This window comes from Carassius auratus, chromosome 13 (assembly GCF_003368295.1).
Source record: "Carassius auratus strain Wakin chromosome 13, ASM336829v1, whole genome shotgun sequence".
In the NCBI taxonomy this organism is placed as follows: domain Eukaryota; kingdom Metazoa; phylum Chordata; class Actinopteri; order Cypriniformes; family Cyprinidae; genus Carassius; species Carassius auratus.
This window is the reverse complement of record NC_039255.1, coordinates 5,958,193-6,102,371: the sequence shown is the minus strand read 5'-3', so window position 1 is coordinate 6,102,371 and position 144,179 is coordinate 5,958,193. Positions and strand designations below refer to the sequence as shown.

The following is a 144,179-nucleotide window of genomic DNA, read 5'->3' as shown; positions in this document are numbered from 1 at the left end:
CCACGTCCGGTAGCGGGTAAGAAAGCCAGCAGTACATGTTGTTTTTATTATTGTGTTGGATGTTAATGTCTGTTCCTGCTGTGTTTGCCGGGGAGGCCCTGATGTATGTATGAACCTAATGGTCCCCCGGCGCTATTTGTGTGTAAAGTGAGTGCGGGTGTAAGGGGGCGGGCAGGTTATCCTTTCCCATACGCCTCCTATACAGTTGACGACGGCTAGATATTCAGCACGAGTATGATTGACAGTTTGTGGTGATTTAATATTTGATTTACATTTATTGGTGTGGTATTTATGACTATTAGGTTTTGCAGTGTAATGAACTTATGTGTGAGAGGTGATCACGTGAATATATTTAATGCATGTATTGACTAACTACTGAAATCTTGTGCTGCATATATCCTGTTGGTTGTTACTTTTTATTATGCTGGAAGTTAACATCTTTGAAATCATTCATTGCTTCTTAACTAAATTCAACCTGTTATGACTGCATTAACCTGCTGCCCCTGAGTTTTAATATTATGATTGTAAAATAATAAAACTATTAGTCAAGGAGTTTTGGGTATTTGAGTTTTCTTGGATCTTGTCCCACTTAAAGTATCTAGTCCAATAGAGAACCTGTAAACCCTGGGTAGAGGGGGTTTGTGGGGGTTACAACTTGGCGTAGTCGGCAGGGTAATAATTTTCAGGATTGGTATAATATGCAGACATCAATGTTCAATATTTACCCTTTTTCAGAAGTGCAAAAAGTATCTGCTGTAATAAGTAATCTTGATGGGGAAGCAAAAAGGGAAGTGTTAGCGTTACCATCAGCACAGCGCATGACAGCTGAACAGATATTGTCATTTTTGAAAAGCATTTATGGAGATACGGTCCCCCTTGCAACCCTTCGTGCCCAATTCTTTACTCGTAAACAAAGGACAGATGAAAATGTCAGGCAGTTTGCCTTGGCACTGCAAGAATTGAGTAATCGTTTGGATAATCGGGGTGATGGTACCATTATGGGTAATGTTTTACGTGACCAATTTATTTTGGGACTTTGTGATGCAGGATTGCGTAGGGAACTTCGGGGTATGGTTAGAGGAGCCCCTGATAGTTCTTTTATAGAAGTAAAAAAAGAAGCAATTCTACGAGCAGAGGAGTTTGGGGAGGTAAGGCAAGCAGTAGCTGCAACAGTCCAGTTGAAGCCAGCCCCAGATGCAACAAAATTGGTTGAGGAGATTAAACAAGAAGTTGTGTTGCAGTTGAAAGGAGAAATAAAGGAAATGGTTGCTGGAATGATTAAAGAAGTTCGTGAAGGAGTACAGCACTTATTGCCTAGTAGTGATAATGCAAGACCTAGGTATGAGTTAGGGAGGGGTCGAAGAAGCTCAGATCAATTTGACCAGCAGGGAAGACCTATTTGCAGACGGTGCAAACAAGCTGGGCATATTGAAAGACGGTGTGCGGCTGTAGAGGGAGGACAGGGGCCTTTAAACTTTTAGAACCCACTGTACAGGCCCGATCAGTGGGTACATTGGGTAGTGGCCAATCGGAAAAGAAAGATAATTTAATAGGACAATGCCCAGTGGTGGAGGTGGTGATACAGGGGGTTAAAACACCCTGTTTAATTGATACGGGGTCACAAGTAACCACATTAACCGAAAGCTACTTTAAAAAATATTTTGTGACTAGCGGACCAACAGTATACCCACCAATACAAAAGTTCAATTTGGTAGCTGCTAATGGGTTAATGATTCCATATATAGGATATATTGAGGTGGACTTGAATATATGTGGGAAAGTTATACCAAAAAGGGGAGTGTTGATTGTTAAAGACTCAAAGGGATCTTTGTACCCAGGACTAATCGGCATGAATGTGATTAAAGAGTGTAGAGACTTTCTGATGACACAGACTGGGGATAGTTGTGTAGGAGAAGGTGAAGTGCAGGTTAAGGTGTGGCATCAGATGTTTTCGGTTTGTGAAGACCTGTTAAATTTTGGTGATGAGGTAGGACAGATAAGTTCAATTTACTGGCCGCAGGGAAGACGAAAGACTATTCCAGCACAGTCAGAGGTGGTGATAGAAGCATGTGCACGTCTACGACCTGACAGGAAGGATTATGTGGGCTTAGTAGAACCTTGTAAAGATGTATTGCCGGGCCAGCTGTTGGTAGCTAGATCACTGAGCACAGTTTCAAAGGGAAGAGTTATGGTCCGAATTCTAAATCTTTCTCCAGTTCCAGTGACTCTTTTTCAGCGCTGTCGAATAGGGCAGATTTTTGATGTTGAGTTGTGTCCAAGGCAGCAAGGAGATGTAGTGCTAAGACCATTGGATGATGAGACCGTGGAAGTGGGGGTGAGGCAGAATACGGTGCAGGATGTAGAACAAGAACAGGTGTTGCGGCCGGTGACTGTTCCTTTAGACCCACTACAATTTAGTACTGAACAACAAGAGAGGATTGCTAAATTATTATCTAAGCATCAAAAGGTCTTCTCAGAACATGATGAGGATTATGGGTACACAGATAGGGTGTTGCATGTGATACCAACAGGCGATGCAGCCCCAATTAGAGAACGGTATAATAGAATTCCACCAAAGTTGTATCAGGAAATGAGGGGGCTTTTGAGTAATATGCTTGAAAATGATATTATTAGAGAGAGCTATAGCCCCTGGGCAGTGCCTGTAGTGCTCGTCAGAAAGAAGGACGGCACCCTTCGTTTCTGTGTAGACTACAGGAGATTGAATGGTGTTACCCATAAAGATTCTTACCCTCTCCCCAGAATTGAAGAATCATTGGCTTCATTGAAGAAATCTAGAGTTTTTTCAACATTAGATCTAGCGCATGGGTACTGGCAGGTGGGGGTGCATCCAGCGGACAAGGAGAAGACCGCCTTTGTGACCCCCATGGGGCTATATGAATTTAATCGGATGCCGATGGGGTTGTGCAATGCTCCAGGAACATTTCAGAGACTGGTTGAAAGTTGCTTAGGTGACCAAAATTTTGAAACCTTGTTGCTCTATTTAGATGATATAATTGTCTTCTCCCCTTCTTTTGAGGCCCACATTGCCCACCTGGACTTGGTTTTCAGCCGCTTGGAGAACTTTGGCTTGAAAGTGAAACCTGCTAAGTGTTTTCTCTTCCAGAATGAAGTCCATTATCTAGGCCATGTGATTGCAGAAGGAGGGGTGTCACCAGACCCAGAGAAATTGCGAGCAGTGGAGACTTGGTCAACTCCGCAGAATATCACCCAGCTGCGGGCTTTCCTGGGCTTAGCTGGTTACTATAGACGTTTTGTTAATAACTTTGCCCAAATTGCAGCACCCCTGAACTCTATGATGTGGGGGACATCAAAACGACGCACCCGACCGGCCAGAGGTAAACAAGACTGCTGGGTATGGGGAGAGGCACAGGACATGGCATTTAAAAAATTAAAGGAGAATCTCCTACAAGCACCCATACTGGCTTATGCAGACTTTCAGTTGCCATTTCTGTTGTACACTGACGCCAGTCAGACAGGCTTGGGGGCAGTGCTGGCACAGGTGCAAGATGGAAAGGAGAGGGTGATTTCCTATGCAAGCCGAAGCCTTCGTCCAGCAGAAAGAAATGATAAAAACTACAGCTCGTTCAAACTAGAACTGCTGGCGTTGAAATGGGCTATAGTGGAAAAGTTCCGGGAATATCTTGCTGTGTCTCCCTTTACTGTTTTCACCGATAACAATCCATTAGCTCACCTGAATACGGCAAATCTGGGTGCAGTGGAACAGCGATGGGCGGCTCAGCTTGCAGGATTTCAGTTTGAAGTGCGATACAGACCGGGGCGGACTAATGGAAATGCTGATGCCCTCTCCAGGTGGCCTGTGAATGAGACCTCTGCCAGGACTATAGAGGATGGGAGTGCCCCATGTGGTGAGGGTGGCTATGTAGCATCTGCAGTGGTCCATGCCTGTGTCCAGGCTTTTGTTCCGGTGGTTGAAGAGGTCATATTGGAGGAGGGTCGAAGGATGGATGCAGGGGCAGAAATGAATGAAGATCGAGTTGGCCCCAGCCTGCTGGTCGAGTGGGTGAGGGCACAGCGGGATTGTCCAGTGGTGTCACGACTGTGGGTCTATATGGACAGAGGAAGAGGGCCTGTTCCAAAAGAGCGAGCAGCGGAAGACCGGCCTACCCAAGTGCTGCTACGACAGTGGACCCGTCTCTGCGTGGATCAAGGATTGCTGTGCAGGGAGGTATGTGACCCAAAGACATTTGATAAATGGAAACAAGTAATTGTACCTCAGTCTCTGCAGAATCAAGTTCTGGGATGGGTGCATGACCGTGCAGGACACCTGGGTGTGGAAAAGACTCTGGGCTCGGCCCGTCGACGTTTCTTCTGGCCAGGTCTGGCGCGAGGAGTGGAACGGTGGTGCCGCCAATGTGTCCGCTGCAATCTCCATAAGACTCCAGTTAATACAGTAAATGCTCCCCTTGTCGTTATACGATCCGAATACCCTCTCCAGATTGTTTCGGTGGACTTTCTGTCATTGGAGCCTGCACGCAGTGGAATGTGCAATATTTTAGTAATGATGGATCACTTTACTCGCTATGCAGTCGCAGTGCCAACTCTGGACCAAACAGCAGTGACAACCGCCAGGGTGATGTGGGGACATTTTATACAGCCCTTTGGGGGGTTTGATCAACTGCATTCCGATCAAGGCCCCAATTTTGAGTCAAAAGTCATCAAAGAATTATGTGCTTTGTACAACATCAATAAGTCACATACCACTCCCTATCATCCAGCAGGAAATGGACAATGTGAGCGTTTTAATCGGACATTGTTGAGTATGTTGGGGACACTAAGGGATGACCAGAAGGAGGACTGGGATCAGCATGTGGCGGAGTTGGTACAGGCGTACAACAATTCACCCCATCCCTCTATCGGATATACACCTTATTTTTTAATGTTTGGCCGACATGCGAAATTGCCCGTTGATGTGATGCTGGGCCGGGGAAGTGAATTCTCAGGCACCGTTGGCAGCTGGGTGCACTACCACCATGAGAAGCTAGTGACTGCCTATAATCAAGCCAAAAAGCAAGTTCAGAAGGCTCAAGCATATCAAAAGAGGGGGTTTGACCGTAGGGTCAAGGGGGAACCATTGTTGGCGGGCCAGAGAGTCATGGTATTAAACAAGAGGGCCAGGGGCCAGGGTAAACTGGATGATAAATGGGAACGGGATGTATATATAGTTACATCACAACCTAATCTTGATATTCCCGTTTACGTGGTTAAGAGGGAGAGGGGTGATGGTGGCGAGAGAGTGTTGCACCGCAATATGTTAAGCCCATGTAAGTTTGAAATGTCCTTGTCCTTAGGGGAGAGAGAAAAAGAGGTTTCACATTCTAAGTCTGGTGTTAATCCCATGAACAGTAATTGGTGCGTGTATCCTTGGGTGGGGGGTTGTCTTACAGGGCAGCCGGGACCCACACAGGAGGATGGAGAGGCTGTTGGTAATGTGGACCTTGAGGAAGCAACATTACAGACCCCACAGGAGGAAAGCCCCTCTTGTTTGAACACTTTACCGGTCAACTGTCCCGAATTCAGACGGTCAACTCGGGCCACGAGGGGCCTGTTGCCTCAACGTTATAGAATGTGAGCTATTCGAGTAGGAATGTGCGGACACATTTACAGTAGGGGGGGCGGATGTAAGCTGCTCATGCCTAAAGAAGGGGAGTGGCAATACTGAGAGCGTCCTCTGTGTTCCTCATGATGCGCTGGGGAAAAGGAACACCTGTGTGGCATTAGTAATTAGAGGGAAGCATTATAAATTTCTGATGTGTTTGTTGTTGCAGGGGGGTTGTTTGGTTTGTTGCTGCTGAGTTCCTTGCCAGAGCTGCCGTGCCGGGACGTGGGTTTAGGATTGTTGTGCGACCCGTGCGAATCGATCGGGAGGGATATTTTGCTGGGGTTTTCCCCGTTTACGTTTGGCGGCCGCCGTTGAGTTCACTGAACGCGGAACCCACGTCCGGTAGCGGGTAAGAAAGCCAGCAGTACATGTTGTTTTTATTATTGTGTTGGATGTTAATGTCTGTTCCTGCTGTGTTTGCCGGGGAGGCCCTGATGTATGTATGAACCTAATGGTCCCCCGGCGCTATTTGTGTGTAAAGTGAGTGCGGGTGTAAGGGGGCGGGCAGGTTATCCTTTCCCATACGCCTCCTATACAGTTGACGACGGCTAGATATTCAGCACGAGTATGATTGACAGTTTGTGGTGATTTAATATTTGATTTACATTTATTGGTGTGGTATTTATGACTATTAGGTTTTGCAGTGTAATGAACTTATGTGTGAGAGGTGATCACGTGAATATATTTAATGCATGTATTGACTAACTACTGAAATCTTGTGCTGCATATATCCTGTTGGTTGTTACTTTTTATTATGCTGGAAGTTAACATCTTTGAAATCATTCATTGCTTCTTAACTAAATTCAACCTGTTATGACTGCATTAACCTGCTGCCCCTGAGTTTTAATATTATGATTGTAAAATAATAAAACTATTAGTCAAGGAGTTTTGGGTATTTGAGTTTTCTTGGATCTTGTCCCACTTAAAGTATCTAGTCCAATAGAGAACCTGTAAACCCTGGGTAGAGGGGGTTTGTGGGGGTTACACTTTCTTGAGTTCAAAAGGGCACCAAGAAGGGAATAGCATAGAACCCCCTTCCTCAAATCTTACCCTCGAGGTCCAATGCACTGCAGAGTTTAGCTCCAACCCTGATTAAAGTCACCTGTCTGCCAAATTTCGTTTGATTAGGGTTAGCGCTAAACTCTGCAGGAAAGTGGACCTCGAGGTCCAGATTTGAGGATCCCTGGCATAGAGGTCTGTTTCCCAAAAATTAAAAAAGGTAACTGTCACTTTTTTATTTTATCTTTATTTTATCTTTTTATTTTGTTGTGAAAAAACACAATAAAAAACAATTGAGATATATAATCCCAGAACTCCCGAACTGATTCAAATGATTCGTGAATCCCGAACTGACTCAAATGATTCGCGATCCCGCTCTGACCTCCCAAACTGATTAAAATGATTCATGCTCCGAACTCCCGAAATGACTCAAATAATTTGAGATCCCCAAACTGACTCAAATGATTCGGGATCCCGCTCCAAGTTCCCGAAATGATTAAAATGATTCATGCTCCGAACTCCTGAAATGACTCAAATAATTTGCGATCCCCAGACTGACTCAAATGATTCGCGAGCCCGCTCCGAACTCCCGAACGGACTCAAATGATTCGCGCACCGAACTCCCGAACTGATTCAAATGATTCGCGATCACCAAACTGACTCAAATGATTCGCGATCCCGCTCCGAGCTCCCGAACTGATTAAAATGATTCGCGCACCGAACTCCCGAACTGATTCAAATGATTCGCGATCACCAAACTGACTCAAATGATTCGCGATCCCGCTCCGAGCTCCCGAACTGATTAAAATGATTCATGCCCCGAAAACCCGAACTGACTGAAATGATTCGCGATCCCGCTCCGAACTCCCGAACTGACTCAGATGATTCGCGATCCCCAAACTGACTCAAATGATTCGCGAACCCACTCCGAAATCCTGGACTGACTCAAATGATTCGCGATCCCGCTCCGAACTCCGAACTGACTAAAATGATTCGCGATCCCGCTCCGAACTCCCGAACTGACTCAAATGATTCGGGATCCCCAAACTGACTCAAATTATTCTTTTTAAAATAACTTTCTTTAATGTTCCCATTAATGCGATTTTATGTGTTATGGTCTATACAAACACAAAGTACATTTTTAAACACTATTTTGATTAAGTCAGACCAGCACAAACATTGTATATCACAAGGATTTCTGAAATAAATAACAAAACACCTGAATAATATATTCAGAATCAAAAACTAAAGTGGCTTCTGCTTCATAAAACCTGTTGTGTTGAGCCCTTAAAAATGTTCCTTTCCCAGCTTAAGTATGAAAACTATCAACTATATATATATATATATATATATATATATATATATATATATATATATATATATATATATATATATATATATATATATATATATACAGTACAGACCAAAAGTTTGGAAACATTTTTAATGTTTTTGAAAGAAGTTTCTTCTGCTCATCAAGCCTGCATTTATTTGATCAAAAATACAGAATAAACAGTAATATTGTGAAATATTATTACAACTTAAAATGATAGTTTTCTATTTGAATGTAATTTAAAAAAATAATTTATTCCTGTGATGCAAAGCTGAATTTTCAGCATCATTACTCCAGCCTTCAGTGTCACATGTAACATCCAGTCTATCAAATGATAATTTAGAAATCATTCTAATATTCTGATTTATTATTCAAATAAATTAAAAATCGAATAATATATATTTGAATAATATATTTTCTTTACTATCACTTTTTGTCAATTTAACACATCCTTGCTGAATAAAAGTATTGATTTTATTTTAAAAAAGAAAGAAAGAAAAATTACTGTCCCCAAATTACTGATCAGTAGTGTTTATTCTTATTACAAAATATTTATATTTTAAAAACATAGCTTCTTTTTTTCTTTCTTTTTTTTACTTTTTATTCATCAAAGTATCCTAAAAAAGTATCACATGTTCTGAAAAAATATTAAGCAGCAGAACTGTTTCCATCTTTGATAATGAATCATATTTGATTCATTGATCATGAATCATATTAGAATAATTTCTAAAGGATCATGTGATAATGATCCTAAAAATTCAGCTTTGCATCACAGAAATAAATGATAATTTAAAGTATAATAAATGTAAAAACAATTATTTTAAATTGTAATAATATATCACAATATTACATGTTTTTCTATATTTTTGATTAAATAAATGCAGGCTTGATGAGCAGAAGAAACTTCTTTCAAAATGTTGAAATTAGTATATCCCCTTCTAAATGAATGACTCTACTTATGAGCTGGTTCTTGAACGAACAGTTGAAAATGACGGGTTTGAATCATACTGAGACATTGCCGTGCATAATTAACAGCATTAGCAGAGAGATACTTTTTTCAATGTGGAAATTATTGCCAAAGCTTAGAACTGAATGTCTCAATCTGTAAGATTCAGTCTCTCATCATCGCTCTTACTGACAGCTTGCTGACAGTTTAATATGGTAATCTTAAGTTGTTCCAAATAAATCTGCCTCCTATTCCAGTGTTGCAAATGTGGCCTAGTTCTTGTCATTGTGTGAGTATGAAGGAGTGTGTAATGTGCTTTTCATTTAACGGTGGGTTAGGGAAGCGGAGCTGTCAGTCGGGTGGAGCAGGCCACTGTGGGACAGACACGCTCAAAGATTCAGCAGCACATCATGTCACAGTTGACAAGAGAACAGGCATTCTTTAATGTTTTTACAGAGCAAGGTAAAAAAAGAAAGGTGAGGAAAATAAGAAACTGAGTGTGCTGGTAAGTGCTCACGGCTCTGTCAGAGAGAAGAGAAATGGAAAAAACAGGTAACACTTAAGTAGTTCCCTCAAAAAGTGAAAATTCTATCATTTACTTGCCTGTTCACACCAAGAAAGATGACTATAATAATAACTACATTACAGCAATGCATGATAATATGGATTTAAACTGATATTTTCTCTTACAATTCAGACTTTTTTCTTAAAATTCTGCTATTAAACCCCTTATCATTCTGTTTATTTATTTATTTTTATATTCACATCATGGAATAAAAAAGGTAATTGTAACTTCTTATTAAGACTAATAAAAACATTATGAAAATTAAAATAAAAATTACATAATTATAAAATTACATTATGATTTTTGCCCTTGGTGTGAACAGGCCTACTCGATTTAGCTAGGTTTCTGCTACACAAGGTATTCCATGTGAACTATCTCATATACATTTCAAATGGCAATTTTAATTTAAGAGATTTCAAACATGTGAGCCACTGTCCACAAGATAATTTAGCTCAGTTAAAGCTTTGTGTCAGAATATAAATCTGTCCAAGTCCAGAATATTTTTAAAGAAGCATACATTTGTGTGAGCAGAAATACAGGAAAAAAAAACATTCAATTTCAAATATGTTGTCTATTTTAATATATATATATATATATATATATATATATATATATATATATATATATATATATATATATATATATATATATATATAATTTATTCCTGTGATGCAAAGATTAATTTTCAGCATCATTACTCCAGACTTCAGTGTCACATGATCCTTTAGAAATCATTCTATGCTGATTAGCTGTTCAAGAAACATTTCTTATTATTATCAGTGTTGAAAAACCAGATGTGCTGCTTACTGTAATACTTTGTGGGAAACATTATCTATTTTTCAGGATACTTTGATGGACAGAAAGTTCAAATAAAAAGCATATTTTTAAAAATAGAAATCTCTTGTAAAATAATAAGCAAGGTTAGTGAGGTTGGTAAAAAAAAAAAAAAAAAGTGTGAGCACAATTATTTTTTGGTGCCATAATAAATTTTTTTCCAAAAACTATAAATTTACTATAAACTAAACAATATTATTATAAGTAATTATTAAATAATAATAATAAGAAGAATTAAATAGTTAATTCTAATATTATAAAATTAGCTTTTTTAAGGTTTTAAATGTTTAAAAGGTCATTTCTAGATGTGATCAAACACAATATATCATTTTAGACAAATGACAATATTTCTGTGAAGCATGTATATAGACTAAAGGGCATTTTTACTATTATTGTTTTGCATCTAGAACTAGTTTAACCTGTTGTATAAAAAGAGAAATGCGATGTGAAAAATCCTTTTATGTTTTGCTCTGTATGACAGTTGGCTGGCAGCCACCCACAAAAAAGGTGCAGTAAGTCGAAATACTAAAACATTTCTGACCCCCGGTAAAAACGTCTGTAGCTGAACTTGTCTAACCAAAAACCTCTTTAATGACCTGAACAAGAATTTGTTTTGCTCTGTTCACACACTAAACTGTTATGACAAACCACCAGTGAGTGACCATAGTGCTGCTTTTATCATCACACTGTTCCTCTTAATACTGTTCAGATCATTTACACCACAGCTATTATGAATATACATGGAGTTGAATACAGTAGATCTATAATCAAAGTGGTGCCAAAGCTACAATGTACAAGAACTCAGAGTCAGAACTCTAAAAACTGAAACACAAGCAAGACCTTCAAATTTAGCTGTATTATATATATATACAGGCAAGCAGAGAAAATTGCCTGAGGCGAGTATTTTTTTCTTGATAGGTGACATGGTGTTGAAGTGATATAAAGAGATTCTATAAAGAAACAGAACATCATGATTCTATAAAGACAAGGAACATTGTGATTATTATATAATGTCCTCAGTGTCCTACATTGTTAAAGACCTTACAGTGAAGGAGAAAATTATTCAAAAACACACACACAATGCCTCAAGGGCTGTTGTCACAATTACTCAGTGTGAGAAATTAATGAATGCATGGACTCGTGTGCCACAACCTGGTTAAGCCATCTCAGAGGCACAACTGAATACACATTTAACAAATCAAATCATTAGAAACACGGGAATACAAATCTCAATGTACACAAAAACACACGTATGAAAATATAAACATGTTTGAATATATGCATTTTATTATAAGCAAGGGTGCACTTATTTAAACCATAACATCCAGTGAAATATATCTTAATGTTCTCATTAGTATTTGATAATACTAATAAAATGTGTAGCAGAGAAATTGAAAAGACAATGACACTGAACAGGCTGCTTCGAAATGGGAAAACACAACCATGTCAGGTAAAGTTGATTTATTTAGAACCTTTCTGCATGCAGTTTATAAGTAAATTTCAATGGCACAGAATTAAGTTCTTAATTTAAACTAACCTAAAACATCATCAACAAAAGCATTAGTGCAAAAAAAAACAAAAAAAAAACACATGTATTACCAAATAACATCAAGCATTTTAAAGTTAGGTAGAAATAAATTGTCCATTATTTTATGTTGTTGATTAAAGAAAAATTCAGTAGTGTTTTAACGTTCAGTTATGTTGCAGGCTTTATGCTGTAAATTGTAATTGTAGTTAGCCTATATGCTCTACAATGAATTAAGATGTTTTCACAACAGGAACTTGCACTTGTTGCATATAAAAGTTCATTGAACACATTATTATAATTACTTTAATGTAATTGAATGTATATGATCTGGTATATTATATTATTTATGATGTCATTGTTGTCCGATTTTATTGAAATGTAACCTTAAAGGGTTTAAAAGGTTTTAATCTTCTAACATTCAAGTAGATAGATGCTGTGCATGTCTAGCTGCCTGGGGGTGTATCCAACATGTTCGCTGAGTGAACTGATTTTTCTTAAAGAAACTCTGCTTTGCTGTGTGGTCGCAAGTTCCATAGTTCTAACGAATCCATAGTTCTAACGATTATTTCCGAACATCATCTCAAACTTGTGTGATTGCAACCACCGCTATCGATCTGTGAAGCATAAAGCTAAAGTAATCATGCACTTAAGCAAAATAAGCAAGCAACATGTAGTGCTTTGTCATTTATGAATGTTCTAACAAATGTGGTTCAAACGACGGAAGTGCATAAAGTTCTGTTTTCAGGAAACAATAGTGACTAACTATTTTTTTTTATTATTTTTTTTAGAATGCATCATATTAAGCATCGAATGACATTTTTATTCAGGACATGCACCATGTCATCGTAATATAGTGAATTCATATGTTCCAGTATTTTAAGTCTCACCATAAAAAAATAATTTATCCAATCAGAATTTGTCTCTGATTTCTTGACTATAACTAAGTTTTTACAGCAAATGGTTTTCATTTTCCTGATTCTATGAGAGTGATGTTGTAGATGCATGGACGAATGACCCAGTTTCCAGAGACATGAGGATGTTGGGGAAAAAAGTCTTTTCTAGGGAATCACTGAAAGCACACAGCATATAGTTTAATCATCAAGGGGGTTTCACATAAGGTCATCAAAAATATATATTCTGTCACATCCAATCCAATTCAAATGCTGAAAAAAAATCATCATACAATTTTCACTCTGAAATTGCAAGTAAAATTCACAAATAATTACAAAGTTAAAAGTGACATTTTGAAGTTGTAAATTATGCTCCAAAAATATGTTCTATTTATAAGGTGCAAAAATTAAAATTCTGTCATCATTTACTCACCCTTATGTAATTCCAAAGCTGTATTACTTGCTCTTTTCTATACAGCAAAGATATAGGTACTGCAGCTGACAAAAAAAAAGCACATTAATTCATATTTCTAGTCTTCTCAAGCCATATGATGTGAGGAATAGACTAAAATGTAAATTATTATATCACCACAATCTACAATCAGACCGTGTACGTCATTGTCTTTGAGTTTGCACATGTGTGAATGAGGTCTGACAGCTACAACAGCTCGCCTTCAGTGTTTCGTTTTCCACACTCCTGCTGATTCCAGAGACATGCCCTCAGAAAGCTAGTAAATAAATCAAATCTCTCTCCACATCTCTAGAGTTTCTTCTAAACACTTATGGGAGCTTTTGAAAATGCACTGGGCAGGGAAGATAAAATGCTGGTAAAAATCATCTGATGTTGTTCCAATAAGAACTCAGATTTGTATTTGATAGATGATTTATGTTAAGAATATTCTAGGACAATCAGGATAAAACAGTGACCCAATTCATCAACAAGGAATATTTTCTTCACAGTCATTGAGCTGTACCGAGAAGAGCCTCTTAGGAAACACATTTCCATGTCAAAGATCAAAGTTTCAAATGCAAGCTGCTGAAATAATTGTACAGTTTGTCAATATTAAGGTTCTTATGCTGCATGTGAATCCACAATTCTATGAGGATTTAATCATAAGCTTTACATAAACAAGGAGAGTGGTTAAAAAATGGGTCAACTGCATTATGGCAGGGTTCAAAAGCATATACTACAATCTTATATTTGCACATGAAGTATGTCAGAAGTTTGGACACATATTAAGATGATTTCTAAAATATCATATATAACACTGAAGACTGGAGTAATGGTTGTTAAAAATGTAGCTTTGATGTCACAGAAAAAAAATAGAAAATGCATTCAAATAGAAAACATTATTTTTAATTGTAATAATATTTAAATTTTTTCTGTATTTTGAGCAATTTACAAAAAAGTTATACAGCCTTAGTAAGCCTAAGAGACTTCTTTCAAAAACATTTTTTTTAAATAAATCTCTAGTTATACTTTATATAAAGGTCTAAAAACCTTTTGTCTCAGTCTTGCCTGAAGGAAGTGAACGTGATGTTCGTGATGTTAAAGCTGACATGAAATGAGTGGTGAATCATCTGAACCAGTCTTCATGGCTAAGCGGCAGGGGCATTATTAATCAAGATGATGATCCCCAATCACCTGAGCTTCATTTGCATGCTTGTAATTAAGGGAGCAAAAGCATCACCGCTTTGGCTGTCTGAGGTTGCTCTAATTACCTAGGCAGCATAAAATGGTCACAGCGGTTTTTAAAGCTTAAAATATTGTTGAAATGTATTTTTAAATATGAATAATTCCAACATTAGACTGAGATTTTGTAGAGATTTTTTGCTTCAATTTTGAAGTCTGATTCTTCTTCAGCAGTGGCAGATAAACAAAGAGTAATGATCCTCACTAATAATAAAAAAAAGGATTCAGATTTTATCCTTCTGTTTTATTTACTTCAGTTTTTTTCTGTTTTACTGTAATAGCCTATTTCCTTCTCTTTGGCCCTTGAATTAAATATGAAAGTTCATAAACTTTTCATAACTAATGGAGGTTGATTTGTTTTAGCTGATTTATGTTGTCTGTCTCATATCGGTGCATTAAATATGGAACAACCATACAATACAAATAATAACCGTTACTATCATTAGTTTACAGCATATTAACGTACCTTTACTGTTAGTGTTCATAACAGCACATAAAACGCTGAATATTACACTTACTGCCATTAGTGTACATAACAGCACATTCATTGAATATAGAACATCACAATCACTGTGATTAGTCTTCATGACAGCACATGCATTAAATACTAAACATTACCATTACAATCATAAGCATCCTAACACATCTTTATGGCATTACATCACTATTAGTTTTCATTTAATCATATAAAATACTGAATGTTGCCATTACTGCCACAAGTTTTCAAAACAACATAGATAATGAGCATCACCATTACTGTGATTGTTCACAATGGTACATTAATAGGCTACTGGACAACACCATTCAGTCTTCGTATAAACACATAAAATACTGAATAAAGCCGGCATAAGTTTTCAAAACAACACATTAGGATTTATACTGAGCTTCACCTCCACTATTATTCGTTTTTTGTCTCACAGCACATTAAATACTGATCATCGCCATTCTTTTTCAAAACAGTGCAGTAAACACAATGCAGAACATCACCATACAGGCTCACGACTGGCAGTTTGATGTTAAAAACCAAAGTCCACAAGTACATAAAGAAAAAACATGCCAGCAAACATAGTCACAAACATAAAATACTTTACATTTAAAAACCAGAATCAAGCAAAAAAAAAAAAAAAAAACACAAGCCTGCTTCACATTATTAAGACATGTTATTGTATCCAATAACCACTACTGATTCAGAAAAAAAGAAGCAAAATATGTAATTTTTCTTAGTTCTATAGGTGTAGTTTTCCTATCCAAGTATGTAGCTACTGATTTATAGGAAAATGTTGACTGCCCAAGAGCACTGTATGTGGCCCCTCTAGTGGCATAGTGGCTCTAGTAAATGGGTTACAATTTTGTCTAAATTGAGGTGGTGATTTTACTTATTAATCTTACTCTAATAGCGCATTTAAGACGGCAAATAATTTTTAGATTTTCTCTCTCTCTCTGCACATTAAATGCACATTATCACCCTTCTTGTCAGAAGTTTTTAAAACAGCGCAGTAAAGCAGAATCTATCACCGTCACGTGATGAGATTAGTGTTTATAACAGAGCGCTACACACAGTCTGCGTTCACTTATGATTCACTGGGCAGTGCAGTCAATCACAGGAAACACTGGAAGGTCTCTGGTGAAACTTTCACGCTTATTTCAAGATGTAGGTGACTTTTTTTTTTTTTTTTTTTTTGAGACGAATTCAACCTTAGTGACATACTGAACTACAATCGCTGTCACATCGACTGCCCTGATTGATTCTGGACGGCTGCTGAATCTGGTCACTGACCATCAGGCGTTTCAGTCACCATGCTGGACATTCACTTAGAAAGGAAATGAATTATTTTAATCAAACATCGCTTGAGACTAACCTTGAGGACTATGATTATATCTTCGCCGATGAGACTTTTAAACTCCTGACGTTCACCATCGGATCTATCGGTGTCCTGGGCTTCTGTAATAATATCATCGTCATTATTCTCTACTACAGGTTCAAGAGACTCCGAACACCAACTAATTTGTTAATCGTGAATATAAGTGTCAGCGATCTGCTGGTGTCAGTCACTGGAGTTAATTTCACATTCGTCTCGTGCGTGAAGAGAAGATGGATCTTTGATTCTGCCACATGTGTTTGGGATGGATTCAGCAACAGTTTATTCGGTCAGTTCTTACTTTAGTCCCTCTTGTATCGATAGAGTCTCCTGGATAGGTCTGATTCAAAGAATTCAGTAAAAAGTTCAAAGTCAGTTTTCGTTTTTCCTCTTAAATGTTTACTTGAACAGATCAAGAAAGACACATTTCTTTAATGGTCTCTTAATGGTGTTTGGTCATTATCGTCAATTCATTTTTGTAGCTATTGTAGGCTATTTTATTTATCTATTATCTGTAAACCTAGTCATTTTACACGTGTTCTCAGTCAGTTGTCATTGAAATTGTATAATTGCATATGAGTAGAATTTAGTAGGGACGCTAGGCAATATCCAGCGACTACTAAATTGCTCTTAATTATTTTGATTAAACAATTAAATGTCTGTTGTCTGCCATTTATGTCCACACTAATGCCGAGATCAAACGCCCTTGCCTGGAAGTATTCAGCGGTAGCCTATATATAATAAAACATCCTACAAAAGTGCCTGCATTGTTTAAAAGTTGATTATACTTTTGGAATCTTTGTTAATCAAACGGTTTAAATATTGTTTAGAAACAATATTTTAAATCCTAGAAGTGGCATGTGATTTTAGATTTAAGAGTCTTAGTCTCAGGATGAAAAGTCTATTTTAACAAACAAACAAAAATCATTTTATCTTTCCTATAGCAATTGATCTTATATGATCATCTAATTTATTTAGTGCAGTCTTATTCAAGTTATTTAGAGCGTATAGCAAATTATCTAAAGGAAATTAGTGGTTTCCTTATGTAATTATATCAGATAGTTTCATAGTCATAAGAACATTTATGATTATTTGATTTATTTGAATATTTGACTTTTTACATCATAAGGCAAGACATAGCTCCCAAGTATACAACTATGACACATTTATAGAAATAAAAGTCAAATGGATTCAGATAATGATACTTTAATGCACCAGAAGTATCCTGCAGAATATCAAGCATCTGTGAAAGGATTTGCTTTGAGGAGAATACATAATCCAATTTCTTATTTAAAGGTCATTTTATGCACCTTCTCCCACAAGTTCACACCTGATGTTAGTCCAAAGATTATCATAACCCTGATAGTGCACGTACATCACAGAGACGTCTATTTGACATCTGCAAGACATATTTTTAGTGTGTTTTCTCATCTTCAGTAGGTCTATAGGAAATTTCCTATCAGATGTCAAATAGACATTTAGAAAATGTCTTTAAGATGTTTACGATTTATAATGTATAAAATATATGATTTATAAAACTGACATCTCAGAGACATCTATCAGAATTTTGTACACAGCAGACGCTTTCCAGATGAAGCGGTCTTTAACAGACATATTGCAGATGTATGTGTGCTATCTGGGAACACGTGATAGCTTCCGTAGTCCCTCATTTGACCCATTTAGATGTGAAATTGTCTGCGTTTGATGCTTCTGCTAACAGTTGTTTGTAGAGGCATTTGTGTCCATGACCTCCATTTATGCTTCCTTGAGAATTGACTCATTTAAATAAAAACGAGTTTTGATGAGATGTTGCTTGGTGTGTAATAATGCATCATATTCCACATAATTCTATGGGAAAAAAGAGGTCTGTGTGAATACATGTCAATGCTGTGGATGTCTGGGTAATTGGTGGAATGTGTCTGTGAGACTTTTGCCAGAGGAGTCTATACAAAAACTGCAGGTTCGGAGATGCAGTTATTTATTTCTAGAAATTATGCTATACTCCATCATCTGCTGAAAGTAAGACTCTTTGCAGGGAGCTTGAATTCTGTTTAAGAGTGAAGCCATGTTGTTTTGCATTTATATTTATTTATATAAAAAATGTTCAACATTGCACACTATCAATGCACACTATTAAGCCTCTTATCAGCAGAAAGAATCAAAAGTCTAAACTTACCTTTGCTGAGGAGCATGTTGTGTGGAGAGAGGAGAACTGGTCCAAGCAAGTTTCATTTATTTGGGTCTGATGGGAAATATTTTGTTCAGCGTTCGAACTGAGGAAAAACTGAAGTGCATAAAGAAATAAGTGAAAGGTGGAGGAGGAAGTGTCAAAAATATTAAATAAAATAATCAGAAAGACAAACTAAAAGTCAAACATCTGGACACATTTTGGTTATGAGAATTTGAGGACAGAATGTGCTAAACTGCAATTAAAATAATTTTACAATTTAAAAATCTCTAAACAGGCTTGATGCGAATTAAAATTTTCTTTATACAAAATATAATTATATTTAATTTTTCATTGTGTGATTTTTTGAGTGGTCTATCTATTTGTCCGTCCATCTATCTATCTATCTATCTATCTATCTATCTATCTATCTATCTATCTATTAATTTCAAGTCAACTATATGTCTTTATATGTCTCTTCCTGTCCTTTAAGGCATCGTGTCCATCATGACTCTCTCCGGTCTGGCGTATGAGCGCTACATCCGTGTGGTTCATGCCAAGGTCATTGACTTCCCCTGGGCCTGGAGGGCCATCACGCACATCTGGCTGTACTCTTTGGCCTGGACTGGCGCTCCTCTCCTGGGATGGAACCGCTACACGCTGGAAGTCCATCAGTTGGGCTGCTCTCTTGACTGGGCTTCCAAAGATCCCAACGATGCTTCCTTCATTCTCTTCTTCCTCCTCGGATGCTTCTTTGTTCCCGTGGGCGTCATGGCCTACTGTTATGGAAACATCTTGTACACTGTTAAAATGGTAAGGCGGACAGGCGTAATGCAGTTTTCTTTTAATTATGTATGCAACAGTGTGTAATTTTCTCTCTGTCTTTGTCCGGTTGCGTCAAATTTATATTTGTATATCAAATATATATTAAAGACTATTCAGTACCAACCTTTTCCTTCCTCTTCTAGTTCAGATTATCAGTGGTTACATAAGCATGTATGTTTCATATGAAGTAGACTAAAGTCAGGGTGTCACTTGCTGTATGTGTGAAGTGCACACTTGCCAGTGTAGAAACCGTGAGGATGCTGCTTACAGACAGCAAGGCAGATCCTTAGAGTTTCAAAAATGTTTAACATATTTATTTGTACATATAGTATAGTACTATATCTTTTCAAAAGAAATAAATAAAATTAATTATAGTATTGTCCCTTGGCCTCTCTAAACATTTTTCTCAAAACTGCTTGTCATCTCATTTCCAATCTGTGATTTGCATATGACAACTTACACTTTCTTTCTCTCTTTAACCTTCATCATTTTCTCTTGTTCTTATATAAACACACTGTCAAGCTGCTGTGATTTAGCAGTGCAGAGGTGCTGACATGCTGCTGTATGAGGGGATCTATCCAATAAAAGCTGTATTGTCTGAAAGTGCCTTCAGTACATAAGCAGAGACGGTGATTGTGCACGTAAATAGCTTGTGGTTTTCATCAGCACAGCTCCTGTGCATCAGATTTTATCAATGTCCCGTCCAGATGGTGGAGAGCATGACTGCTCTAACAAGAAGTGATTGTGTGCTTACCACAGACTGAAGTGTGCAGTCTTTTCTGTTAGTTTTGTGTACAAAGACTGCTTTAATTAAATTATTTGTCGGTTGATTCCACTGAAAAGCATTCTGCCCACAACAGCATCGCTGAACCAATGGCATTTGTTTGGAGGCGGGACTGTCTGTTTTTCTGACCAATAGCAGGGTGGGAGAGTGTTTAAAAACAGTTATGATTTTTGTTAATGGTGCAGAAATATCTCACTTCACCTTTAAGCAGTTTATGTGTACCTTTGCTTCTGGGTTTATATGTAAAACTTTCCTAAATGTTTTACACACAAAGAAATAACTATGCTATTTTGACAGATATGATTAATGTGATGTACTTGCCTAAAACTCCAGTCATTCTGTAAAAAAAAATCTTATTTAATTCAATTCAATCCATTGCTATCTACTGCACTGCAATATACACTATCGTTTAAAGGTTTAGGGACAGTATGTTTTTGTTTTTAAAGAAATGAATGCTTCTATTTAGCAAATATATTATTAATCAGAAGACTATTATAATAATCAGCAAATCAGGATATTCAAATGATTTCTGAAGGATCATGTGACACTGAAGACTGGAGTAATGATGCTGAAAACTTTGCATTACATGAATAAATTATTTTAATATATTTATATACAGAGAGCAGTTTTTTAAATTGTAATATTTCACAAAAAAAGCAGAAAACAAGTAAACACTACTAAAGGTGAAACCTGCAAGGCACAAATCTAGACTATAGAATAGAATAAATACATAAATGAATCAGGAAATTAATAAATGCATTAATGATTCGGTCAATCAATAAGCACATGAATGAATTAGGGAATCAATAAATGCATGAATGAATTAGTGAACCAATTCATTCACGAATCGAATAAATCAGTAAAATGGATAGTTTTTCAAACTGAGACATTACATACAATTTAATAAATAATGTAACATTTTAAAGCACGTATTCTACCACAGGACAGTTTAATATGAACTAGTGAAAGAAAAATGTGTTTAAATGTGGACAGTCAATGGATTTAACATATGCTCCAGCATATGAGATTGACTTAACTGGGTTTGGAAAGCCATCTTCAAATAAAATGATTTCAGGAGAAAGCGTAGACCAGCTGTTCACATCAACACCGTTATGCCCCCAGGTGGTGACCCAGTTCTGTGTTAGTTACAGAATGCCTGAGAGATGCTTAGTTAAACTCTAATTTTATCAAGTATCTGTGTAATGATAATGCCCTTGAAAATCATAACGAGTGATGTCTGACTTCCATATTTATTGCTAGACCTCTCCTTAAACATGAACAGGTCGAACAACAGATTACTGAGTAACTCCAAATGTCCCAAAAAGCTTATGGACATAATTTTAATATAAACAGACTTAATGAAGAAGTGAGGTGCTGTTTTTGTCACTCTTCTGATGAAGATGTCTTTCACTTGTTTGTCAGAGTACACACACAGAGAAAGTTTGGTCAGGTTATTTTTAATATTCATCCAATCTCATTTTGTAAGTGACTTTTCTTTCTCTTTTACAGATGTTTTCTTTGGATTGCTCGAAAGAGAATCTAGGAAAATCTCTCTTAATTAATAGTGTTTCCTGCAAGCTAGAGTTCCCTGTCTCTAAACCTCTCTTTTCTTTATTCATGTTTTTTTGTTTTGTTTTGTTTTTTGTTGTTGTCGTTGCTTTTTACATGGCAATACATCCCTTAATGAAAATGAACCATGGTTAAACAATACAACCAAAATAGGGTAAATAATGATAAACATGGTTGATAGTTAAACCATGTTAACCACACGTTGGTTTTGCTACATTAACCAGTTTAACCATGGTCATTTGTAATAAAACTATGTTTATACAAAAAATTAATTAATGTTACTACACTTTTACTATAAAACAACTTTCTTAAAGAAAATTTATATTTGTGTATGTTTCTTTTTTGTTAGTTTTGTTTTTATAACTGTACTGTAATGGTCTGTTGTTTAAATAAAAATGTAAAAATCAGAAAAAAAGATTTGCGATACAATACAGCTAACATCTATGTTAGATGGAAACATTGTGCATTATGATCGAGTTCATAGCTTAATTCAATGTATTTTATATGACCTCCTCCAAAGCCAGTCTCCGTGGGAAAGTACATATCTTAATCATCAGGAACAGTATGTTCCATCTATCTACAGTAAAACTATATCAGCCTCGTCTGACTATGGCTTTTTCTATGAACGTACAAATATATTGTGAATTCGTGGATATGGATGTATGAATTGGGATGTAAGTTTCATTGTGTGTATTAAATTGACGGAAAATCAGTGTGGTGCTTGTGATTCTGTTCTATTCAATTCTATTCTTTTATTCCTTTTGTCTTTTCTGTTCCCTAGATTAATTATAAAAAATTCTGAAACTTTTGATAGCACCTTTTATTATGTTTTAAAAACCTAACTTTAATGAGATTGCGATGTTATGTTTGCAGAATATCATAATTTTTGCTTTTCCCTTTCTAGACATTTTAACTTTCCTTATAAACAGATTAAAAGTAAATGAGGGAAATTCTACCTCTTTCAAATAATTTTGGTTAAAATTCCAATTTTATTTATTTATTTTAAATAAAGTATTACGGATCCCAATACTACTGTCTTTGCCATAACAAGTATTTTCTAAGTAAGATTTCGATGTCACATGCTTTAATGGGTCTTGTTATCAAATTGGGCAGTATCTGAGAATTTGATTATTAAACAGATAATTATTAATAATATACTAATTTGTGGACATGGACATGCAATACTATGTTCTTTAACAGATTGAGGAGTTTTATGACCGAATCTCTTCTGATATCTTCCTATAGCTGCGTTCTATCCAGGATCTGCAGACGGTTCAGACGATTAAGATCCTGCGATATGAGAAGAAAGTGGCGGCGATGTTTCTAATGATGATCACCTGTTTCCTGGTGTGCTGGACGCCCTATGCTGTGGTCTCCATGCTGGAGGCTTTTGGCCGGAAGAGTTTCATCTCCCCCACTTTTGCCATCATTCCCTCTCTCTTCGCCAAATCCAGCACTGCCTATAACCCCGTCATCTACGCCTTCATGAGCAGAAAGGTCAGCAGAAGTCACTCAATTCAAATGGAAGAGCATTTAGTGAGGGTGTTTATTATATTATATAGGCAGGTCTGTGACATCACAATAGGACATACAGAATACTTTAAATAGAAAGACTGAAATAGTGTTATTTCAATATATTTTTTTCACAGTGTATGTACATGAGACTTACTTACCTTTTTCTGATTGGTCAGTTTCGCAGGTGTATGTTACAGATGCTGTGCTCTCGTCTGGCCAGTGTGCAGCACAGCATTAAGGACCGTCCCCTGGCCCGCATCGAACATCCTGTACGGCCCATTGTGATGTCACAGAGCCGTCCCGACCGGCCGAAAAAGAGAGTGACCTTCAGCTCTTCCTCCATCGTATTCATCATCGCTAGCAATGACACTCATCCTCTGGATATTACCTCCAAATGCAATGACGAAACAGACATCAACGTAATTCAAGTTCGACCGCTTTGACATTTGCCGCAGTGAAATAGAAGAACGACGCTGGAGTTCATTAACATCACACTAATTTAATACTTATAACATAGGGAAGATACAGAAACATCTTTTTTATAAATAAATATGGAAACAAGGATTTCTTTATTGTTGCAACGTAAACTAACTTTTTTGTTTATCAAGACTTGTGTGAACTATTTTATGAAAATGACTTGGAGTTGTTTATGATTTTCTCCATCGTGTCAGACACTGAAACTTCGACCTTCACCCAGTTTCGTGAGCTGGTGAGATATCCGCAGCTTAGATTGCACAGTCTGTGAGCAGAATACATTATTGAGTGTGCTCAGATAGATTAGGAACACAGTTTAGTGCAAGGACATTTGTCAAAACTGCAGCATCTCATACATAATGTCAGTCAGGTCTACAGCGCCCCCTGGAGGAAGCGAAGTGTGTGTCCTTAAAACAAGCCAAACAACTATTTCTAATAGTCAATTTTTGATTAAGGGCGCGAACAAACCCCTAAATATTAAGCTTTGGTGAGTTTACCCGAAATTGCATTATTCTTGAGAAGATCTCTGTTTTTCGTTTTCTTTTATAACGAATATAGATTTTTTTTAAATCCACTGACGGTGATGCACACTCTGAAAAATGACTTTTAATTTTTGGGTGAACTAAGCCTTTAAACTTTGTTTTTTGTCATTTACATCAGTTATATTTGCATAAAATAAATTATGTACTTTTGTGTTAGTTCATTAACGGCACATTTGAGCAGCATATGTAAACTGTGTAGGCCTAAATATAAAGATATGCCAAATCACAGATTTTTTTCAGACCGGAATCAATAATTGTGTAATATTATTTTTATTTTTATTATGATATGAAACGTCCAATTTTTCTTTCAATTATGTTTTTTAAAGTTTTGCAAGAATTTAGTGATACTAAACTTTTTATTAGTTGTTATAGCAAGTGATTTTAAAGGATGGCTCTCTTTTTATAAGATGACAGAATTTTTTTCTTGAATTCGTAGTTTATTCCTACATTTGTAAACATATTTTTTTTTTTTAGAATTACTATTATTATTATTTCTGTTGTTTCCGGAAGTAGTAGTTTTGATAATAGTGAATAGAAAAAATATAACCACACACATTGTTTGTCCACAGAATAATTACACATTATTAAATTACTTTTTAAGTCCAAAAGTTTATCAGTTCATTAGTTTCAGTGCTGGAAACACACTTTGATTAGTTCCTGAACAGGACGTTCTGAAGTTTCTAATTTAATAAAAAATTTAACTGAAAACACTGAATCTTATTTTTCAACCCATTCTCACTCCAAAGGCGTCAAAAACCGAAGCATGGTCAAGCGCCCCTAGCGTCACTTTTATGACGCCAAATGTGCCTCTCGGCGTCGAATATCGAAGCACTACGACCTTCATTGCTTTCAATGGGAAACTTTTGGCGTCAGAATTCAACACGAGGACATGAGATGTTTATCGCTATGAAATCACGTTCAAGAAGTCTCATTCAGCACACATCGCGATACTTGCTATCAGTTCCACAGTTTGGGTGAGTAGTCGTATATACGCTCTTTTAATGCCTTTTATAAAATGTATTCTGTCTTATTTATTAATCAGATTAGTGCCATATGTTTAATCGCTGTATTATATCGGTCATCCGCGGCTGTCTTTGAGTTTCATTGCGTTTAAATAAATGAACACAGCTGCTAATTAGTCTGATTAAACTGTCACCTGACGTGCCATAGACCTTCGATCCGTTTTATATTATTATTAATTTCAGGATTAATGATGTAAGTTGTATTTGTAGTAAAATCATGGTAATCACGACACTTACAATAGTAATAAATGAAATGTGAAGTTAAAACACAGTAAACTGGACATTAGTAACTGTAACTGTAGTTTTACTATGGTATATTAATAATCAATACAACAATACAATAATCACCAAACCAGCTATGTTTGTATCACTATAATGTTAGTGTTTTTATGTGCTTTTATATGACAGATATCACAGTAATCATATGTTCTGTACCATGCTTTTAATACCTTTTAATGTAAATCCAAAAAAAAAAAAAAAAAATCAAATTAAAAATAAATAATAAAACATGCATTTTTCCATCTTGCAGTTCTTTCATATCAGTTTATATATATATATATATATACATATATATATATATATATATATGTGTGTGTGTGTGTGTGTGTGTATATATATATATATATATATATATATATATATATATATATATATATATATATATATATATATTTATTTATTATATCTAAATATTTTGCTCACAGATCATTATTAACATTCTGTATATAATTCAATTTTATTTACTCTCCCCTTTTTATTATTTTTATTTTTAGCTGAAAAGACGTAAAGGCAGTCAACCCAGTGGTGTTTCTGGAGAGGGATTCCTTCAGAAATGGAGAAGACAGAAAGCTGCGGAGGCAGATATATGCAGCAGTAAGTCTGTGATAGTTTGTCCCTTTTATCAAACATTCCTGCTGTTATAATTTGTACAGCATTTGTTGTTTCTTAAACTGTTGCACTGTCGAAATACCCACACTTGCCATCTTTGCACTTGACCACTTGATTACTTATTTGAAGTCTTTCCTGTATTTGGCCTAGTGTTCGAGTGAGCATGATGACCACAAGTGTGTGTCGAACTTTTCATGACCTGATGACTGTGTTTCCCAATCCTGATCCTGGAGAACCCCAGCACTGCACGGTTTTGGTGTCTCTCTTCTCTGCCTTGGAGTCTTCACTGATGAGCTGATGAGTTGAATCAGGTGTGTTTGATCAGGGAGACATCTCAAATGTGCAGTGTTTGGGTTCTCCAGGACCAGGATTGGGAGCCACTGCCTTATGGGACACTTATGTGTTTACAGAGATTTTTAATAACTAATTATCAATATTTCACATACTGTACATTGGACAGCTTCCCATGACCTCTTGTGAGATCTCGGCAAAAAGTCTGACTATTTATTCCAAAACATGATGCATGATGGGATACACTAAGCTTTGTATAGCGCTCCGGAGCAGTATTGGAGAGGTTTAGTGTGTGTTAAGGACGCTGTGCTTTGGCATTATTAAGACCGGGGACAGTCTCGTTCACACACTGTCATGTACACACACTCTCAAGCGGCCAAGACTGCAAGTGTGGGTATCTGGACAGGGTCAAAGTCTTAAAAATGATCCCTAAACACATCACAGTCTTAATAATCCAGTTTAACACTTGTATGATATTGTACAAGCCCCAGGATGGTCTCATCTGACACTATCAAAAGAATTCATATGACTATAGCTTGCTATTAATTACTTGCTTTCAATAATGGATGCATTTAACATTTAATTATACAGCATCTTTACAGAGGTGTAATGTACAAGTTGCACGTAATTAATAATATTTCCTTCTTTCTGTCTTACAGGATTTTTTGCAGATAATCCTAATTCTGTTCTTCTTTTTCAGGTCTAAAATATCAAGCTCAACAGCTCACTCAAGAGCCAACCCTCACAAACCTTCCTAAAAACTAAAAGAGCTATTACTGAGTCTCAGCGACTCTTGCCACAATCAGCTCTTCCCAGGTACATTTGTTTAGAATATTTTTTTTAATCAACATTTACTCCTCAAATGCTCTGGTCTGAATCTTACTTTAAATTAACTTAATTATGTTTAATGAGCAATATTAATTGCACAGAGAGTAAGTAGAGATTATCTTCTTTCACAGAAGAGAAGGAAGACCAAGGATATGATTTGCTCAGGATGAGAAATGAAGACAGCCATCTTTTGCTCAAACAAACAGAAGTCCTCTGGTATGTGTGTGTTGAAGCAATGCTGTGTTATACAACATTTTATGATGATCTCTCACAGAACTGGTCATGTCAGCCTTGATTTCTTTTTTTACTATTACAATTACAGCATGTTAGCAAAGTGTGACTGGACATTTTTAATATTATGTTTTTAAAAACACACCACCTGTTTTAAGAGTAGACAAGTATCATGAAATTAGTTTAGTTGATATAAACACCAATGTACATTATTTCATTGTTTTCTAAATGTTATGTTATAAATTGTGAATTGATAGTGGATTGGTTTGAAGCCAGGCCTTACACTGCACAGACTAAAACACATTTGTGAGAGAAGTCAGGAACTTTGGAGAAAGATTCTAGAGGAAGAAAACACATTTACTGCAACAATAGATTAATTCTAGAGTCTCTGAGAACTACACATGCTAATGAAGTCTCATGAGCAAGTCCTTTGCCTCTGTAACTTTTTCTTAATTCTTGCAGAATGACATATTTATTGCAGTATTTTAATTTGTACAGATGATCTCATCAGCCAAATGAGGGGTTTTGACCAAGTGATGCTCTTGAAAGGAGTGAAAGAAGAAGATGTGCTAAATTCTCTTCAGAGAAAAAGCTTCTCAAAAGGTCTCAAAACAGCTTGAAGAATGGTAAGTGTACAGTACTACAAGGGTCATAGTTGCTCACACTGCTAAAATCACACAGAACATAAGCTGAGCTCTCTGTCCATTAAACAACTTCATCTGGATTGTTTGTTTCACTTTGACCAGGTCTGGGATGTTAGGACTGAGAGATCCTCTGGCTGAGAACAAGCTACACCACATCAGTGCTGGATATCAACCACAAACTGTTTCCAGACACGAGAGAAGAAGAACACGATGGGGAGATGAAACCAGTTTAGATGTGATGATGGGAATCATTATTTTCTGGAACAGTATCTCATGTCTTATATATATCACATGATCTGTATCACAGTTGACTGGATGGGACTGTGTGACTTTTAAGGACATTTCATCACTCATCTGTGTGAACTGATTTATATATGAGGTTAATGTATTTTTGATGATAATTATTTTCATTGAATCTTATTTGTCTTGATGCTACTTTATCAACTTTATAGTCTATGCTTCAATAAAATGAAAATGGTGAATATTGTGTTCTGAAGATTCTTGGTAAATACATAATTTTACTAGGTAGGCTCATATGTGTTTATTTTAGACTTGGAAAAACAACATATTAATTATTGGGATTATTTTTTTATTTAAGACATAAACATTTTTGATCGGATTAATAACATCTGGGACATCAGTACACCAGAAAGTAATTTTTTTATATTTTAGTAACAAATATGCACATTTTTTAGTGAAATAAAGGGAGTTACGAGATTAATTATTCTGCATTACAAGATGGTGCCATGGGCTTTATTGTTACAAACACTTGAGGGATAACTGAGAATGTAGCAGGAATGATCAATGGGATCTTGTACTGCATTATAACCAAGAGCAGGCACATTACTGATGTCCAGCACCTGAGGAGCAAGATACGGGGGTGAGGAGGACAGAATGTTATATACAGAATGTTAATAATGATCTGTGAGCAAAATATTTAGATATAATATATATATATATATATATATATATATATATATATATATATATATATATAAATTAATATTCTTAGCACTGCATGAATTTGTCCTTGTGTAATAGTGAAGTATCACAATGTGTATACATTGTCCTTGATTACTGCTTTACAGTGGGGAATAGATAAAGGCAAGTTGTTGCAGGTTCATCCATTATATTTCTTGCCATTTACTTCAAAAATCAAATAAATAATCTATTATTTTCATTATTAAATCATTTCTTTCTAATTTTTCAATGTTTCATCAGATGGCCTCACAATGTCCTGTCAAAAGGTATAATAGTCATGATGAATAGAATAGAAAACAGAGTACTGTGAAAACTGTCAGATATAAATGTGACTCAGCTCAGTTTGTTGTCCATGATGAGGAGAATACATATATGTAGGTTTTACTGCCCTTCTACCCCCAGGGGCCCAGTAGCACCCCCCGGAAGAGCCCAAAACTGTACTTTTCAAATGGCTGTAAATCAGAGTCCAATTAACATATCAAAGAGAAAATGGGCAGGATTATTACTTATGCTATGCTGATAAAATAATGTTGAGCTCAGTTTTCAGAAATAAATGGAAAGCTGACATAAAGGCATTTTAAATATTGCTCACTGTAAAATACCACATTTCAGCCTGCCTCTCAAATATATCATAGAGGTTTGCACAATAAACATATTTAGATATCCAGTTTTCCTTAAAATAAATAATTTATTTCGTTTCGTTAATAAAAAGTTTTAAACTACATTACCCACAAGCCTCCGTCGTTCTATCTATGCAAAGGCAACACTAGGGGGCTGTTTTTTGTAGTTCATTGAAGTTATGCTTAGGGTTAGGATTAGGATCTCGCTAAAGATGTCATTTTTGTCAAGATAGCAACACTTCATTGTTGACTTAATATATTACTAATGTGATGATAGCAGCAAAACATACTTTTTAACATGATGCGCTGTTTAATATGGGTTAAAAGATAGTCCAACCACAGACTGTCCTGAAAATTCATAGCCAATGACATCAAAGCTGAGCAGCAGCGTCACACTTCCTTATCCATGTATGACCGACGTCTTTCGTTTTTCGGCTGAAGGGATAGATTCGGTTAACAATAGATTAAGCTTGCTACTTATTAGATTCTGTTTTATTAACGTCTTCCCCTTCCTCCGTTGTTCAGCTTGACAAACATTGGGCAATATTGATGTGCACATGCCCAGCAGTCGCAGTTGTATCCAACAGACAGATTCCTCTATAATAAATATAAGAATCATTTTTAAGATTTGTATTTTTTTTTTTTGACCAAAGACAAATATATTTACTAATCAAATGACGTGCTTCTAAAATTTACATTGCATATTACATTGTGTTTTAAAGTTAAAATTGTTCACATTTGTGTTTCTGTGATTTACCATTCTCTACCATTTGAACTCTAGGAATAAAAACTGAAATTATAAATGAATGAATGAATGAATGAATGAATGAACAAATAAATACATAAAGCATAATAACATGCATATTTTTGTAAGGATCTTCCATTATTTATTTATATGTCAAACTCATTTAAAGACAACATGCCCAAATTACTACACTGCGTCCTCTGTCACCAAGCTCATTTTTGCCACCATAAAGAATAAAAAGGCAGTTATGTTGTAAACATTAACTATTTTCAGTATGCAAATGAAAATGCTTTTATTAAAAAACAAAACAGTAAATACAGTATGTCTTTCAGAGAACACTGGAAAAAGTGTTGTGACCAAAATGTTATACAACACAATGTAAATGTTTCAAACTCACAAAAAAACACCATGAAGACATGCATGTCAAGTGTGCAATATATTTTTAATATGGAGCGCTATTTTTAACTATTGTTTTCATCACTGGTTCTGTAATGTTTTCATTATGAGCTTATAATTAAAACAAAGTTACATCTTCTGCAAAAATCAAACCACTGCAAAGTCTAATCACTGATCCAGGGACCATTTCTGTGTGTGCGGGGGATAAAGAGTTAACGAGGTGAGTCCTTGTGCATGATGGAGCTACAGCGTTATCCTCAAACAATCCTGTAAGACAGAAAGGAAGGAAATATTAAATTACATTCAACTTATACATTACACTGTGTTTTGTTTAGACCATAAAAGCAGCCTCTGTAAAGATGCTGTATAATTAAATGTTAAATGCATCCATTATTGAAAGCAAGTAATTAATAGCAAGCTATAGTCATATGAATTCTTTTGATAGTGTCAGATGAGACCATCCTGGGGCTTGTACAATATCATACAAGTGTTAAACTGGATTATTAAGACTGTGATGTGTTTAGGGATCATTTTTAAGACTTTGACCCTGTCCAGATACCCACACTTGCAGTCTTGGCCGCTTGAGAGTGTGTGTACATGACAGTGTGTGAACGAGACTGTCCCCGGTCTTAATAATGCCAAAGCACAGCGTCCTTAACACACACTAAACCTCTCCAATACTGCTCCAGAGCGCTATACAAAGCTTTGTGTATCCCATCATGCATCATGTTTTGGAATAAATAGTCAGACTTTTTGCCGAGATCTCACAAGAGGTCATGGGAATCTGTCCAATGTACAGTATGTGAAATATTGATAATTAGTTATTAAAAATTTCTGTAAACACATAAGTGTCCCATAAGGCAGTGGCTCCCAATCCTGGTCCTGGAGAACCCAAACACTGCACATTTGAGATGTCTCCCTGATCAAACACACCTGATTCAACTCATCAGCTCATCAGTGAAGACTCCAAGGCAGAGAAGAGAGACACCAAAACCGTGCAGTGCTGGGGTTCTCCAGGATCAGGATTGGGAAACACAGTCATCAGGTCATGAAAAGTTCGACACACACTTGTGGTCATCATGCTCACTTGAACACTAGGCCAAATACAGGAAAGACTTCAAATAAGTAATCAAGTGGTCAAGTGCAAAGATGGCAAGTGTGGGTATTTCGACAGTGCAACAGTTTAAGAAACAACAAATGCTGTACAAATTATAACAGCAGGAATGTTTGATAAAAGGGACAAACTATCACAGACTTACTGCTGCATATATCTGCCTCCGCAGCTTTCTGTCTTCTCCATTTCTGAAGGAATCCCTCTCCAGAAACACCACTGGGCTGACTGCCTTTACGTCTTTTCAGCTAAAAATAAAAAATAAAAATAATAAAAAGGGGAGAGTAAATAAAATTGAATTATATACAGAATGTTAATAATGATCTGTGAGCAAAATATATATATATATATATATATATATATATATATATATATATATATATATATATATATATATATATATATATATATATATAAACTGATATGAAAGAACTGCAAGATGGAAAAATGCATGTTTTATTATTTATTTTTAATTTGATTTTTTTTTGAGGGGGGGGATTTACATTAAAAGCATGGTACAGAACATATGATTACTGTGATATCTGTCATATAAAAGCACATAAAAGCACTAACATTACAGTGATACAAACATAGCTGGTTTGGTGATTATTGTATTGTTGTATTGATTATTAATATACCATAGTAGAAAAACTACAGTTATAGTTACTAATGTCCTGTTTACTGTGTTTTAACTTCACATTTCATTTATTACTATTGTAAGTGTCGTGATTACCATGATTTTACTACAAATACAACTTACATCATTAATCCTGAAATTAATAATAATATAAAACGGATCGAAGGTCTATGGCACGTCAGGTGACAGTTTAATCAGACTAATTAGCAGCTGTGTTCATTTATTTAAACGCAATGAAACTCAAAGACAGCCGCGGATGACCGATATAATACAGCGATTAAACATATGGCACTAATTTGATTAATAAATAAGACAGAATGCATTTTATAAAAGGCATTAAAAGAGCGTATTTACGACTACTCACCCAAACTGTGGAACTGATAGCAAGTATCGCGATGTGTGCTGAATGAGACTTCTTGAACGTGATTTCATAGCGATAAACATCTCATGTCCTCGTGTCGAATTCTGACGCCAAAAGTTTCCCATTGAAAGCAATGAAGGTCGTAGTGCTTCGATATTCGACGCCGAGAGGCACTTTTGGCGTCATAAAAGTGACGCTAGGGGCACTTGACCATGCTTCGGTTTTTGACGCCTTTGGAGTGAGAATGGGTTGTATTTTTCTACCATCAGTTTGAAATGTGCTATTATAACCATAACGCTAATGAGTCTTTGAGTAAAATAATTTTGTTGACAGCTGTTTTTAAACACTTTGTTTATAGCCTCTCACGGTTCATGATTTTACACTGGCACAGGTCATTTGTCAGACAAACGTTGCTCTCAAGCACTTTCAAACACTAAATTTTTGTCTTCACATTATTTTGCAAATGCCATTGCTTCTCTGCTTCATGGCACTGTGTTCTGGTAAATGTGACCTAAGAGGCAAATAATCAGGCATTTGAATTAGTGAACTAACCAACAACAAAAATCAAGATAATAGAACACAAAAAGGCTCTTATCATAAAGCGGGATGATTGTTTTAGTTTTAGGCATGATGAAGTGAAGGATACTGTCCTGGTACTTTCTGAACAGGAAATATCTGGAACTGACCCGTGCTCTCATCTACATCACAGATCACATAAATTCAGCATTTAATGATCTCGCTCTTGGTCTATCCTAAACCTCTTGGAAACAAATGTGTGTGTCTGTATTTTTCACGCTGCTATCATTGATGAGGTTGATCATGTTATTTCCTATTATCATCAATCATCCATCTGAATACATATTTATCATTCATTATCATTCCCATTTGGCAAAAAAAAATAAAACTAAGGTGATGTGGGTGAGTCATGTGACTGCAGGATGTGACAGTTGCCAGTGTCCAGATACAGTATTGCAGACCTCATTGTGAAAACACAAGACACATAAACACACTCAGCCCGAGAGAATGCATGCAGGAGCCAATAACATACATGCCTATATATCACTGTCATGTCTGTCTGTGGCACAATGACTTCTGGGGCACAATCACTGCTTAATTATGTTAATTATGAGATTTAATATAAGACAATCTTCTCCAAAGCTTTCTGTTAATTCAAGTAAAAACTACATTTTGAGAATTACAACCTGTACAATTCATTAGAACAATTACTAGTTATTCAGCATATATTAATGCCTGAAACTGATTCTTTTATACAAGGGTCAGTGTTAAATTAAGATGGTAAAGGTTATTAAATGTCATCCTAATTGTTGCTTCAATCCCATTTGACTTTCTTTATTCTGTGGAACACAGAAAGAGAGTATTGGTCACCATTCACACTGGATGATATCTTATTTGGATACCATAAAGCAAATGTGACTGGGACCCTTATTATGTCTAATGTCTCCTTTTTGTTTCACAGAAGAAAGAAACACAAGAGCAATTATGGTGACAGAATTTTCATTTCTGGATGAAGTATACTTTGCTGATATGATTAATTCAATACATCTAGATCCAGAAAATGCAGCTTTGCATCACAGGAATGAATTACATTTGAAAATCTATTCGAATAGAAGGCAATTTTTACTGTGTTTTTGATCAAATAAAGGCAACCTTTGTGAGCACATGAGATTTCCTATCAAATTTAAACTTTTGCATGGTTGTATATTGCAAAATCACATATTTCTGTTGGTACTTTCAGTACTCATATATGTGTAATGTAGACCATTGAATAATTTTTACAACTAAATGTAAATCTTCAGTTGATTCTTGAATGCTGGAGTGCACATTGAGCTGTCTGAAACTTATTTACAGTTCTGTGAGGTTTGAAATCACCCCCTGTCTTCACCCCGTCATCTCAGTACTGTATCTCCTCATCACCTGCAGCATTCATATTAAGAAACCCTCCCACTGGGCTGCGTGTCTGTTAGACTGCAATTTCACACCTCACTAAGATGTACTTCAGACCTGAGAAAAGCATGAAGCAGAGCGAGTGATAAGAGACTGAAAGAGAGAGAGAACGAGCTGTACTCACACTCCTATTAGAGGTGCAGAGTCAGGAAAGTATTTCTGGAAGAAACAGATGACCTCGTCACCGGAGCGGATCTTCTCGAATTCTTCAAAGGGCATGAAGAGTGCATGTGAACATCCTGTCTTTAAAAAATGAAAATCAAAATGAATGTGATTTCCTGCAAAGAAACCACAACATAACCAAAGCAAAAGATTATAATGTACTTTAAAACACTTCTGGAGGCTGAGTTATTTGAATTACTCATAAACCACTGTCATCAAAATGTAATTCTAAAAACCCTGAATATATGACAAAAAAATGCAGAGAGTCTAGTAATATTTTCTCTGAAATATTAGGGAAGTACTAGTAAAGAGACACTGAGATGATTTGCATTTGTACGCCAAAGGTTGTATTTATGATGGAAAACCACATTAGAAATAATAATTATAATCATCATCACAAAAAAATAATGAATGGTCAATACAAAAACTTTAATAAATAAGAAAATAATAATAATGATCCAAAACTACAGTAATTAAAATATAATCACAAAAAATATAAATAAAATAGTATTTAATGTAATAATATTAATAATTAAAACAACTAATGACTGGTTCATCACATAATACTACTATGAATAATAATAATAATAATATAAGCAACAATAATAAAAATAATAATTATTATTATTAACTTTTAAATAAATAAATAATAACTTTTATTTTGGATGCGATTAATCACAATTAATCGATTGACATCCCTAAAAATATTCTTTATTATTATTTAATAATAATAATGCTAATGCTAATAATAATAATAATAATAATAATAATAATAATAATAATAATAATAATAATAATTAGATCATTAAAAATGTTTAAAATTATAAAATATTCTTTAATAATAAATCACAAAACAAATGTAAAAAACAATAATATTGTGAATAAAAAAATAAATATATGACAGAGTAAAAGAAAGAAAATTATGACATGACTTTACCAAGTTGAGCAGAGCAATCATCATGAAAGTGTTCCTGGGCCAAATGTGCAAGTAATTGGGCTCCACAGCAACCTTAGAGAGCACAGAGAGAAAGAGATGTGAGCTGACAAAAAGAGGGCAGATGGGTAAAGAAGACTGCCAGATAACATTGCAGTGACACTTACATATCCGTCTTTTGGAGGCACGGTGAGCTCCATTTACCCGTGGGGAATGTATGTCTGGCTGTAATTGAAACGACTTTGCCACAGGAAATGCTTCCTGACATCAGAGAAAGCTCCATCAGAGCCTACGATCAGATCAGCCTGCATCTCCGTCTTCTGGACATCAGGCCTGTTAAAAGACAAAATCTCGTTTACTTCTCTACTGAATTATAATCTAATTTACACTGCATATCCAAAGACTGAAGTGAATGTACAAACTATTGTGATCATGTGATGTGACCCTCTCGGGCAGCCAATATATTTCAAGATATATACTAAAACTAATACATAGAAATTAATAAAAACTCTCTATATATTATTTTTAGTTATTTAGTTTAGTACTTAATAATAACTCCAGTCAATAATGACAGAATCTTAGTTTTTTGGTGACTATTCCTTTGCCCCAAGGTATTTAAAAAAATATCATGGTATTATTTTTCTGAGACAGAAAGACAGAATGTGATTGCTGTTTACCCAGTGAAGGTCATTGTTCCTGTTTTTTGGACTCCAGTCCTGAAGTTTGTAATTAAAGTTCAGTGTAGAGTTTGGATATGCGTCCGCCGCTGCTCGAAATCATTTCTTTCAAATCTCAAATTTCAAATCTTCATGTTTATTCAGTAATAAAAGCAGTAAGATTCAAACAGGCTTAAATGTACAAAGACTTTGACCGCATCCCAATTCACATACTTAATGTGACACTTAAAAAGACCCTTTCACACTGCACGTCGGACTCGCAATATTTCCGGAACATTGCCGGGTCGCCTTCTGTGTGAAAGCAACCACGTCCCGGTATTGATTCCCGCATTAAACCCGGGTCGGGGACCTAGTAACATTGCGGGGGTTCGACCCGGGACGAGCGCTGTGTGAACAAAAGCCAGATCTAATTCCGTGTCGAAGTGATGCGCGACTCTTTTACCGGCTGTTTTGAAGGAAGATCAATGTTCGCGATGAAAACATATGTGCAAACTGTAATGAAGCAGAGAACAGTTAGTTCCTCACTTTCCGCGCTGACGCAGAGATCATTTGCTTGCTTCAATGAAAGTATAACGTGCCTTGCGTTTTCGACTCGTACATTACACGTCACGCGCTGATGTCACGTGTCGTAACGGGATCTTCAAGGGTTGTGTGTGAAAGCACGCACATATACCGGGTCATCACTGGCAGTGTGAAAGTGCAAAATCTAGCGACTCGGGAACAATTGCAGGAACACTTTACCTGTGTATTTGCCGGAATGGCAGTGTGAAAGGGGCTTATAGTAATATGTCATTGGAATGTTTTTCATGTTACTTAACACATTACTACTTCAATTTACTCAATTTAATTCATCATGATATGTCAATGCAACAATGGACACTGCCATTCAAAAGTGTGGGAGTTCATTTTTTCTTAACTTTTACATTTTTACCAAAAAAATGCATTTAAAATAAATGCTCTTTTGAACGTTCTATTCATTAAAGAATCCCAAAAAAATTTCACTGTTTCAAAATATATTCAAATAGAAAACATTTATTTTACATTGCAATAATATTTCACAATATTACAACTTTTCAACAGTAGTGTACATTTAAACTGAACATTCAAATAATAAATAAATAAATAACCGTCCAGGACTTGATTTTATTCATTAGTAATTGATCAGATCCCAAAAAGTGGCAGAATGAAGAGAGGACTTGAAAAGAAATATATTTGGGGCCGTTTGGGATTATATGCAAAAAGGGATTTAGGGTTTTATCTTCAAAAGAAGCCAATAAGTAATTTAAAAAGGTACATATGGTACCCTTAAGGTATAAAGTGGCACATTCAGGGTTTCAAATCACTTTTGAAACAAAGTTGGTTGAATGAACTGTTACCTGTTTGCAGCTCCTTGTTGAGGATGGCTCTCTCCACAGAGAGGATGTACAACAACAGAAAGAGCAGCTATGTTTAGGGACCATCCAGATCAGAGTCAGTCAGCCGGGGGAATGACAAGTTTAATCTCTATTATGCATGTTCTGGATTATCAGGGATATTTTAAACCTGAAATAATGGATTTATGACAGCCATGGAGTTCAGTTGCCTGAAAGGGACTATAATCTACAGCTTAGATAACTGTTTAAAAGCGCCTTGACAACCATTGTTTGCAGCAGTTGAGTGTATTCTGTGAGGGGATTACATAGAGTATTAATAAACTAATAGTTTAAAAGCCGTTCTGTTTCTGTCCATCTGCTGATTTCCAGTCAACATAATCTCCGCAAACCTCACGAGGGACTAAATGAACACACAAACTGGGCCAGAGAGACCTGAGCTTTCATTTCAGCTGATTCTGAAGCATATTTAAAGGCTTTTTGTAGGAAAGACAATATGAAACAGTGTTTCACAACCCTTGGCTGAGATGTATTTCTGAGTTAAACAGGATATTTAGTTGTGTCAGTGGTTCTTATCAGTTTTGCTTCAGGACCAAAATTTGGTTTTGGACATAAAAAAGGTTTTGTACAACAGTGTATAATATGATGAGCTATCCAGGTTCAAAAATGCAAATGTATTAAGGTGCAAAATTATTAAAATCATATACCTCTTATTTTCATTAGTTTTTTTGTTCATACATTTTTATGATATTATGATGATCTGCCCAAAATGAAAATGTATTAATATGCAAAATGATTCAAATTTGTACCACTTAAAAATAGTTTAAAGCGTTTTCCATTCACGTTATGGATTAAACAGGCATGCATTGGAACGCCTTTAGAGTCTATCTACAAGAAAAACACAGTTATGACTGGTAGGGGGAACAATAAACACATGCTATACAGCCCAAACTCTGGGGTCAGTAATGTCCAAGGCAGCATTTATTTGATCAAAACAGTAATATTGTTAAATATTACTGCAATTTAAAATATCTGAAATGTATATCAATGTATTTTAAAATGTCATTTATTCCTGTGATGCAACGCTGAATTTTCAGCATCATTACTCCAGTCTTCAGTGACACACGATCCTTCAGAAATCATTCTAATATGCTGATTTGCAGCTTTATTTATTTTTGCATATTTATTATCATTGTTGTTAACAACATATTGCCGCTTAATATTTTTGTGCAAACTATGATGCATTTTTTCAGGATTCTTTCAGGAGTAAAAAGTTCAAAAGAACCGTATTTATTTGCAATAGAAATGTTGTAAAAGTCTTTACTGTCACTTTTAATTAATTCAATACATCCTCGCTGAATTTTTTTAAAAATAGAATCATATTGATTACATACAATAGTATATATTATACAAGTCATTGAAGTACAATACTTGGAACTAAAGCCAGAAGGCAATGAAAAAAAAAATGATAAAAATGTGGTTGAAACCCCTTAACAAAATGGTAGACTTAGCCCTAAAATCTAATTTGGGATTGATCTGGGTTGATGGGACTGTTTCTGCAGGACCAACAAAGGATGTTGATCCAGGCAGATGTCCTACTTGGGTAAATCTCATTATGTATTTTAAATACAAGGGCTCCCAGCAGCTCCATCCATCCGCCTTATGCCTCTAAAGTTTCAGACTGACTGTCACACTCTATCAGATATAAAAAATCGTGTTTACTCAGGGTTGGGTTATATGGTATTCCTGATATTTGAAACACATCTGTACAAAAGTGAGACTGCGGTGGTCTATAATTATCTAAAATATTATAAGTGTGCTTAAAGATTTTGCAGTATGAGGTATGAATAATAAAGTGGAGATATAACTGAGATGCAGACTGACAGCCTTAAAGTAAAGTTTTGATTAAATGGGTCATATGATGCGATTTAAAGTGTTACAAGCTCTTGGTGCATAAAGAAGATCTGTAAAGTTGCAAAGACTGAAGTCTCAAATCCAAAGACATATTCTTTATAAAAGTTAAGACGTTAAGAGTTAATGTCCATGCCCCCTGAAATGGTGTAGTTTGCTAATCCACTTTCATACAGGCAGATCGCCGCTTATCAGACCTTTGGGAAGTCGTGGCCTAGTGGTTAGAGAGTTTGACTCCTAACCTTAGGGCAATAAGACGACTTAGGTGCCCCTGAGCAAGGCATCGAACCCCCAACTGCTCCCCGGGCACTGCAGCATAAATGGGTACCCACTGCTCCGGGTGTGTGTTCACAGTGTGTGTGTGTTCACTGCTGTGTGCACTTTGGATGGGTCATCATACGTGGCTGAATGTCACGTCATCCTTGTGGGGACTCCCCATATCCGTAATGGTTTTTATAGTGTAAAAACTGTATTTTCTATCACCCTATACCTACCCCTCACAGTAAATTTTGTGAATTCTTTCAATCTAAAAAAAAAAAATATATATATATATATTTTTTTTTTTTTTTTTTTTTTTTTATGACTTATAAGCTTCTGTACCCATGGGACCTTAATTTAGGTCCCCCCATAACACAAGTCTCCATGAGTAAACACACACGGTTTACATGAGATCAGTAGAGAGTGTATATGTGCATATATATGTATATGTATATAAGTATATGTAAATATGTATATGTATATATTTATATGTATGTATATGTATGTATATATATGTATGTATGTATGTATGTATATATATATATATAGGCTATGTATATATATCTATACGCAAACATGCTCGGAGGTCCCGATCTGAATCAACCGAGTCGCGAACAGGCTCCGAAGTGCCGATCTGAATCAACCGAGTCGCGAACAGACTCCGAAGTGCCGATCTGAATCAACAGATTCGCGAACAGGCTCCGAAGTGCCGATCTGAATCAACCGAGTCGCGAACAGACTCCGAAGTGCCGATCTGAATCAACCGAGTCGCGAACATGCTCCGAAGTGCCGATCTGAATCAACCGAGTCGCGAACATGCTCCGAAGTGCCGATCTGAATCAACCGAGTCGCGAACAGGCTCCGAAGTGCCGATCTGAATCAACCGAGTCGCGAACAGACTCCGAAGTGCCGAACTGAATCAACCGAGTCCCGAACAGGCTCCGAAGTGCCGATCTGAATCAACGGAGTCGCGAACAGGCTCCGAAGTCCCGATCTGAATCAACAGATTCGCGAACAGGCTCCGAAGTGCCGATCTGAATCAACCGAGTCGCGAACAGACTCCGAAGTGCCGAACTGAATCAACCGAGTCCCGAACAGGCTCCGAAGTGCCGATCTGAATCAACGGAGTCGCGAACAGGCTCCGAAGTGCCGATCTGAAAACTTCTACGAAAGAATGTAAAAAATAAATGCATTTTAAAATAGTAAAAATAATTAAGAATGGTCTTTCTCTATATTATATTAACAGCCTAACTTTTAACGAGCAATGCACCATCACATTTAAACTATAAAAAACACTATATTTCAGCCTATATTAATAAACTCTATGTAAGGAAACACTGAATACCGTACTTACCAAATTCATTAAACACGTTTTTAAATCATAAATCATTAGTTTTTAAACACTGACATGAACTTTCAGGTTACTGCGTTTATAAAACAACTCTATGAAAGACTCAGATCACGTATATAAGAAAATCGCTATAGTAAAAGAGAAATAATAAGAGGAGTGAAGTTTCATACCGTTCTGCTGTGTTCTGTCCTCATGCGCGTCTGACGCTCCGCGGCGCGTCTCCGCCCCTCACACGGGCGTTTACAGCGCTAAATTAATCATCTGTGCTAATTATTATACATTTACTTCATTGTCAGCTTCAGGTACTTCATTTATTATCAGTGGCGGTTCTACACGAAGGCCTAGGGAGGCCTCTGTTGACATGTCCCTGGCCACCCCCGTGCTGAAAAAAAAGTAATATGATTTTACACGCGAGCGCCAAAAGCGGAACTAATGTGACGCAACGTTCTACACGGGTAAATTAGTGCAGCGCACCCAAACACTTAGGAACATTAATCATATTCAGGGATGCAAACATCGCGCTTTTCGGCGCCTTTCGGCGTTTTTTTCACATCAGTGTGGGTGACTTGGTCATCTGAAGCAATTCCATAGCTTAATGTTAAGGACAGAAGACTATTTACATCATTAAATTAAAGTTTACGGAAACCTTGTTTTCTCTCCTCTGCGGCTGTCAATCATTCTCCATTCAGTATTCAAATAGCGCGCACCTCGTCCATTTACAGCAGGATGCATGGTAAAACTCTCTCCAATATTGCATACTCATATTATAATGCTTGATCTGTAGATAAAAAGGCTGTGGAAATAAAAATGAGCTTTATTTTGTGTATTTGTATTTATGTTTATTGCTGTTTTTAAAAGACTCGCTTGTGCCTGTTAGATCACACACGTTTTACATTTACATTTACATTTATTCATTTAGCAGACGCTTTTATCCAAAGCGACTTACAAATCACTTTGTGAGCTCAGTTTTGAAGCGTTTCATATTATCATGGTTTGCGCACTGAAAGATTATTAAAAGCTTTTTATATATTTAGCCTGCACAATATAATAAGCATAATTTAATTGTATATTATTTCTGTGTAGTGTAGGCTAGTATAAGCATTATAAATATATACACTTCTGAATTCTTGACATTCATATATAAATATTAAATTGTGAAATTTTGATTGCCTGATTTAATTTTATAAGAGTACTAATTGTAATTTGTTTTTATTAACATGTTTAGATTGTGTAAAATTACTTTTTTCAAGAATTAATTTTTGTATTTATTTGCATTACATTTAAATAAAATATTTTGCCATTTTTAATGTGCCCCTCTGGTTAAATAGTGGCCCCTCCTTGGCCCCCCTAGTAAAATTTGTCTAGAGCCGCCACTGTTTATTATTGTTCAATGATCTGTTTGAAACAAAAAAGGTTGTATTTCAGTGTCTCTGCAGGGGATTATAGATCAACAGCGCCACCTGCTGTCGACACGCGGCTATTGGTAGTGATGCTACAGTCAAAAATCAGTAATAATTCAAACTTATCAAAATAAAATAATGGTTTCTATTTTAATTTTCCTTTAAAATGTCATTTATTAATGTGGTAAAAAACAAAACAAGAAAAAAACATAATAAATCATTCTGATCTCAAACTCTGACCGGTGTGTGTGTGTGTGTGTGTGTGTGTGTGCGTGTACCACTTGCACACTAATGCCCCACAATAATAAACATGTTAAATACTCATCTGAGGAGGAATAATTATATAGGAGGATATAATTTTATATGCGATATTACCTTTTCTTTTCATCATCGTCTTTAAGAGTTCATGATCATTTCTGTTCAACTTTATTTCTCAGTTGATAAATCCATTCACAATTCATAAAACACAACACATGCAACTTCCTGTCATTGAAGTCATTTAAAAATCAAATCGACAGGTTAGGGAAAAAAAGGTCCAAATATTCAGTTATCACTAATGAACTGTTTGACAAACACTTCCTGCTTTGATGTCCAGATCTGAATTTAAAAAAATCACAAACAGTCTCCGGAGTTTCGATCTGGATCAACGGAGTCGCGAAAAGGCTCCGAAGTGCCGATCTGAATCAACCGAGTCGCGAACATGCTCCGAAGTGCCGATCTGAATCAACCGAGTCGCGAACATGCTCCGAAGTGCCGATCTGAATCAACCGAGTCGCGAACAGGCTCCGAAGTCCCGATCTGAATCAACCGAGTCGCGAACAGGCTCCGAAGTGCCGATCTGAATCAACCGAGTCGCGAACAGGCTCCGAAGTGCCGATCTGAATCAACGCAGTCGCGAACAGGCTCCGAAGTGCCGATCTGAATCAACCGAGTCGCGAACAGGCTCCGAAGTGCCGATCTGAATCAACGCAGACGCGAACAGGCTCCGAAGTGCCGATCTGAATCAACCGAGTCGCGAACAGGCTCCGAAGTGCCGATCTGAATCAACCGAGTCGCGAACAGGCTCCGAAGTGCCGATCTGAAAACTTCGACCTAAAAAGTAAATGCATTTTAATATAGTAAAAATGATTTAGAATGATCTTTCTCTATATTATATTAACAATCTAACTTTTAACGAGCAATGCACCATAAGATCACCTTTAAACTATTAAAAAACACTATATTTCAGCATATATTAATAACCTCTATGCAGGGGCGTAGATTACGCGGGGGACGTGTCCCCACACTTTTATCATCACGGAAATTCGTCCCCCGCACTTTTTCGGGCAACTGTGTTCCTATAGAGGTTTTCAAGAGCTGGTGTGAATAAATATAGATTTAAACTCAAAGAGACAGTCATAGTTTGCGAATGGCCTGATGTTTTTTCGGACCGAGAAGGCGAAATGAACATCACGGAGCGCTAAACTTTAATGCAGTGTGTTTCATTTATAGACGGTTTCAACGGCATCAGCATAAACAAACGTTAATGCGCGTGAGCGCTTTTGTGGACCTAACTTAACTTCCGGTAGACTCCAAATAGAATCAATAACAGCCAAGTCCCTCTAGAGTAGATATGTTTTGATAACAAACAAAATATGTTTGCTGCGTGGATCAGGCGGACTTAATGAAAATGCAAATTCATTATTTGCCAGCAGGAGATGTTTTAAAGCATAGACATAAAGCGCGAGAAATAGAGGTTTCCCCAGTAACAGCTGTAAACAAAGCAGAGCTGGTACGCTCACACGCTGCTTTATCACGCATATAACATGCACGTCTTCTTTCAGAAATACAGCGATATAAAAACACCCGTGCCTCGTTTTGATATTTAAACATAAATGTAAGGAATTATTATTATTAAACGTGCAGTACGTTACGTAACGTTAGTTTACTCATGTTTATTAAAAGAAGCCTTTTTGAAAATCGATCAGTTTTAAAATTGTTGCGAGTCTCCAAAAATAAATAAATGTATGGGAAACACATCCCGCAGCACAGCCACCTGAGCCCAACTTCAGTCTACTCATCACCTTGGCTTTAACTGCGTTTGTAGATGGCACCGCAGCCAGACCGATATACACAACACAGACCGGAAGTTAACTTAGGTCCAGGCGCGTGCGCCCGATGAAACCGTCTATAGTCGAAGCCAGAGGGGGCTCTCGCGCAGAAAGTAATAGCAGGAATCTCCTAATATGGGCAACAGCGTCCAGCTATCGCTGTATGAAAACAGTTGTTTTCGGGTTTGTTTTTTTCAGGTCCAAAACAAATCTCCAGCAGGTGATAAATAAAGTATGTGAACAATAAAGTGCTAATTGACATAGCATTTATTACAGTATAAAAACTATTCTGCCTTATTTTGTTTTTTAAAAAAAAATTTGTAGTAGCTATATAAGCAAATCATTATTATGTGTTATTGTCCAGCAGTTATAGATTTCTAAGCCAATTAAAAGCTAGAAATTAGAGAAAAATTAAATTTGCCTATAGTATCCACTACCAGTCAAAAGTTTTTGAACAGTAAGCTTGTTAATGTTTTTTTTTTAAAGAAGTCTCTTCTGTTCACAATGCAAGCCTGCATTTATTTGATCCAAGTGCTGAAAACTATACTGATTAGCTGCTAAAAAAGAAGAAGAAAAACCCTCTTATCATGATAATGTTGAAAACAGCTGAGTATAATTTTTTTCAGGTTTCTTTGATGAAAAGACAGTTCAGAAGAGCAGCATTTATCTGAAATAGAAATCTCTTGTAAAAGGATGTCTTTATCATCACGTTTGATCAATTTAAAGAATCCTTGCTAAATAAAATTATGCATTTTCTATAATTTATTTAACAATTTACATACATACAGACTAAGCTTTTGAATGGAATAGTGTATAATGTTGTAAAAGCTTTTTGTTTTACATAAATGCTGATCTGTGGATCCTTCTATTCATCAAAGAATGCTGAAAAAATTTACTCATCTGTTTTAAATATTGATAATCATCATATTAAGGATGATATCTGATTAATGTGACACTGAAGACTGGAGGGATGATGCTGAAAATTAACCTTTGATTACAGGAACACATTACATTTAAAATATATTCAAATAGATAACATTTATTTGAAACAGTATAAATATTTCATAATATTACTGATTTTGCTGTACTTTGGATCAAATAAATGCAGGCTTGGTGAACAGAAGAGACTTCTTTCAAAACACTAGTAGGCTGATAGGTCAGATTTCAGAAGGGTCAGCCTTTTTAATCGCTCATGACTATTTGAGGTTTATTTTAGTAACCGCTGTGTTTCGACAATATTTAAGTAGCCTACTCGGAATATGTAATAACGAAATCGGGAACATTCCGCACAAAAGAACTGCCGTGACCCGGATTCGAACCGGGGTTGCTGCGGCCACAACGCAGAGTACTAACCACTATACGATCACGGCGAGCCACCTGCAAGACGAGCCAGTTATTGAAAGTTCGGAGGAATGATTGTTAAGCCAGCTAGCTGTATTTTAGCTGTGTTTTGAGTTTCTCTTAAAATGTTAAGACTTCACGGACCATACTGATGAACAGCTGTAAAACAACATGTGTGTGTGCGTAAGAGTGTAAGTTCACCACTAATTCAGCATTGAGACTGTTGTCCCTTTATAGTATAAATATAATAAATTCCTGTGATACAAAGATTAATTTTGACCATTATTACTCCAGATTTCAGTGTCACATGATCCTTCAGAAATCATTCGAATATGCTGATTGATTTATTGTCAATGTCGAAAACAGTTGTGCTGCTTAATATTTTTTGGAACCTGCAATACTTTTTTCAGGATTCTTTGATTAATAAAATGTAGAGCATTTATTCAAAATATAAATCTTTTCTGACAACACAAGTCGTTTGCTTTCCGTTTTTAACAATTTAACATATCCTTGCTGAATAAAAGTATTATTATACTTTTGAACTGTAGTGTAATGTTACAAAAGATTTCTACTTTAAATGAATGCTGTTCTTTTTAACTTTTTATTCGTCAAAGAATCCTGAAAACATATTACAGGTTCTCTGTGTGTTTGTGTAATCACACACACACACACACACACACACACACACACACAGCAGCAGCAGCAGCAGCACAACTCTTTCCAACATTGATAATAAATAAGCATCATGTGACATTGAAGAGTAGACTAGAGTAATGGCTGATTAATATTCAGTCTTGCATCACAATAATAAATTGTATTTTAGAGTGCATTAAAATAGAAAACTATTATTTTAAATTGCAATAATTTTTCCACAATATTACTGTTTTCTTTATTTTGATAAAATCATTGCAGTCTTGATGAGATGAGCTTAATTCACTTCTTTATAAAAAATAGGCCCAAAAAATCTTACTGATCCCAGACTTTATAGGTTACGCATAAATGTATAGTGTTCACTAGTGTTTGTATTTGACAAAAGTGCATGTTTAATGTTAATGTTACTCAATTAAAAAAAAAAATTACAAAATAACACTCAACACTAGGGTAAATCTTCTCAGACATCCAATTTTATCTGAGGGGTTAGAAGAGTATGTTTGTGTGTGTGTGTGTGAGAGAGAGAGAGAGAAAAGAGAGAGAGAGAGAGAAAGAGAGAGAGAGCTGGACTCTTAAATCAGGGGTGGCTCTTTAAATAATCAACATGCTCGCCACTAAACCCGGATGTGGGTGTGGTCTGTTTCGTAACTTCAATCGTCAGCAAGGCGTGACTAAGCAATTCCAACTGCTTCAGGGAAACAAATGGGTATTTTAAACATTTCTGATATCAATATACATGTTCCACATATATGTATAGATTTATATATATAATAGTTTATATATCATATTAATTGTACATTAATGAATGGCGCGTAAAAGCGACTTGCGGCTGATCTGAGGTGGATTGGTTTTGTCTGCAGAAATCATGGCGCCCTGGCGTCTTCGGCAGTTTTGTTTTCCAGTACTGAAGTGTGCAGAAATGTGTTAGCCGGTTGGCTTTTACAGCAAATTATCTTCCGATTTTATGATATTTTCCACAGTTTTCATTTGAACTACTTGGTAAGTGTTGAATATATGCTTTGTGATTTCGTTCGTTCAGCGGCGGCCCGGTAACGTTACGCTAGCGTCGAGCGCGAGCACTTTAGCTTATGGTAGAGTATTATACAATGTTTCAATATGGTTTCATTTTAATTATGAAAATGTGTAAGTCACTCGAATTTCTTGTTGATTTTTGTATAGCACAACAGTAAGTCGGTTTAAAACGTAAAGCCGCCCGAAAACGATGGAAGCCGACTGGACTGTATAAACTGGACTAAACTTAAACGAAATATAACTTCCACACATAATTAAATCACTTGCACTTAAACTAAACCGTGTACTAAACGTAAGCTCAACTGAAGTCCTCAACTTGCTCATAAACGACACCGTTTAAATGTTCAACTAAAGTTTAGCTTAAACTGTAAGACTAAACTTGCACTCGAACTAAACCACTAATCTAGTTGACTGAACTTAAGTTTCAAATAAACTAATAGGATAAACTAATCAGATAGGCTAAGGTCATAACCCTTTAAACTAAACTAGCTAAACTAATCCTTTTAAGGATTAAAGCCTAATTTGAATTAAAGGGTAACATTTAAATGACGTTTTAATTCGATTGTTTTTTTGGCTGTATTTTAGTTTTGGGACTGAAGTTTTCAGTGTGTTTGCCCTTTGATATTCCTCTTTAGGGGAAGTAATTCTTAAAGAGTTAGTTTGATAATGCCTGATCTCTTAATTTTGTCTTTTTTTATTTTGTCCAGACTTGTCTCCACTCTGTCCGTCAGAATGAGTGATCCGGCTGTAAAGAGGGTGGTGAGTGATATCATTCGCTCTCCAGAAGACAAACGGGAGTATCGAGGACTTGAGTTTACAAATGGGCTGAAAGCCATTCTCATCAGTGACCCCACCACTGACAAATCATCAGCTGCGCTGGATGTCCACATAGGTAAACCGGAACAGTTTCTTTATTGTTTGCTCCATTTTGCACACATTTCTCCACTTTTTGTGTTCCCTTCTGTTTAGTGCAGACTATTTATTACTAACCTGAGGGACATCTTCACCTCAGGTCTTCCATATTGGCCATCAATAACTGCATTTTAACTCAATTGATTGGGTTGCCTCTGTCTCTTTATAGCTTTCCACTTCACAGAAAGCAGCTTTTAATAGTTCAGACCTTGGCAGCTGCCCTTGTCCTGGTTTTGTCTTTGTTGTAGAGAGAAACCCATAAGAGTTTTTATTTCTGAAGAGACCACTCTGCACAAGTCATTGAAGGCATCCTTATCACTTCAAATCTTTTCAGCCCTTTATTTAAGAAAATATAAGTGTAACTTTAATCAGTTGATTTGAATTACATCTGGAGCACAGATGTTTCCGTGGGTTTAATTGATGCCAGGAAGTACAGCGTTCAGCAATCAAGTAACTTTATAAAGCAAGAGTGTTTAAAGAACCATCCACTGAATGAAATGTGTAAGAAGAGATGTACGTTAGAAAGATTTCATTACTTTTCTTTAGGGATGCACCGAAATGAAAATTCTTGGCCGAAACCGAAAACCGAAAAAGAGAAAACCAAGGCCGAAAACTGAAACCGAAACACCGAAATAAATTATGCCAATTATTAGTACCATTGCATTTATTGCTATGACCGTGTACTAACTTTACTAAAATTAAGACATTGCAATTGCATAAATTAATATTAAAGTTTCAAAGATAATTACAATTACATAACTTATTAAAAAAAAAATACATAAAAATACATAATTACAAATGATGTAAATATTTATTAAGCACATTGCAACAATGCACAGTATAAAATAAAATTTAAACTAAAAATGTATCCCACTCATGTGTATATTTAATAATAATGTACAGGTCTACTGGCCTGCAGAAAGGTTTTAAAATGAACAGTTCTCTCATAAAAACTAAGTGCATTTAGGTGAAGTGCATTTGAAATTTTTTTATGTATCACTAGAAAGTGCATTACTTCTCCAGTTGGCAAGACTGTTATCACTTCTGGGGATGGGGACTTCAGACAGATAACCATCTAGCTGTTGAGCAGTTGAGCTTGTCATCTGCCTGACATTTGAGAAATATTTGAGAGAGTGTATTTAAATAGGGCCAGGGCATAAATAAACATTTTTATCAAATTAAAGCAGAAATCTAGCAGAAAATCTAGCATAAATATGGCTACAATCTGATATTATGTATGTATATATGTTTGTGTGTGTGTATAAGAACAAAATAGCCAACGTATTATTATTATTTGAGGCACTTTCTTGCAGAATTCCTCTGAACATATCAGACAACGATGGTGCATGCCACTCATCTTGTGTAGAGACCAGTCTTTTTTTCTGCGCTCTGATCTGTCTCCTGCGCTTGGCGCTTCTCTGTCTCCACGCGGGTTCTCCGCATCCAGCGCGGCCTGGATCATTTCTCGTGAGCGCTGCCTTATTTCCGCATCCAAGTTATGGTCTTTATAACGCGGATCAAGCACATTCGCGATGAAGTGCAGAGGATCCGAAAAGATCTCAGTGAGACGTGTGCTAACAGACTCTATAAGACTGTACTTTTCTTTGTTTTTACTTCGTGGTCCGTCTTAATCTCTTTGTTAGGAGACGCTTTAGTGCTGCGAATAAAGGAATACGAAGAGAGAGAATGTTCTCACTGGTGTTAAGTGAATGTTGCGGGGAGCTCGTGGTCTTTGCTATGCAGGTACACGTGCAGGTCGCGGTTTCTGTTTGCGTCATCACAACATTTCGGCCGTGTTGTTTCGGTGATAAAAGTCTATCGGCCGAAAACCGAAAAGGCCATTTTCGGCCGAAAATTTTCGGTGGCCGAAATTTCGGTGCATCCCTACTTTTCTTTAATGCTCACTTATTACATTTTAATAAAGCTTTTTGATAAGGCCAGAATCACATTTGAATGCATTGAGGTCATGCATTTTTTTCTTTTCCTAGGCTTTGTTCATGATTTTCAATCCGAAAAAGACCATAGGACTAGCTAAACAAATGGAGTCAATCATTTGTAAATCACATAATGCTCTCAGTGGTCCTTTATGAAAAATAAGCAGAATTTGGTTAAATCGTAAATCAGTTTGTGAAATTTGCTGCATTTATTTCAATGTAACTGTTTTGCAGGAGATTTGTGCAAATTCATTCTCTTTGTTTTGCAATAATTTGTTTCTTGAAGATACATTAATTTTCAACAGAGAATTGAAATTATGATTTGCTGTTAATTATCCTAGTGTTAATTGTACTATTGAATTGAGTAACTATGTTTTGCAAACAACTTACACATTTGTGTTCATGCATACTTTATTTTTTCATCCATTTTATTTTATTACTCTTCAAGCTACTAACTAAATGGATTTGCCTAAAGACTTGGAACCTGTGTGACTGACTAGTATATTATGGTACAGCTGGTTGTCTGAGTGTTTTAAAGCCTTTAATACTGTAGCTCACCTTTATACAGACCTTTTGTGCAACTATGGATATAAGCTTGAGGTTCTTGAATATGTCGGAAACTGTTGTCATCTAGCTCGATTTACAAGTTTGTCAAGCACTGTGTCGTAGTGTAAAAGAACGGTATTTCTTGCACTTCTTAATCTCCTGCTCTTCTCTTCTTCCTGTCTTGCAGGTTCTTTGTCAGATCCCGAGAACATTTCAGGATTGGCCCACTTCTGTGAGCACATGCTGTTTCTAGGCACTGAAAAGTACCCCAAAGAGAACGAGTACAGTCAGTTTTTGAGTGAGCACGCCGGCAGCTCTAATGCCTTCACCAGTGGAGAGCACACCAATTACTATTTTGATGTATCCCATGAGCATCTGCAAGGGGCTTTGGACAGGTAAATCAATCCAAAAAAAGACCAACTGATGAATTATTAAAGGTCCATCTGGAGTGCTGGTCTTTTTAGACGCTGAAGAGTTAGTGTGCGCTGTTTGAACTTCTGAAAAGGTGAACCGGGTTCAGAACTTCAGGTGTCACGATGCTTTTTGGTGTGGAGTTACATGCCCAGGAGGAATCGGGTTGCTGGGACCTGCTCATGTGACCCAGAACACAACCTGCATATTTGAAACATTTAAATGATTCTTGATTAATCACCAAAATTTGGATCATGACTCAGAATTTTGCAAACATATCAGTGTACACTTTAGAAAGCATTTTGCACTTGTTTGACATTTAGGAATGTGAAGGATACATTTTGAGGGTGTGGAAAAAGATGAGGCAATGAGACATGAGCGATCAGTTGGACACATACCGTATTTTCCGGACTATAAGTCACACTTTTTTTCATAGTTTGGCTGGTCCTGCGACTTATTTATCAAAAATAATTTGACATGAACCGAGAGAAATGAACCAAAAGAAATTAACCAATAGAAAACATTACCGTCTCCAGCCACGAGAGGGCGCTCTATGCTGCTCAGTGTTTTTGTAGTCTACACTGAAGACAGAGCACCCTCTCGCGGCTGTAGACTGTAATGTTTTCTCTTGGTTCTAAATAAATGCGACTTATAGTCCAGTGCGACTTTTTTTTTTTCCCCCTCACCATGACGTATTTTTGGACTGATGCGATTTATACTCAGCTGCGACTTATAGTCCGAAAAATACAGTAGCCAATTGGATGAAAGGGCACCTGCCTCTCTGACATTCTCATTGGTCAGCAGATGTATGTGTAGCAAAAATGTTTATTCTTAACTTTTGTTTGCCGTACGGAATGTCACTTTTGCGAGCTGCACTGCATGTTTTGCAATGCACAAACCTTCTTGAATTCATTGGATTCGCCAGTTTATAGTGGGATTAGGGGAAATTTATAGTGGGATTAGGACTTGGTTTTAATTTTATTTGAGATGTATCTTTTTTTTTTTCTCCCCTTGCATATTTATGATCAACAGTGCAGATCACCATGTCAATTGCAGCAGTGTTAGTCACTGTGTACATTTATTTGCATGGCAGTTGCATGTTTGATTTCAGGTTTTATTTATACAAATATCTTGCATTTGTATAAATACAGCTGTAGGATAACATTTGATTGTTCAAACAGACTTAATCTAAATGGTGCATTAAATGTTGTTTAACTGACTTTGTCTTGTAGATTTGCCCAGTTCTTCCTCTGTCCACTGTTTGATGAGAGCTGTAAGGACCGAGAGGTGAATGCAGTTGATTCAGAGCACGAGAAGAACCTCATGAATGACGCATGGCGGCTTTTTCAGTTGGAGAAAGCCACTGGGAACCCCAAACATCCTTTTAGCAAGTTTGGCACTGGTATGGAAATGCTTCATGCTTGATTTGATCTCTTTCATGTATTTACTGTACCATCATTTCTGTTTGAAGACCTAAGATTTGATTTGAAACATGCCTTTTTCCCCATCACAGTGTACCGTAATTTTCTTTACTTCATTCTCCGTGTAGGACAGTGGAAAGATGGTGGATAATGTCTAATCAATTTAGCCTAATCTTCTTTGAGGAGATTTATTGTGCCCAGAATAGCCAGATGATGGCAGCCTTGAGTTATATATTAGTGCCTTTATCCTCATGCTAACCAGAGGAAAAACTGTTCATTCAATTGATGAAATGAATGCTTTCAAACAAATGTTTATTTGTTAACTACATCAGCCTTTAGCTCAAACCTATTGAGTTCAAAATACAACTATTGATATAAGACAAATTTCAGTCTGTTAAAATGCTGTACAACAGATGTGTATGTTAAAGAGCATTGCAGACAAAGGTAATATTCTTAACTTTTCTTTACAATACGGAATGTCACTTTAGCTAACTGTTTGCACTTTTTTTTAAAGCAATATCCATAATCAGTGGGTTAATCTGCTTTATAATTCATAATAGATTCATAAGAGCAGATGGGCAACACACTGATCTGACAACCCAACAATGTTTGATGCCATTTGTCTCTGTCTGTCAGTGCAGTGAGAATTGGCCTTAATACCAAATACCACTCATATAATGATACAGCAACAGTTTAAAGCTAAAACTCATCTCAACACCACTTCATCAGAACATCCACCCTCAGATCTTGCCTTGAATTCATATGGCAATGCTCCGAAGCGAACACAGGTTCACTTTCTTCATCTTTAAGACAGGCAGGTCTGTAGCTGTAGGAGAAGCGTGTGTAAATTTAAAGTTGTCTTCATTTCTGGGTACCAAATATCATGTGCCTATTGACTGTCCTTTTATATTCTTATCAGTGCTGGTTGTTTTACACAAAATTATTTGTTTTGTGATATTTTTTTTTTTGTTTTTTTCTCTTAAGGCAATAAGTTAACCCTTGAGACTAGGCCATCTAAACAGGGCATTGATATCCGTGAGGAGCTGCTCAAGTTTCACTCCACCTACTATTCCTCCAACTTGATGGGCTTGTGTGTGCTGGGCAGAGGTAAGTCATTGTATCATTCACAGTATTCACATTCACTCTGTTTAATAAAAAACTAAAAGTGAATCCGATTTGTGTACGTAAATGTAGTTGACAGTAAACGCAATGATCTGTAAACTCCATTCAAGGCACGGCAGATTTTTCACTTTGGTCTCAGTCTGACTCTGAATCTTTCACGAGATCTGCCTTGTTCTTGGTCATTCTGATGAATGAATCATAATTTATTGCATAGACTAGTATGTTTTATAAAGGGTGCAGAAAGAAAGTTTTCAGTTGAAGTTTAACATTGTGTCTCCACGTTTTTCAGAGTCGCTGGATGATTTGACATCTATGGTGGTGAAACTTTTTGGAGAGGTTGAGAACAAGAATGTCCCTCTCCCAGAATTCCCATCACACCCTTTCCAGGAGGAACACCTGAGGGTGAGATCTAAACTCTAAACCTACTTTTTCTTGGTGACATCTAACAGAAATGCATCCATCAGAATTGACCTTTTAATATTATGCACTACCGTTTTTACTAATACTAAAAGTATTACTTTCTTTAAACCTTACTGAAATCCAAACAGTAGTGAACGGTTAATGTCCTTTGAGTTAGTGAATGGATAATTCTACTGCATTACATTTTTTTAGCACAATTTCTTTTTCTTTTAAGGAATGTTCTCTACTACTCTATGTACAAAATTTTTCTTTCTTCCCCGCAGCAATTTTATAAAGTCGTGCCTATCAAGGACATAAGAAACTTGTATGTGACCTTCCCTATCCCAGACCTGCAGAAGTACTACAAATCAAATCCAGGTCATTATCTGGGCCATCTGATCGGACATGAGGGTCCAGGGAGTCTTTTGTCTGAGCTCAAAGCTAAAGGTGAGAGAGTTTGTCAGGAATAGGAACTTTTTCTTTGAGTGCCCGAATAATAAACTGTGCAAAAAAAATGGAAGATAATTTGCCAGTAAGACATCAAATTAGCATATGACTGGTAAAATGGCCTGGTTGCATAAATTTTAGATCTCAGCCATTTATTGTGTCCATGGATTCATGGATGCACTGTCTCTCTCTTCAGGATGGGTGAACACGCTAGTCGGAGGCCAGAAAGAAGGAGCCAGGGGATTCATGTTCTTCATTATTAATGTGGACTTGACAGAAGAGGGGCTGTGTAAGGACCTGGAGTGTGTTTGTGTGTGTGTGTTAGTGCTGGTCACTATGTTTTTGATGGCTTGAGTTGTATTTCCTGTGTCTCTAGTGCATGTCGAGGATATCATCTTCCACATGTTCCAGTATATTCAGAAGCTGCGGACAGAAGGCCCTCAAGAGTGGGTCTTTCAGGAGTGTAAGGTATGAACAACATTGTTCATAAAGTAAAGTCTTGCAATGCAAAGAGTGTAGAAAGATTTGTGAGTTCCAGTCATAGAAATGGAATTTACTGTGTAATCACTACACTTTCCATTGACTTCCATTCATATGCATGCAGGCGAGTGGAAACGCAAGCTTATGCAAAATTGTTCCAAAGTTCAAGTTTGGTGAACTCTGACCTGAGAATTCCTATGACGTGAAAACGTGACCTATAGAAGATCGATTGTCATGCCTTGACCTCGCAGCTTAATTAAAAAACATAAATATAAAAATGCAGTGTTGCAGAAAAGTGGAGTACTAAATGTATGTTTTTACATTTTGTCCGTTATTTAACTGTAAATTTCTATTGTGCGGCACATTTAGCTGAGGAATGAAAAATTCATCAATTCAATCGGTTTACATTTCAAAGGATTCATTAAATTATTTTATGAAGTTTATTTGAAAGGCAAGCTAGAAAAAATATAACTACCTTTTTAAAAAAAGATTTTGGGGAAAGATCAAATTGATTTCATTGGGCCCTTTTCAGGACTGGTTTACCCAATAATTAAAATTAATTATGTGCTTTTATCTTGTTTCAAACCTCTATGACAAGCGCCAGGTGGATTTTCATACAGGGCTACTGACAATGACACTTGGTGGTTAGGACATCGCCGACTGGTCTATACATTTTGTTTTTGCAGGATTTGAACACCGTGGCTTTCAGATTTAAGGATAAGGAACGTCCTCGTGGCTACACGTCTAAAGTGGCTGGACTACTGCATGTAGGTGTCTGTCATGAAAGACTTTAAAAGGTTGTCACCATGGTTACAGTTGCTTGTGTCATCAGGGTGCCGCTCTGTTTTTTGTAAGGAGATCAAGGCCAGTGTTTCATTTGAATTATTTTCTGTTTGTGTACAGCATACAACAGTATACTGCAGTCTGTCCATTTCAGATATAGTGTTTGGAATTATATGCATCAGTATATACCAATCGAAAAGGTGTTGTGTAACTTTGGAAATGTAAGGTTGAGTGCATTATATTATAGGTTGCAGTACCCAGTGATCTGGTTGGATACTAAAAACATATAATAATTGTATAAATTAAAACATTTAAAGACATTTCAAAAGCTATAAATCGTTCAGATTGTTTTGGAGAAAAAATATATAATGCCCATTTCTCTCTGTGTCAGTACTATCCGTTGGAGGAAATCTTGGCTGCAGAATACTTGCTGGAGGAGTTCAGACCAGACCTGATCGAGATGGTGCTTGATAAACTGAGACCAGAGAATTTCAGGTGAGCACAGAGCACAGTGGTCCTACATTTTTGTAACATACACACCAAGTTTATTTATATAGCACATTTCATACACAGTGGTAATTCAAAGTGCTTTACATAAAATAAAAAATCTCACAGAAAAATAATCACAAAAGTAAAACAAGCAATTTAAAAGCTTTGAAAATTATTTAAAAAATGATTAAAGAATTTAAGAGTTTAGAAATAGAAAATGATTTTACATAAAATACAGTGCAATACATAAAATATACTGTAATAAGCTTGGACCTCGCAAACAGATGAGTTTTGAGTCTAGATTTAAAAGTGGCTAATGTTTTAGCACATCTGATCTCTACTGGAAGCTGGTTACAACTAGGGTGACCACCTGCTAATAAGTCCAAGGGGGGACAAGGGGTATGTTTCTGAGTGACAATGTGGGACACCTTGCGCGGTGGTGCCCCCACACCATGGGCAGACTAACTGATAGTGGTTTACCCATTTCTAGCACATCCCACCTTACATGGTATATTAATAATGTCATATTCCCCTAAACGTGTAACTGCTGATGTTTGCTCATGACAGAATTGACAGATGCACTTCCACTTATGATTTACTTTAGCTATTTAATTTTATTTATTTTTCATTACAATTTATTCACTTTAAATAAATTATAATATAAAATTATAGGATTAAAATGAATTGTAGTTGCTCAACACCACAGGAACGGTTAAAAAAAATATTCTAAACTCACAACTCCAGAGGTTCATGGGGAGGAAGGATGGTGAACTCGCATGTTAGTAAAGGCAGGCGCATAAAAATAAAATCTATCTCCATTTTTCGAATTGGAAAGCATGCATCTAAAAGTTCCTTCCCAGTGTGTCTGGTATGCACATGCGTGCGCTGTCATGACGACAATGAAAAAGTTGACAACCTAGTCAGCAGTTCAACTGAGGGATGGGTGTGGCAAAAGTAGCGTGCTGAACTGTCAAGTAATGTTCATGCTGCCTGGGGCTCGAGGATATAGAGTGACCAACTTTTTTTGAGAAAGCATTGATTATGCGTGACATTGTCTCAATATGTAGGACGAATGAATTGGGCTTCAAACGCTGTGCGCGCACACGCTACGCGGGACGGGTGGTCACCCTAGTTACAACTGTGGGTGGCATAATCAGTAAAGCAGATTTCCCTTGTTTTGTGTGAACCCTTGGTATTTCTAACTGATTCGATCCTAATGATCTGAGTGGTCTGTTAGGTTTATATTCAGTGAACATATCTGCAATGGATTTCGGTCCTAGGTCATTGTGACTTTTAGATGATTAAAAGTACTTTAAAATCAACCCTAAATGTAACTGTAAGCCAGTGTAAGGACCTGAGGACTGGTGTGATATGCTCAGATTTTTTGGTTCTAGTCAGAATCCTGTCTAATGGTCTTCTTGGGAAGCCCGGTGAGGAGATCATTACAATAGTCCACCCTGCTGGCGATAAAGGCATGAATAAGTTTCTGCAAGCCTTGATTGGAAACTAAACATCTAATTCTTGCAATGTTTTATTAATTGATAGTATGCTTATTTAGTTACTGCTTTGACATGACTACTGAAACTAAGGTCTGTCTCCAGAATCACACCAAGATTCCTGACTTGATTTTTGGTTCTTTGACCTCTAGAGTCAAAGACTTGAGTTTTTTTCCTTGTTTAACTGAAGAAAGTTCTGGTAAATCCAGCTGTTAATTTCACCAATACATTGGCAGAGGGAGTCAGTGGGGCTGTAGTCATTTGGCGATAAGGCTAGGTAAATCTGGGTATCATCAGCATAGCTGTGATAGGCAATTTGCTTATTTCTCATTATTTGACTTTGTGGGAGCATATACATGCTAAACAAGAGTGATGCTAGAATCGAGCCTTGTGGGACTCCACATATCATGGGCGTCCACTTAGACTTATGCTCTCCTAGGGAAGTCGTGGCCTAATGGTTAGAGAGTCGGACTCCCAATCGAAGGGTTATGGGTTCTAGTCTCGGGCCGGACGGAATTGTGGGTGGGGGTAGTGCATGTACAGTTCTCTCTCCACCTTCAATACCACGACTTAGGTGCCCTTGAGCAAGGCATCGAACCCCTAACTGCTCCCCGGGCGCCTCAGCATAAATGGCTGCCCACTGCTCCGGGTGTGTGCTCACAGTGTGTGTGTGTTCACTGCTCTGTGTGTGTGCATTTCGGATGGGTTAAATGCAGAGCACAAATTCTGAGTATGGGTCACCATACTTGGCTGAATGTCACTTCACTTTCCTAGACTCACATAATAGCCTCTCCCTTCCAAGTATAACATGAACCATTTAAGTACCATCCCAGAAAGCCCAACCCAGTTTTCCAGTCTCAGTAGAAGTATGTTACGATCAATAGTGTCAAACGCAGCACTGAGATCTAGCAATACCAGCACTGATATTTCAAATCACTCATCCCAAATATTAAACTGAAACGCTGTCATTGGTGTTACCCATGATAAAAATGTGGATAGATCGGAAAGCTGTTTAGTGTCTCCTCAGGTTGAGGTTATTTTAACACAAACGTCCAGATGGCTGGTCTCTTCAAAGACCTGCTGAATGTGCTTCATTTTTGAACCTGTGCAAAGCAAATATCAGCTTCTTTAATGTATTGCTCCTTAGGCCCAAACGGGATTCAGATCGTTTATTCTTTTTTTTTTTTTTTTTTATCTGTTTTTTAAGTGTTTTTTGATACTGGATCCTCTTGCTGTGTTTGAAAGACTCCCACTTCAGATTCTCACCAATGTGATGGAGGCAATTTCCTTTCCAGCTTTAAAAGAGCATTTTGTTTCTGTTTGAACCATATCTCAACCCCCATACCATTGCTTCTCTTGTGTTGTTTTTGGGATGGAAGAACTTCTAGGGTTGCTGTATTTTATTTTGTCTTAGTATTTCTAAACTATTCTGATCAAGATCAGATCTGGTGATTTGCTGCTTGTCACATCTCTTCTTGTGTGATTTGGCTACTACACTGACCTTGCTAAAAGCACTGCAACTTTAGATGACCAGTCTCACATAGTCAGATATTTAGATTTAGTCAGATATTTGTGAAAATCTAATCTAGCCTTTTCTGCCCAATAACTGCCAACTTAGACCGCTGGAGACAATCTATACCATATTTAAAATAAACAAGCACAGTTATTGTGACATTTAGCAGTGGTTTTATCATAATTCAAAATGACATTTTACCTTGAGTGTTCATGAACGTTGCCAAATCCACCAACTAGGTCTTCCTCAGGAGTGCATATTTTAGAAACTCAGTTCCTTTTAAACAATGTACGTGTTTTCCAGTAGAATTAAAAAAGGATCTGTGCTCTCATAGTGCTAGAAATTGTGTAGCACCAGTTAAATAAAAGCTTGCCAGATTGAGAAAGCCCTTGTCGTTTTTGTGCGCAATAAGCATCAGGTGGTGAAACTGCTCTATCCTGCAGGTAACCTTGTGTGATTTGGAACAATTCTGGAAGGAGTATTCAGGTTTTTAGACCCAACCTATTCTGGGCTCTTATGCAATTGATAAGTCAAAAGTTCTCTATTGATCAGAATGGTCTAAATTTGTCTAGAAATGGTGCATTGATCTAAAGCCCTGCACAGCAGATAGAAAAGCTCCGGGAAACTCAAACCTTTGACTGATGTAATGACCATAATTCCCAATCTATTTACTGCAGCAAAATTGCATGGCCCATTTTTCCCAAGGGAGTTGTGGGAAATGGACGGTGTCATGCTGTGTCTGGTGCAATGATCATCCAAATCTTTTAGCTTCAATTTTTTTTTTTTTCTTTAAGGGTCGCTGTCGTCTCCAAATCATTTGAAGGACAGACGGACCGAACTGAGGAGTGGTACGGCACGCAGTATAAACAGGAAGCCATTACTGATGAGGCTATTAAGGTGAGACACATTTGATTTCGTCAGATGTTTGATTTCATTTGTGGTTTCTTTTCTTTTTTTCCAAGTACACATACAAATCTTATTTTCATTTTCATTCAGAATTTTGACTAGTGGTGAATGGTCTGGATGGGTAACTAAAAAGGTTGTAGGGGCGATCCATGTATTATGAGCACTGTATGTTTGATCAAAGGGGACTGGCTAAGCTGTGAAATACACAGGTCAGCTTGATTTTGTAAAAACTTAAAACTCTAGGAAACCGTAACTACCATAATTTGGGGGAGAAAATTAATTATTGCCGCCTTTTTGTTTCAGAAATGGCAAAATGCTAACCTCAATGGAAAGTTCAAACTGCCAATGAAGAATGAATTCATTCCAACAAACTTTGAAATTTATCCTCTAGAGAAGGATCCCCCATCTATCCCCACTTTGATAAAGGTATTTTTTTTTTTCTTAAATACAATTTGTACTTGGAGTATCTTTTAACTGATTAACTAAAAATCTCCCAAACACTTACTTTTTGGTCTTCCTCAATCTTTTTTAAGGATACAGCAATGAGCAAAGTTTGGTTCAAACAGGATGACAAGTTTTTCCTACCCAAGGCTTGTTTAAACTTTGAGTTTTTCAGGTAGGTTCAGCATAAAAACTGATTGTCTGTCTATTTGTATTTTGCATAATGGTAACAATTATTAGTGGTAGGGTACTATCTGCAAAAATAATTCTACAATTAAATATAAAAAAAATCTGTATTTGTTTAACCTGAAAATGTTATGTAAAATTGTTAATTGTTCATCAATGCTCTTCAGGTTTTACAGATTCTTTTTTTTGCTCCCCAGCACTGATGATTTTTTTTTTTCAGACCAATTAAGCTAATTTGAAAGTTATTGAAATAGCATTTTTTTTATCCTCTTAAATTCCCTTTTTACTACTGCAGTTACATTTTTCAGAGATTAACCCTTCGTACTGAAGTTATAAGTGACAGGATTTATCACTTGCATTCTTTCCACAGCCCATTTGCATACGTGGACCCACTGCATTGTAATATGGCATATTTGTACCTCGAGTTACTCAAGGACTCCCTGAATGAGTATGCATATGCAGCCGAGCTAGCCGGCCTGGGCTATGACCTTCAGAATACTGTCTATGGGATGTATGTAAGTATGCTAGTACCCCCAGTGCCATGGTTTCCCAACATGCCACTCCCATGAGGAGGCCAGTCCAGTTTCACACACTGCACTGCATTGATTATTGTCTGAAGATGTGACCCATAAAGTGTAACTTTAGACTGCTCTGCAGTAGCTCATGCATCTGTGCTGAATTTTGTGTATGTTTGTCTCATAGAGTGTCTTCCATTTTAAATGTTACAGATTTCATAAAATCAAAACAATGAAAGATGAAAGTGATTGAATGGTTTTGGTTCTTATCACTCGTTCTCATAAATATTCAATGCATCTGTGTGTGTGTCAGCTGTCAGTCAAGGGTTATAATGACAAACAACACATCTTGCTGAAGAAGATCATCGAGAAAATGGCCTCGTTTCAGATCGATGAGAAGCGCTTTGATATCATTAAGGAAGCGGTAAGACACACTCACCCTCACACTCTTTAATATACTTTTACAGTTACATCTATGCTCACAGAAATCTCTGTAGATTTCCCCATTTCCCAGCCAATTTGTGCTTTAACACATTTCACCATGTTTTACACCTAAATCAAAATTAAAGTTTTTCATTTAGGCAAAAACAAATGTAAATGCTGTAAATTCATAAGTAAATTACATACAATGTCAATGCACAGATGCAAATTCTTAATGAATTGGGTGACGCGATTGCCTGGGAACACGCAGTATTTGCCTCAATCGTGTTTTCTACACAAACTGACAAATTTCAGCTTGTGTGGGAAATTTGCATGACGTGTTGTTGTGCAGCCCAATCAGTGAAGAGCTTATTGACATGTCAGGTTTGACACATCTGGTTGTATCAGAAAGTGGAGAAGAGCATTATAGTGTTAGTGCATTATAGTATTAAGTGATGCTTAAAACATTCTGTTTGCAACCTACAGCGAGTAACGAGATGCGAATAACAAATTTAATGAATATCTAATACAGTATAGATTTTTTTTTTTTAGGTAACTAATGAACTATATACTTTAAATGGCTTTTTTGAGGGACATATAAATTTAAAAGACTTTGTTTACAGGCTGTATTTCTGCAGTTGAAACACTGAATTGTTTTTTGATTGCTGAAATTGATGCATCATTAGCAGAAATATCTGTGGATTCGTCTGGGCCTGGTAGTCAGACATTTGGCGTTTTCTGATCCGTGTCCATGAGAAAATATGCTCTATAACAGATCTAAATGAAACTTGTGTGTGATTTTTATTTCTTTATTTTTCAGTACATGAGGTCTCTGAATAACTTCCGTGCTGAACAGCCTCACCAGCATGCCATGTATTACCTGCGGCTGCTCATGACTGAGGTGGCTTGGACCAAAGACGAGCTCAGAGATGCTCTGGAAGGTACGAAGCTCTTTCGTTGTTCTGTGAAAGCGAGCGCAATGGTCTCCTGCATGTGTTCATGCTGTGACTGTGTTTCTTAGATGTGACGTTACCTCGACTGAAGGCGTTCATACCGCAGCTGTTGTCACGGTTACACATCGAAGCCCTGCTGCATGGAAACATCACCAAACAGGTTTGTATGAAAAGCATTTTTCCTTGATGACGTACAAAAAAGGCAGGTGGAGAGCAGGAGTTTTGTCTCAAGACGGGTGGAAACCATTTGTTAAAATGAACCATTTTTGTTTTGCTTCATGTTTGATGATTCTTTGAATTGCTTTTGTTCTCATTTTTGTAAGTTGTAAATTAATTGAATTGGCTCATACATTGATGCAACATGATTTAATGTTAGATTTAGCTTTTGTGAACCTGTTATGGTTTGTGATTTGAGCAGTGTGCTCTGTCTAACTGTCTGTCTGCTGTCTCCAGTCTGCTCTGGGCATGATGCAAATGTTGGAGGACACTCTCATTGAGCATGCTCACACTAAACCCCTACTACCGAGTCAGTTAATTCGCTACAGGGAAGTGCAGGTACCTGACGGTAAGTCCTTAGCACCACAAACTTCCATGCAACATCTAAGATAGTCTTACATTCTCTCAGCTTTTCTCAAACTGAGCTCTGCATCCACAGGTACAGTATACACAACCGTTCGAAAGGTTGAAATTGTAACTAATTGAAAAGCTCACCTTGGCTGAATTTATTTGACCAAAAATACAGTAAAAACAGTAATACTGACTGTGAAATTAGTACCATTTAAAATAGCCGATTTCTAATGTAATATTTTGAAATCATACTAATATGCTGATATGATGCTTAAGACATTTATTATAAATGGTGAAATCAGTTGCTCTGCTTTTTTTCCTTTTTTTTCAGGGTACTTTGAATAGAAAGACCAATATTTAAGTTTTAAATTATATTTAAGTAGTGTAGGATTTTTAAAATGCATTTTATTGTAATTTTTGTTTTCCATCAATACATATTCATAGGCTCAAAGAAATGAAGACTGGTATTAAACCTGAATGTAATTTAAGGTCTATGATATTTGTGCTTGTTTTGTGTGTGTGTTTGTTTGTTATGGTGCTCGTGTTTAAGTCCAGTTTTCTGTGGTTATCAGGTGGTTGGTATGTTTACCAGCAGAGGAATGAGGTTCATAATAATTGTGGAATCGAGATTTACTATCAGACTGACATGCAGAACACCCATGAGAACATGCTGCTGGAGCTCTTCTGTCAAATCATCTCTGAGCCATGCTTCAACACGCTACGCACCAAAGAACAGCTGGGTAACTCAATGCTCTCTGTTGTGTGTGGAAATACAGTTTTCTCTCTTTTTGTCTATCGATATGATGATCAGTAGTAGTTGGTAGTTCAGTTTAGGCACACAGACTCTTCCTGCTGCTCCCACTGCTTTTAAAAACATAATTTCTTTCTTTCTGTGTGTCTGACCGTCCAGGTTACATAGTGTTCAGCGGCCCCCGCAGAGCTAATGGAGTGCAGGGTCTGCGTTTCATCATCCAGTCTGAAAAGGCTCCTCACTACCTGGAGTCTCGAGTGGAGGCTTTCCTCAAGAACATGGAGAAGAGTGTGGAGGAGATGGGGGAGGAAGCGTTTCAGAAGCACATCCAGGCACTGGCTATTCGCCGTCTCGACAAACCCAAGAAGCTGGCGGCTGAATGTGCCAAATACTGGGGAGAAATCATCTCCCAACAGTACAACTTCGACAGGGGTGAGAGTCACCGAAATGAACTCATGTTAGCGTCATGTATCTGAAGTTTAATGTCATTGTTTTCTCTGATCTAGATAATATCGAAGTGGCTTACCTGAAGACACTGACAAAGGAACATATTATGCAGTTTTACAGGGTTGGTAATGAACTGAATACTTTGTCACAAATTGAAACAGATGCTGAGACTTGCATTTCCTGAAGAAACTGTCCATGCTTGAAGCAAAATAATAATGTTAGGGTTTTGGCTTTGGTTCTGTGCAAAAGACATTTTCATACCACACACGTTTTTCTTTTGTGATGAATGAGAATCTGTACACGGTGTACAACATTGTAAAAGCAGGTGCATGAAAATAAACCAGTCACATTTCAGTATGCAAACACATGCAAAAAGGGCCAATCTCAACGGCATTTGCAAATATTTCAGTGAGACCATTGCTGTCAGTTATATGCTTAAAGATTCAGATTTTCTATAACTATATAAAATATTATTAAGTCTTTGTATATGAAGTAGTTTCCGAGTGCTTAATTTCAATTTCAATTAAATGCAGCCCTTGCAAACAAATAATTTATCTTCATATCTCAAAATATTTAATGCCTCTAGTCATGTGGTTCATTCATCATGTCTGTTCTCTCCAGGACTTGTTGGCCATTGATGCTCCCAGAAGACACAAAGTGTCTGTGCATGTGTTGTCTAGAGAGATGGACTCCTGTAAGTACTTGCACAGCACTTGTGCATTTTGATTGGACTGACAGCAGTAGCAGCAGGGCAGATTCATTTATTTCTACCACGTGTTTCCTGTAGGTCCAGTGGTTGGAGAATTTCCTGCTCAAAATGACGTCAATCTGGCTCCTGCCCCTTCACTTCCTCAGGTATCGCATAGATGTGTATGTACAGTTGCAATATGCATTTTTGGATATGCAATATGCAATATTTAATGGCCTCAAAATTTTGTGGTGGATAGTTTTGCATGAGCAAGTACTGCTTGCATTTTCTTTAAAAATAAATAAATCACCCATTGTGTTGTGTGTTTCAGCCGTCACTGGTTCAGGATATGACTGAATTCAAAAGGAGTCTGCCGCTGTTCCCTCTCACCAAACCTCACATCAATTTCATGGCTGCTAAACTGTGACCAGCATCATGGAATTGTCAGAGATGCCCAAGTACGGAGCCAGTTATATCGTTGTCTTTGCGTGAGTGTGTGTGTGTGTCTGTGTGTAAGCAGACAGGGCCATGACCGTGCTGCTTGCAGCATTTTTAGTTGTGCTCTACGTGAGACATGCACACCTGATATCTCATAGATACAAAAAAAAAAAAAAAAACATACAATGTTTGTTTCACGTTGCTTCTGTCAGAAAATTTGTATTCCTTTTATAACATAGGAATCACTCGCTGGACACGATCAAACATCTTCATTGTTCGGTTTCATTTCATTTACACCACTGTTAAACAAGAAAGCTGTTGTGTCATTTATCAAGTCAAGTCTCCTGAAATGAAATGCTGGCCTTAAGATGATTTTAATCGGTGATCAGGTTTTCTGGCACCTTTTTGAAAGTTTAATTTAATCGATTTGCTTTGAGTTGTTTTTAGTTTCTGTGCATGTTAGCAGAGTTTTATCTTTAAGGATAGTGTTGCAAATCCAAGGTGGTTTACTTGATGGACTTTGATTTTATATGCGGTTGAAGAAATATCATAATAAACCATTTTTAATATCATTTTCAATTGTTTATTTAAGTTACTTTGTCCTGAAGCAGTTCAGATTATACATGAAACCATGTTCATCTGACCTAAACTCAAGATTCCTCTCATGAAACATCAGTTATGTAAATTGTTTGTGAAAACCATACACAATGTTTTAAGATATTTGTTTGATTTGAATTAAGTTTGACACGATTGAATGCACCGCTGGTTTTTCAAACGATTTTACATGAATACATACGAGATGCATAGTTTGTTCAAACTCACCCCTATAATGATATCCACATGACAACACTTTCAGGAAGTTATGAGAAACCGACTCTGAAATCCGCTTTAATTGGGTATGTTTTTAACATCTGATGTCTTGACTTGTGATTATGCACTCCTCACAAGCAATAATGTGACTTACAGGACCTATGACTAGTGTCTTAAACTCTATACTAGGGGTTTTTCTTCACACACTTTCAGCTTGGTTCCAAGAAACAGATTAAACAAGATCTAGATTTGGTCTGTGCTCAGAAAACCCTACTGAGACGTGTTTGAAGGCTGTAATTTACCTGCGCTGACACAAGAACATCATGTTGGTCTGTAATTCATTCCTTTTCCTCATCTCAGGTGTGTTCGTTTTGTCTTGAGTCAAGTCTTCAACATCATTTGTGTTTTTAGTGCTAAAAAGTATTCTGGACTTACTCAGGCGTATCAAATCAACTCTATGCTGCATTTTTTAGAAACTCTATGACCATCCTATCACCTCCATCAAAGTAAGGAACACTGCTTCATGCTCGGCAAAACAAACTGTACAATCTGATATCAGCCGCTTAGATTAATTTGGTAGTACCACTAAAAGATGAATATACTCAGGCATCTCACTGCATTGGTTTTGGTGCTTTGTGTTTTTTAATTTAAAGGATTAGTTAAGAATAGTTCATCCAGAAATTTTAATGTAATCATTTTATTGGTTCTCATGGCCTTCCAATCCTGTATTACATTTCCTTAATGGAAAAAGAAGTTTGGTGAGTTCTTTTCCATGCACTTAAAGTGAAGCTTTAAAAATGGCATTAAAAGAACCAATAAAGTAGTCCTTTTGAGTTGTACTTCAAATCTTTTGAAGGGAATTGATTGCTTCGTTGTTAAACAATTTAAATTAAAAAATATATACAGTATATATTAGGGGAAACTTTGGAGGGGATTTAAGTCTACTAAAGTTTACTGAAATTGGTTAAAAAGATAAATTTAAATATTGTGATAAAAATTGAAACAAAGTATTACATAATAGTATGCACATATTACTGAAAGAACTCTGCTTTGTGAGTTTGAGATTATTTTACTCCAAAAAGAAAATGGTCATTTACTCGCCTTCATGTGATTTGTTTTTGTATGAACTATCATTTATTTGGTTCTTGGTCACTGAATGATTTCAATGGAAAAATCAGCATGGACCTTTTGGATATTTTTGTTCCATAAAATAAAGAAAATACAGGTTTGGAATGACTTGAGGCTGAGTATTTAATTTTGTGAGGTGGGGGGGAGGTGAACTTCTAGATTGCTTTAAAATCCAAAGATGCATTTCGCATGCAATCGGCGCATTTGTTGCACCCCACATCCCTTTAACTGTTTTAGAATCGGCTCCGAGTTCTGTAGGTCACTGACTGCAACAGATTCTTGTGGTTCTCACCATCTCCTGTAACCTGAGGTCACGTGTGTTTTACTGTGCTGAACCGTAGGCAGAATATTAGAGTAAAGAAATCTAGAAGAGCGGGATTTAATGAGTTGCCCTGCTTGAGTCTAAGATGATGTGACATTCTGGGATGACCTTGTATGCACCAAACGACAGTCACTAGGTGGAAATAATTGGTTTGAAATCTCTCGTGTTCATTAGGTGATTTAGAAGTGTACCTGACTGTGGAGGAGTTTCTGCTTTATGATAATTAAACAATTGTATGAACTCATTTGTGGTGTTTTTGTCTTTGTTTTATTTATATATATATATATATATATAAGCATGTAAATCCTGTGCAGATAGCAGCAACACACAATTGCAATCCATTTGTACTGTTAGTGAGACATGTACCGACAAATGACCCTATAGTTTTATATGCTACAGATTTAGGAATAGACTCTTGCATGATTTATTAGGACGTGTTTGAAATCCTCGTCACTTTCAGTCCAAGTTAAAAACTCAAACTGCCCAATACACACAGTCAGGCTTTGGAAAAATACATTTATTTACATAAATCAACCAGGAAACTGAATTCAGAAGCCGTATCTGTACAGCGCATCTTGCAATGCATTTGGCATTGTGCTTCATCTGTACAACAGGAGACATAACACATAACCCACTGCTATTATACAGCACGATTACATGCTGAAAAAAAGAATGAGAATTTAAAATCATTTTAGCCAACAGCAAAACTCACTGTTAGTCTTGGAGCTAAACACTTTTTCTTAACAACTACGTCAATATTAAGCATGTTCTTTCAGGTTAGCGCCTATCATCAAAAGCTGCAATGATGTATTTGAACTCTATGGACAAACAGCACTCCAACAGTTAATTAAATGTTAAGCAGAGTTATTTACACAAGACTCTCACTGCCCACTGGAAGAGGTTTCATCACTAACTCACACTGTAGTGTAATACTGCATTACAAAACATTACTATTATGCACTGCCACTGTCTTCATATACTGTTTTCCTCCCAATTTCATCCATATTGTAGTGGCTGATGGCTGGAGATAAAAGCGATGCGCTACATGAATTACAAGTCACGAAACACAATGATTCAGAAAATAATGGCATGTTCACTAAATAAATCTGTCTAAAGACATATATTTTGTCCTGGTGTAATAAAAAGGCCACTAATACTCTTAAGTTCATTGTTATAGATGACTATTTATCTCTGGGAATATATTATGAAACAGGTTTATTAACTGCAGTTATGAGGCATCAGGAACCATAATGATTTAATAGAGTGATCAATTAAGGACCAAACACTGGATTCTGACTCCCTGAAACTCCGACATCAGCATCACAAAGATAGAAATGAAATATGATCGGCTGATCACTTAAATTATCAGAAGGCAGGCAAGACTGTGAATTTCACAAACGCTGTCATATTTCACCCCATTAAATATTGATTTTGCTTAAAAAAAAATTAATTGGTTCAAGATTTTTGCAACGTGACTTTTTTGATTCGTGAAATTATTTCCGTAATTGAATGCATACAAAAAAAAAAAATTAATTTCATACAAAATACATTTTCTGTTTGTATCATTTTAACAGTATATACATACTAAATTGAATACAAATTTAAACAAAAATCATTGTGTCCAGACTTGCAAAGCAATTTACTTCTTTAGAGTTTGGCGTGAAATATAACAGGAAATTATGAAATTCATCCGAGAAGACCACGTAAAAAGTTATTTTATAAGATTAGAACATATACCAGTTTGCTTTTAGAATTGAATATTGCATTGACTAGTCGAACTGTTAATGAAGGAAGAAAAGTGGTTCAAGTGAAACGGCACCTCGTCTTTTACATGCTTTAAAGATTCATTTGAAAGATAGTGATTCACCTGAACATTTCTAATTCAATATAAAACAGCAACTCATTCATATAAAAACTTACTTCGATATTTCTTTCCTTAAAATGTCAAAGCCCATAAAATGAGTAACGCACTCCTGGGTCTGATCAAATCAACTGAAACAAAGCTCAATCTCTATTCAATTCGCCAAACGCAATAATCGCATTCACACAAAAAAAAAATAGAAAACCAAATCCAGCGTCTGTGAAAATGTCCTGTAGTGTCTCTCAAAGCTGCGTGAAATCAAAATGACGTGGATGGAATCGAACAGAGTTTTGATGATGAGCTCAGGCCTCCTCCGTCTCTGGGAAATTGAGGATCTTGCGATGAGCTTGTCGGAGATATTGCTGCTGCTTGAAATAAACCTTAAACGCTCCTTTAATAGCCACAAACGCTATGCCACCCTGAAATAGAGAGAGATACAGCTCATCAGTGTCAGGATACATGTGTACAGTTCACTGAGAACGCTTTCTAGGATGTTCTTGTACCAGAATGGTCCTCTGAAGGTTTGAGTTGACGCTGCTGAACATCAGTTTACCCACGATGGTGGCGATGGTGGGGAACACGAGGGCACCGCACAGAATGCGTGTGGCTGACACGTGATCGGCCATCGGACTGGCCTCCGCAGGGATCCTCGGCACTGGGCAGCCAATACCTGCGCGAGACAGAATGAGGCACGGGATTTATGAGCGCTTTCGGTGAAGATTTCACAAATACAAGTAGTGATGAACAGAAATATGAGGCAGTTCAGCTTTCCAACTGTGTTCTTTAAAATGAGACTGATAGCTTTGTCAAGGGATAAAAAAACAGGTTTCAAATACTGAATTTTGAGTAAATATTGTGTAAAATACGTTCATTTGCAAAAAATGTAATAAAAATAATAAATAAAATATATAAAAATAAATAAAAAATAAATAATATATATAAAATAAATAATAAATAAATAAAAATGTAATTAAAAAATAAATAAAAATATTTTTAGTAAAATATTTTTTTTTATTCTACTTGGTTGTTTCATTTGGGTCTTATTTTTGGTTTGTTTTCATTTGATGTGAATTTACAAAGTAGAATCATCAACCTTAGACAAGTTATTCCCCATAAATTAAAAACAAAATTTATGATACGCAAAAGTAGGCTAAGTATATTAAGAACTATACTGGATATTACAAATAAACTTAATTTAGAGGCTTTTTGACCAATTTATTTGCAACTTATAAATAATAACAAATCAGCATATTAGAATGATTTCTGAAGGGTCATGTGACACTGAGGACAGGAGTAATGATGCTGAAAATTAAGTTATGCATAACAGTAATAAATTACATTTTAAAATCCATTAAAATAGAAAGCAGTTATTTTTAATTGCAATAATATTATACAATATTACTTTTTTTATCAAATAAATATAGCATTGGTGAACAAGAGACTTAAACATTTTTTTTTTACTTTTTAAGAACATAATTATTCCAAACACACACACACACACACACACACACATATATATATATATATATATAGTCCACAGACACATCTCTGTCTGTTCCATAACCACTGACCTGGGAAGATACTGTTAAGGATCTGAAGCTTACTGGAGTATTTCCTCCAGAGGCGGAGCACATAATCCTCCCAGCGAATCATCTTCCCTAGAATTAGCATAACTGGGATGGTGGGCAGGCCAATCAACAAGAAGAGAGGATCGGCCCGTTCCATCACATCCAGACCTTCCTTATGACCCACAACCTAAAGAGACAGAGATAGACAGATAAGAATCAAAGATGGTAAGAATCAAAGAATGCCTGTGAAATCCTTTCAGCTGTGAGTGACATCTCACCTGCATGACAGTCACCGCGCCGTATGTGACAGCCGTCCAGTAAATGGATCCCACCATGATACCAGCAGCAGCAAACGGACAGGCCTTCGAGATCAAGCGGTCTGCCAGATCCAGCACATACACCACCGGCCCTGAACACAGACACACACACACTTTAGCATGAAGTTCCAGGCTAAAACGGGTTTTGAATTGCAGATGACAATATTTGGAAAGTCGTGGCCTATAAAATGCTGAGAGATATGGTGTATTAATAACAGGGTGTACACAAAAATGCTGAATTTAAATGAACAATTTCTTAAAACAGTACTTTCACAGAATTAACAAACTAAAAATTATGTTTACATACCAAACAATTATAACATAAGGCAAATCTACTCAAAATAACTACGAAGACACTAGCAACTAAGGATACATTAAAATGCTGAAAAACAACGTTTACTTTGTTACAAAATCATATTTAAGTTAAAGAAAAAATCCTGAAAACGTTTTTTATTACCTTTCTTCAAAAATATTAAGCTGCACAACTCATTTCAACATTGATAATAAATGTTTCTTGAGCAGCAAATCATAGTAGAATGATTTCTGAAAGAGTAATGATGCTGAAAATTCAGCTTTGCATCACAGAAATAAATTACATTTTAAAATGCATTCAAATAGAAAACAGTTATTTTAAATTGTAATAATATTTCACAATAATTACAGTTTTTACTGTATTTCTCAAATTTCTTCTTGGTGAGCAAGAAACTTATAAAAAAACTTAAAAAAAAATAATCCTACATTTGAAATGCTGTGCATCGCCATAGGAAACTGTAAAATGCTCTATATTGGCATGTACAGTGTATATCATCATGCAGACATGAAGCTATATTTAAGAAACAGTATCACAAAGCAAGAGGGAGAAGTGTCTGTGGTTTCCCGCCTCTCCAGCAGGGGGCAGAAGATGATATTACAATACATTGTGTTGGGAATCAACAGGCCTTCAAATGCTCTTCTCACTATATATGATTATTTATCCAAATTTGAGACATCACATCACTGAGAGCACACCAGCTGCCGAAGATCATCCAGTTTAATTCACTATGTGGTTATCGTGTGTTCACACAGTGAACAGTCACAAACACGGCGCAGTTTACTCCGTTACTGTACATGGAATGGCAGTGAAAAATTTCTGTGTAAATTAACCTTTGCCACATATTAATTCAGCTCTCAAAAGCAGAGCAGACACTCTTCAGGCGTGTGTGTGTGTGTGTGTGTGTGTGTTGGGGATCACTGACCCCTCTCGAGAATATTAATATGGAATATTCTGTTGAAAGCACTGGAATCTGGTTCACGTTCTCTCTAGCATTGGATGAGACTCCTGCATGGGAACAGGAATCGCTCGGGCACTTCTGCAGCCGGTCACTGATTCAATTATTAAAATCACTCAAAATCAAGTGCACTTAGCAGGAAAACATCTGCAGTGCATTCTTCAGTGTATTTACACCAGCTTGACTGCTCTGCCAAAGAACGGCAGTGAAACAAGGACTTTCCGTTCCCTACAAACCCTCTCCAATGCCAGGCTGCGTAAGACAAGTTCAGTGTGAAGTCATCTCTTCAAGCTGCACTGCTCTGAAAAACATCTTGAAAGTTAATCAGGAGAAGTATATGGGGAAAGGACAGATGGTCTTTCACCTTCATAGTTACGTAATGGCTTTTCCGAGCAAAGTGGCAGATCTGTGTAGCATTTAGCAAGACCAACTAAACTTCCAAACCAAAGTCAGCATTGTAAGGAAGGCATCATATATAAAGTGGAACACAGTGCGTCCTGTGGAAGAAATGGGAGAGTGATTGCGTATTATATGGTAAGATGTGGACAGCGTGTCCCGTCCGTCTGATGTGAAAGAACTTCCTCGTCCATGGGCTACTGAAATCAACAACTGAATGTCACCCATCAGGATTTTCATCTTGGTTACCAAAAGCACACACAAAGACTTTATGAAGAATAGAAATATCTTCCTCTTCCTTCAGTCAAATCAGCACAATCTTGTTTCAAGTTCAGATCTCTGCATGAATTTCAACCTAGTTTTGTACATTTCTATCTGCTGAAAGTATCTTCTGGATTTCTGCAGGTTCAATAAAGCCTTTTTTTTTTATCTGAAAATGTCATTTATTCCAGTAATCAAAGCTAAATTCAGTTCAGATTTCAAAGAGCAATATGAAACTCACTTCTCTATTCACACATATTCTGTTTCCCAATCTTTCAAGCTCACAATGCAGTTAAAACATGAAACGGATCTGCAGCGGTGCGGGAAACCCTCATATTCACGAGCAGTGACGTTCATCTCTCTGACTGCGTCGCTCTGCCTCGCTCGCCTTCCTACAGTTTGAAAGTCAGACGGTGAGCATGATTGGTGCAATTTCACAGCCGGCCGCGGTCACCCTGACAACCATATCCCAGAATAAACCCATCGCTGTGGAAAGAGACGGAGAGTGAGAGAAGACGACAGACCGGCCCTCAGGAGATCCAGTCGGAGGAAGATTATTAGCGCAGCGTGAAGAGAAACTAATGTTGTTAGACTCTCGAACCGGACCGATTTACATAAGAGATGAAACACAAGAGGATGAAAAATGACATTTGGCTTGGTGAGCAGCGGATTACTGGAATCACAAGTAAATCCTCATCACCAGGATCAAAAGAGGGATTTCTCTTTTCAATCAGGATTGACCTACTCAGTACAAAAGAAACTAAATAAACAAGCGCAACTATTCAGAACTACTGCGGTGACATTTGATGAAGGCTGATAAAGTCTGAAAGTATGTCTAGAATTTTGCTTGTCATGTGTGGTACGTGAAAGTGAACTGCTAATTACATTCCCAGCAAAGGCAGGGCGATGTATTGAATATTTTCACTTTCAATTAAGCCATTAATTAGTCATTGAAATCATCGTTTTTTGTTGATAGAAGTTAATACTATTTTTGAGAACGAGTGCATTGATGGATCATGTGACGCTGAAGACCGGAGTAATGATGCTGAAAATTCAGCTCCGCATCACAGGAATAAATGACATTTTAAAACAGATTCACACAGGAAATGTAAAATTGTAACAATATTTTGATCATATAAAAAGGAAGTGTTGGTGAACAAAAGAAGAAAATTTTTTTTTTTAGGAAAATCAACCAAATAAATGGCATTAAATTTACTCTGTAAATTAATCAAGAATACAAGACACATTTTTAAGAACATAAACTGACGCTCAGCATTAAAGAGTTGTCATACCGAGCTTAGGGAACACGATGAGGTATTCAGCATTGCATTGTGGGCAGGCCACACGCGCGGTGCTGTTGCCCCTCTGTTTCTCATCAACCCAGCGCTGAAGACATGACTGATGAACCCATTTAGTGGAACCACGGCAGCGGCACGGACGCACCCACTCCGCCGTACGGTCATCCTCATCTGTGGCAAAACACACCCAACAACTCCTGAAACACACACACACACACACACACACACATCAGCACTCGGGGATTCATTCAGGCCAAAGAATAACATAAAGGTGAAGAGAAACAGTCGTGTAACAGTGTAAAGTTCAAGGCTCCAGGAGTTCTTTTTATAGTTCATCTCTTAAAAGTATCAAGGGACAGTCTGCAAAAAAAAAAAAAAAAAAAAAAGAGAAAAGAAAGAAAGAGGCAACTGCTGAGTAATATGGGTCAGTGACTCAGCACAAATGAAACAAGATGATCAACTCCACCTCAAACGATGAAAAAAACATTCATGTTATCATTTTAATCTCCCCGTCATTTTTTTTTTCAACAACTCAACTGTCTAAACCATCACAGATAAAACTTGTTTTATATACTACATTCTTAATAAATGAATTACTCAATTACTCAGATTATCACAAATGCACGCTCATTCACATATCAGCATTTTTGCTGAGAAAAGCCCACAAATTAAAATCATTTATAGATTAAGTTTTTATTTAATGTTTGTCTTTTTGTGAACTGATCACATAATATGCCAATTAATTACTCCAAATGATGTCCAAATGTACGGTTTATTTTGTGGTCTAGCATCACAAAGACAATGTCTAATGATGATCCTTCTCCAGGTCAAATCTCTCAGTGTTTCTGCGCTGCTGGGTCAGGGATAGAGACTCGCCGTTCTCTCAGGTTCCTGAGACAGATTTTCCATTCTGGCTGTTTCTGAATAAAGCATGAGGGATGAAGAGGCGCTCAGGTGACCGCGATCATCATCTCAGGACTATCAGATGACAATCACAGACCCAAACCAGAAACAACAACGCTTCAGCTTCTTTAAAAGATCTCAGTCTAAATAATATCCGAGTTTAATCTACAAAGATAACTTTCGGTGCTGGTTATTGATTTAAACACTGTAAACTGCGTTAAATGAAGCATATTGGTAGCTGAAAGCACAAGCGCATTAAGACAAAATTCAAACAAATTAAATATTAGCATACTCACCCTCAGACCATCCAAGATGTAGAGTTTGAACGATTCATTATGAATAATTTGATCATTATTGATAAATAATTGTTGGACTGGAGAGGTGTGGATTACTTGTAGATTATTGTGACGTTTTCATCAGCGGTTTGGACTCTCATTCTGACGGCACCCATTCACTGCAGAGGATCCATTGGTGAGCAAGTGTATAATGCTAAATTTCTATAAATCTGTTCCCAACTCATCTACACCTTGGACGGCCTGGAGGGGAGTACATATTCCTATGAAATTACAATAGTACAAATTTTTTATTATAAATAAAAATGAAAGAGGTGTACAATTTTTGGGAATAATAAATTACAGAAGCAGAAAACTCTTTTAAATAGCGTATGAATGTCTGATTCTCTCTTGAAAGTAGGGCTGTGCAATTAATGAAAAAAAAAACGATTCGATTTTGGCCTCCAACAATTATAAAAACACAATAATCGAGATAAAACGATTATTGCACCCCATTTGCAGCGCTGCACTTTCGTTCATGCATAAAAGCCCATTTTCCCGTGCAAATCAGTAAAATCATGTAACGAGACATTTGCTAAATGGGTTATTTTACATTGATTTATTCATTTCTGTAAGAGGTTGAACCACGCTACATGAACCTTTTCATTTAAACTGCAATAAATACAAAACAAGAGCCAAACTAAAACTGAAATGAAACATTAAATAGTATAGTGAATAAATGAAATAATCATACTTCTTGAGACTTTGCAAAAAATAAATCCGCCGGCCTCTACAATGTAGATGTCATAGCAACCTTATATACAGGAAACACATATTTGAGATTTATCACTGTATTTTAAATAAATCACTCGTATAAAGTTTTGGTCATATGGCTCCCTCATAATCGTGATTACAATATTGACCAAAATAATCGTGATTATGATTTTTGCCATAACTGAGCAGCCGTACTTGAAAGTGACTATCATAGATGAGGAACCAAAAGAGCAGAGGCATCTCCTGTTCCTGTAACCCTGCCTCCGTCATGATAACCATCAGACACACAATCACCTCCATGAAACCCAAGCCATCTCGCCGTCGGCCCTCACTCAAACACACTCACGTGCCATGGATCTACACACGGAGAGCTCTGTTCGTTCAGGTGCACTGTGAAAGGTCAGGAAAGCCGATTATCAGCCAATAAACAAGGTAAAACAAATTGTGCTTTGAAACAATCTGATTTATGCTTGTTTTTGGGGGTAAAGTTTCAAACTTCAGCCTATATTATCCACAGTAAAATACCAACAAAATATATGACATATGATAGGATGATGAGATTTTTTTCTGATTCACAGATATATCAAAATTATTTCATTAACAATTGTGCTTTAAACCACAAATAAATCAATCAATAAATAAACGCTAAGGTATATGCTATAGATTTTAAATAAACTAAACAAATTAATAGGCAAGGCAAGTTTATTTGTATAGCACATTTCGTGCACAATGGTAATTCAAAGTGCTTTACATAAAAGAAAGTAAAATAATCATGAAGAAATATAATAACAAAAATAAAACAAGACATTTTTAAACTTTTAAAAATGATTAAAACCTTTACTTAAAATGAATTTTAAAACAGTTAGAAAATGATTTTACATAAAAATAATAATAAAGTAAAATAAAAAAAACAGTTTTAGTCAAAATTACTAATAGATGATCAAATCAATAAAACATTTAAATGAGCTTCAGAAATAGTTTTTGATGTTAAGATCAATAATAAATTATTAGAAAATGTTATTAGATTGTTTTTTTTTATATAAGAATGAACCATCTCAAAATATAATGGAAGGTTTTATAGGAGAGTCCCACTTCGTTCATAAACCACAAATACATTAAATAAATACTAATAATATTTTTAGCATTTAGATAAACTGCATGAATAACAAAATACTAATGAAATTATTAGAAATATTTTCCGATAGATTTTTAAAGGAGTGGACCATTTCCCCTTATAATGCAGGCTGATTATGCTTTTTTTTTTTTTTCATAATTCTCTGAGACAAAATCTAATTATACAGAAGAAAACTGTGATGAGGTGTTTAAAAAAAACCAACCATAATATTTAGCGGCCATGCAAAGCAGACTAGAGCATAAACCTTGTTTTTGCTGGCTTCTGTTCATTTTTACAATGATAACATAAACATACACTTATTACAGCATCTTCTCTCCACACGTGCAAACCGAACAGCTTGTGAATTAAAAGGCTAATAAAATGTTGACTCTGCCCATGCAGCTGAACAATGTGATCACATTCTGTCCACTGCTGTAGGTGAAGAAACATGACAGAATTACTCTTCAGCAGCACTGTTTGTGATAATACATAAAATATCTCCAATATACCTAACCAGACCAATTCCCATTAAATCATGTAAATATTCCAGGAAAAAAATGGTGCAAAACCCCTCGTTGTTGCCCAGAAAACAGGTTTCTTGACTACTAGATTTACATTACTGCATGACTTCTTGCAGAATATAGCTCTATGAAATACCATCAGGAGGTTAGACATTCAATACGCTCACCTTTCTTTACATGTTAAGAGCTGGTTACATGACACAGAAACACAATACAACAACTGGAACTGATAACCCGGATGATAGTTCAAAAGAGCCCTGACAACGGCAACTATTTGTGACCCGCGGAGCACAAAACCAGTCTAAAGTGTAAATCTTAGCAAATTGAGATGTATAATCATCGTGAAATCTGAATAAATAAGCTTTCCACTGTTGTATGGTTTGTCAGGATCGGACAATATTTGGCAGAGATACAACTATCTGAAAAACCTGGAATCTGAGGGTGCAAAAAAAATCTAAATATTGAGAAAATCACCTTTAAAACGCAATGCATATTACTAAGCACATTTTTTTATATATATTTACAGTAGGAAATGTACAAAATATCTTAATGGAACATGATCTTTAATTAATATCCTAATGATTTTTGGCATAAAAGAAAAATCTGTAATTTTGACCCATACAATGTGTTTTTTTTGGCTATTACTGCAAATATACCTCAGAGACTGGTTTTGTGCTCCTGGGTCACATGTCACAAAGGATGAGTTTTCATGAATAAAGTTGTACATTTCGCTAGTGTTGACTGATGTTTCTTTAAAACAGGAATAAATCTGTGAAAGTTTGGAAGCTTCCTCTTGGTCAGATAATGCGGAAGCATTAACTGTCTACTGTTAAACACGGAGCAAAACTCTTCAATAAACCTCAGACTAAGTATTGAAAAGACGACCAATGGTGCGATTCACACAGTGTTCTGAAGACAAACTCTCCGGCATGTTCTCATAGCTACACGCCGGGTCAGACTGCATTTAAAGAGGCATTAAAACCTCGGCACAATGCGTTTATTCATTCGGCTGCAGTCATGTGACTGTGGGAATCTGAAGGATCTTCCAGCCAAAACAGAGAGTGAAAGAAAGTGTCTGAACATCAGAGGAACCGCTGAGATCCCAGACGTTTCTACTATAATGACACAGATAGGATTGCCACGGTTTTGTTTGGAAATAAAGCAGCATATAAATATCCCTCTGTACCAACATTATCGCTGTAAGGCCAGCTACTTTAGACTATTAGAAATATTACGTGATAGACTGTGACTTATTCACAGCAACATTAGAGTTCATGTAACTTCAGTCAGTGTTTTCCTGTAACACAAGTCCTCTTGAACTTGTGGTCTATATTTGTTCTGGAGGAGGGGTCAGATGTGGCCTACTGCTGATCCATAAACACACACACACACACACACACACACACACAAACTCACTCTAACTCTCTACCCTGTGCTCAGAGTCACAAGACCCATCCACGAGATCATGTTTCAACAGCAAATGTATTAAGTCAGGAGGAACACAAATTCATACACCATGGAGAATTATCAGCATTTCTATAAAACGTATATGTCTGTTTCAGTGCAATAGTACGCCACATTTTGACTGAATAGCTATAGTTGATTATAACTACATTTATATTTGAAATCCTGACAGCCATTTCCTTTTGGAAAATGTGAACAATCACTGTAGAATTCTCTTAACATCGGCGTCAGCCTTGCACAGAAATTTAATTCAGAGAAAATTTAAATATAGCAATTTATGGAAGCCAGAATTTTGTGCAATTTTGAGTTTATATCTCACAGTTCTGACTTAATAGTGGAAAAATTGCAAGAAACTGACATTTCAGAAAAAAAAGTCAGCATTGTGAAATATAAACACGAGTTTATATCTCGCAGTTCTGACTTTTCCACCGAATTGCGAGAAACAAAGTCTGAATTGTGAGATAAAAAAAAAAAATTTCAGTGGTGGAAATGAGCTTACATATTAGCAATCAGCATGGGCTCCATGCAAAATCGCATTTTCAAACAGAACATAACACCAAAAAATTTCCTGACACTTTCAAACACGACTCAGTCACACATTTGTCATGAAAAAACATCCTGCTTTACTCCTGATGATGGGGAAACGTGGCAAAGTTGTGCTGGGAAAAACAATAAGGTTTAAAAACAGCCAAAATAAATGGAGCTGGCTTTCTAAATACCGACGAGAACAAAAGAGGGTTAAAGGGTGTCTGCCACATAAAGGTCAGGCAGGATTTAAGCATGACCCCGTCTTTTCAAGTGATGAAGAGCTGCATTGCAGAGCGAGCAGCTGTGGGTGTTGGAGTCTGCCGGACAGCTATCTGCTTCCACACAGACCGGTGAAGGTTGTTGCCTCAGTGACGGACATAAGAGAAGGATGCAGGATCCATTTGAGAGAGATGGGAGCTTTCACCATGACAACTGACAGATATGTCTACAAACAGGCTAACGTGCCAATAAACCACTTTACTAACACCAGCTCGTACAGTACTTTCCTCTCAATACCCATTTTATAATGTAAACACAAGTATGAGGTCAAAAATGACTACCGTTCTAAAGATTGGGGTTTAGTGAAGATTTGTAATGTTTTTAAATGGAGTCTGAAATATTGTTAGAAATATATTGAAATAATATTGCAGTTAAAAATATGGTTTTTATTTTAATACATTTGAATGGAAAATATAAAGCAAAGTTGAATTTTCAGCATCATTACTCCAGTCTTCAGTATCACATGATCCTTCAGAAATCATTCTAATATGATGATTTGACTGGTTCTTTACGGTCACTTCAATGTACTAAATTGCTGCAGAAAAAATATTTCTAAAAAAACAGAAATATATATTTATAATAATATATAATATTTTATTAAAATATATTAATAATATTTACGCAATATTTTGTCTAAATGAACTTTTTAATTATCAAAAAATATAACTAATATTCTTATTACATAAACATTTTTAGGATTCTTTAACTAAGGTTCTTTTCATTTTAAAAGAACAGCATTTATTTGAAATAGAAATCTTCTAACATTATAAATATTTTTACTGTCATTTTGGATTCATTTCATGCTTCCTTGTTGAATAAAAGTATTTTTTCTTCTTTTTGAATAAAATAATTTCTTCACCCGTAACCAAAAAGTGCATCATGTATAATATACTAACATATGAAAGCAATAATAATGTATATACTAATATGAAAGTTAATAGCAATCTTATTTTTGACTGGAAGTACAGATCCGCTCAATTGTGTCCTGTCAGCAGGCCAGTGCTGTCTAGTTTATTTTGCAATCGCTGGCCCTCTGGCAGACAGGACAGTCAGCGTGAAAAAACATGGACAAGGTCAGGACACCGAACAGCTCGACGACTACACGCAGTGACCCAATGAATAATTTCTGAAATGAGAACCTGTCCATGTCATTTACCAAAACAATCCTATTGGATAGTGCTGTTTATTTGTGACCCCTGAGGGTCATTCTTCAAAAACTGACCACAACAACAGTGTCATTATAAATTCTCCAGGACACACTGTCCTTTTTGCTGGGTTCATTTAAAGTAAAAGCTCATAAGAACAAACATCACGCAAGTCATGCGGCAAAGAGAGTTTTTTTGTTTTATTTTTTTATCATGAACTTTTCCGAAATCATCCTCTGACCTGAGCAGGTGTGCAAGCCAAATCAAAGAGGCAATCAAGCCTCTTATGACTTAAGCTGTGTACTAAAGGAATATTCTGGGCTCAATACAAAGTTAAGCTGTCATAGTGTTGATTAACACAGGAAGTCATTTCAACACGTGACACAATTCACAAAACAAACAAAAAGGGTGACATGATGAACATTATCAGGTCATAAAACTGACTGGTTTTAACTCCTGTACTGAACTGGTAAACACAGTAACATATTCAGTCACATGCTAAGACTACAGAAAATGCTCAGGATTCAGGAATTATATCCATTAAACATCAACAGAAGTTACCCCACTGCTTAAAGGACAATTTAATCAACCTGACAGCTCAAATAATAAACATTTCTATTAGTAGGAATTAATATACACATGTTACGGGCTTTAACAGTTAGTACACAGTAAATGCCACATTAAGCAGAATAAAACAGCTTTTCACAGTCAAAGAAGCTTATTTAATGTACTGTTTTGCATAAATTAAGAGGGAACCCCATAATATTTAGACACAGTCAATAACAACAATAATAAAAATTATTGTTACTGTTGTCAACAACAAAACATAATTCATAATAATAATAAAACCGATATTAATAATATTAATGCCTATTAATGATATTAATATTGCATATTCTGTTGTTGAAGAAAAAAAAAGTTCTGCACAGCGCTGTGTTTTCAGTATGTTATTAGACGTTAACAAAAAATAGATTGATCTTTAGGAGCTGTTAAACATAAATAAGCTTAAAGATCTAAAAGGTATATAATCAATGGAGCAAAACTTTATTTAAAACACAATTAAAAGACCCAAAGGAAGGCCACGCCCCCTTCAAAGACGTCACATTACGTAAGTAACGCTCGTAACATCTCTATGTAAGAGCAGAAACACTGTAAACCTGCAAACAATCACTTATCTTCTACTCGAATTGTTCGGTACGAATATTTATGTGTTTAAGCATATTTCTAAAAGTCTATAAATGTATCTTTACTGACAGGTTGAAATGTAGCTGATATTAGCCGTTTGTTTACTTTCTATTTCTTTCACTCACCTGTCCACAACCTGCTGCATCACAACCGCTCCCTCTTCTGCCATATTTACATGAGTCCACGCACTTAATTAATGACTGAAAACTGAAGTATGACAATGTTTTAATATTTGAATAATGGAGATGTAATCGTCAGGCCGCAGTGGATCTTAACGCCGTATTAAACACGCATATGAGCGACTTACTGTCATTAAACTACCGCTGGAATCCGATTATAAACCATCGAGGCTGATTATTACAAACCGATCTACTAATGAACTTTCATAAATGTCAGTAATTCCAAAAACGCACAGCGACTCCATTGACTGCCCGTGAGATAACGCGAGGGGACACAATAACGCGCGTGTGCGAGCGTTAACTTGACTCTCGCGAGAGCACGGATGGACTCTGGGACGTGTAGTCTTCATTTCATGTAGCCAAAAATATAAAAATTTATGTTCTCGCAGAGGCAGGCAGCCTAGAGCAAGAGGGACTACGCCTGCTGGAGCAACATGAAGATACATATTTGGCTTCAGAATACCTCGTACAGTGGTAAGGAGAGTCAACATATTTCAGTAGGCTACAATTTCTAAATGATTTGAATGCATATTTTATTTAACATGGCAGAGCATCCAGAAATAACAAACATGATGAGTGAGAGCTTCAGTCATTTTCCATTTCATATAGCATATGGTTAGGTAATTATGTGGTGTTTGTTTATTGCTGATGTGTTTTGATTTTGATCCTTTCTTTTGTTCATTTAGCTTTTATTGACTTCATGAGACTTGACGTGACAAGAATCTTCTGCTATTTTCTGTAAAATTAACTCTGGTATTCTCCTATAGGGAAATGCCCTATAATTGAACCATATTGAAAAGCTTAGCCAGTTGGTTACTCCTGGTCAATTTCAATCACTTTTGGCATTTTATAATATTTTCTGTATGTCATTTTGTATTAGTTAATGAATAGTATCATAAATAATTTTCCATTATGACAGGAGCCGAGTAGCATGACTTGCATGTTAATTTCGAATTTTGATTTTGAATATCTGGATGTTTGATATAATACAATCTTATACTGAATGTACATCCTGACAATGTATACTCATGTGAATGATTCAAACTTTATTCTTTTATCAATTAAAGATCATTTTGATAGTTTTGTTATGCATTTAAACATGGTCACTGTTACAAAATCTGGTTTAATATTGAGTTATGTCTAGTATTGGCTTCTCATTGTCCATTGAAACATTCCATCTTGTTAAAATCCACAGTATTAGCAACAGCTATGACACAAAACATGTTAATCACTGCGCAGCTTCTGTTGCATATTGTTTTTGTCACATATCAACGTTCTGTTATGTCAGATCATCTATCATAAGGGGGCTACTTTGTTAAATAAAACAATATGTTCTTAAAAAAAATGTGTCTTTAATATTTTTAATAGGCCTAGGTAGGCAATATAAAGGCCAAACCCTCGGGACCAAAATATATTGTAGACTAAAAGGCTGAAAAAGGCTTCACCTGTGATCTGTATGTCATAATATAGCTATTATAAGCTTTAAAACATGTCATACAGTGTTTTGATGGCAGTATTGATAGAAAAAACTACAATTCCCACAATCCCTCAGTGCATCAGCCATGCGCCGCAGTTGATCAGCTGTTGAAGCGACTGCAGAAGGGCAGCTCATTTGTCATATCAAAACCCAGGCGAGACAAACAGAAATAGCCTTATTTACAGAGTCCCAAAAGGTGAACGATAAGGTAAAGTCTGATTCATGTACAGCGGGAAAAAAGAAAGCAAGAGAGAAAAATGTCAACCCATCAGATGCATGTTATGTGTGTTTAATGTAGCTACTCTATGAGTTGTTTGCGACAGATTAAAGTGTTGGATTTGGTTTATTTTCTTTTCCAATAACCCGCTGCATTTTAGAAATGCATTATAATATGCGTGCATGTGTTGTGCCGGGATAAAGCAATATTATTTACTGTCTTTTAGATGGTTAACGCGTGCTCTGAAGTGATGATTTCTGTAATGACCTTGAATATGCAGCTCTAATGCAGCAAAACGAGGATTAACAGACGGGATATTTGGCAGAAACGCTCTTCATCTTGTTACGATCGTCTATTCTGATTAAAATTTGATTAAAGCTTGAGATCATAAATCTATCTGGCTCGCTGGAACTGTCGCATTCTCGGCCTGTTTTTCGTGGGAATATATTTGGCATAGTAGAAACCCTCAAGAGGTAGCCTATGAAGAAATCGATGGGGTTTTTTTTTCATATGGTTGAATAAAATATATTTTCGTTCGATATGTTTTGCATACAGAAATGCCAGTCTAGACGTTCATAAAATAGTTTTAAAAATCTTGCACCTAAAGGGTGCAAAAAAGAGATGTGATACAGTCAGACTAAAACCCATAAAGTAAAAAATAAAAACCTCCCGAGCTTTTGGGATTTCTGTTGCGTAGATGTTTTGTGCAGTACTGCTGGGTGTAACCCAAGATCCTGCAGCAAATATAACCTAGTTGCTGAGCTGTCCATACTGTTGTACACCCAGTGAAAATGTCTGAACATATAGGCTACTTTGCAAACTTATGCTTAGAACTGTTCATGCTTTTATTATTATTTTTATTTTATGTTAGGTTTAGAGAGCTAGAAATGTTATTTACTGATTGTATAAATATGCACAAAAGATGCACAATAATCTGCACTACACATAACAATATTTGTGATAAAATGTAGACTTAGACATAAACAGCACAACAAACTCGTTTGACACAATACTATGCACAAAAGTTATTTCACATTATATTGTATAGGGATGAAGTCACGTGAAGTATCAGCTTGTATTATGTAATGCACCGAATGAACAAAATTAACTAGTAATTAAAATAGCACTAGTAGTCTGGAGAATAACTTTTGTGTTTAAGTTACTGTCATTCGTCAAAATTCAACCTTGTGAATCTTATACCAAATGACTGTAACCTACATACTTAAAAGTGAATTATGCAAACATCTTTTCATCGTAAATGTATGCGATTAAAACACTATAGAGCGTGTCTCTTTTAACCTTGTTGAAGGACGCAGCTGTATTTATTGACGTATGCAAATTGAGGGGCGGGGCTTGTGAGAAGAAAAAAAACAGGAACAAGAATCAGTTTCTCATTTCTTTCTGGAGTTCCGGTGAGAGGAAAACGATACGTGGCGTAAATTGGTGGTTATCTGTGACCTCCGAGCTTTTCTCTCCTTTATTCGTGTTGTGAGTGGGACAAAAGCGGAGCGCAGACAGATCCCGAGAGCTACATGGCTGATCAGGGGCTCATTAATAATAAAACTCCCAGCCAGATCGCTGTGATCAATAATAACTGATCATCTGTGTTTCAGCTCAAAACATGCAGGATGATTTACTGATGGACAAAAGCAAAGCTCAGCCTCACCAGCACCAAGAGCCGTTAAATACAGAGCCTGCATCCACCACCCCGACCCCCTCCGAGCCACCGGTCCCAGACGAGCAGAACCCCGGTGGTCACAACGAGCGACTCGCCATGGAGTCTCCGGTGTTACCGGGGTTGGGTTTCCCGCAGGATTCCTCTCTCTCGCCGTCGTTCTCCAGCACTTGGTCCACCAACACCGTAGACGAAGGCTTTTTCCAAGGGATTCCGTCTGTAAACGGGGCGATGCTTTTTCAAAACTTTCCCCATCACGTCAACCCGGTGTTCGGGGGTAATTATTCTCCGCAGATGAGAAGGTCTCCTCTGAGTGTGAACCAGAGGAGCCCTTATAACCACCAGACGCTCATCAATAAAGTGTCCGCGTCGTCCGCTTCTTCGTCCGCCTGGAATAACCATCAGAACGCGGTGTGGAGCTCCGCAGCGAACCCCTGGAGCGGCAGAGACCCGCGGAGAGCGCTCGGGCTCGGCGTCCCGTCTCACCTCAACCCCATCTCCCCGACGAAGAAGCCTTTCCCAAGCAATGTCATCGCGCCCCCGAAATACCAGAGACCGGGAGCCCTGCAGAAACCCTGGATGATCTCCGAGCCTCCGGAACCCTTCAGAACCGACAACAGCAACAACATGCTGCCTTTTCAGGTGAGCTTATTGAGCTTATAAACATAGATTTAATGCATTAAAGTAGGACATAATATGTATCATGTATCTGTAAATGTCATAAACATGTATTATAATAGGAATAAAATGTACAATTTACATAATTTATGAAAGTAATGGTAAATGACAAATAATGCAAAAAAAATAATTCATAAAATAATATTTGCAGACATCAACTGCATGTAAAAGTCGTAAAATAAGTTCATTTATAGACACTTATACATAATAATAAAACAATTTACAGACGTAATAAAACAAAATAAAAAAAGCATTTTTATGTCATATTTTTAATATAAATATTTAAAGAAAATTACTGGGTGCCCACAGCTGAGACCCAAAACAGAAATATCTATTATTTTGATATCTCTTGATTATTGTGATATATGTATTTATCTGACTATAAGGAAGAGTTGTTTTGAATTACTTTACAGCTGTTTCTATAAATGTCACTGTAAGGTGGAAGGGTCCAAATTCCCATCAGAAGTGCTTCTGCAACTCTTTGGGGGCGTTTAAAGGGAACACCACTCCAATCTGATTGGTGCTTGTTGAATGAGGGGGCGGGGCCTGTACTGGCTGTCATGAACTGAAGCATTATTGCATACTGATGACACCATGATATTCTCAGATATTATTATTAGATCAATCTCAATTTTTAAGATTGTAAAACCATTACCGGATTCTGCTGTGTATGATGCAGTGTTTTTCTACATAATTGTAAGACATTTTAATGCTCATAAATGTTTTTTTTTTTTTTTTGATGAGTCATGCACACTGATAAAAAGACTTTGTTTATATTGCACTCTGTAAATGAACTTCAGTACAAATTTAGTGAACCAAATCAATTCTATATTGAAATTTGTAGCGAAAATGCATGAGAAGAAATTTAAAGGAGTAATTCATCATGGATAACTTCTGAATTCAAATATCTTAGCAGATTTTGTAAATATTTAGAATTTGTTCCATCTCTCCATTCCTAATTAAACTGCCTTAGCTTATATCACCATTCCATTCTACCTTAGGCATTGAAAAACCCATATTAGACGACCACTAGTGTTTTTCACATGAAAATTGTTATTTTAAGTTTGATTTCATGCACTTATGCCCACAATGCTGTCAGTTTCCTGATATTGTACATCAGTTTTGTCCTAATTTCATGAATGTCTGCAATGCATACCCTTATTAAAAAACAAAAACAAATCAAGGGCATTTCATGCCTCCATTGATGCAAAGTAAAACAAATAAAAACATATAGCCAATAACACATTTAAAGTATTTGACAGACAACAGTTTATGAATATATGTAGTTTCTAGTTTAGTAGGTAAATTATATAAGGTATGCGAGCAGGCTGCCACTATACAAGATGTAACGTGTGTGTGTGTGTGTAGTTGTTTAATGCTGAAATATGTGTGGCACGTGTCTGATAGTGACTGAAGTGAAGAGCTCAGCGTTTTGATTGCTCATGATTTTCACAAAGTGGGCAGATTTTTATCTGGAACCTGAGAGGGGAAATATCGCTTTTTGAATGCTCAGCCAGTTGCTTGACAATGGGCTCGATGTGCAAACAATGTGCTTCCCTCGGTTGGCCTCTGCCCACTGATGTATTCATCCACTCACATTCACCAGCTTAGTCTCTCTTTCAATTTTTTTTCTTTATTCTCTTGCTCATTGCCATTAACATGTTTAATTGCACACAGTCATCTCACCTGAATAGTGTACAGTAAGACAGTAAGTCACAGTAAGAGGGCAGGAGAAGAAGCATTGAGGTAGAGTTGATGATCAGTAGTCATGCACCACAGTACGAGTGAGAAATTCATAGTACTTCTGATCATAAAACATAATGTTGTTGCCCCAAGGCATTATTTCCAGTGTGCTTTCATTTACTGTGAATATAAACATTTGCTACAAACTGACAGTCTTTTGACTTTGACCAAAAAAATGGCAACAGCTGATGAAACTGATTAATTGGCGGATTGAATATTTTTGTCTGGAAACAAAGCTGTTTTTATAAAAATGCAAGATCTTTATTTTCAACAGTATGATGAAATTCTTATTTTGTCCATTTTTCTTGAAAAGACGAGGTAGAAAGTGACGTGACATTCAGCCAAGTATGGTGCTCTGCATTTAACCCATCCAAAGTGCACCCACACAGAGCATTGAGCACACACACACACACACACACACACACACACACACACTGGGGGGCACTTTTGCAGAAGAATTAATTAATTTTCACTTCACTGTTGTTTTGTCCCTTTGTTTCAAGCAAATAAATAATAATAAAAAAAATAAAAATAAAAAAAAGTATATATATATATATATATATATATATATATATATATATATATATATATATATATAATTTCTTTATGTATGGACCAGTGCTGTTTTAGTATTAGTTAAAAATTATTATAGTATTTATATTTTGACCGTTTTATTTTTTATTTAATGTTGATTTATTTTAATTTCTCTCATTTTAGAGCTTTAACTTATTAGCAGCATTTCTAATTTTACATTTTTCTATTAAAAATTATATTATTAATTATATTATTATTAGGTTATTATATCTATATTCAATTTGATTTCAGCTTTATTTCAGTTAACATCAATTATTTTTAATAGTTTTTTATTTTTATCTATTTTTTTGGTGGTTAAAAAAAGCCAGTTTCCACTACTGAATAAAAAATAAAGTAAGGTAATTGCGACATTTTATCTCACAATTCTAATGTGCTTCCATAGATTTCCAGTTTACCCACCCATAAATGACAAAACATACTGTAAAACAAAACTGTGGTTACTCACTACACACCAGTCAGATGGTTTCTTCTTATCCTTGTGGGTGGTTTTTGGTCAAAATAAGCTACAGAAGTGTAGAATGTTGTTGTTCAACACTACATACATTCTTAACATTTCTACTGAACCATACAAAACATGTAGAATGTTAAAAACTATTTGATTGTGGGTGTCTGTTAGACCTGAACTTGGCCCTGAAACCTCAGGGCTGATGCTAATTTGAAAGGCTGTGAAATGGTGGTGGAGTGGCTCATCTTTAACTTTTGACCTTTGACCCAGTCCTTCTGTCTTTCAGGAACGGAATCGACCCTTTGACCCATTCAACTTGCAAACTTTGGAGACCTCCTTAATGGACATGATTGGAACAAACCCTGACAAAGGTAAACATCACCCTGCTGCTGGCCCTCCAGTGACTATCGCTGATATTATATGGAGGAATCATTTTGCAGGTTAGGACTATTTATACATCCATGCTTCTGTCTTCTTTTAGTCTCTAAAGATTCAAAGCAGTTGGCTTCAATTATGGTTATTTGTTTCTTTTGGTGTATTTTTCTGCCACTATATTACATTGTCTTTCAAAAATTGTTGTTATTTATAAGTAATTGTTGCAAAATATTGAGTTAAATATTAAAAATAATATTGGCGCAGTGGATAAGACACATGCCTTTGGTGTGAGAGACCTGGGTTCGAATCCACTGTGAGACACCAATGTGTCCCTGAGCAAGACACTTAACCCCTAGTTGCTCCAGAGGTGTGCGACCTCTGACATATATAAAAATTGTAAGTCGCTTTGGATAAAAGTGTCAGCTAAATGAGTAAATATATATAATATAATACATTACTGTACAAAAGCTTGAGGTCATTAAAGTACTTGTGTTGTTCAAGGATGAATTAAATTGATCAAACTGACAGTAACGACGTTTTTTTCTATTGCAAATAAATGCTAAAATATTTAGCAGCACAACTGTTTTCAACATTAATAATAATAAAAAAAATATTGAGCAGCAAATCAGCATATTGGAATGATTTCTGAAGAATCATGTGACACTGAAGACTGGAGTAATGATGCTGAAAATACAGCTTTACATCACATGAATAAAATACAGTTGAAAATATTTTCAAATAGAAAAGTTATTTACAATTTTTATAATATTACCAAATATTACTGTATTTCTGATCAAATAAATGAACCCTTGGTGAGCATAAGAAACTTCTTTCATAAGAGACCCCATTTTTTATACAGTAGTGCAATAATAATATAAATACAACTATCTTCCGAAGATATTCAGAAGTCTTTGTCAAATTTATTTATTTGTATTTGTATATTTTTCACGCCAATTCTTCCATCATTTAGAACAGTACCATATTCTGTGATTCTGCACAGTCCGTTTGCTGAAGGAAAAGATTAGAAGCTTCTCTCATCTGTTGTGGTAAAATCAATCATATGATGTTTTAAGATCGCGCTAGTGTCTCATGGGATGTCATGAGAGATGGCTTTCCTCTTGTAGACAATAGAAGCGTGTAAAACAGGAGGAGAGGGAAATAGTTTTTATGTGCTGGATGCATGGAGAGTCATATCAGGGGCCCGTCTTGGGAGATATAGTTATGAAGAGCTTCATTGTGGGAATAGATTTGGATAGTTGTGGGTCGTATGTGTCTGAGAATGAATCTGGCAGTTACAGGATTTGAATTCTTGAGTGATCACCCCTGGAAATGTAGAGCAGAAAATCCTGACCGACTACCAGACAACCTGGCATACTGCTCCGGTAAGCAGCAGTGTTCATTTTGTTGATGAATAACAACATATTTTCACTAACTAAACTAAACTATGACAAAAATCTACTGACATTTTCGTCAGTTAATAAAAACCAGATGAAAATTTTAGGGAGGGGCAGTCAGAACGAATCTCTTGCGTGGTTATGAGGTTCAATGCGAACATTTGAACTGTAACAGCCTATTGATCTTTAGCTAGCATACACTTGCTGCTTGTCTCGTTACATGTTCAAAAATGTCAATATCTCCGAGTAAGAGAGGAGCAGACATGGATAAGTTTGAAAAGCAGAGCTCGGTCTGGGGTTTTTTTTCGGGGCGCACACACCTGAATCACGCACACTAGGGGTGGGTGGATCAATCTAAATATCGATAGTATCGATGCCCACAGTGGTATTGGTATCGGATCGATACAATTGTAATTGAATCGATATTTTAATTTATATATCTCTCATCTATGTTCATTATACTTTGCTCGTGTCTTCTACCTCTACAATCCTGAGCAAACGCTGCTTTCACATTCTCCTGGCCCACTTTGCTACTCCTCCCCCTCCTGCTGCTCTGCTGTGAGTCGTTGTTGTGTCGTCACGTGACTCACTGACACAACGCGCAGCGGAGCAGCGAACAGAGTGAGCGAAGCTGATAGCACATTGAAGTCCAGAAGGGGGGCTCAGGGAATATAATTGCACAGGTGACAGGTATATTTGTTCTTTGTCTGTTCTTCAGTAATAATTGTGTGCACTTTATTTCATTTGGTTTTAAAACCAGAAAAAGGAGAGATTTTTTTTTTATTCTTTTTTTTTTTTAAAGGCTGTAAAGATTTCATTCTACACTGAATTATAACTAATATTTATAACTAAATATTATAAATAATAATTTTGTGGACTTCAATACATTAATAAAAAATATTGGCTAAATAATTGATCATTCATCCACCTCCGAAATAATGACATAGACCTACTGCACTCCCCTACACAAAAGTAAAAAAAAAAAAAAAATTTTAAGTAAAAAGTATCATATTGGTATCGGCAATACTGACCCTATATGTATTTGGTATCGGATCGATACCAAATTTTGCAGTATCACCCACCACTAACCCACAGAAAAGCACCTCTCACACAGTTTCTTTGTGAGTTACCTCTCAGTCAATTTAGCTCTCTTTCAGAGAAATACACACAAAGTTATGTAGACATGTTCGTTTTGACAAGCATTCTTGTAAACACATTCAGTTACGTCTCAAGTGAGCGTAAACAGTTGGGTGAATATCGGATGTGTTTCAGTATAATGCACTCGTGTATTCGGGTTTTAAAGAGACCGCAGCCAAATTGAGTTGCTGTTAATTAATGTTAATCAAGCAACAAAAGCAAGAGAGAAAATCACTCATTGCTCTAGACTGAATGAATTTATTAACCCTAATAAGAATTAATCTAAATTTATTTATATAAATAAATATGTCTGAAAGAATGCTGAATGTGTGTTATAAAGAATGAACATTAGGGCCTTTCACACCACTTTAGTTTCAGAACTAAATGTACAGTACTACAGTACTAAAGTATTGGTATGATTTTGTGCGAACTATTTCCTAGTATCATTTAAAGGGTTGCATTCGCACCGACAGTGTGTCCTATGACGTGACGTAAGCCAGTCGACAGCAATGTCATTTGTGTATGGTGTTCAACAAAGAAGAATAACATTAACAACAGCAGGACTGAGGAACACTATGATCGGAGCTGTGTTTTTGTTGCGTCTTGCGGGTTTCGCAATAATGGACATAGAATCTCGACGTATACGTAAAGCGATTGAAGGAAGCGAAAGGAGGATTAAGAATCTCCAACGACAACTGGCAGTGTAGCATTTGCTGCAAGTGCCTGCACTTTAGCGTCCATATATTTATCGCATCATACTTGCGAAATAAGTTGAAAGAATGTTTAGAGTATGTTACACAGCGTTTTAAATCATGGCGGGTTAGGGCGTTTTCGAACATGTTTCGCCAATTAGTGTCTACTTGCGTCACAGTTAGTAATAGTTGTGCTGGTTAGACCCTGCTTCGGAGTAGGAGCTAATTTGGTTTGCGAAAAAGTCAGTCCGGTACTAAAATCACACCTAGTTCCTGTGGTGTGAAAACGCCTAAAAGTGGGTAGTTCCACAATTAAAATATGACCAAAACTAAATTGCATTTTGACCCTTAGTCTAAGGCAAATCTTAGTCTAAATTTGCTGTCAAAATGAACACTGGTGAGCAGGTGTTAGTAAAGTAGACAACAGACAGAAAAAAGTCCATATTTACTGGAACTTCTAAAGTCCTTCCCAAACAGTTCCTCTTAAATTTCCAAAGAAACCTGTTCCCATCCTGCATCTGCACGAATAGTGATCGTGTTTCTCATGGGAAATGCAGTTTCGCCATCTGCTTGTCATGACATTGATGTTCTTGTTAGTCAGGTTACAAGAGGTCATTAGCAGATCAATGGTCCTGTAAAACAGGCTCATCACTCCAAATCCTTTGGTTTTCTGCTATGAAACGGAAATTGTGATAATCTTTTCTTCCCTATTGTGATTAATATCCAAGTGAAATGGGCGTGGAACTGGAACTTGTCCATTGATAATTCTTTTGTTGGATTGTTTTTGTTTATTAATTGTGGCAATCTTATTAGAGAGGTTGCTGTGATATTTAAAAAAGGTTTCATCAAAAATTCAGAAGCCATGAATTAAAAATAGCAATGTGCATGAATAAATCATTTATAACGCAGCAGCATTTGTTACCCTGGACCACAAAACCAGTCTTAAGTGTAAATTTTTCGAAATTGAGATCTATACATCATCTGAAAGCTGAATAAAATAAACATTCCATTGATGTATGGTTTGTTATGACAGGACAATATTTGTCTGAGATCTGTAATCTGAGGGTGCAAAAAAAGTTGTCCAAATGAAGTTTTTAGCAATGCATATTTCTAATCAAAAATTAAGTTTTTATATATTTACGGTAGGAAATTATAAGTTTTTATTACATGATCTTTACTTAATATCCTAATGATTTTCGGCATAGAAGAAAAATCGATGATTTTGGCTATTGGTACAAATATACCCCAAGCAACTTAAGACTGGTTTTGTGGTTCAGGGTCACATTTTGATTTTATAGTTACATTATGGGTTATATCATGAAAAATCTTCTTTTTTTTTTTTTTTTTTTGCGCCATAATTACAATGAACACAAACTAACAGTAAGTCAAAATGTAATCTCAAGTTTTATCTGTTGATACATAAAGCAAGCCCCCTCGTTTCACATGTGAAGGTGTTTAGAAATACGTCTTAAAGGCACAGAGGCAAAAAATACTTCCAAAAAACGAAAAACGAAATCATGACTATTTTTGGCACATAAAACTTTATTGATCTATTTAAGTAGACTTTATGACATTAGACAAATTATGTGACTTAAGATATAGTTCCTTTTAAAGAAGATAAATGATTAATAGTTCACTCCAAAATTACAATTCTGTCATCGTGTCCTTTCCTTAACGTTGTTCCGAAACTGTATGACTTTTCTTTCTTCTGTGGAAATCACAAATTAAGATATTTTGAAGAACGAACAAACTGGACTTCACTGACTTACATTGTATGAACAAAACAAAAAACAATAAAAAAATTATCTTCAGCTAACAGCATTTGAATTTTTGGCTGAACTACTCATTTAAGCTTGTCTCCATCTAGGCTACAGCTGAAGTGGATCATTTTCTTAGTTTTGCTCTAGACGTCCTCAGGTCTTCAGTTCAAAGGGTCTTCTGAGGTGTTTTGAGCCTGTTCACACTTCTGAATCCACATGAATCTAGTTGAATGTGGAGAAAATGTTGTTTTGAAATGCAGAACAGAGTAATCTGCGTCCGAGCACGGTCTCTCGTGCTTTCTGAGGTCCCAACATTGACACAAACACACACACTCACAAAGATGCCTTTGTGCAAGTACACGCGCACAGATTTCTTTTGGACCTCTCACATGATCTGTCTTGAGTAACTGCGACCAAAGGTTTGAACCAAATCAGTTGTTTCCTACACGTCATAGGTTTTTAAATATCTTCCAAAGTCACAGCTTGGATGCAACTGCAGACTGATTTCATTATGCTCCATAACTCAGCCAAAATGATCAGACTGAGCTAGCTGATGAGAGGAATGTATCTGAGGATAATGTTTCTTCACATCTGCGCAAACCGGTTCCTCTCATTACAGTGAGAACTAGGAAACGTTTGACAGGGTGACGTGTAATCTGGGACGCGGAGGTCTGCTGGGTTTAGTCAGAGCTCATTTTGACCCTGTAGGCCTAAGTTGAGATGGTAGCTAAGATGTTTGTCGATCCTAGGCTGGTGTGATTTGAGCGTTGACATTGATGAAAGTGTCTCATGGGTCATGGTTGAACTCGTCCCATATCGAAGGCCCAGGATAATATGTGCATAGAGCGCAAGCCAAAATGTCTCATTTTACAAACTGTCACTCCTATTTGAGATTGTGTATGAACAATAAAAGCTCAGCCTTCATGCTAGTATTGATTTGATGCATTTGTATCAAACAGGGCTGCTGATGGATTTTATATATTTTATGGATTTTTTAATATTTGTATGCAATTAATACAGTCAATCTCTTTTTTTAGGAAAGAAAACTAACCAGAATTTATAGAGTTAATTCAAAGTCAAATTGAATAAATGCCTTCAAAAACAACAACAACTGCATGAAGCTTAAACATATTCTTGGTAACAGTTTCAGCAAAGTCTCATTTTGTTAACATTAGTTAATGCATTAACTAACATGAACTTACAATGAGTAATATATTTTTTTACTGAATTGATCAACTTTTATTAACATTAATAATGTTCAAACTCATGTTAGTTCACAGTACATTTAACAGACAGATAACTTTTGACTTGAATGCTGAGATTAACATTAACTAAGATTAATAAATGCTGTAGAAGTATTGTTCGTTGTTATTGTTCATATAACTTATAAATGAAACAAATGAAACTTTATTGTGAAGTGTTAACAACATATTTAATTTCATGTGTCTTTATTAGATTTAAAGGGACAGCTCACCCAAAATTGAAAATGAAATAATTTACTCACCAGTCAATCAAAAAACTGTATGACTTGCTTTCTTCTGTGCAACACAAAGAAAGATATTTTGAAGAATGTTTCAGCTTTACATACAATAAACGACAAAGGTGATCAAAAAAATATTAAACCCCAATGACTTTCACAACTTAAACACTGACAGTTTGTTAAAAATTGTATGGGTGAATGTTCATTTTTGGGTGAAAAATCTGTTTGGTAACACTTCTCACTGCACAGCATTTGACCGTAGGGTTTTTTTTCTTTCTATTAATAGTTTAACATTGTTTGTCTTTCCTTAAAGCCACCCTGTTAGATTGGCCATGTGAAACTCAAGGTGGGTGAATGTTGATGAGAGTGTTGCTCAATTTCAAGGACATTACAGTCTCAGTCTGATTTTCCACTGCAAAAGCTTGTACTGATGGCTTTTAAACACAATTTCTTCTAAATGCATTATGGTTCAATCCCAGAGATATGGGGATCAGTGTGCGAATTGTTGGATTTTATCCAATTTCAATGGTCAAAAAACAAAGGTAGGTCCCTTAGCATACAGCAGCAGATGCTTATTGAATATAAAGAGGAATGTCGGTAGGACAAATAATGTTGAAACTTGAAATATATCTTGTTTCTCTCTGTCAAAACAATTGCATAGAACATACCTATTTTAATTGACCTGTTTTCAGAAAATGTGTTACTAAACAACAGTAATGGAAGAAATGTGCCATTGAAATTTCTGGGGTTTAATATAAACACTGTAGTTCACTATAGTTCTCAATACATATTGCAATTTACCTATTTTCAGGAAAAATATGAAATCAGATTTACCAAATTGCATCATTTCGTCAATAGTCGTACTAAAACCATTGTCAGATCGAATATTCTTCTAATTAGTGTTTAACATATATTCCACAAGGTTTTAGGCACAGGTTTCAAGCCATTTGTAATTGTGCCCTGTTTCTGAAGCTCCAAGTCCTCAGATGTTGTATTCTAACCTTTATTTTAAGCTGCTGTGTCGGGGGAAAAGATGGCTTATGTGGATCTGTCATAACAGGACTAGAGAGTCGCCCTCTTTCATGCGGAAGGAAAGACGCTGACATTTGCTTCCAGAGTTTAGGCCTGATCAAACAATGAGAGGGGAAAGGGAAATGCACGATTTGCATAACCGTAGACCCCTATGAGGAAATGTCAGGGGAACATGTTCGGCTCTGTCTTTGAGGTGTCTCTTCCCTGTCAAAAGAATACCAATGTTCATCTTGAATGTGAGCTGTAGTATGAGAATAATCCAGCTAAAACCAGTTTAAGGTGTTAGATGGTAGCATGGTAACTGGTTTCTAACAGGCCCAAGGTGGTCATTAGATGGTCTTAATGTTTGTATGTGATTGACTAGCTAGAATACCCTTACCCGGCTGGGTTTCTACTATCTTGAACTTGTAAAAAACAGCTAATATTCTCAACCAGCATGACCACTTTAAGACCTAGTTAGGCCCTTTACCAAGATAACCAGCTGGTAGGTATCTAGTGAACCTCGTAAACCAGCTTGGACCATGATTCAGCTTCTGTTTTAAACTGGTTTTATATTTTACAGGATGGTAATATTCAAACCAGCAGAGATACTCAAGTCTGTACATTGTCACTGTTGGGTCAGAAGAATGTCAGTCAGTTTGAGACGTGCTGGAGAGGAACTTATTCACCACTGACTCTTTTCCAGCTGTCTGAAACGGGTGAAACCAGCCTCAGAATTACAGTCACTCTGAAATATTTACGTGCATCACTGCAATATTTCACAAGAAGTGCAAAATTGAATTACAGCAAGGTTATAGCTTTTTTTTTGTTTAAATTTCAAGAAGTGTTTCCCTTTATCTGCTTGACCTCGAATTTGCTCATGCAAATTCTCCCACAATGTCTCCAGTGTTTAAACCAAATGTGTTGAAAGGAAGTATTTGGCCATTTCGTTTAGTACAAAGTGTCTTGAGTTCCAATGAAATTCAAAATATCTTCAAAACAAGATAAAAAACTATCATTAAATACAAGAAGATTTAGTGAGTTTTATGCCAAAAACAAAACATAAAACATTCACCTAAAATCAAGATGATTTCTCTGAAAATAATCTAATCGTATATCGAATTTTGTTTCTCAGGGTAAATTCAACTTTGTGTAGCAATGCATAAAATACAAATAAAATGTATATGTTGAATGCACATTTACCGCTGTCTTGCGAAATATCACAGGTGAAATCCAGTCATTTCAATAGAAATCTCTTGAGGACGAAAAATTTCAGAATTGGTCACATGAATTCACTGCTTGGTCTAGAAATGATTTCTGTTTGAGCTGTGCTTCATACGTCACCACACTCAAGTTACTTTGAGTAAACGCATTTTTCCAATGTGTTAATGCACATGCAATCTTGTTTTTATGATCTTCAGTTATATTGGTTGGAAAAGAAGTTTCAGAGACTGACTAGTAATAGATTTGTGTTTATTGTATGCGAGTATTGTTTGTTCAAAATGACTGAGCAGTGACATTTAATTCAAATGACTAAATATTTGAAGCATAGGCTTCCTTTAAAGGGCACAGTGCTGTTGATGAGATGAATCATGGGGCACTTCAAAGGTGTTAATGACTTATGATTACCATTTTATTAGTGTGCTTTGGCTATCATTGGCACATATGCTGATAGATGTGCTGACGGTTGAGCTGCTTTGATTTGAATTACTGAGAAAATAGTCCAAATGTGAAGGATGTGCTCTCAGCACAGCTGCTAGTTCTCACCAGAGACATTATATATAGCCCAGCACTCTAATCTGAACAACACTTGCAAGCTGGGAAGCATGTTCCCTGTTCGTCTTGCAATCTCACAGAGCTGATACCTGTACCACTTATGCAAATTTCTCATGGCTCGCCATTATTTGGCATTAGTTAAAGTGCTGGTTAAACCAGAGCATCTCTGGGATTCTCTGTGTGCTGACGGTTCAGAATTTGCGTAAGAACCTGTCGAGGCTTGCTCACAGTATTCACTGGAAGCCCACGGTAGCGTTGCTGTCATTTATAACCAAAACTGCCAATGCTGGCACATTAGAGCTCTGATTCTGAAAAGAAGTCAACAGCTGTTTTACAGCCATCTAAAAATTAACTCATGTAATTACAGAGAATCCGTGTGTGTTTAATTGGCTATACATTAGCTAAAATTTAGGGATGTGTGTGGATGTCCTCATTTAGAATATGATCCATAAATAGTAATGCTGTCAAACAATTAATCACGATTAATCGCATCAATAAAATGTAAGTTTTTATTTGTATAATATATGTGTGTACACTGTATATTTATTATTTATATAAAAATACACATACATGCATGTATTTATTGCAATAAACACATATTTAACAAATATTTACACACACACACACGGTGGTATTGCAGGTGGGCCACCAATTACTATTAAAAGAAATAATAATATTGTTCATAAATGTAAATATGTCTAAGTCATAACATAATAACATCATTTCATATATATAATTAAATAACAAAAAAATGCATATTAAACCGTAACGACGCTTCCACTATTCGAGCTCGCTGATTGGTTTAAGAATAAACCGTCAATTAATCTTAGATATTTTTCTGTTCATTGCTAGTTCATTCAATAAAGACAGTTAACAATCTAGCTTCTGGGTACTAAGTTATAAATAGCGGGGTCAGTTAATTTTTTTTTACAGTGGGCCGCGCAAACATGTGTTTGGTTGTGGGGACCACGAGTTGAAAAAGGTTGGGATTGGGAACCATATTTATGTATGTATGTGTGTGTATTAAAGAAAGTTTAATGTTGGATGCGATTAATCACTTGACAGCACTAATAAATAAATGTTTTTTATTAGCTAGTTTGGGTTTTCTTGCTTTTAGTCCACATCTGTGAGCTTTAAAGAAAAAAATCTTAAAGAAAAAAAATCTTAAAATGGTATCTTAAAATTTATCTGTACTCCTAAAAGTAAAAAAAAAAAATGGCCTGTTTAAAATTAATAGTCTTCCAGGAGAACTGGTTAAGAATATATTTTTTTCAACTGGTTATTTTTGCTGTAAAGTTGGGCATTTTAACATGGGGAGTCTATGGGATTGACTCCCTTTTGGAGCCTCTAGAGGCCAGAATATGAATTGCAGTTTTAGTCACTTATTGGCTTCATGAGAGAGAGCGGGAGGTTGCCACTTGATTAAACTCTAATATTAAGTGTCTTATATTACAAGGGTTGTAAATCTCATGGTTTGTTTTTGTCATCTCTTTATAGGTCGCATGGGTCTTAACTTTCACCATCCAGTAGCTGAACATATATTACCACTGAACTGTGAGTATATTTCTCTCTTTTTAATCTTTTTAATGCTGATGAACACATGCTTTTTTTTTCTTCAGATGGATAAAGTGTAGGATTTCTAAGACAGCAAATATATCTTGTTTTTATATTCCCTATTATTTCGATATGCTGAGCCAAACAACTCTAAATACACTACAGTTTAAAAGTTTGGGTTCTGTAAGATTATTCATATTAAATTAAATTTATGCATTTAGCAGACACTTTTATCCAAAGCAATTTACAGTGCATTCAGGCTAACATTTTTTACTTAACGTGTGTTCCCTGGGAATCAAACCCACAACCTTTTGCGCTGCTAATGCAATGCTCACAAAGCTAAAACAGCAAAATTAAAATATTATTAACAGTTTTCTATCTGAATATATTTTGTTACTGTGATCAAAGCCGAATTTTCAGCATCATTACTCCAGTCTTCAGTGTCACATAATCCTTCAGAAATCATTCAAATAAACTGATTTGCTGCCCAAGAAACATTACTTATTATTAACAGAGTTGAAAATGTTTGTGCTGCTTAATATTTTTGATAACTTTTGTACCATTATACTATTTGATGCATCCTTGCTGATAAAAAAAAATGATACAAATGTTTTACTGATCCAAAACTTTTGAATGGTAGTGTTAGTGTATACTTGCACAGTTAATTACAATTAAATGAACTTTAATTAAATTTTGTTAATATTGACATATTTCCCTTATAATTTCCCATATCAGCCGATGCAAAACCCATTTCAGTCTTTTATTAGCGTCTTGCAATGTGCTGACCCTCTGTTTCCTTCGGTGGTGCACACATGAGCGTCTCTCCTGCTATGATTAGCTGCTTTGAAAGCTTATACACACACGACCCACCTCAGCGAGTGGCGTATGGTTAGAGAAACCAACGTGAAAGTGATCACTAAAGCTAATCGTGCTCCTTAGCTTGATTGTTGTAGTAGGCAGACCTGGGTACAGTAACTGATTACATGTAATCTGGATTATGTAATCAAATTCCAAAATTGAATTACTTGTAATTAATTATTACATTTAAAAATGCTACAAATCAGACTACAGTTACTTCTTAAATAATTACATGATTACATAGTATTTACACAAATTATTCATCATTTATTGATTCTCCCTAATTCCTCTTTTTCATCTTTTAAATAGCCTACTGCATATATACATATTCAGAAAGTCTTTCAGTTTTGTGGATTTTCACCACACAATGCACAGTCATTAGTCAGCATTTGACCACTGGATTTACAAAAATCATCTCCGGTTTAAGAAGTGTTTCGACATTCCATCAACTACTGATGAACACAATTTAATTAAAAGTTATTTAACCATTTATTTCTGTGTCTTTGCAAGTCTTTTGTCTATTCAAACACATTCAAATGCATGAATCTATGTTATTTCTTATTTACATGTCATGCAGGAATTCCCAAACTTGAAGTCCCCTTGATAATTAGTGACATTGAAGTGACATTATACACATTTCTTAAATTAATTTTAAGAAACACATTGAAAAACACATTTAATTCTGATGTTGGTTAAGGGTCACATGATGTGCAGGTCAACAAATAAAATATTTAATTTTTCTGTTTTATTTTGATTGATTTATTTCATATGGGGTGTGAACATTTTGGCTGATACCAATAACCGATAATTCCTTAAATATGAAAGCTGATGACCGATATGTTGGCCGATAAATCACGGAACACGGAAACAAAAACCGAAAGAATTCATTATGTTTTATTATAATAGTGTTCTCATTATAATGTTATAGAAATATGACAATCTCAATCATAGTTATTAATGTTGTAAGCTGCTGTTTGAGCTGCCTGCTCTGAGCTAAAGATAATCACCAGCAAACTGAAGCACTCTATTAACCCTCATAGCTTAACAAAACGTATTCTATGAGAAAAATCTGATTTATATGCAAAAAAAACCTAATATTACAACGTAAAATTTCAAAAAAAAAATGTAAAAGCACAAGCGAACTTAACTGTGCTAGCCTTGTGGATCCGTTGTGGATGCGCTCTTCCCTTAACATAGCGCTAAAACACGTGCAAAAAAAGATTCAGGAACATTATTTTACAGTAGCTATTAATCTCATTATAATATGACAGGCTTGCCCTGCACATGTTGCAGTTCACTTTATTTTCCTTTTCGAAGTGTTTCCAATTATATTTTAAGCAATAAAAAGCCATCATGGTGAACAGTGTGCATCTGAAGTGTCTCTGCAGGACATAATGCATTATTTATCGGCTGTAAGATCAGCCAAATTCTCTTATTGGTTCGATAACAATAACAGAAAAATTTACATTCAGAGTGCTGAGATGTTACAGAGGACTTATTTTATTTCTTTGTTCCAACTTCCAAGTGGCCTGTAACATACGTTAGTCATGAATAAATTGTTAAAACATGTATAAATTACTTCTTCTTGACTAAAGGCAAAAGAGCTGTGTGTGTGCGCACATTTGAATAATGTTGGGCTGTGAACGGGTTCGGGCTTTTAAAAAGCTGTCAATCAAAATGTACTTGTCGGGCTCGGGTCCTGTCGGGCCTAATTTTCAAGGCCTGATTACAGCTCTGATGCACTTCATGTGGAACAAATGGAATATATTTTCTTACTGTTTGTATTTTATATCAATATGGTACAAGATTTTCCTATTTAAATCAATGTGATAAACATTTTAGGTCAAAAGTAATCAAAAAGAAGTCTGATTATATAACCTAAAATGTGTGATGTTGGGTTACATTAACAACTACAGTTTTTGTCATGTAATTTGGAGTCTGTAATGGATTACAATTTGTAAGTAATCTACCCAGCTCTGGCTGTAGGTACCACTGAAAAGCTTCGAGCGGCATGTTTGAGGTCTGGCGTGTCATTCGAGTGGTTTATGGATGCTGTTTGTCAAAAGCAGCACAGGAAGGAGCCGGCAGGGCCCGTGACCACCCTTAAAACCTCTAATTTGGACCGTTTAAATGGTAGAATAGTTTCCATGTCTGTTTGTATGAGCTCCCCTTTAAAGTTCAGACTGAAGGTTGATAAGTCTTTGAATTGTAAAATGTATATCTTTCAGTGATTTTTATATGATTTTACTTTTTTTGACCACCAGCCACATTTTTATTGGAAGATCATTATATTATATTGTATAATCTTATGCAAATATATAAGAAAAATTATATTTCTTCATATTTTTCCTTTATTTTTTATAATTACATTTTAGGTTTAATTATTATATTCAAATATATTTATAAAAAAATGTTATTTTTACATTAAATATTTAGATATACAAATATTACATATACATTACAATATGCATTTATATATATATATATATATATATATATATATATATATATATATATATAATATTTTCTATGTATATCTAAATGTAAATATTCAAATTAAAAAAAAAATTGTTACAATTTTAGTTATTTTAGGTGCTTTTGTATTACTATTTAGATTTAATTTATTTTTATTCCAGTTTTAGTTTTAGTTCGGTTAAAATTTTTATTTATTTTTATTTACATAATTCTAGTGCTTAAACTCATCGAACATTATAAATTTTACCTTGGCAACTAGCTAAAATTAGTTTTATTCGTGTTTAATGTTTATTTGGTGTTTTCAGCTTTAATACAGTTAAAATGTTCTAATAAAAACCCTAGTTTATTTATATTTGCAAAGTGTGCAGCAACAAAATTTAGCTGAGCGGTCCGTGTTATGTCAAAAGTTTCAACCGTTTTTAACTCCACACAGCCTCTTAAAAACATGTCAGTCCTGTTGTGAGACACAGAATAACGGTGAGAAACGCTTAAGACTTCTATCTAGTGCAAGAACACGTAGTCAAGCCTCAGATGAACACCACCCTCACATCAGCAAAAAATGGCTGGCTGAGGTTCATTTCACACCATTTTTGGAGAACAGAGTTTGTCAGACTCCGTGTTCTTGTTCTTGTCTCAGTGTGTCATGGATGTGTGTGATATGCTGTGACTTGTAATAAGAATCAGCCCGAGGGACTTCCATCAGTTGCGGTTTCTCACTCTTAAATGTGACAATGGTTATTCTTTCTAGAAACAGAAACTGCTGTGACACTGTAATGTGTTTATTTCTTGCTGCTCTAGTGTCACTTCTCAAGTCCCACTGAGGAACAAATACCGGTCCGTCTCTCGGGGTGTGTGGTGACTACCTCCAGAGTCCAGACACAGTAGCTTTCTCCTTTTCTGTGTTGCTAGGGGTATGAGAGCCCCTGACACCCCGGTTAGACATCTCTATGTACGCAGTGACTACAGGCAGTTTTAATGAAAACTCAAAAAGTGAGGCGCCACAGAAATGAGAACAACAGATTCAGCTCTGAAAATGTCATGCATTTAGAGCAGTTCTCGCTTTTAGGACCCGACTACTGCAGGACCCTTCAGGATATTGTTAGTTGTTGTTTGGTTTTTGTTTTGTTTTTTAGAAAAGTAAACAGTTTAATACAACAAATAAATAAATATCTATATATTTTTTCTAAGAAATTATAACTTTTTTTATAAGTTAATATATTTCTGCAAAGAAGCATTAAATTGCTAAAAAAAAAATTTAAGTAATCAAATAATTACTCAAAGAAAGTTTGTTTCCGCAGTTTCCACGAATATATTAAACCGTATAACTGTTATGTTTCACTGAAGACTGGAATAACAGCAGCTGAAAATTCAGCTCTACCATTACACGAATAAATAAATAACATTTTTAAATATATTAAAAAAGAAAATGGTTATTTAACATATAGAAAAAAAATATATATATATTTTTAATTTGATAATTTTATAACATTTAACATTTTGTACAACTATTTTTAACACACACACAAAAAAAGTGTAAAAAAAAAAACAATTCAATACAATTTCCTTCAGATCTTTGTGCCATCTGGATTTGTTGGACTGTGTTTTTTCATTAGCTAGCAATAAACACGTCAACAGTTTAACTAACTGTAACTTGAACAGGACGATTCTGTTCACCTGAGAGAGAAACTAAATATAGAAAAACCATGACCGTGATCTCTTGCGGTAGTGCATACTAATATTGCATTAAGAAGTGTTTCATATTCAACGGCAAGTGAAAACAAGCTTGAAAAGACCCTGTCTGTCTCTCTCCCTCTTCTTTCTGTCCGTCTCCTCTGTCATGTCCCTCTTTCTTTCTCTTCACCCGTCTCTCTGCTCTCGAACAGCCAGGAGCTATGGTCGCAGAAGAGGTAACCTGTCGCCTTCTTTATGTTTGTGCTCGCACAAATGATGGGGCTTTTGCTCGGGCTGAAATCTTTGTTGTCTATGAGGGTCACTGGGACGTGGGCGGTGGGGGGTGTCATAATATCATAATATCTGCTTCATTTGTGCAGTGATTACATTAATTCATTTTCATTTTGCCGTTGTTTTCTGCTAATAATTGAAATGCTGTTTCCTTTCATGTTATTGCATATATTCAAAGGAATATTTTAGCCATTGATTTCTTAATAAAATAGTCAGTGGATGGTAAAATATTATTTAGATAGTTGACATACCCTGAATGTTTGAAGTTAATCATATGGGCTTGCTGCATTTCTCATTTCAAGTGTTGGACTAATTCTGTCATCTAGTTCTGTGTCGGAGGGTTTTACACCTTTCGCTCTAGTACCCCTCTCATACCCCTTTTCCATCATGAACCACTAGCGTATAAAAACTACAATCATCAAAACTGTCTGAAAGTCACCAGTGTAACACCATGCCTTTAGTTTCTTTTTACGTCCCTACCCACCTGTCTAAAATACATTGATTTACATTACAATCATGTATGTGGGTTTATTATTGTCCATTAAGAGAGCATTATTGCATTTAATGTAACTATTGTGCAGGTTTAAATATGTTCTCAAAACTAGAAACAATAATGGAAAAGGGATATAACTGTTTATGTCTAAGGGTCTTCTGATCACGGTACTTTTTTTTTTTTTTTTTGTATTGTTATATGAAAATGTGCCTTGTTTTATGATGCTTTGGATATTAATGCCGACCTGATCATACTGTATGGATTACAGCCTTTTTTTATATATACATGTCTTCAGGTTAACGCTTCACAAATATGAGTATGAAAATAAAGAAACGGACTGTTGTTTGTGTAATTAGTGGAGATTTTAATTTTTTATGGCTGATTAAATGTTATCTTAGGAAAACTTTGTTTCATTTAACTTTGGAACAAACCAGTTTTGTATGTGTATATATATATATATATATATATATATATAGTAATATGAAATAGGATTTCAAATGTATGTATATTCTACCTTTCAGTAGTTTGTAAGTGGTACTATTTTTATATGTAACATAATGCCTTTGAAAAGTTTTTTTTTTTTTGAGAAACTAATATTTTTATTCAGCAATGAGACAATAAAATGTATGTTAAAAAGCTGTTTGCAACATTGATAAGAAATGTTTCAAATCAGTATCATCACAGGAATATAGAAAACATATTTAAAATTATTTACAATATCACTGATTTAACAATATTTATGATTTAAAAAAAAACACACAGCCTTGCCGACCATAAGAAACTTCTTATATAACCATGAAAAAAAACGTACCAAACTTTTCTAAGTTAGTATATTATATTAGAATAATATAAAACATTTCAGTAAATTTATATAAATTGGTCTAGAAATGAAGTGTTTTTTTTTTCTTTCATTTCTTGTCCATCTGTTTCTCTCCTCTGGATTTCTCTTTTTCTTTCTTCTCCTTTCCTGTGTGATTCCTCCTTTTCCCTTTTTCTTTTATTTGTTGACTCTACTTCCTGTTGCAGGTCGCTCTTCACTGTTTCCTTTTGAGGACGGCTTCCTGGACGACGGTCATGGAGATCAGTCGCTGCCCCCTGGCCTGAGCTCCCCCACCCGCTGTCAGAACGGAGAGAGGATGGAGCGCTACTCCAGAAAGGTGTTTGTCGGTGGACTGCCACCTGACATCGATGAAGGTACATATACACACAAGCCTTAGGGCTGAGCTGGAGTCTGGAGGAGACAGTATGTTTATTAATATTAATATTTAATAAATATCATGTGTGTTAAGGGTACAGTATCATATTTTGAAAATGATATACACAATGATTTTAGAGCTGCTATGTATGTTTCATGTTTATTATTGTTAAAGAGAGAGTTCACCTCTCTTTTACCATCATTACTCACCCTCAGTTTCTTTCTTCTGATGTTGGGAAGCAAACAGTTGCCGGTAGCCATTGACTTCAATAATGTGGGAAAAAAATACTATTGAATTCTATAGAGGTCAGAGGCTACCAGCAACTGTTAGGTTCTTCAAAATATCTTCTTGAGGGCGAGTAAATGATGAGACACGTTTCATTTTTAGGTAACGGTCCCTTTAACTAAAACTACATCAAAAATTCTTAAAACATTTCTGTTAATTGAAATAAAGCTGAAATAAATGAATATATAAATACTAGATGAACTTAGTTTAGGTCATTTTCAAGGCAACATTTCAAATTTTTATTCAAGTTTAAATTGAAGGAATAAAATGACAAAAATATTATTTATTGAAGAAACTAAATCTAAAAACATAAATGGCCAAAGCAAAAAAATTACTAACATTTAAATCAAAAGTATAAAAATAAAAGCTAATTTAAAATATTTAGACTATAATAGTATGTAAATAATATTACAATAACACCAATCTGTTCGTCAAAGAAATATTGAGGTGTGTTCTGTAGTTAAGGGATAAAAAAAGGGATAAAAAAAAGAAATTATACAGTTTTTATGACTGTTTGTGTGAATATAATCATTTAGACATGTTTTTTCTCCTGGTTGCCAATAATGGCAAATAAAATAATAATAATTCTGTAAATTTAACTCTGACCAAAATTATATCTTCAGACTAGAATATTATATAGACTGTGGGTTATTCACTTTTGGCCATTCATAGAAATTAATGTGCATTTTAAAGAATTCGATTCTACAGCATTGTTATTTCGAGAGGGATGCAGGGATTTCTTGCTTTTTTACAATGTTTGAAATCGGTATTTTAGCCTTAATACTTTCCAATTTTCCTACAGATGAGATCACCAACAGTTTCCGTCGCTACGGTCACCTGGTGGTGGACTGGCCTCATAAAGCAGAAAGCAAATCCTATTTTCCCCCTAAAGGTAATGACACTGACGTCATCTCTCCTGCTGCACTTCAGTACAGCTGCAGATGTTGCACAATTCAGATTCCCCGTGTCACCTCTTTCATTTGAGTGAAAATAGATAAGGTATTACGTCAGAGAGCGTTTGTAGTCAGCATGCAATGGGATGAGTCTGCAGTGTGGATGCTGGTCAGTGTTGAGTCTCAGCGTGTCGGGAAACTGTGTGTCAGATTGGTCTCTATCTCTTCAGAGTGCCTCCAGGTGTTCATAGCTGTGGCTTGAACAGATGCACACAGACAAGTACTTACAGATACACACCCAGAGGGAAAGACCTACTGCATGTCACCACACACGTACATTGTGTTTGTGTGAGCACCTGGATAAAGGTGACCGAGTTTGTTTGGAAGGGAACACTTCTCATACCATGTCACTGATGCTATATCCTTCCTAATATTTATATATTTGGACTCCTGTAATCCTGTGTGCAACTGCTGTTTGCAGATTGTTCTTCCAGCTCATATGAAACACTGATCCAGACTGAGTGAATGGAAGATGCTGGTCATTTTTCCATCTAGTGTTGTGTAAAGCATCATGACTCACAGTAGGCAAGACTGAGCTCAGCGCTGAGCCTCTAAACACTTTACAAAGGGTTAAATGAAATGCTTTCTTGTAGTGCTGTTATATGCTTCTCTCTAACGCTGAGATGTATTTAAGAGCTCCTTCTGTTCAGAAAGTAGGATTGACGTGAAGATAAGGTTTAGCTGGTTAACATGGTCCAGTAAGCCCCTGCTGGTGCATGCAGGAATTAAACAATCCATACTAAAGGCTTAGTTCTCTACTAAAAAACATTCACAATTTGTAGTGTATTCTGATGATTTTTTGTTTTCAAGCATTAAAACGGTTGGTCTTATTATAGTAAAACATGGTAGGTCATTTAGGATGAAATGGGGAAAATATATTGTTGTGTGTGTATGATATTGAGTCTCCAATTGTTTGAGCTTCCTGTTCTGATCATCAGTTATTCATTCTTAGACTCTGTCAGTTTCATGTTGGTTGGTTTTATTCCTCCACATGCCGACTCATTTCAGTCTCTGTCCTCAGCAGTGGTTTTTGTGCTTCCTGTGACTCTTTGTCAGAGGGCTTCTGGTCTTGGCTGCAGTCTGACTCTGTGAAGCCAGAGACTCTCTCATCTCTCGTGCTCTTTCTTCTGCAGGTTACGCTTTCCTGCTCTTCCAGGAGGAGAGTTCAGTCCAGGCCCTCATTGACGCCTGCATCGAGGAGGACGGGAAGCTCTACCTGTGTGTCTCGAGCCCCACTATTAAAGATAAACCAGTGAGTGAAGCGCTGCCACAGAAATATGGTTTAACACCCTGTCTATACAGAAGCACTGTTCAGAGATCAGACTTTTAAATGATGCTACCGTATTTTTCGGACTATAAGTCGCACCTGAGTATAAGTCGCATCAGTCCAAAAATACGTCATGACGAGGAAAAAAACATATATACTGGACTATAAGTCGCATTTATTTAGACCCAAGAACCAAGAGAAAACATTACCTTCTACAGCCACGAGAGGGCGTTCTATGTCTTCAGTGTAGACTACAGGAGCACTGAGCAGCATAGAGCGCCCTCTGGTGGCTGTAGACGGTAATGTTTTCTCTTGGTTCATGTCAAATTAATTTTGATAAATAAGTCGCACCTAACTATAAGTCGCAAGACCAGCCAAACTATGAAAAAAAGTGTGACTTATAGTCCGAAAAATACGGTATATATGTAATAAACAAATACAATTTACAGGGTAGATCTGAGATGCACAAATTCACAGAAATCTAGTTTGGGCCTACTACTAAGTCTTTAAACAAGCGTCTTGCATTGAATTTCTTCTAGAGATGAACAGTTTTTCGTTCACAGGTCCAGATTCGCCCGTGGAACCTGAGTGACAGTGATTTCGTGATGGATGGATCTCAGCCTCTTGACCCACGCAAGACCATTTTCGTGGGAGGCGTTCCACGACCTCTACGAGCAGGTGAATTTCTCTTGTGCAGGGTGGCACTATGTCATTAATTGAATCATATTCTGTATAATGCCGTGCTTCTCCTCTGTGTGCGTTTAGTGGAGCTGGCTATGATCATGGACAGACTGTATGGAGGTGTGTGTTACGCCGGCATTGACACTGATCCTGAACTCAAGTACCCTAAAGGTGCGGGCCGAGTGGCCTTCTCCAATCAGCAGAGCTACATCGCTGCCATCAGCGCCAGATTTGTCCAGCTGCAGCATAATGACATTGACAAACGGGTGAGTGAGCTCTCAAATATCTGTCATTACACACACCGCAGAATCAGCCTCTTTTCACTTTTCATGAGTCGTTTAATAATCCTTCAGGGTTATTAAACTAAAACCATTAAATACAAAATAAAACATCTGGGTTACTTGAAATAAAATAATGCTTTAAGTAAAATGTTTACATTTTAAAATGTACTTATTCTTTCTTCTTAACTGTTTTTTTGTTTTGTTTTTGTTTTTTGCGTGAAAGCAACATTTCTCATTTTCATTTAGTTTAGATTCATGTACTAAAATAACTAAAACTGAAATAAAAATTAATAGATATTTAAAAAAAGGATAATACAAATTAAAAACACAATACAATTACCAAAACTTTAACTAAAATTACAATGAAAACAAATTCAAAAGATTGATGCACTTATTAAAAGAACACTGCTCCTAATGCACTCAACTTTATCAAATTAATTTTATAATGTGACATTTTACTTGAAACTATCTGAACTTGCCTCTTTTGAAATCTGACCTTTCTAAAACACAGCCAGGGTTTACCAGACAGTTTGCATGAGATGCACTGAAGAACAATTGTGTTCTTTACAAACTGTTAAAAAAATGTGCAGAATGCTATAAATGCTGTATTGACTAGACTAAAGAGGTTTATACTGTACTTTTATAACTGTAATTCTAGATGTGATTGCATAGTGGCAGTTTCTGCTCCGTGGTTTTCCTGCAGGCTGTTTCCATACGGCCAACAATACAGACCGTGGAAACCCCAGAGCAGACTGTGTGTAATCAACATGACCATGAGCTTCTGGAGGCCTGACAGCCATTTGAAGTCTCAGACGTGGCGTTTGTTAATTATAGCTCCGTGCTATTCTTGTGCGAATATGTACACACTGGACTTACTGGACTGTTTTGGGAATGTTATTTAGAAGTAAATAGCTGATGGTCACTGGACTAAAACTAGATGCGTCTGTGTGTGTGTGTAAATATATACAGTTGTGGTCAGAATTTCACACTGAGGGACTCATACATAAGATATTTAAACAAAATAAGAAAAATGTACAAATCTTCATTCTGTTCAAAAGTTTACACCCCTGGCTCTTAACGCTTTGTTTTTTCCTTCTGGAGCGTCAGTGAGTCTTTGAACCTTTTGTATATTTGTGATAAGGTTAAAATGTACAGCATATATTTGAAATCGAAAGCTTTTGTAACATTATAAATGTCTGTACTGTCACTGTTGATCAATTTCATGCAAAAAAAATGTAAAGTGCCCCTATTATGGGTAATGAAAGGTTCATATTTTGGTTTTGGGAGTCCCCAACTACAGGTTGACATGCATGCAAGGTCAAAAACACTCTCATTGTTTTAGATATAATATGCATTTATTTTTACCTTTCTTGCTCAATGACTCCCAAACGATTCATTTAATTATTAATTTTTAAATGAAAACGCTAATCTGCGGTGATTGGTCTCATTTTCATCTCATCTCGCCCGTAATGCCTGATAAAGCAGCGTTTGTGAGCACAAGGCTGCTTTGTGTACAGCGTTACGGCGGGAACCGATATTTTTACCGGTCCAAAAGTGGCATCTAGTGGCAAAAATGTAATTTGCATTTTCATTTTTTTCACAAAGTGAAAAAAAAAAAGTGGGCGTGCAATATGCTAATGTTTCATGTTGATATCAACATGGAAATGGCTTCAATGATTCAGTGTCGACTCTTTTTTTTTTTTTTTTTTTTAAGAAACTTGAAAAGATGTTTTCATTCCCTTAAAGCTGTGTTACACACTATATGAAAGATAATTTTCAAAAATCCATAATAGGGGCACTTTAAAGATTAAAACATAAAAACTGACCCCACATAAACCAAGGAAGAGTGTAGCTTTGAGTTTCTCTCTCTGTCCGTGTCTGCAGGTGGAGGTGAAACCATACGTGCTGGACGATCAGATGTGTGATGAATGTCAGGGCGCTCGCTGCGGAGGAAAGTTTGCCCCTTTTTTCTGTGCCAACGTCACCTGTCTGCAGTATTACTGTGAGTACTGCTGGGCGAGCATCCACTCACGCGCCGGCCGCGAGTTCCACAAACCTCTGGTGAAGGAAGGCGGAGATCGACCTCGGCACGTGTCCTTCCACTGGAGCTGATGGCAAGCGGCACATCACCCTCTCCACACACGGATCTCCCCTCTCATCTTTTGTTCTTAGAAAACAAATATCATGATATCTCTGTCCACTATATTCTCTGCTAACAAACACTTAGGAAAATATGAATTTTGAGTCTGCGTACTCAAGCGTTGCACTTTGGCACAAACAGTCGATGTTAACACTTATCAGGATGTTGTGCATTAATTCTCTCATTATCCTTTGTTTGATCAGTATAGTGCTCCATATAGGTAACATTTTAGGCAGTGTGAGACTACATATATAATATATACAGTACAGTTACAAAAAGGATAGATTTTTAGTTACTATTTATCTATATACACACAGATAATACATTTTGGGTGTCCGACTTTATAAAGGAGCATGCACTTATTGTGAAAACCGAGTGGTAGGAAATTCTCCCCTACACGAGGACAAAAAAAAAGTCACCAAAGGTAAAATTAATTCATTAAGAAAATCTTGTTTAAGTGAGCTGTTAAAAAAATAATAATAACACAAGTTATTAAAGTAAAACACCATATGCTCTACATGTTGAAATGAATAGTAATACCTGCATGCATGCAGCTCTTTCTGTTCGCTTCAGTTTTTCAAGCATAATTTTTTACGAGTTTTTTAGTATTATCTACATGCTGCATAATAGCTTTTGCTGCTAAATCTATGGTATGAGTCAATACGGTCAAAATTTATTCAGGCGAACGAGTGCTCAGAAGGGTCTGCGTCTGAAATGCATGCTGTAAAATCAGTCTCACTTTCATTTCCCCCACGATGGACGAGCGATATGGAGCACTATGGATGCTTATTTCCACCACAGAATAAAAAAAAAAAAAGTCTTGTGAGGGGGAGGAAAGTCCAAATTGTGAAAGATAAACTCAGAATTGTGATGGGTAAAATGTTTTTGGGTTCAGTTGAGAGAGGAAAAAGCCAGAATTGTGAGATAAAATGCTATTTTATGCTATTAATGCTGATTTATTTTTATTATTTTATTTTTAGCAATTGTGAGTTTATATCATGAAAAAAAGTCAAGAGTTGTGAGATAAAATGTCAGAATTCTGTCACAATTTGGACTTTTTTTCCCTCAGTTTTGAGGCAGGGAAAAAAAATCAGTTTTCATTTTTTTTTTCTTTACTTACATACAAGTACTTGTATGTAAGTAAAGAAAGTAAGTAAAGAAAAAAAAAAATGAAAACTGATAATATATATTTTTTTTTTTATTCCGTTGTGGAAACTCACAGCTCACACACGCTACAATAACAAGTTTGTAATTGTAAGATCTTCTGGCAAAAATGTCTTTTACAGCTTTTTTTTTTTTTTTTTTTTGCAGTGATTGTTCATAGAATTGAGCAATTTTTATACACCATGTAGTAGTTAGACGACGCCTAGAACTGTGATTCGCTTTAACTGTTATTGATGTCTGACATGGAACGTCCTGTGAAACAAATGGTCCCTTCTCTCCACTTCTGCTAGTTAGCCCACGACACGCGTCGCATCAGTACCAAAGAGCTGTCCGACTCGAAATGACCAATTACACTACGCTGCACGCCGACGATTCACAATACTGTGTCCGAGCGGTGACTCTGGGAGAGGAAGCGAACACTGGCTCTAAATCACTCACCTAACTCTGAGATACGGCGGGCGGAAGTACCTCGCGTAGCCGCAGCATTTCTATCCAGATTATCCAGAAAATCTTGAAGTAAAATCATGTCGACGGTGGACATTCTGAAACTAAATTGAGAGATGGTGGAGAGGAACGCGAAGAAACGCGTCTTGGCTCCTTATCCGAAAGTCGAAAACGGTCAACGTTAGGTTGACACCAAAAACGACAAATGCAAACACTACTTTTGTACCGATGGAGAAAACGAGTTTGTGATGTTCTTTCCCTGCCCTGATTTTTCTGTTTGTTCCTTCTGTGTAGTAGATAATATTTGTTATGCACTACTCTTTGTATCTGGATGGTTGAACAGTCAGCGTTTTTTTTTTAATAGAAAAGTAATTGTGCTTTCTGAATGACATAATCTTTTGCAATACCTCAATTTTGAAATATAAGATGAGAGAGATTGATATTTTCTAAGTTTATTCAAATAAAGACTATATATATATATTAATTTAATTCTGCTAGAGAAAAAAAAATAACAGATGCTTAATTTTATTTTTGTCATGCTTACTTGCTTTTAATTTTATTTTTTGAAAAAAAAAAATTAAAAACAAAAACAACTGAAGGAGTTGAGAGTATTATTATTTTAATACTGTAGGAAGCTGAAGTACAGCCGTGTCAACATCAGTGTTCCACAAACAATCTGATCTTATTACTGTTATAATATATATATATAATATATTCTATAGGGTCAACTGAACTACTTACGTTTTGATATATTTACCATCAGACCTTTACTATGCTGACCAGAGTTGTGAAATCTTCTGTTCGTTATATTTTTATGTTTTCGTAAAATTATGTGTTCCCTTTTGTTTTGTTGTTTAAAACGCACACGCCCCGATTTGTTAACCTTATATCATTTTGGGAAGATTAAATTCTTTTTATGATTTTTGGCAAGATGGAAGCTGAAAAAAATATTAAAAGTTTCAACTTTAACTTGATAGAAAACCCCAGATGATTCATTGATGTGGTGGCCTTCTACTCACCCAAGACTTGAACTAGTCCCTTTTTTTAAAGGCTGAAACCTCGATTTTTTGTTGTTGTTGTTGTAATGTGCAATACTGTTTGTACTGTTTGTAAAAAAAAGAAAAAAAAGAACAGAAAAAGGCATAAATCTTTATTGCAGATTTATTTTCATTGCGAGCATTGTGATTCACTAAAATCATTTTTTACTGTGTATTTTACTCGACGTGCTAGTACCTTCCAGTAGTAATGTAGCCTTTGTACTGAGAAATTTTTTCATTATTATTTGTTTTTAGATTTTTTTGAGATAAAAAAAAGAAAATACAAGAATTTAAATTTTCCATTATTTTTTTATTTGCGTTTTCTTTACACACTTATTCCTCAACCATTAATGTTAGCTATTTCTGGGTGAGATTTTCATATCTGGTCAATGTCATTATTATTTTGTATTTTTATGTGGAATAAATTATGAATTAATTCTTAACCTTTTTTTTTTTTTTGAAGGTAAAAACTTTGTAATATTGTTACTAAAATGTCTAGATTTTTTAAATGCAAAGCTTGTTGCTTTCATCAGTGATTGGGGGAAAATGCACATGAAAATTAACCGCAATCATGCTTAGTAATATAATGTGATTAAAATGTAACAATGAACGGTCAATAAAAATAATGGCAGAATGGAGCAAATGTGAGGTTGTTGTGGTGAAACCCAGTCGAGACGGATATAATCATGACTTCTGATAACTGCTGATGCGCTGCAGCTCTGCTTTCACAGACACAGGCTGTATTGTATTTAACGGAGTGATAGGTTTCCCAGAATGCTTTTTATTTATGAGCAGTGTAGTGGTGTAGATTTCATGTAGTAATGGTAACAGACTCTCAAGTACTGCTGAAACACAAACATGAAAATTCCCTTGACTTACGATTAATTTAAGAGCTACCTAATTTTCTTTCAAACCATCTTTGTCTTAAGCTTTTCCTATAGTGCTATCATTTACATCCTTTGATAAACTGTGCTGTATAGTTATAAGATGTTTAGTAACACATTTACAAAAAAAAAGACTAATATCTACTTGGCTCATTTTGGCTTGTGGTTTTTCTCTTCCACCACACTTTTAGCTCCATTTGTCATTTTTAAAAATGATTAAAAACCAACTTTAGCAATGCAGTTAAACGTTTAATTTCATATTTCACATCTGGTTTCATCTTCGCAAGGCTTTGAGATTGTTAACTTGGACCTCTGCTTGTCTAACTTTGCAGTTAAACTGTGATTAAAGGATTTTTTGGATGAAATAAGCGCAGTGCTGCTAATGCTTACAAGCTTTTCCCTCCTTCATGATTTTTTCCTTTTCTGTACTAAACCACAAATCTTATTAAATGTAATTGTATGACACTGTGAAACATTGTCATCTTTTGCACAGTCTCGTTCTCTAGTAAAATTTCACTACTGCGATGTAAACTAACCAACCACCTACTGCAGGAAATAGACAATTTATCTAAAATAATATTAAAATAGCTTTGAACAGGGCTCATTTTGGTAACACTTTAGAATAAGGTTCCATTAGTTAATGTTAGTTAACTACTTTCGTTAACACGAACTAAGCAAGAACAATCCTTCTACAGCATTTATAAGTCTTAGTTCATGTTAATTTCAACATTTACTAATGCATTATTTAAATCAAAAGTTGTGCTTGTTAACATTAGTTAATGCACTGTGAATTACCATGAACTAACAATGAATAACTGTATTTTCATTAACATTAACGAAGATGAATAAATACAGTAATAAATGTATTATTCATTGTTTGTTCATGTTAATTAATACATTAACTAACATTAACTAATGGAACCTTATTCTAAAGTGTTACCCTCATTTATACTTATGTGAAATTGAACAATTATGAATAGCAGGTGAAAGACGACGGCAATATTCTACAAAATAGGCAACAAAAATAAAAAAATTGTGGAACACGAGCAGCTAATCCACTTATAAAGAATAATTTAAGAGTCATGTAGAAGAGTTGAATGAAAAAGTATATATAAATACGCATTATTTGATTTATTTTGGCATAAAGTGCTCTTTTCGTACACTTTATATATGACACAAATACTTAATTGTCTGGTTTAGCTGCTCATTCACACATTTTTCATAAACGCTGACAGACACAGACGAAGAATTTTAAAGAGAGCTCATTAGAATTTATTAAAATTCTACCAGCTTACCCAAAAAGGCAAATAACAGAAATATTTAGTTCTATTTTCTCCTTTTAAAACTCTCCCATGTTTCCGAGGCCATTGTCCTGCTGCTCTTCCAGCTGTACCTAAAGATCTCAGTCAGTGCATGTAAGACATTTCTGCTGCTGCAGCAGATACAAGCCATTCATAATCCTACAGGAGTTAGTCCAGCGCCTCCTAGTGGTCTGGAGAACCATTAGAGTCATTCTATGCGATTGCGGAAGCATTCCAGTTCTCGTCTCACCAGTTCTCTTCATTCAGTTCTGAAACACTGTCTTCACAAATACAGATGGTGAGTTCTGGAAATCCTGAGGTTGTCATCTGTACAACACTCAACTTGGTAAGATTAGCTTTAAGAGTTCCTCCAGTGACACATTAACAATGGACTGTTTTAGTTCTCAAATCTTGTGTGAATTGTAAGAACCTACAGGAAGAAGAAGAGCTGTAAGACTGGAGTGTTTAAGGCTGTTAAGCTACAGTGCTTGCACACATCTCTCCGTTGTCCAATCTGTGTTTTTTTTTTTTTTTTGTGCATGTTGAACTGGGCTCATTTAAGTGAGTGCATGAAGCTGTCCAGGTCGTATTCATTCTCGTACTGCTGTTGGTCCCACAGGTCACCCAGCCCATCCAGAACAGACTTCACACTAGCTTTACCAGATGATGCTGACCCTGCTGCCTCGCTCTTCTCTGCTTTATTATCCTAAACATCAACACAAAGGAATAGTATGAATGTGCATCTGTCATTCCCTTGTATTAAAACTATTTTCATGCAGGTGTGCATCTGAAAAAAACAGAATTTAGGGCAGCACAGCCTCATGGGAAGGGGTTTTCTATGCATGCAATCGCCTGCAAGGCCTGACCTTGTCCAGTGTGAAGAGGTTGAGCAGCTGCTCTGTGCCCATGCTCTGTAGACTGGCGTTCTCTTGGCTGATGACTGTATTTGCAATGGTCATCTTAAATTTCTGCAGACCCATGATCTTCTCCTCCAGTGTGCCCCGTGTGATGAGACGATACACATTCACCACACGTTTCTGAAACACGCAAACATGCAGTCATTTTATGGATGCAACATGTGATTTGTTCACATATCAGTTTAAAATGTTGCCCCAAAAACCTGATTTTTCCCTATTTTTGCAACGTGACTTTAGTATAAAGAGTAGACGGGATGTGATTTTTGTGGAAATGTCAGTAATGAAGTGAATACATGAATACCGATGAGGGTAAACAAAAAAAAAAAAAAAAGCAAAACTCAAAACATGCAACTAAGTAGTAGAACATAAAAGGGAAGGGAAGTCGTGGCCTAGTGGTTAGAGAGTAGACTCCTAACACTAGGGTTGTGGGTTCGAGTCTCGGGGGGCAATACCACGACTGAGGTGCCCTTGAGCAAGGCACTGAAGCATAAATGGCTGCCCACTGCTGCGTGTGTGTGCACTTTGGATGGGTTAAATGCAGAGCACGAATTCAGAGTATGATTGGCTGTATGTCACTTTCACAAAAAAAAAAAAAAAAAAAAAATTTCCGTACCTGTCCTATTCTGTGAGCTCGATCCATGGCTTGCAAGTCTCTCATGGGGTTCCAGTCATGCTCCACAAACACAACGGTATCTGCTCCAGTCAGATTCAAACCCAGCCCTCCCACATGGGTAGTGAGCAGCAGAACATCTATGGACGGGTCATTATTGAACCTTTTGTAGAAGAAAAAAAATACAAATAAAAATTCCATACAGTGACTCAAATGGAACTGTTCTTGAGATTAAATAATATTTCCAAGGCCTTCTCACCTAGAAACTATGGAGTGTCTGAGGCCGGCCTGAACGCTTCCATCCAGCCTGAGGTAGGTGACAGTGGGCAGCTGTGCTTTGAGCAGATCCTGCTCCACGATGTCCAGCATGCTCTTCAGCTGGCAGAAGATGAGAACGCGGTGCTGGGCCACCACAGCCTCTGTCCCACCATCAGATGCTCCAGCAGAACCCAGTCCACAGTCCAACAGCAGCTACAACAGAAAACCGGACACAAATAAATATATGCTGCTGCTAGCTTGTGTTTTACACAAAAATACATTTGATGATTTGCTGAAAATGCTGTTTAAAAAAAATAGAACCTACTGAACTATCTGACTGTGTTATATATAAAACTAATAGATAACTTGAACACTAATATTAGGTGATATTAGACAAAGGCATGATATGTGGATGGCACCTGTTTGAGGGCTGAGAGTTTTGGGGCGTGCTGAATGTCTCTGAGGCTTGAGTGTTGGCTGCTCAGCTGGTCTGTGATGTGTTTGTACTCTGGGTGTTGAGGGGTCAGCACCAGCGCTGGGTGATTACACAGCTTCCTCAGATACTGCAGAGCCTGAAACATCCAACACAAGTACATTACAGACTATTAGACAGAGGAGGATAATCTTGCACTCTTATGAGACTTCCTGGGATCAACCTGGAAGACGTGTCCAGTGGCCTTTAATTTGGGTTTCTCTTCCTCCTCTTGCACGGATGTTGTAGAAAGAACGTCATCCACGTTAACCTTTGCGCGAGATTTAGCAAAGTCCTCGTACAGTTGAACCTGAGCACACACAAGTGAAACAAAGTTGTCACCAATATTTGATTTAACTTTAAAAAATATATAATAATTATTAAAAATGTTCAGCCAAACTCAAGGTTGTTGTTTTTTTGTGTGCGATTGCTGCTAAGAAAGCGAAAGTGAACTATGCACAGTTTGTAGTGCTCAAGTACAGCCCTCTGACACAACAAAATCACAGAATCTTGCTGTATTCAATTTCAGCAGTCAAGTCCTTTAGAAGCATCCTGTTGTTGGGTTTTGTACCTGTAGAGGACTGAGGTTGCAGTAGTAATCTTGTATGATCTTGGGTGGCAGATCTTGAAGCACATCATCCTTCATTCTCCTCAATAAGAAGGGCAGAACCTGTCTATGCAGCGCTTCCATAGCCAGCACTCCTGAAAAACAAAAACACGTTACTTTAGACCAAAGATGACAACATTATTAAAATTACTAAAATAGGATTCAGTCTCTAGTGATTCCCTTAGTACAGAGTGTAAAAAGCTGAAGAGGAGCCTCAGACTGAGAAGGCTGTGATGCTACAATGAGGAGACAGAAGAAGAGGGAGAAAAAATAATAATAATAATAATTCACACCTGCTTCCTGTTCACGTGAGGAACTTTTAGCATCTCGACTGGCGAGGATGGGCTTCCCATAGCGGGCAGCAAACTGACGCTCAGTACCAAGAAAGCCTGGCATCAGGAAGTCAAACAGAGACCACAACTCCAGAACATTGTTCTATAGAGACAAAAATACACTACAGTCATTAGCTTATCAAATTCAAACCTAACAGTGTTTTTATTCCAAAGTTAATCTACGTGTGAAAAAAAACACGAGTGTGTGATGTTAATGCAAACAATCTGCAAAGTTGTAAAACTGAAAGTGCACAATAAAGTTATAGTCTCCCAAAAGAAAGAATTTGAACAGCCTAAATGAGTCTGCTACTACACGAACTAGCTGGGATTATTTTAGTCGCTGCATAATATCATTGGTTACGGCAGCAAAGTTACTTTATTATTATGCTGGAATGAGAGTATAGTTCCTAGCCATATCAGCAACTTTTCATTTTCCATTTTAGTACACAATGTAACTACAGAAGAGTAAAGTTTTAAATAGGAAAAATATCAAAACTCCTCGGTCATTTTTGAACGAGATGCTAACGTTCGAATCAGATTCAATGATCTATGCTAAGCTAAGCTAAACGTGCTACAGCCAGACGCCGAGATCGGCTAAATGGATTCAAAAGTGGTAAAACTCAACCGTTTAACTCTAGGGAAGTTGGAAAATGAGCCCATTTTTAAAAATATTGGAGTGTTCCTTTGAATGCATATTTTGAGAAAACAAAAGCATTTTTCGGACTTTGCATGCATGTAATCCTATTGTAGGAGAATCACGGTTTCTGAAGGATCATGTGACACTGAAGACTGGAGTAATGTCTTCTGGAAATTCTCCTTTAGTAAAATGATTGTTTTTACTGACCTCAAGTTTTTAAACAGAAGCATCGAAGAGTTCAGTTCTCACCTGAATGGGTGTTCCTGATAGGATTATTCTGTAGTTGGCAGTTAACTGCTTGATCGCTTTGGAAAGTTTGGTCTTTCCATTCTTAATGACATGACCCTCGTCAAGGATACAATAATTAAATTTAATATCCCTGTAAAGAAAAAAAAGAAAAAGAAATACATTTCGTTCCCCCAGAGTATATGAATTCTGTGAATGATAAACATTTAATTAACAAGTTGTTACCTGAAAAAGTCAATGTCATTTCTAACGACATCGTACGAGGCTATCACAAGATTGTGTTTCTTCACCTGGTGCTGTAACCTGCATAGAATGAAACAGAAAATTGTACATGGATTTTCTATTCAATTTCTTAAAATGGGCAACAAGTCAACAGTCATTTAACAAGTGATTTCTTAAGATGGTACCAAGCTCTTTCTGTAGGAGGGCCAGTATAGTGCAGAGGATTGAGGTACTCTTTAGAGCAGAACTTTCCAACCTCATCCACCCAGTGCCCCGTCAGGGTGGGTGGGCACACTACTATGGAGGGCAAAGGGCAACAGTCGGGAGCCTTTGTTCTGGCGTACTCCTGAGCCCTGTACACATGCAGCATCATTATTCAGCAGGTCAAATAAAGTCTTGAATTTTAACTTCATATAAATGCTGCAAAACACTTGGATGAAGTTGGTTTGGGGTGTACCTGAGGAAATGATCGCCTGCCAGAATACAGATGGACTGCAGGGTCTTACCCAGACCCATATCATCACACAAGATCCCATGAAGCTTGTACTTGTTCAAAAATGCCAGCCAGTTCACGCCATCCTATAACAGAGGACAGGACAGACTTGTATAAAAGCAATGATTGAAAAATCGCCAGGGATTTATGTAGTCAGACTTTTTTTTTTTTTTTATTACAATTAGCCTCACTTCAATCTCAGGATTTGCCAAAAAAGAAAAAAAAATTCTATGGGCAGAAATCGAAAAAGCAAACGCACCTGTTGGTATTTCCTGAGCTCTGCTTTGAGGGGCACAGGAATCTTATAATTTTCTAGTTTCCTTCCATCAAGCAGCTGCTCAAGGAAGTGACGTTCTCTGGCCTTCTGTTGAATGAGATCTTTAGACATAGACGGCGGGTCTGGGATTCCAGCCTAAAAAAATAAATACAAAAATAAACCTATGATGAAAAGGAAAAAAGCTGCATAGAAGTTATGCAACAGAGTGATGAGCTCCAGCATAGAGAGAACAGACATTACTCACTTCAAACTCACTGCTGAAAGTCTTACATCAGTAATAATTATTAAATCATGAATGCTGGACAGTGCTGCTAACTGATCGCTCACCTCAAGAGGAAGCAGTCGGATCAGGGTTGCAAAGCACTGTGTGGCCATGAATCGCACGCTGTCCCCGGGGTCACTCATACGGCCCAACACAGGGACCACCAACAGCACCATATAGGGCACGATATCCACATCCAACTGCTCCATCACACCTGGACACTGTGCTCAGGGATAATCATGTGTGTTCTGATCACCACTAAATGTTTGTACACTACTGTTTAGAAGTTTGAGGTCGGTTTTTTCTGAAGTCTCTTAAGCTCACCAAGGCTGCATTTATTTGATAAAAGCAAAACCTCGAAAATAGTAACATGAAATATTACAATTTAACCGTTTTCTATTTTAATATGTAATTTTTCCTGATGGCAGAGCTGAATTTTCAGCAGTTCTTAGTCCCGTCTTCAGTGTCACATTGGATCCTTAAGAAATCCTTCTAATATTCTGATTTGCTGCTCATGAAACATTATTTGAAAATATATTTATTTGAAATATAATTCAATTATAAATATTATAATTGAATATTATAATAAAAATTATTATTAATGAAATAATAAAATAAAACAAATTATTATAAATGCTTTTAAATGTCACTTTATCCATTAAAATGTGTTCCTACTGAATTAAGGTATTCATTTCTTTCTACTAATAATGATAATAATCATCTTACTGACCCCAAACTGGTAGTACGTCCTGCTCTACTTCCAAGAATTTAGGAAGAATTATAATTGAAGCACCTTTGTGAAATGCAAAGGCATTTTTAATACAAGAAAAGAGCTTGATTTTGATTTGTGACCTACAGAGGATACAGGCCAGGGCTTCGATGGCTCCCTCCTGCTTGGTGTTGTCATCAATCGCACCCAACCAGGGAAGCACATGTTCCAGAAACACATTCATGGTCTCCATAGTTGCGATCTTGCTGAACACACCCACACAGCGCGCGGCCATGTGACGTACGGCTGTATATGGATGTTGCAGACAGGTGCACAGGAGAGGCAACTGCTCCATCAACTGAAGATACAAAGATAACAGGTGACTGGTTAAAACCGCCATTGTTCATGGAGTGATACTAGATATTTTCGAAAGTTTCAGGTGCATGTGTCCATACTAAAGGGATGAGCTCTTGGGACATGGCTCCTGCTGTGACCTCCAGCACCTGCAGAGAGTTCACAAGCTCCTGAGCAACAGGGTCTCCCTGCTTCAACAACTGGCTGGAATCTGCAACAATAACCAAATGAGCCGCAGAAAGAGCAATTACTAAAGGAATAAATACCCCCCAAATTTTAATATATCCTCAGGCCATCCAAGATATGGATGGGTGTCTATTAATCGAAACGGATTAGGAGAAATGTAACATTATATCACCTGCTCACCAATGGATGCTCTGCAGTGAATGGGTGCATCAGAATGAAGGGGCAGTCACACTAGTTATCCCCTCAGTTATCACAGCATGGATTAATATGTGCTTGTACTGTGTCTTTTTTTTTGATGGTGTCGAAAGCATCTTATGTTGTACTCTCTGTCTCTGGCTATATAAATAATTATTTTTTTTTATTGGTGTGTGTATGTGTCCTTATTCAAATGTACCATCTGTTCCTGTTTCCACTGACACTGTGAACCAAGCAGCTTCTTTTTTTTATTTTTATAATCTTTTAAAGATGTATATAAAATAGGATGCTGCATTTCCAGTCTGACGCATTCGCATGTGTATGAATGGAAGTCAATGGAACTAAAAGTGCAGTGTGTCTGGCCCTTGAGTTACAAATGATAAAAGCACAATAAACAAAAAAGCTGCATTTTGTATTGAACAAATACATCAACACATTTTTAAACTTCAAACTGCTGCTGTTGGCTAACACACACACACACACGAGTCCTCTTTCTACTGAAGAAAGCAATATTACAGATAAAGTTGTCTTGTCTGAATCAGGAGAGCAATGCCGTGATGCTACATTTCTCCAAATCTCTTCCAATGAAGAAACAATCTCACCTACATCTTGGATGGCCTGAAGACAAGCACACTTTCAACAAATTTTCATTTGTCTGAACTACAAAGAGCTTTTCACAAATCTTGATTCATTTTAATACAAAAATATATATAGATTGTATTTTTTATAAAATCTCTCTCTCTCTCTCCATTGTTTGATTTGCAAACAGTTAAAGCAGACATACCAAATCCCTGAGCATTCAGCGCATTCCTCAGAGGACCGGTCATGGACTCCCACAGATATGGCAAAGTTTCTGTCAACTCTTTACCAAAATGCCTGGCAACTGTCATCAAGCTGAATTCTGCCCCTCTCCTCTGGATAAGAAACTGCTTCTTGCTCTAGGTAGTATAACACAGAGACTGCTAGCATCACTTATCCGAGATCACTGAAGAGAACACAGTAAAGCTGCTAATGAGAATACTGTAAAAACCTCATCTGTTTCTGTGGTAATGCTGCCTCCGAGGGGCAGGTCATTGTTAGTAGTTTTGGGGGCTTTGGGTGTGGGTCCTCTCTTACTGGTGATGGCAAAAGCTGCTTTCTGATGCCGGTAAAGAGTGATGATGCCCTTTGTCTTGTTCACCATGTGATGCATCGCCTCCTTCTCTGCCACAGATGCTGCAGGATAGATTAAATACACAAGACCTCTAAATCCCCTGAAACAAGTCTCACATTAAACTGCAACATGCTAATTAAATAGGATGCACAAAAAAAACATAGTTCTTTCTGGACACCACCAACATGATAAATATGACTGCAAATACTACTACTAGGAAAAAAAGGACCTTAAAGGGATCGTTCACCCAAAAATGTACATTTTGCCTTCATTTACTCACCCTCATGTTCATTCAAAATTGAATTTATAAGTAGAAGCCGTTTATAAATACTTCACATAAATGTTGCATTAAATTGAGACACTTCACAAACAATTTACACACAATTTGTTCTGATCCCATTTCATAAATCTGGCCAGTGAAAATATGAATGGGTGTCGGAGCTATGGTCTTCCTCTCACCTTTACTGCTCTCTTGTATTGCTGGAGTGCTGGCTGGCGGGACAGGACACGCGGCACTAGGGGTGAGCTTTGGATCTACACACACAGAGCTGCAGAGATTCTTCACGATCTTGGCATTCGGACAGGGAGATCTGGACGCGCACAGCTGCAGCAGGCGGGCGATGTTAGAGGCGGCGTAACCCTGGACGAGCGTGTTCTCTTCGCGGCGGGCCGCCTCCATCAGGGGCCTGACAACAGGATTGAGTTTATCTGGCAGCATGGCCAGTCCTACCACAGCGCAGGCAGCGAAAGTATGAACTCTCAGCTGCAGCTGCTGCCACTCGGAGCTGGTCTCGCACACAGTGGAACGAGCCTGAAGTCTCTTGCTGTCCAGCGGCTGGAACTGACGTGACTTGAGGTTCAGAGAGGAGGTGCATTCAGAGAACATGGTGGTCACCTAGAGAGCCAGGGGATGATTAAACACCTGTACTTAATATAAGGATGATGATTATAATGATGATGAGTGTTATAATATTACATATACTGATTAACTGGCGAGAATTGATCTTATTCTTGAAATTAAAGCAGAATGCTCTTGAACTTTCTCTATGCTCTAGAGTTTTTTTGTATCTCTCGGAGTGTTTTTTTTTTTTTTACTAACCAGCTCGTTAGCCTGATCGATGGTGAATACCGTCGGGTTGATTCTTTCGGTCACGTCAATGTGGGCCTCGGCCAGCAGCGCTATGAGTTGTTTACATTCATTTTGCATGCGAGTAAAAGGAATGGCGATCTCGTCATAGTAGAGTTGCTCTGAGAGAATGGCCAGCAGTCGAGGTTGAACCACGCTGGACAGCAGCTCACACTCCTGTGACACGAGACCATTAACAGTCATTAACACGTTTAAAAATAAACCTGACATTGACCCTCTCCCATTCTCACCTTCTGAAGGCCTGCCCACTCACAGATCACCATGGAAACTGCAATCCTCTGCAAGGCTGATTTGGAATTGAGATGGAACAGTAAAAGCTGTGCTAGAGACTCTGCAGGCCGGAGCTCCTGAGAAGAGCTATTCAACCTTGGGTCACATATACAGCTGCACAGCGCCCCCAACAGCCTAGGATGACACAAAAGCAGTTAGACTCAAATATGACAGAAAATTTTTTTTTGAAGAAGAATTCCCCCCTCTACACACTTTGCAGCCATGAGACGTGCACGTGTCACCACATAGTCTCGCATGGCAGGGTCTTCAGTAACCGTCTCTGCTCCACCGATGTACTCCTGGACCGTTTCCTTGACTGGAACCGATCCCTGTCGGGTCTTTCCAGTAGCCTTCTCCTGCGGAATAACAGAATGAAGTTCAGAGCAGATCCTCTTCTGGATGAGTGAAGGTTGTAGTATAGATCAGTCTCGGCCTCAGACAGCATGCCCAAAGACCATACTGTACAGAAAACAAAAAAATACTGGAAACCACTTTCTCAATCTGGGGGGCGCTTGACTTGAGTGTAAAATCTGCTTTCTTTAAATCATATCTGTACTTATTACATTTGGACAGGCAGAAAGTTTATAGCACATGTATAAGTTTGGGGTTGGTAAGACTTAATTAAATGTTTTCAGGCTGCATTTATATGATCAAAGAAAAAAAAGTAACTTCATTGTCCTTTCTCTCGAAATGGGCCCAAAACGTTTCACATGACCTGGTGTGCTTGCGTCATTCTGAAAAGCTGTTGTTTTTAACTCAATGTGGTGTGGACGCACCTAGAAAAAATGAGTGCGTTGTGAGCGCGTCGCTTCCATTATGAGCGTGCATACCCCATTTGAAATAATGAACTTGAGCAAAAAAAAAAAAAAGAGACGTGATGTGAACTGCCCCTTCATCGGTCAAAATGTTTACTTTTGGTGAACTGTTAAACGGTCAATATGAGCATCCCTAACTGGCATATAAACATAAATATAAACATAGCCTACAAAATTAATTAATTTTAAGCCACACAGAGTCAACATGTTGGTATTTCTTGCTCTGAATCTGCCATTAAATAAAATAAAAGTTTACTGATCTTTGAAAAGGTGTACCTGCGTTATTATGCCATTATCATTATATTAGTTGAAACTGGTCTTAAAACAACAATATTATCGTTTATTGCAATAATTTCTTGGACAATTTATCGTCAAGCAAAATTTGTTATCGTGACAGCCCTATCCTTCAGGGAGCATTCTAATGTTGATTAGCTGTTCAAGAAACATTTATGTTGGAGGAATCAATATAACAGCTTTTTTTTTTTCAACAGTGCAAAAACTTCTATTTCCACTTTTGATCAATTTCATGGATTGTTGCTGAATAAAACTATAAATTACTTTAAGCACAACAAGGTAGTTTACATACATTGAAGATTTGCATGTGATGCTGTAAAAGGTCAAATTGATTCTTTATACAAGTATTGTGCAGGTAAAGGAACCTCCACCCTCACCTTTAAGCGGGCTTTCACTTCCAGCAACATGTTGGGGTCTATAGGGATATGTGGCGCTTGCATCATCAAACAGAGCCAGGCGCCCATCCAAGGACAGCTGGCAGCCACCACATACTGCTGCGGGGCCTGGCGCAACAACTCCCCCCACACCTAGAACACCATCAACATATAAATAAAATAATTAACACATCAATCAGACAAAACATCCAAAGAGTGGAACAGCGAAAGCCACACCTTCTGTATCAGCTCTAGAATCTCCTGATTGCTCTCCAGTATGCAGGACTGAAACATGTGTCTTAACATGTCCTGCATGATGGGATTCAGCCACACTGCACAACTCTGGAGGGAAAAGTATAAATCAGACCAGAAAACAGGAAAGAAGAATTACTTCAAAACTGAGAAGAAAAAAAAAAAAATCCTTCAGGTTTTTTTTTTACTTCACACAGATTATCCAACCTGGTCAGCTTTGGAAAGCAATGTAAAGAGGGTCTCTAGGGCAGCCCGACGAACAGAAGCAATCGTGTGTCTCAGGAATGGCCATACTCGAGGAACCAACACCGTGAGAGACTGTTGTGTGCTGGGAAAGGAAAAACAGGGTTTTAGTTTCCCTTTTATTCATTGTCAGAAAATGTGGTATTAATAGCAATTAACACGAGAGCTCTTTTCATATTTCAATAGAGAAATCTCACCTGCACTGGCGGACCTGTGGGTAAGCAAGCAGGGAGGACAAGAGGGTCATGATGCTGTTAGTTGAGGCTGTGAGATCATCCAGTTCTAGCAGGGCATTCCACAGTGTGTCCACAATGAAGGGAACCTATAAAGCACACATGCAGTAGATAGATAGGGAGGCATTTACGCTGCGAATAAGTTTAAGATGTAAAGGCCCCAATATAATTCAAAACAAAATAACTATATTGTGTGATGCCATTTAAGAAAAATATCATGCAAAATTGAAACTTGATTGGAGTTTGTTTCGGAAGTTCAAAACAACTTGCCAAAGCAAACTTTCCAGAAGACACCTTTGGACTACTGTTGGTCCATGGTGACTACGTAATAGGTAGACGTGCTCTAGGCCTCCGCCTTTTTTGGGGGAAGAAATCTTCTCGGGTTCATTTCTTCTATTCAGTCCAAAAAACATTAACGCACTAGAGAGGCGTTTACAGTTGAAACTGAAGTTGGTATTTACAACTGCTTTAAACCACTAAACAAAAAAGAACTTCTAGACTTCAGACTGATTTAAATGTTTTGGATAAATTAAGGAGTTCAGAGTACTGTACATGCAGAGTACTGTAGGCACAGACACTGGCAGTGCTGGATCAACTGGCCAATATTAGACTATTTTAAGATTATCAGCATCTTTAGATAAGATATGCTCTCTGTAATTCCATACTGGACATCACTAACTGTTAAATTAGAGTGAACTTTGCACTCAGACCTTAGTAGGCAGTAAGTGAACCAATCCATCCACCACTGGGATCAAAGCTGCTGCTGCCACTGCACGAACGTCATCATCCAGATCCCGCAGGCCTTCTGTAATGGCAGGAAGAACCCGGGGCAGCAGCTCTGCGATCAAATCCTGAGGGTCAGGAAGATGTGAATGTCAACCTCAAGTTAAACACTGCAGGATTGAGCATGTCACTTTCAGACTCAGCCAATAAGAATGAGTCTTTTCCACCTGTCTGACAGCAAGAGCATATTTGATGCCCAGCAGGCCTCCATGTCGAACCTCCCACTGGTCTTCAGTTAGCAGCTTGAGCAGAATGTCCACAGTCACGGCAACGCCACTGTCTGCCATGTGCCTCAAGGCTACTCCCAGAGTCTGGGCACACGTCTCTCTGACAGGTGCAACCACCTGAAAAAAAAAAAAAAAAAAAGCTTTGTGACAAAGAAAACGAAAGCCTTACCATAAATGTATAAAAAAAAATAAATAAAAAAAAAACACTATTTTCTAATATACAAATTTTTTTTTTAGATTTGCATGTGCATCTGCAGGACCGGACAGTTTTAGCAATGTGGTCTGAGAAAGTTAGCTGATCAATCATAACTCCAAGGTTTCTGGCTGTTTTTGAAAGAGTTACGGTTGATGTGCCTAACTTGATAGTGAAATTGTGATGAAATGATGGGTTTGCTGGAACCATAAGCAGCTCTGTTTTGGCAAGGCTGAGTTTAAGGTGATGGTCCTTCATCCAGTAAGAAATGTCTGTTAGAAAAGCTGATATGAAGACAGAGAAGAGAAGTAGTCCAAGAACTGAGCCCTGAGGGACCCCAGTAGTTAGATGTTGTGACTTGGACACCTCACCTCTCCATACTTCGAATTCTTTGAAGGACCTATCTGATAGGTAAGACTCAAACTACTGGAATGCAGTTCCTGAGATGCCCTTTGCCAGTAGGGTTGACAGGAGGATCTGGTGGTTAACCATGTCAAAAGCAGCGGACAGAAGTATTTAAGGTTTAGATTCCGCTCTTGCCAAGTCTCGGTTGAATTTACATACAAGCACAGGTTCGAATGTCAGTTTTGTATAACCACTAGGGGGCAACAGATGACAACAGATAAGAATTCTGAAATTGAGAGAAAGATGACAAACCTCATCTGATACAAAGTCTCCAAACCTGTCCAGAGCAAAGACGCACAAAAGCCGGATGACCAAATCCTCCAGCCACTCCTGGTGCTGTCGCTCCATCTGAGAATGCAGAAGGCATCAAACATCACACACTGAACTTAAACTGACAGTTATCATGTCTACTGAGCTGGTGAACACCTGTTCTGCTGTATTGCCAACAGTCTTTCCTCCACCAGTACCGTGACACTTCAGCACTTCCCTCAGTCCCGTACCGGCACCGTGACGAATCTAAAAATACCAAATAAAAGCACACTGACCAACCACCACACCTTTCACTGTAAATGACAAAAAAATAAAACTTCAGTTCACATGCAAGTGCAAACTCGCTTAAGATAATTTGTCTTTTTCAGTACCTCCCACGAGGGGTTGAAGAGGTCATTGCACAGTTCATCACAGAAGCTTTCCAGGGGCCATTCCTGAGTCTGTGGAGGAAAAAAAAACATTTTAGATACACACAGTTGAATGTTGACAGCTCAGAGTGTGAAAGAAAAAAGCAAGCATGTGTGCATGTCTCCCACCTCCTCAAATAAACCGGAGTTTTCAGGGACATTATCAATTAAGACTTTGCTGTTGGTTGATGGATGCTCAATGACTACATTTGTGGTTTTCCGGCGCTTCTCCTCTGGCTCTCCCTCAAAACTGTCATTGCTGTGGCAAGGGAACATAAGAGCAGTGGTCAGACTGACTGCCAACACCCCCATAAACACTCATTATCGAAGTCAACATCAAACACTGTTTATAGGGCTGGAAGTCTTCAGGCACATCATCATCTGATTCTGAATATGATTGGCAGAGTAAAGCAAAAACTTTTTTCAAGAACACATCTGCATTCATCCACTAACAGAAACAGAAAAAGCAGGTATGATAACCTAGTATCTGAAGCGATTTTGCAGCTCTCTGTGTAAACGCAATGCTGCGGAGCTACATTGTTTTCTGTAGCTTTGCTCAAGAAAAATCATCCCAAGTAGGGATTGGCATTTTTCAAAAAATGGTATTTGAGTACACATACACTTGTGTCCCTCTGTTTTTATGACATTTATATTGTTTTACATGTAAATGTTGAAAAAAATTATAATATCCACAGGCTCGGACACTGCCAGTGTCTGTGAACATTGGCTCCTCAGTCTAATAACAATAATAATGCGTGCCAACACAAATGTTCCAAAGACGCAAAGATAACAGTGCTAAGCAAAGTTTCTTAAGTTCTTAAAGCACTCTTCCTTAAACTTAAAGCAAGCATATGCTGTCCGAGAAGCGCTCTTCTCTGCTCATCTGCAGTCACGAATGCAGTGATGGGCAGCTGTCTTTCCTCTGTCGACTGCTGTTTGGATTTCATGTGATCGCTCATTGTGGTGGTGATATGATGACTCTGTTCCACAGATTAATTTGATCAAAAGTAATTACATTTTGCAAGATAATTTTAAAAAAAGGTCATTTTGATCAAAGTAATTCCAAACTTCACGAGGCAGATGACGACATTCTGTGATCGAATACAATCGACTTGTTAACACTCGACAGCACCAACCAATTAATTTAGAACTGGCTTTTAGTTTGGGTGCTTACGATTTATCATGGTTTCCCTGGATTTATGGCCAGCAAAGCAAAATGTAGTAAAACTCGAATAATATATTAATATAGTATATTAATATTTACAGAATATTTAACTATCTGTGCACACTCTTACTGTCAAGTGTGTGATACGACAGTGTATAAAAACACATTCCCTTTAAATCTAGAGCTCATGATTCAAGAAGTTGCTTGGTTGCTGTCACCTTTAAAGGAAAACGACACCATTTTTCCATATTCCACTATGTTCTTCCCTTAACTTTGATGAGTGGATACGTGAATTTAGAAGCCACCAAACACTTCCATGTTTTCAAAGACGGTTACATGAGTAGCTACACGAGTAAGTATGGTGAAAAAATAAAACGTGGCGATTTTCTAAGCGGATAAAAAAAATAACTAATGTTTTTTTATAGTTTGCAGAACTTCGACCTCGGCGCAGTAAATTCATCACTCCTGAAAACTCCCCATCACTTCTAGACATTCACCAATAAGCAGCATGTCCACTTGTGATGGGGGAGATGCCTGTGCTACACGACATATTTGTGGATTTGGGGGCAAAGCTATCAAGATAAATGTGTGATCCTTTTGGGTAGGGTTCGGTTTGTTTTAATGACTACAATGATCAACCAGGTTATCCAGAAATTTCTTACTGCACCTTTAAACTTTCATGAAAGCAGATGCATCCAAATTCAGAAAACAACACAAGTTAAATAGTTGTCAGTTTAGCATTGCATTTCTACCTCTTCTCATTAGGTTCCACGTCTCTGGATCTCTGCTTTGCCACAAGTTTTGCCATCCTCTTGGCTTTGTTCTTTTGTCGATTGGACATGCCTGGACGAAACTCAGAATCTATGAGCTCTGCAGCTGGCTGAAGAGGAGGAGAACACAAAACTAAACTTCCAATTAAATATGAGAAGGACCTCAATTCCACTAATGTGAGCCTTAAAACTAAGCTTTCTGAAGCGTCTGGCATATGAAAAAGAATTTGGACCTTGTAAGCATTTGCACCACTCACCAAATGGTTGCGTGAGAATTGACAGCCCAGGCTTTTACCAGGCTGTGATCTGTTGGTACTAGAAGCACAAGCGTCCTCCAGGTCCTCATCATTAAAAAGCTCCTCTGTGTCCATGCCGAACGCAGCACCCATATCCAATCCCAACTTCTTCTGTAACTGCTTTCTCTGACGGGCCAATCGCTCCTTGGGATCTGTCTCACCTGAAGAACAGAATGACTAAGAACGGTAAAACAAAAGTCATCACCAACAAGTGGTGGTGTTCACTTTAAGGTCCAAGTCAAAACCATTGTTAATATTATGGTTTCTCAATATCACCCATTTTAGTTTCCACCAGGTAAAATCATAATCACTTGCGTATAAAAGTAATAGCACCCCTCAATTAGGTATCATTCATGTTCACAGCATAAATGGTGCAGAACAAACACTACTTATGAACTAGAAAATAAACAAAACAAAAAAATTCAACATGCACAGACAGATGGAGATGACGAAATGCACTTCTATTCAAATTTCTACTATATAGACATGCAAATAAACACTTTTCACCTGCACCTCTTATCCACTTCTACAACAAAGAATGTAAAATGACCTAATCAGTTTCCTTATTAGAGTCAAATTCAATCAAAACAATTAAATGGTATTCAAATCACACACTTCTTTTTCCTGTAGAGTAAGAAACATTATATCATTCACACAGGCCAAAAATTAATTCCATGTCCATTTGAGGTAATTGACGTCTGTGGTACAAAAGGTGTGGGACGAGTTACACACTAAACTTCAACACTAGATGTTGGGAATTTGAACAACCCTACCTGACTTGTCATCTTGCAGCTCAAATTCAGCACCAGCAGAGCCGAGCAGCGATGCTCCGTGCTTGAGTAGACGGGAGATATCAAACCTGTAGAAACTCAGCCTGTCTGAGGAGATGTCCTCTGGAGACATATCTTCTGCACAGACCTCTGAAAAGGACAGCACACATTAAAGCATTCGCTCTGCTCAAGACAATCACTAAAGAGAAACTTAAAGCTTGTTAGTGGCATTACCACTGCAGGATCAAACTGGTGTTGATTTGCATTCGACAGCCTTGATAAAAATCACAAAAGGTCTATGTAATTACGTGCCTTTCTGTAAAAATCCTACTGCAAAGTCCAAAACATCCAGTTGTACAGTAATGTAATCTGGCATTATTCAGCTCACCGTCTTTTGGCTTTGGAGCTGGGTTCCATTCTGGAATGTTCTTCACTATGGCTTCGACAGCTTGTCCCGCTGCAATTCGTGTGTCCCAGTTTGGACTCCTCAAGTATGTTAAAACCTATTGAACCCAGAGGAAAGGAAAACAGTTCAATAATCTGAAGATCTGAAATTCAGTTACGAGCAGATTTGCTGAAATGTACAAAACAACAGGGAAATCAAACTTTCAAACCTTTACTAACTGCTTACGTTAAGAAGTTTCTCTCTAGCATCTTATCGTCTTAACCCATTAAAACAAATCGTTATAGCACCACAAAGCCACACAGGATTGGAGGATGCCAAAGTAAAAAAATATTTTTTTTTTTTCATAAATGTAACATGTTGGAAAATAATGTAAATAAATAGATGAAAGTGAAAGTGAAAGTGACGGGACAGCCAAGTATGGTGACCCATACTCAGAATTTATTACTTACTCCATTTAACCCATCCAAAGTGCGCACACACAGAGCAGTGAACATGTATATGAATAACGAATGAATAATTCATTAACATGGCATGTATCTCAAAGCAGCATGATAATATGATTTGATACCACCACGTCATATTTTTTTGTAAATCTTTAGCGCTAAACTGGCATTTTGCAAGTAATAAAGTTAAACAGCATCTACAATCGTTGCTACAGTATTGATGCAAGTGTCAGCATGATAAAGACTTAATGATACAACAGATTAGTAGAAAAAGAGAACTGGACATTTTGCTTCTGCTCATTGCGATTATCTCATTGTGAAACAATACCTATCCATATCCATTTACAAACACACACAGACACGAGATATGTATAGTTGTGTTTCACCATGAGATAATCGCAATGAGCAGAGGCAAAATGTCCAGTTCTCTTTTTCGACACTGACAACTGATCTGTTGTATCATATTCATATAAATACATACATATATATAAGCATTCAAGCTCAAACAGAGAAAACAGAAAAAGTAATGCAGACTGTGCCAATTACAGTGCAGAACGTACATACACTTTTAAAAGCTGCGTGCATATTTTACTTTCACTTTCTGTTTGAAACTACTTGGTGGATTTTAATCATTATAGGGTGATTGTGTACACACACTGCCAACACGCATTGCAGTTCAAACAACTTGTAAGACTGCATGTAGCATTATATGACCCCTTCAAACATTGGTTTTTCTTAATTGGTTCCACACTGTTTGCTGATTACTACTTTATTTAAACTTTGTGTAATTTATTTTATTTGACATCAATGTGTATGCCGTGCCTTCAAGCTTTATTTATCTTGCTAATAAATGTTCTACGTTTCTTATTTATTTGGTTATATATTATACATGCTTACTTATTTCCAGTTTTGTATTCCAATTTAAACTTCATGTAAATTATGTTATTTTATATTTAGGCATAGCCTGCCCTACAGCATGGTGTATTTTTATTAATAAAATGTATATGTTTTATATATAGGCTAAAAAGATGGAGGTTGTATTTTGTTGAGGTATTTAAGGAATTGACACAGAATTACTGCTAATTCAAAGTGAAAGTAAAATGCACACAGTGCTTTTAAGCTATTTAAAAGCAAAGGAAAGTGAGGAAACATTCAAATAAAACAGAAAAAAAAAACCGAACAATTGCTTTACGCCGAATTGTCGCTATTTGAAAGTGAAAGTAAAATACGCACACCACTTTTACAAGCTATTTAAAAGCAAAGGAAAGCGAGGAAAAGAAGGAATGCCACCGACCCCATGGTGATATCGGTATTATCGGTATTACACACGAGAGCACTATGAACAACAGATGGCAAGCATGAATTCTGGAATGCTACAAACAAGTGCTACTAGTACAAAAATACAGACCAATTGTTCAGAACATTTTTTTTATGAGTTTAATGTGTTTCTTGCTGTTCAGACTACAAACTACCCAGTGCGTCTGATTTTTCAAAAATAAATAAATAAATAAATTCAGATATTGTGCGAGTCTGAACAAAGCCTAAACACTCACCTTTGATAGCAGGTTATTAAGCTCATGTGGGTGAAGCTTAACGACATCTCCCAACTGCTGAGCAGCAGCTTTACGGGTAACAGGAGTCGTACCTGTATCTAGTAAGATAAACAGACGTTCCAACCTGCAGACAGTGAGAAGGGTGCTTTAATTAACACAATGAAGATCTGACTGGCAATACAACTCTAAAATATTCTAAATTCATCACTTAAGCAATGGTCACAGTAGACTTTAACATTTCTTCACACACTGCAAGGGCAATGAAACTACACAGTCTCTCAAAAACATAAATTCAACATTTGACAAATACTAATCAATTCTCCAAATACTAAAATAAAAAACTCCACTTTCCAGCAAACCTGAAGCTTTCCCATACAGTTCAGCCACAAAGCTATGTGTTAATTAGCAAGTAAAACGGCTTGATTGTTTACATCTTCAAACAATAATCTATATGTAAATTTGGATATACAGTACACCCAAATTAATCCGCATTCACACAGTATTACGTATATAATTTATATGAATATACAAATATATAAAAGATACACGTATCTATATCTGCTAAATATTAATATAAAGCACTACACAAATAAAATGTACTTGAATTTTATCAGTTTCGCAGGTCAGAGTTTACCAAACAAATGATCGCTTCCCAAAATCTCATGGAAAAAGTAGAAAGTTTCATTATGAATATTACGTTTTCTCTGTGCAAAATAAAGTTTTTGTTTACATTTAGCTGGGGTTTATTCCTCTTAATAGCACCAATGGTATTGGACACATTATATCTCTAATGGTCTGGATGCATTACATTTGTTTACGAACCATTTATTATAACTTAAAGCTGGTCACGTGATCAACGTGGCTTCGCTCTTGAGTGGGAGACCCGACTTATGAAGAACAGATGGCTTCCATGAGGGTCTCATTTTCATTTCTTTCTTTGCATGAACTTTAACTATTATAAAAATACAATTAACGGGTAAAAAAAAGCTATCCTAGCGGCTTCCTGTCAGACCCGTTATATAACGCCACATTAATCTACCGCATCAACAGAAGAGATGGATTAGAGAAATAAGTGCTGCCTTCAGTCACTCCGGATGTTAAACCGATGTCTTTACCTCACTGACAGTGCCCAACCCGGATGACACTGCGGGGGGGTTAGTACACTGTTCATGTGGATTTACACATTAACCGGAGATGTAACGTTAACGTTACCAGGATAAAGCACAATCCTTATAGCAGATCACAAACTGGTGGATTCATAACGTACAATCAATATCACTCAAAACCCACGATATACAGCATTTGATAGCACAGTTTGACAGGTCAAATACTGACATGTTATTTTGTTAGGGGCTTTATTGCTTCTGCAGCCGTCGGTTGTGAGAAAATTAAATTACTTATGTTTACTTTAAAGCACCGAGCGTTATAGAGATTTTAGCGATAATGTAACGTTCACATCATATTAAGAAATAGAAAACTCAACTGTGGGGACACGTGTGGCTCCTGCTGATCAACTATTATCGGCCGACTCACCTTGAAACAGCCATACTAGCAGCTCGGGTGTCCGGGTTTGGATCCGGGCGCGGGGTTCGGGTTCAGGGTCGGGCTCGCGCTACTGCTGAGCGTCGCGTGCGCGCGGACAGGCCCGATCTCTCTCTCGCGCACTGCCTCAAAATCGGTCCGCTCGCTTATTAAGTATTTCCCACAGCGCCCGAAGACGCCGAGTAAGACCTATGCCAGCGTATAAATTGATTCAGCCCTCAGCACTTTGCCGAAAATGGTATTTTAATCGAATAAACGTGGGAGAATAATTTTGTTGATCACAAAAGAGAAGCCAGGCGGCTGGTTTTATATGAGAAGCCATCTTGCATTTATTCCTTCCTCCGGAGCAGGCGCGCTGTGATTGGTTACATGGGCTCCAGCTGACCAATCACAGCGCATCTACGAAAAGGAAGCGCAGCACACACATCACAAGAAAAATGTGCTCCGGAAACACGATTTTAAATCTACTTTTCAGTAGAATTATTTTTATAATGTTGAGTGTGGAACATTTATTTTGTATTCGGGACACTTAATAAAATAATTTAAATCGATTAACTGTAACTTCCTCGTAACTGATGCTAGTGTGCCCACTTCATGAAAAATTTCGCTTGCTTAAAAATCAATTGCTTAAAAATGATATCTTTGTTAATGTATTTTTTTATTATTTGAAGAATTATGGATCTTTGACCCCCCCCCCCCTTAATAAAAATAAATAGGCTAAACATTTCTAGACTTTGATGAACGTGGGAATGTATATGCCAATTCATTTCATAATAAATCTAAATTTCTTAATACAAAATGTTTATAGGCTTAAATTACAAAAATAGATATATTAAATATATAAATATTATATTTTTGTATACACTCTTTATGATTAAAAATAAAACGGACATCAACTCCTTGTGATATTCCCTTCATTTGATGTCATTACTGGATATAGAGCGTCTTAAGTGTCTAGTGTTTTGTCTCCCTCTAGCGGAAACCCAGGGTACGTTCATTTAGCTGGACAGATTTGTAACAGTCTGACGATTACAGACACCCTGAAACATAGGCTACAGTGTTCATGCTTCAAAAACGGCTGTTTTATGAAAGTACACTTGCTGTACATGGAAAATCCTTTCAACGTCTTATCATAGGAAGCCTTAAAAACGTCAGCTGTTGAAATGTTCACCTGTTCGGTCGATGATGACTGCTGACTGGTCTCAATCATTTACTCATTTAATGTTTAAATGAGTGTTAAAATATCATATTCATGCTTCAGTGTGGCAGTTGATTTTTGAAATTTGTACTTTCGGATTAATTATATTTATGCAAATGAAAAATGTTATTGTATTAATACTCATATAAACCATTTGCCTTTTAACTCTGTCTTCACTTCCTTCATGTTAATATTGCAGGTTTTCTACATTTATTCACCAAAGGCTCTACATCAGTTTCTAAAAATGAATTTTACATGCTCCAAATGGTTTTAGTCCAAATGCTATGTTGTCATGACAACATTTGTGTGTGTGTGTGTGTGTGTGTGTTTGTGTGTGTGTGTGTGCGCGCGCGCGCGCGCGGTGAAAGCATTAAGCCACTGTTCCAGTTCAGAGGTGGTTTTATTGGTCTTAATTCTGTCCATCAAATGTATAATTACTAAGATCACATAAATGAAAAATTGTTTTAAAACAGTTTTCTTTCTTTGGAACAGGAACAGTTCATTTATCACACATTCACTGTATGATGTTCACTGAATTTATTTCTATATTATCTGTCTATATGACTTTTCTCCAAAAATGCCACGAAGAAAGACTTGTTTTTTTTTGTTTTTGTTTTAAAAACTTTTTAATAACTGTAATAATCTAGAAACTATTTGAAGCATTTAAAAAAATAGCATATATGTACAGTCAGGTGCTCAAAATAGAATATAGATTGATTTTGTATTATGTTAGTGAAAAAGCGTCTAAAAACATGTGTTTAAAGCAGTGGTGTATATATGTTCATACACAGCTTGAGCTTGAGATTGTGTTCAGTTTTAACTGTTTCTTCCATTTTGTATTTTTGGGAAAAAATAAAAAGCACTTAATCTGTACTTAGTGTCTTTCATCCCAACATTAGAAAACATTTCTGGAATCTGCATCTGAAATAGCATAGACGGGACTCATTTAAACTGCAGATATAGATGTATAAAAAGACCTTTGACATAAAACGTTGAATACTGACATCTGAAATAATTTAAAACATGAAGAAAAAAAAAGTTAAAATGTTAAACTAGAACCGCCAGTAGGTGACAGCAAGTGAATGTAAATGAGTTAATCATTGAGATTTAACCAATTCATTCAAACGGCTGATTCATTCAAAGCATGATTTGAGTGTTAATTAGTGAATCACTGAATCATTTATTCAACTGATTCGTTCAAAATGCAGATTCGTTTAATAACACCGTCCATTGCAGAGATTTGAGTGGGAAATGAAATCATCCAAGGTGTGGTTGTGCTCATGTCCAAAGGTGTTTTTATGAGTCTAACTTGCAAACCCCAGACCACTGATTCGTCAAACCTGCTTTCCTGCAATCTGTATTCTTCTGACTATTTTGTAGTAAGTAACATATACTTACAGTAAGAGAAATGTATCAGAGTAAAGGTATACATACCGCAGTGGAGTAAAAGAAAAAGTTGGCTGAAATATAAAAACTCAAGTAAAGTACAGGTACTCCTTAGTATTTTTTTACTTAGTATTTTTATTTGTTATATTACGCCACTGGTATGAGTCAGGGCAATAACTTTTTATTCTCAAGTTCTTTTGAAAAACAACTGTTCTAAAGTATCCTGATCTGAAGAACCTACAGAACAGTGCAACATAATGAAACTATGTCTAGATTTGTGATGCTTGAAGTATGATGTTGTGTCAGTTTTTTTTTGATCACATGAATGTAAGACTGCAGAAATGACACTTCACATGTGCTATTACCTCTGATGAAAACACTGGGGTCTAATTGTTACTCTAATAACATCAATAGTCCAGAAGTGTGACACAGCTGTGAGTTTCCAGCTGTCAATGTGTGTGGAAAGCTCCTGATTGTCTGGCATTTGTGGCTTTGGGGTTTGACACGCTGTTAAACCTGTACATCTGGTTCTGTTCACATGATTTTCTCTCAGTTTCTTATAAATTACAGCACTTCACAGAGACAAACACACACAAGAGGAACACTTCAAGAAACACTCATGTTGTACATTCTGGGGGTAGGTTTGCCTGTTTACATCTTTTAATGCTTTTAATGTTTTATTGCGTGTACAGTTCTTTTAATTTGTAACAACATTTCGCAATATACTGTTTTTTTATTGTGTTTTTTAATCAAATAAATGCAGCCTTGGGGAGCATGAGACTTATTTTACTTAACTTTTTTTTACTTAATTATTCCAGACTAGTGTGTGTCATTTGAGTTATTTCTCTTTTATTGACACATTTGTATTTAATTTTGATCTTTTTGCAAACATTTTTTTACATTTTATATGACATTTAAAAGGTTTCTTTCTACAGATTGTTTTAGGGCTAATTGGCATCATCAAGTGCATGTCATATGGTCTATATCAGGTGAGAGGAAGTGTTTACAAATATTTTCATAACTGGTTAATCTGCATTTACATGTTTTGTTGGGAGAAGTAGCATTGCAATTAAAGTAGTAAATTCAGTAGCTTTTTGAACACTCATCCTTCTAGAACAGATAGGGACACATATCTTAAGTTGGAGTCTTTTAATACTGCTGTTTTGCTCAAAAGAAGTTTGAATGTTGTCTTACATGTTTATTATCTCGGACACAGATACATGCCAAAGTTGAGAATGCATTCCAAGAAAAAAATATGCTTTACATCAACAAGGTAGATGGCTATATATGTGAGCACATATCTTTGATCACTTACTGCTGACTGAAGGATACACATTAATATCTGATTGTTTTCCTGCAGTGGAGAATGAATGATAAGGATCTTCACCTCATCATTAAACTCCTCTCTGTTGGGCTGGTGGATGCAGATCCAAACACTCTGCACCATATAAAAGAATAC

The 144,179-nt window shown here is 36.6% G+C and overlaps 5 protein-coding genes, 1 long non-coding RNA gene, 1 other non-coding gene and 1 pseudogene across 16 annotated transcripts; 3 read left to right on the top strand and 5 right to left on the bottom strand.

The window, feature by feature from the left end:
- Nucleotides 1-12,592: 12,592 nt before the first annotated feature.
- LOC113113152 (uncharacterized) lies at nucleotides 12,593-14,318 on the bottom strand. Its single transcript, XR_003293546.1, has 3 exons — nucleotides 14,238-14,318; nucleotides 13,170-13,234; nucleotides 12,593-12,915 (listed from the first exon to the last, which is right to left on the bottom strand). It is a non-coding gene; the product is annotated as an uncharacterized LOC113113152 (long non-coding RNA).
- Nucleotides 14,319-16,011: 1,693 nt separating this feature from the next.
- Nucleotides 16,012-24,931, top strand: LOC113112437 (opsin-3-like). 2 transcript variants are annotated; one of them, XM_026278018.1, is made up of 5 exons: nucleotides 16,012-16,080; nucleotides 16,408-16,577; nucleotides 18,949-19,268; nucleotides 22,879-23,130; nucleotides 23,325-24,931. In XM_026278018.1, coding segments are annotated over exons 1-5 (1,011 nt in total). In that variant the 5' UTR covers nucleotides 16,012-16,078; the 3' UTR covers nucleotides 23,592-24,931. The 2 variants fall into 2 exon arrangements, with proteins under 2 accessions (XP_026133803.1, XP_026133802.1); XM_026278017.1 differs by having other exon boundaries at nucleotides 16,015-16,577.
- Nucleotides 24,932-33,204: 8,273 nt separating this feature from the next.
- Nucleotides 33,205-40,377, bottom strand: LOC113113227 (kynurenine 3-monooxygenase-like; annotated as a pseudogene).
- A 5,958-nt stretch (nucleotides 40,378-46,335) lies between these two features.
- On the bottom strand, nucleotides 46,336-46,407 carry trnah-gug (transfer RNA histidin (anticodon GUG)). Its single transcript has one exon. It is a non-coding gene; the product is annotated as a tRNA-His (tRNA).
- A 1,211-nt stretch (nucleotides 46,408-47,618) lies between these two features.
- Nucleotides 47,619-66,898, top strand: LOC113112434 (insulin-degrading enzyme). 4 transcript variants are annotated; one of them, XM_026278008.1, is made up of 26 exons: nucleotides 47,687-47,735; nucleotides 47,890-48,028; nucleotides 48,769-48,953; nucleotides 51,641-51,848; nucleotides 53,097-53,266; nucleotides 54,270-54,392; nucleotides 54,697-54,809; nucleotides 55,091-55,253; nucleotides 55,450-55,542; nucleotides 55,630-55,721; nucleotides 56,420-56,500; nucleotides 56,908-57,011; nucleotides 60,809-60,911; nucleotides 61,224-61,346; nucleotides 61,454-61,536; nucleotides 61,918-62,062; nucleotides 62,376-62,486; nucleotides 63,303-63,423; nucleotides 63,504-63,595; nucleotides 63,889-64,000; nucleotides 64,575-64,742; nucleotides 64,913-65,185; nucleotides 65,260-65,321; nucleotides 65,822-65,894; nucleotides 65,988-66,070; nucleotides 66,220-66,898. In XM_026278008.1, the coding sequence occupies exons 3-26, from the start codon at nucleotides 48,794-48,796 to the stop codon at nucleotides 66,313-66,315; spliced, it is 2,952 nt and encodes a 983-aa protein (XP_026133793.1). In that variant the 5' UTR covers nucleotides 47,687-47,735; nucleotides 47,890-48,028; nucleotides 48,769-48,793; the 3' UTR covers nucleotides 66,316-66,898. The 4 variants fall into 4 exon arrangements, with proteins under 4 accessions (XP_026133794.1, XP_026133792.1, XP_026133795.1 ...); XM_026278009.1 differs by lacking the exon at nucleotides 47,890-48,028 and having other exon boundaries at nucleotides 47,619-47,735; nucleotides 65,988-66,055; XM_026278007.1 differs by lacking the exon at nucleotides 47,890-48,028 and having other exon boundaries at nucleotides 47,619-47,735.
- A 2,187-nt stretch (nucleotides 66,899-69,085) lies between these two features.
- Nucleotides 69,086-84,206, bottom strand: LOC113112436 (E3 ubiquitin-protein ligase MARCH5). The gene is made up of 6 exons (XM_026278016.1): nucleotides 83,866-84,206; nucleotides 75,550-75,752; nucleotides 72,294-72,424; nucleotides 72,019-72,202; nucleotides 70,951-71,117; nucleotides 69,086-70,866 (listed from the first exon to the last, which is right to left on the bottom strand). The coding sequence occupies exons 1-6, from the start codon at nucleotides 83,907-83,909 to the stop codon at nucleotides 70,750-70,752; spliced, it is 846 nt and encodes a 281-aa protein (XP_026133801.1). The 5' UTR covers nucleotides 83,910-84,206; the 3' UTR covers nucleotides 69,086-70,749.
- Nucleotides 84,207-84,297: 91 nt separating this feature from the next.
- On the top strand, nucleotides 84,298-118,512 carry LOC113112435 (cytoplasmic polyadenylation element-binding protein 3). Of its 5 annotated transcripts, none has more exons than XM_026278011.1 (11): nucleotides 84,298-84,393; nucleotides 87,227-87,930; nucleotides 91,035-91,188; nucleotides 101,871-101,927; nucleotides 107,144-107,167; nucleotides 108,742-108,909; nucleotides 109,999-110,088; nucleotides 111,283-111,401; nucleotides 111,980-112,094; nucleotides 112,182-112,363; nucleotides 114,263-118,512. In XM_026278011.1, the coding sequence occupies exons 1-11, from the start codon at nucleotides 84,354-84,356 to the stop codon at nucleotides 114,488-114,490; spliced, it is 1,881 nt and encodes a 626-aa protein (XP_026133796.1). In that variant the 5' UTR covers nucleotides 84,298-84,353; the 3' UTR covers nucleotides 114,491-118,512. The 5 variants fall into 5 exon arrangements, with proteins under 5 accessions (XP_026133796.1, XP_026133797.1, XP_026133799.1 ...); XM_026278014.1 differs by having other exon boundaries at nucleotides 84,299-84,393; nucleotides 91,035-91,119; XM_026278013.1 differs by lacking the exon at nucleotides 84,298-84,393 and adding an exon at nucleotides 85,479-85,604.
- Nucleotides 118,513-119,163: 651 nt separating this feature from the next.
- LOC113112433 (TATA-binding protein-associated factor 172-like) lies at nucleotides 119,164-140,478 on the bottom strand. 2 transcript variants are annotated; one of them, XM_026278006.1, is made up of 38 exons: nucleotides 140,128-140,478; nucleotides 138,595-138,718; nucleotides 136,581-136,695; nucleotides 136,196-136,342; nucleotides 135,384-135,583; nucleotides 135,109-135,236; nucleotides 133,321-133,450; nucleotides 133,156-133,224; nucleotides 132,941-133,030; nucleotides 132,767-132,862; nucleotides 131,857-132,033; nucleotides 131,617-131,757; nucleotides 130,871-130,995; nucleotides 130,638-130,758; nucleotides 130,416-130,520; nucleotides 130,182-130,331; nucleotides 128,909-129,051; nucleotides 128,656-128,830; nucleotides 128,378-128,581; nucleotides 127,738-128,173; nucleotides 127,156-127,340; nucleotides 126,910-127,063; nucleotides 125,846-125,955; nucleotides 125,547-125,748; nucleotides 124,747-124,895; nucleotides 124,402-124,554; nucleotides 124,107-124,228; nucleotides 123,835-124,002; nucleotides 123,653-123,730; nucleotides 123,431-123,560; nucleotides 122,506-122,647; nucleotides 122,177-122,307; nucleotides 121,790-121,915; nucleotides 121,553-121,705; nucleotides 121,135-121,346; nucleotides 120,879-121,038; nucleotides 120,215-120,385; nucleotides 119,164-120,054 (listed from the first exon to the last, which is right to left on the bottom strand). In XM_026278006.1, the coding sequence occupies exons 1-38, from the start codon at nucleotides 140,139-140,141 to the stop codon at nucleotides 119,902-119,904; spliced, it is 5,589 nt and encodes a 1,862-aa protein (XP_026133791.1). In that variant the 5' UTR covers nucleotides 140,142-140,478; the 3' UTR covers nucleotides 119,164-119,901. The 2 variants fall into 2 exon arrangements, with proteins under 2 accessions (XP_026133791.1, XP_026133790.1); XM_026278005.1 differs by having other exon boundaries at nucleotides 124,747-124,902; nucleotides 125,551-125,748.
- Nucleotides 140,479-144,179: the final 3,701 nt, after the last annotated feature.

Bases quoted from the DNA above. Each gene is read 5' to 3' on its own strand.
- LOC113112437 (XM_026278017.1), top strand. From the start codon at position 16,253: ATGAATTATTTTAATCAAACATCGCTTGAGACTAACCTTGAGGACTAT. The intron at 16,578-18,948 runs GTCAGTTCTTAC...CTGTCCTTTAAG, and splicing joins ATTCAGCAACAGTTTATTCG to GCATCGTGTCCATCATGACT. The intron at 23,131-23,324 runs GTCAGCAGAAGT...CTGATTGGTCAG, and splicing joins ACGCCTTCATGAGCAGAAAG to TTTCGCAGGTGTATGTTACA.
- LOC113112434 (XM_026278007.1), top strand. From the start codon at position 48,794: ATGAGTGATCCGGCTGTAAAGAGGGTGGTGAGTGATATCATTCGCTCT. The intron at 55,543-55,629 runs GTAAGGACCTGG...CTGTGTCTCTAG, and splicing joins CTTGACAGAAGAGGGGCTGT to TGCATGTCGAGGATATCATC. The intron at 64,743-64,912 runs GTAACTCAATGC...CTGACCGTCCAG, and splicing joins ACGCACCAAAGAACAGCTGG to GTTACATAGTGTTCAGCGGC.
- LOC113112436 (XM_026278016.1), bottom strand. From the start codon at position 83,909: ATGGCAGAAGAGGGAGCGGTTGTGATGCAGCAGGTTGTGGACAG. The intron at 72,425-75,549 runs GTATGACAACTC...GTCTGTGTTCAG, and splicing joins CATCGTGTTCCCTAAGCTCG to GGCCGGTGGTGTATGTGCTG. The intron at 70,867-70,950 runs GTACAAGAACAT...TCTCTATTTCAG, and splicing joins ACCTTCAGAGGACCATTCTG to GGTGGCATAGCGTTTGTGGC.
- LOC113112435 (XM_026278011.1), top strand. From the start codon at position 84,354: ATGAAGATACATATTTGGCTTCAGAATACCTCGTACAGTG. The intron at 84,394-87,226 runs GTAAGGAGAGTC...TCTGTGTTTCAG, and splicing joins TCAGAATACCTCGTACAGTG to CTCAAAACATGCAGGATGAT. The intron at 111,402-111,979 runs GTGAGTGAAGCG...TTTCGTTCACAG, and splicing joins CCACTATTAAAGATAAACCA to GTCCAGATTCGCCCGTGGAA.
- LOC113112433 (XM_026278005.1), bottom strand. The intron at 133,031-133,155 runs GTACTGAAAAAG...TGGTATTTTTAG, and splicing joins TCTTCAACCCCTCGTGGGAG to ATTCGTCACGGTGCCGGTAC. The intron at 122,308-122,505 runs GTGTGAATTATT...TTTGTTTTTCAG, and splicing joins CTCACGTGAACAGGAAGCAG to GAGTGCTGGCTATGGAAGCG.